Below are 144,179 nucleotides of genomic sequence, written 5' to 3' on the forward strand. Positions count from 1 at the left end.
TAGGAGCAGTATAGACCTAGTCTGTTCATTATATACATCTACATGATGTATTGTTACACCATGTAGGAGCAGTATAGACCAAGTCTGTTCATTATATACATCTACATGATGTATTGTTACACCATGTAGGAGCAGTATAGACCTAGTCTGTTCATTATATACATCTACATGATGTATTGTTACACCATGTAGGAGCAGTATAGACCTAGTCTGTTCATTATATACATCTACTTGATGTATTGTTACACCATGTAGGAGCAGTATGGACCTAGTCTGTTCATTATATACATCTACATGATGTATTGTTACACCATGTAGGAGCAGTATAGACCTAGTCTGTTCATTATATACATCTACATGATGTATTGTTACACCATGTAGGAGCAGTATAGACCTAGTCTGTTCATTATATACATCTACATGATGTATTGTTACACCATGTAGGAGCAGTATGGACCTAGTCTGTTCATTATATACATCTACATGATGTATTGTTACACCATGTAGGAGCAGTATAGACCTAGTCTGTTCATTATATAGGAGCAGTATAGACCTAGTCTGTTCATTATATAGGAGCAGTATAGACCTAGTCTGTTCATTATATAGGAGCAGTATAGACCTAGTCTGTTCATTATATACATCTACATGATGTATTGTTACACCATGTAGGAGCAGTATAAACCTAGTCTGTTCATTATATACATCTACATGATGTATTGTTACACCATGTAGGAGCAGTATAGACCTAGTCTGTTCATTATATACATCTACATGATGTATTGTTACTTCGAGTAGGAGCAGTATAGACCTCGTCTGTTCATTATATACATCTATAGGATGTATTGTTACACCATGTAGGAGCAGTATGGACCTAGTCTGTTCATTATATACATCTACATGATGTATTGTTACACCTCGTAGGAGCAGTATAGACCTAACCCTTTCACTCCCTCTCTCCCTTTTCACTCCCTCTCTCCGGCTCTCTCCCTTTTCACTCCCTCTCTCCGCCTCTCTCCCTTTTCACTCCCTCTCTCCGCCTCTCTCCCTTTTCTCGCCCTCTCTCCGCCTCTCTCCCTTTTCACTCCCTCTCTCCGCCTCTCTCCCTTTTCACTCCCCTCTTCCGCCTCTCTCCCTTTTCACTCCCTCTCTCCGCCTCTCTCCCTTTTCACTCCCCTCTCTCCGCCTCTCTCCCTTTTCACTCCCCTCTCTCCCTTTTCACTCCCCTCTCTCCGCCTCTCTCCCTTTTTCACTCCTCTCTCCGCCTCTCTCCCTTTTCACTCCCTCTCTCCGCCTCTCTCCCTTTTCACTCCCTCTCTCCGCCTCTCTCCCTTTTCACTCCCTCTCTCCGCCTCTCTCCCTTTTCACTCCCTCTCTCCGCCTCTCTCCCTTTTCACTCCCTCTCTCCGCCTCTCTCCCTTTTCACTCCCTCTCTCCGCCTCTCTCCCTTTTCACTCCCTCTCTCCGCCTCTCTCCCTTTTCACTCCCTCTCTCCGCCTCTCTCCCTTTTCACTCCCTCTCTCCGCCTCTCTCCCTTTTCACCCTCTCTCTCCGCCTCTCTCCCTTTTCACTCCCTCTCTCCGCCTCTCTCCCTTTTCACTCCCTCTCTCCGCCTCTCTCCCTTTTCACTCCCTCTCTCCGCCTCTCTCCCTTTTCACTCCCCCTCTCCGCCTCTCTCCCTTTTCACTCCCCCTCTCCGCCTCTCTCCCTTTTCATTCCCTCTCTCTCCCTTTTCACTCCGCCTCTCTCCCTTTTCACTCCCTCTCCCTCTCTAAGAACTTCCCATTTGAATCAATAAGGATTGCAGTTGTGGGTGACTATCTGGGTGGAGCAGACTGGGAGGCTGGTATTCTGACCTGGGCTGGAGCAGACTGAGAGGCTGGTATTCTGAACTGTGCTGGAGCAGACTGGGAGGCTGGTATTCTGACCTGGGCTGGAGCACACTGTGTTGGAGCAGACTGAGAGGCTGGTATTCTGACCTGGGCTGGAGCAGACTGGGAGGCTGGTATTCTGACCTGGGCTGGAGCAGACTGAGAGGCTGGTATTCTGACCTGGGCTGGAGCACACTGTGTTGGAGCAGACTGGGAGGCTGGTATTCTTACCTTTGCTGGAGCAGACTGGGAGGCTGGTATTCTGACCTGGGCTGGAGCACACTGTGCTGGAGCAGACTGAGAGGCTGGTAAGTTGACCTGGGCTAGAGCAGACTGGGAGGCTGGTATTCTGACCTGGGCTGGAGCAGACTGGGAGGCTGGTTTTCTGACCTGGGCTGGAGCACACTGTGTTGGAGCAGACTGGGAGGCTGGTATTCTGACCTGTGCTGGAGCAGACTGAGAGGCTGGTATTCTGACCTGGGCTGGAGCAGACTGGGAGGCTGGTATTTTGACCTGGGCTGGAGCAGACTGGGAGGCTGGTTTTCTGACCTGGGCTGGATCAGACTGGGAGGCTGGTGTTCTGACCTGGGTGGGAGCAGACTGGGAGGCTGGTTTTCTGACCTGGGCTGGATCAGACTTGGAGGCTGGTGTTCTGACCTGGGCTGGAGCAGACTGGGAGGCTGGTATTCTGACCTGGGCTGGAGCACACTGTGCTGGAGCAGACTGGGAGACTGGTATTCTGACCTGTCCTGGAGCAGACTGGGAGACTGGTATTTTGACCTGGGCTGGAGCAGACTGTGTTGGAGCAGACTGAGAGGCTGGTTGACTGACCTGGGCTGGAGCAGACTGAGAGGCTGGTTGGCTGACCTGGGCTGGAGCACACGGTGCTGGAGCAGACTGGGAGACTGGTATTCTGACCTGTGCTGGAGCAGACTGGGAGACTGGTATTCTGACCTGGTTGGAGCAGACTGGTAGGCTGGTGCAGTGTCATCAGGCTGTGTGGTGGAGGCCATCCTGTTCTCGGGTTCTGCTTGTGTTATGCCAACCACCAGGTCATTATAACCACCAGGTCATTATTACCACCAGGTCATTAGAACCACCAGGTCATTATTACCACCAGGTCATTAGAACCACCAGGTCATTAGAACCACCAGGTCATTAGAAACACCAGGTCATTATTACCACCAGGTCATTATAACCACCAGGTCATTATTACCACCAGGTCATTATAACCACCAGGTCATTATAACCACCAGGTCATTATAACCACCAGGTCATTTTTACCACCAGGTCATTAGAACCACCAGGTCATTAGAACCACCAGGTCATTAGAACCACCAGGTCATTAGAACCACCAGGTCATTAGAACCACCAGGTCATTAGAACCACCAGGTCAGGGAGAAGAGCCTCACTCTGACCTCTGTCGAGTTGAAGTATCTGCTCTCCAGGTGAAATTTCAGCTCTGGTGCAGATGTGCCCATCTGCTCTCCAGGTGTAGACCCAGGGGGCCCGTTTAGAACCTTTTTAGGACATTTCGAGATGACAGATGTTTGTGTTTGGTCTATTAATGTACCTGTGAGTTGAAATTTTTATCATTTTTGCATTTTTGACAAAATTAGACTCCTTTAAAGTGCCAGTTTTTCGCTCAGGTAGGGTATCAGCCTGAGCTATTTAAAAACACGTTTTCAACATTTTAAGATAGCAGTTAGTTTAGTTTGATGTAAATAAAGATAGCTGAGAAGTGGGACTCTGTCATTGTTTCTGACAAGATCTCTCATTGATCTCGGGTTCAGCCACCAGGGGGCACCAAACCTCTTTGAAAAGTTCATGTGAATAGTTACCACTTCTCAGGAGATGATAGACTTAGCCTTTCAAATATTTTGTAATGATGGGATGGCTATTGAACAGAACTTTAAAACCTGGTTTTCTTGTATGTGCCAGTTCATGAAATCACACATTTGACATTTATGCTCACTGAGTCTGTACATAGTCAAAGCTTTCCTTAAGTTTGGGTCAGTCACAGTGGTCAGGTATTCTGCCCTTTCTCCGCCTCTCTCCCTTTTCACTCCCCTCTCTCCCTTTTCACTCCCTCTCTCCGCCTCTCTCCCTTTTCACTCCCTCTCTCCGCCTCTCTCCCTTTTCACTCCCCTCTCTCCCTTTTAACTCCCTCTCTCCGCCTCTCTCCCTTTTCACTCCCTCTCTCCGCCTCGCTCCCTTTTCACTCCCTCTCTCCGCCTCTCTCCCTTTTCACTCCCTCTCTCCGCCTCTCTCCCTTTTCACTCCCTCTCTCCGCCTCTCTCCCTTTTCACTCCCCCTCTCCGCCTCTCTCCCTTTTCACTCCCCCTCTCCGCCTCTCTCCCTTTTCACTCCCTCCCTCTCTCCCTTTTCACTCCCTCTCTCTCCCTTTTCACTCCCTCTCTCTCCCTTTTCACTCCCTCTCTCTCCCTTTTCACTCCCTCTCTCCGCCTCTCTCCCTTTTCACTCCCCTCTCTCTGCCTCTCTGCCTTTTCACTCCCCTCTCTCCGCCTCTCTCCCTTTTCACTCCCCTCTCTCCGCCTCTCTCCCTTTTCACTCCCTCTCTCCGCCTCTCTACCTTTTCACTTCCTCTCCCTCTCTAAGAACATCCCATTTGAATCAATAAGGATTGCAGTTGTGGGTGACTATCTGGGTGGAGCAGACTGGGAGGCTGGTATTCTGACCTGGGCTGGAGCAGACTGGGAGGCTGGTATTCGGACCTGGGCTGGAGCAGACTGGGAGGCTGGTATTCTGACCTGGGCTGGAGAAGACTGGGAGACTGGTATTCTGACCTGGGCTGGAGCAGACTGGGAGACTGGTATTCTGACCTGGGCTGGAGCAGACTGGGAGACTGGTATTCTGACCTGGGCTGGAGCAGACTGGTAGGCTGGTATTCTGACCTGGGCTGGAGCAGACTGGGAGGCTGGTATTCTGACCTGGGCGGACCAGACTGGGAGGCTGGTATTCTGACCTGGGCTGGAGCACACTGTGTTGGAGCAGACTGAGAGACTGGTATTCTGACCTGTGCTGGAGCAGACTGGGAGACTGGTATTTTGACCTGGGCTGGAGCACACTGTGTTGGAGCAGACTGAGAGGCTGGTTGGCTGACCTGGGCTGGAGCACACTGTGCTGGAGCAGACTGGGAGACTGGTATTCTGACCTGTGCTGGAGCAGACTGGGAGACTGGTATTCTGACCTGTGCTGGAGCAGACTGGGAGACTGGTATTCTGACCTGGGCTGGAGCAGACTGGTAGGCTGGTGCAGTGTCATCAGGCTGTGATGGTGGAGGCCATCCTGTTCTCGGGTTCTGCTTGTTTTATGCCAACCACCAGGTCATTATAACCACCAGGTCATTATAACCACCAGGTCATTATAACCACCAGGTCATTAGAACCACCAGGTCTTGCTAGCCAACATAGCCGAAATATTCAAGCTATTTAGACGCTTTCGGTGTATATTAGCTGCTGTGTTTTCGACACACTTAGGTCGTATCTACTTGTTAACCTATTTAATATTACGTTATTTTGTATTAGTCAGCTATAGTAGCTGGCTGGTTAAGTTAGCACTAGCCTAGTCGCTAATGATAGCTAGCTAGCTAACATCCCCGAACATGAGCTCCCTAAACTTCTCCCCTCCTGTTAAAGAAGAGGATAAGGTCTGCTGGACGGAGAAAGAAGCTCTGGGGCTGAACATTGTCGTGAAAGAGGAGAAGGAAGAAGAGGATGTCACAGTAAAAGGGTAGAGGTAGAGGGTGAGGCTGTTACAGTGAAAGAAGAAGAGAAAGACGTTTCAGTGAAAGAAGAGGAAGATGAGAAAGAGGAGGATGTAGTTTTTGGTGTGAAAGAGGAGGGGGAGATTACTGTCACATTGGAGGAAGAAGAGGAGGTTGGAGATCCGTTTAACCCCAGTAAGTACCGTCTCTGCAGTCGTTGAACCAATATGCAGTAAAGGGGTTCTACACTGTAATGTTGTTCTGTAGGAATGGCTGAAGCTACACTGTAACGTGTAGAACATCAAGAGTGGACCATCAACAAAACGTTAACAATTGATCAAATGCATCCAATGACAATACCTGAAATACTGTAGTCCTCAATATCTCCTATTAGATTAGCCCAATATGTAGTCTTAAAGGGGCAATCAGCAGTTGTTACATCCATTTTGGGACTTATACATTAATGATATGTACCCATCTGTTTCTTTAAGAATTCACTTATAAATGCCTCATGAGCTTAGTTCAACTGTCGTACCCCATCAGAATCCAAAATATAAGCTTATATTATCTCCAATGTTTGTCAGTAAATATAAACAAACACTGTATATCCTCTAAACATGGTTAAAACTAGAATGTTGATATCATGGATCGTTGCATTTCTCCAGCCCCATCCCTCAGCTTTTTACCGAAACGGGCAGGGAGTACGCTTTGTTATTGTTTCTACTGCTGATTGCTGCCCCCGTTACTCCTCAAGGTCCAAGGACTGTATGTTATTTTCAGAGGTAGACTGGCTCTGGCAGCTAAAATAGTCAAATATTCCATCTAAATGTGAATTGATTCTCAACGGGCAGGGAGTACGCTTTGTTATTGTTTCTACCCCTGATTCTCTGCCCCGTTACTCCTCAAAATAATTTCACATAATACTTTCATATCACATAACAATTATTTCACACAATACTTTCATATCACATCAAAATAATTTAAAATACTTTAACATCAAAATAATTTCACACAATACTTTCATATCACATCTAAATAGGTAACCAGTCTGTATAGATAGATAGCTAAGTGAATTAATTATCATCAGCTGTCTAACTTCATATTAGCTAGCTATCTTGATGTATTTATCACTGTAAAAAAACAAACTCCAAATGCATTTGTAGGTAGCTAGCTAACAGCCATGGAGGAGGGTGAAAGGATAGCAGCCCCAACTGTCAGTGAGAGAGGAGGCTATTCTGGATAGGGCAGGTACTTTTGTGTAGTTCCTGTCCCTAGAAGTGAGGACGGAGATAATAGTAACATAATATTCAGTGTGGTGTAATTTGACTATAATGAAGTGTGTTTCTTGTGAGGTTTTCTGTCCTCAGATAAAGAGCGCTATGAAAGCCAGTCTACATATGAAGAGGTCCCAATGAAGAGCAGTGGTTCTCAGTCCTGGGGACTCAAAGAGGCACATTGTTGTTTTTGCCTCAGCACTGCACAGCTGATTCAAATGATCAACTCATCATCAAGCTTCAAGTGGTATTTATGTATTCATTTGTGATGTCATCCTTGATATGATCCTGTTATTGTCACATGCTACACATGTACATATGTGTGCCCATGCATCTATCAATCCAATGTTATCATGATTTGTTATCAGGGATATTATACTTTAGTAATCCACAATGACCTGGTGATGTAACAGTCTAATAATGACATTGTCTTCCATATTCCTACAGATACCTTGTAACTGGAGATTCCTTCAAAACGATTGCCTACAGTTACCGTGTAGGGCACTGCAAGGTTGGGTGACCAGGGTCATCTGGGACTGCCTCCTGGAGGAATTCAGGTGTGTGAAGGCTACCTGTGTCCTGCGTAACTTCATGAGGATGGACACGAGGACCAGGAGGGGATCTGCAGCTGGCCGCCGTGTCCCAGAGGAGGAGTCTGCTGCTCTGCAGGATGTTTCAAGGATGGGGTCCAACCACGCAGCAAGAGAGGCAATCCGTGTGCAGGAGATCTTCACCTCCTACTTCTTCAAAGAGGGTGCTGTTCCCTGGCAACACCATAGACTACACTATGCTCAACCAAAGGCTCTTTTAAGAGGGTGCTGTTCCCTGGCAACACCATAGACTACACTATGCACAACCAAAGGCTCTTCAAAGAGGTTGCTGTTCCCTAGCAACACCATAGACTACACTATGCACAACCAAAGGCTCTTTTAAGAGCCATCCACATTGCAATAGGAGTATTCTTCCATTTACTTAGCTATGTCAACTGCAGTTATTCAATTCATAGTTTCTCTCCCTTTGATTTCTACTTCTCAGGTGAGGGTGCTGTTTAGGTAAGGGTGTGATGTCTGTGCCAAAACAAAACAGGCTGTTTTAAATCACCAATATTGAAAAAATGTAGAACAATTAGACACCCTATAACCCACACCTACACACTCATGTAACAATCTGAACGATGGATTGTGTTGTGCAGTAAGCAGGCTCAGGTGTATAACTGTGGCTCCTTCCACCTTCAACGAATAGGCAAGAGGGCCAACCATGGAGAATAGTAAGACAATTCATTTTTTCTATAACTACGCTATATTGTTTGTCCTTGTGTGTCCGTTCATGTTTTTCAGCATAAAGTACTCTGCAGCCACTTAGTGTGGTGTGGACACCAGGTGAGGCCACACACAGATTCCTGTTGAACACTGTCGCTTTAACTACCTTATTTTCTCAATAACAGTCTCTCTCCTTCACTTCATCCCTCTCTCCCCTTCTCCCTAAGTCCTCTAGGTTATATCAGCTGTGTCGGTGAACCCCTCCTGCATCTGAACTGGCTACATAGAGGGCACAGCATGATCAGAGGTGAGAGGTCACTTGGTCAGGTCAACAGGAAGTATTATTAAAGAGATGCTTTACATTGAAATACAGAGAGATGCAGTAGTCCCAGAGTTAATGATCCCAGGTCAGTTTATATTATACAGGAAGTATTATTAAAGAGATGCTTTACATTGAAATACAGAGAGATGCAGTAGTCCCAGAGTTAATGATCCCAGGTCAGTTTATATTATACAGAAAGTATTATTAAAGAGATGCTTTACATTGAAATACAGATAGATGCAGTAGTCCCAGAGTTAATGATCCCAGGTCAGTTTATATTATACAGGAAGTATTATTAAAGAGATGCAGTAGTCCCAGAGTTAATGATCCCAGGTCAGTTTTGCATTTCACCTCCTGATTGATGACTAACAATGTTAGAATATAAATAAAAACACAAGGCTTAAACATGGTCTCTCTCTCCATCTGTCTCTCGTCTGCAGATATGTTTTGATGTGAGAGGATGCCAACCCCCAGTCCCATCATCGCCACCTCACCTGCTTTTAAGATAACCTGTGGGCCGACTAGAGACACTGTTATGTAATTGTGATAAACTGAGAGAATATTTATGTAGCACTGTGATTCATTAATCATGTGCTGCCTTCCCTGCTCCTATGTGCTTACCTCTTTCCCTTTCTGTCTTTTACACCTCTCTCTCACCTCCTCTTTCTTCCTCTGTTTTTATAATGCACAACAGATGTGCATTGAAGTACAGATTGAACTTGTATTTATAACACTTGGATAATGAGCTTTTCAATAAAGCGTTTCACATTCTCTACTGGTTGAAATGAAGTGTAATGTGATGAAATACTCCACCTATCCTTTGTTTATCAGATCAATGCAGATGAAGGGCATTAGATATTGAGATGAACCGGTGTTGGAGTATTTACATGATGCATAGGAAGTGTAGTGTTCTGTTTTTAACATTATATTTCTGTATATATGAATTGACTAGTTAAATCCTGTTTCTAGTCTATTAGTTACAATGTGTAACCATTGATGTCCCAGGACCAAGATTGGTAAACACTGTTGAAGTGTAGAATTGTAATACATACATGCAGACACAGTGTCATTCAAAGACTGGAATTTGATACTCCTGGTATTGGATATGACTGAATAATCATCTCAAAGACATTCATACCTAAACTGCACCTTTATTTGCCAAGGTAGAGTACATGATCAGTGAATATATTAAATGTACAGGCTACAATGTGGGGATCTCATGCATGGTAATAACTACATGTATATACGACTTGCATCCTTGGCACAACATGATATTATATTCTACTCAATCCATAGGCTTCATTAATGTCATTCAGGCTGTTTTGCAGTTGATACAACTGGCTATGATAGCTGAGGTTCATAGCTAGGTTCTGGACTAATATGTATACCAAACGTTTGGGTCCATACACAGATCGGCTAGCTAGCTACACATCCATGGGCATACAGGGATTTTAATCATCCACTGCACAATAAGCAAGAACATAGCTAGCTACGTTATTTCATCTATCTGCATGGTAAATATCAGCAAGGCAAACTTACAAAATTGTACATTCAATTTGCAGTAAATTCTTCAGCTAGTTAGATTCTATACATCCACTGTTACACAAAACGAAAGCCTGGTTTGCTGGTTGTTTCATGAGTCCCTAAAACAACCAGAATTACAATTTCATTCTCATGTCACAACACCCATAAAGCTAGCCAGCTATCTGGCTAATGTTAGCTAGTCAGCTAGCTGGCTAATGTTAGCTAGTCAGCTAGTTGGCTAATGTTAGCTAGTCTGCTAGCTGGCTAATGTTAGCTAGTCAGCTAGTTGGCTAATGTTAACTAGTCAGCTAGCTGGCTAATGTTAGCTAGCCAGCTAGCTGGCTAAATCGCGATTTTCGTAAATACATTTTATGTTAAAAAAATGCATAATCGTTTGTCTCTACATGAACTAACATTCCTGTCAACTGTACATGTTTTTGCATGATTTTTTTATGACGATATAATCCCTTACAGTTTTTGCTTCCATCCTAGTATTTCTGTCCGACATCTTTGATCCACTTCAGTTCTGTGTAGGGTTACCCCTCTCTCCCAGTATTTATGTCCGCCATCTTTGCTGAAGAAAGTATAACAGTCACTAGTGCAGCAGCCTCCCCCGGTCCTAGTGCCGGCCCGGTAAAAAGTAGATGATGCGATGGAACGGTTGACGAAAATAAGAAATCAGAGAAAAAAATATATTGACTGATATTGAATTATTTAGGGGGGGGGGGGGTGGTAATTAACATTTTAGGACTAGCTATGTTCCTGATTCCTACCTACCTTTTGTCTGAAAATTAAATTGACATTTTACTCAACTGCGTTACCCACTCCAGTCAGCAGATTGCGGTCTGCGACTTTAAGGCAATGCTGCTACTGTGACGTATAATCTAGTGGACGGAACGCTTCTTTCAACAGCAGCAACAGTTAGTCAGACACCTCGGGAGCTTGCTAGACAAAATAGACGAACCAACAAAGAGCTTTAGACGCTTTAGTGTATATTAGCCACTGTGTTTTAAACCCACTTCTGACGTCTAGTTAGTTATCCCTTTTAATCTCATAATTTTCATATTTACGGTATTGTTTTTATTCATCTAGCGGGCTGGTTAAGTTAGCATTAGCCTAGCTAGCTAACATCTCCAACCATGAGGTCACTAAGCTACTCTCTTGTTAATGAAGAGGAGGACTGCTGGACGGAGAAAGGAGCTATGGTGAAAGAGGAGGAGGAAGAGGAGGATGTCACAGTAAAACAAGAATTAGAGGGCGAGGCTGTTACAGTTAAACAAGAATTAGAGGGTGAGGCTGTTGCAGTTAAACAAGAAGAGAAAGACGTTTCAGTGAAAGAAGAGGAAGACGCGTTCAAAGAGGAAGAGGATTTTACAGTAAAAGAAGAGAAGGATGCAGCTTTTGGGGTGAAAGAGGAGGGGGAGATGACTGTCACATCGAAAAAGGAGGAGGAGGAAACTGGATATCTAGGCCCGGTTTCCCAAACGCATCTTAAGACATCCAATGGTTCTAAGGATGAACTTAGCCATAATATGGTTTTGAGAGACCGTTCCCTGATTAACACTAGTAAGTACTGTCTTAAAAACAGAGACACAAACTCTGCAGTTGTTGAACTGATGTTTAATTTTTTTTATTTCACCTTTATTTAACCAGGTGGCTATGATGTCATAATGATAGTTTAACCAGGTGGCCATGATGTCATAATGATAGTTTAACCAGGTGGCCATGATGTCATAATGATAGTTTAACCAGGTAGGCCATGATGTCATAATGATAGTTTAACCAGGTAGGCCATGATGTCATAATGATAGTTTAACCAGGTAGGCCAGTTGAGAACACGTTCTCATTTACAACTGCGAGCTGGCCAAGATAAAGCAAAGCAGTGTGACACAGACAACAACATAGAGTTACACATGGAATAACATACAATAAACAAGCCAATAACACAATAAGCAAGTCAATGACAGTAGAAAAAAAGAAAGTCTATATATAGTGTGTGCAAAAGGCATGAGGAGGTAGGCAATAAATAGGCCATAGTAGAGAAGAATTACAATTTAGCAGATTAACACTGGAGTGATAAATGAGCAGATGATGATGTGCAAGTAGAGATACTGGTGTGCAAAAGAGCAGAAAAGTAAATAAAAACAGTTTGGGGATGAGGTAGGTAGATTGGGTGGGTTATTTACAGATGGACTATGTACAGCTGCAGCGATCGGTTAGCTGCTCAGATAGCTGATGTTTAAAGTTGGTAAGGGAAATATAAGTCTCCAGCTTCAGCGATTTTTGAAATTCGTTCCAGTCATTGGCAGCAGACGACTGGAAGGATGTATGGTGGTAAAGGGGAAATCTGCAATTGCTACATCCATATTTTGACTTTTAAACTATTTATTTCTAGCCATTGATTCTTGAAGAATATAACACATGCCTCATGAGCTTAGTTCATCTGTTGTACCCCATCAGAACCCCTAATAAGATTGTTTGTACTCCAATGTATAGAAACAATGTAAATCAACACTGTATCGCCTCAACATGGTTAAAACTATAATGTTGATATCATGGATGGTCAGTCCTTTCATCCATAGGTCTGTCTATGAATTTGAAAGTAGTTACATTTCTCCACCCCCATCCATCATCTTATTAGCAAAACAGTGGTGGAATTACAGCTTTGTTATTGGTTGATTGATTCTTGTGTGGCTTTTTTAAAGGGACAACCTAGTATTTAAACAGCAACAAAATGGCTGCCCAGAGACTTGTTTTGGTAAACAGCTGAGGGATGGGGGCTGGAGAAATGTAACCACTCTCAAATTCATAGAGAAAGCTATTGTATCAACCGTAATCCAACACCTAGCGACCTCGTCAAGAAGTTCAGACATCTTGGTGTAACAGTTATAAGGTGTTGGCTTGACAGTCGCTGGACCCAGGTTTGAGTTCAGCTCAGGGCAACCCCCTGAATTCACTACACTATGAATACAAGGACTGCCCATGCATGATGTCATAATGATAGTGTAACCAGGTTTCTAGGCTATTTTGTATATTCTAGAATTCATCCATGATGTCATAATGATAGTTTAACCAGGTTTCGAGGCTATATAGTATATTCTAGAATTGCCAGTGTAGATTTCCTGTAGGGTCAAATTGTTAGAGCTGTTTATAAGTCATTGTATAATATTCAGCATTTATTTCCATGCCATTACATCAATAACGCCCAACCAGAAGAGAAGAAACTCTTCCTGAACCACCTCCTCCTGCTGGCCTTCATACATTCTGACGTTGCTGGTAATCGGCTACACAAGCAGTCGGCAACCTACATTTGGAGTGCAAATCTATCTTACCATTTCTACTGATCTGGTGACAGTTATGATTTTCATATGTTCATTTTACTGGAACAGTTTCATTTCATTTATAATAGTATCTCAATCATTCTGTGATTAATCTACATTCTATCTAAATGAAAATTATACAAATCTAAAAGTAACTTTTATTGCCATTGCCACCTATGTAAAAAATAGCCTACATATAGCCAACAAATAAAAACATTGCAAATAACTGTCCTATAAATCACATGGCCTGTCCATAACGAACTTGAAACATTGTATAAAATATTCTGGGCCCTCAGTTTCCCGTGCCTGTGAGTTCTCGACCGACACAGCTGTAGGCTATTTGTGAAAGTGATAAGAAGTAATCAGGTGTTTTGACATTTCCACTGGATCAGCACATTACGTTTTTCCCTTTTGTGCCGAGTGGTTATCGAAAGGGCAAGAGCTGGAAATATTTTGAGGAGTTATTCTCATTTGCAATTGATTTTGATTAGACTTTGTTTACTTGCTGTTTGAGGTGAGAAAAAAATGTGCTTTGAGAAGCTCCACAACTCATTAGTGGTGCAGCGTTAAGACAATCAGAAATACTATCAGACATCCCCAAATGGGCACATTTATAGATCTACATTAGTGCTCGGGACAGGTAGATTAGTCCTACTTCTATATGTGTAACCAGGTAGACTAGTCCTACTTCTATATGTGTAATCAGGTATACTAGTCCTTCTATATGTGTAACCAGGTAGGACTAGTCTTACTTCTATATGTTTAACCAGGTAGACTAGTCCTACTTCTATATGTGTAACCAGGTAGACTAGTCCTACTACTATATGTGTAACCAGGTAGACTGGTCCTACCTCTATATGCGTAATCAGGGAGACTAGTCCTACTTCTATATGTGTAACCAGGTAGACTAGTCCTACTTTATATGTGTAACCAGGTAGACTAGTCCTACTTCTATATGTGTAACCAGGTAGACTAGTCATACTTCTATATGCGTAACCAGGTAGACTAGTCATACTTCTATATGCGTAACCAGGTAGACTAGTCCTACTTCTATATGTGTAACCAGGTAGACTAGTCCTACTTCTATATGTGTAACCAGGTAGACTAGTCCTACTTCTATATGTGTAACCAGGTAGACTAGTCCTACTTCTATATGTGTAACCAGGTAGACTAGTCCTACCTTTATGTGTGTAACCAGGTAGACTAGTCATACTTCTATATGCGTAACCAGGTAGACTAGTCCTACTTCTATATGTGTAACCAGGTAGACTAGTCCTACTTCTATATGTGTAACCAGGTAGACTAGTCCTACTTCTATATGTGTAACCAGGTAGACTAGTCCTACTTCTATATGTGTAACCAGGTAGACTAGTCCTACCTTTATGTGTGTAACCAGGTAGACTAGTCATACTTCTATATGCGTAACCAGGTAGACTAGTCCTACTTCTATATGTGTAACCAGGTAGACTAGTCCTACTTCTATATGTGTAACCAGGTAGACTAGTCCTACTTCTATATGTGTAACCAGGTAGACTAGTCCTACTTCTATATGTGTAACCAGGTAGACTAGTCCTACTTCTATATGTGTAACCAGGTAGACTAGTCCTACCTCTATATGCGTAATCAGGTGTGCGTCCTTACTCAATATTGACAGGAGGGTTTCAAGCAAAAGACAATTCATAAATTGACAAACCTGACACATCTTGCGGTCAGGTCAAATCAAATGTTTATGGTCACATACACATGGTTAGCAGATGTTAATGGTCACATGCACATGGTTAGCAGATGTTATTGGTCACATGCACATGGTTAGCAGATGATAATGGTCACATACACATGGTTAGCGGATGTTAATGGTCACATACACATGGTTAGCGGATGTTAATGGTCACATGCACATGGTTAGCGGATGTTAATGGTCACATACACATGGTTAGCGGATGTTAATGGTCACATACACATGGTTAGCGGATGTTATTGGTCACATACACATGGTTAGCGGATGTTAATGGTCACATACACATGGTTAGCAGATGTTATTGGTCACATACACGTGGTTAGCGGATGTTAATGGTCACATACACATGGTTAGCGGATGTTAATGGTCACATACACATGGTTAGCGGATGTTAATGGTCACATACACATGGTTAGCAGATGTTAATGTTAATGGTCACATACACATGGTTAGCAGATGTTAATGTTAATGGTCACATACACATGGTTAGCAGATGTTAATGGTCACATACACATGGTTAGCAGATGTTACTGGTCACATACACATGGTTAGCAGATGTTAATGGTCACATACACATGGTTAGCAGATGTTACTGGTCACATACACATGGTTAGCGGATGTTAATGGTAATGGTCACATACACATGGTTAGCGGATGTTAATGGTAATGGTCACATACACATGGTTAGCGGATGTTAATGGTCACATGCACATGGTTAGCGGATGTTAATGGTCACATACACATGGTTAGCGGATGTTATTGGTCACATACACATGGTTAGCGGATGTTAATGGTCACATACACATGGTTAGCGGATGTTATTGGTCACATGGTTAGCGGATGTTATTGGTCACATGGTTAGCGGATGTTAATGGTCACATACACATGGTTAGCGGATGTTATTGGTCACATGGTTAGCGGATGTTATTGGTCACATGGTTAGCGGATGTTAATGGTCACATGGTTTGCGGATGTTAATGGTCACATACACGTGGTTAGCAGATGTTAATGGTCACATACACGTGGTTAGCGGATGTTAATGGTCACATACACGTGGTTAGCGGATGTTAATGGTCACATGCACATGGTTAGCGGATGTTATTGGTCACATACACATGGTTAGCGGATGTTAATGGTCACATACACATGGTTAGCGGATGTTACTGGTCACATACACATGGTTAGCGGATGTTAATGGTCACATACACATGGTTAGCAGATGTTAATGGTCACATACACATGGTTAGCGGATGTTAATGGTCACATACACATGGTTAGCGGATGTTAATGGTCACATACACATGGTTAGCGGATGTTAACGGTCACATACACATGGTTAGCGGATGTTAACGGTCACATACACATTGTTAGCGGATGTTACTGGTCACATACACATGGTTAGCGGATGTTACTGGTCACATACACATGGTTAGCGGATGTTATTGGTCACATACACATGGTTAGCGGATGTTAATGGTCACATACACATGGTTAGCGGATGTTAATGTTAATGGTCACATACACATGGTTAGCGGTTGTTAATGGTCACATACACATGGTTAGCAGATGTTACTGGTCACATACACATGGTTAGCGGATGTTAATGGTCACATACACATGTTTAGCGGATGTTACTCGTCACATACACATGGTTAGCGGATGTTAATGTTAATGGTCACATACACATGGTTAGCGGATGTTAATGGTCACATACACATGGTTAGCGGATGTTAATGGTCACATACACATGGTTAGCGGATGTTAATGGTCACATACACATGGTTAGCGGATGTTAATGGTCACATACACATGGTTAGCGGATGTTAATGGTCACATACACATGGTTAGCGGATGTTACTGGTCACATACACATGGTTAGCAGATGTTAATGTTAATGGTCACATACACATGGTTAGCAGATGTTACTGGTCACATACACATGGTTAGCGGATGTTAATGGTAATGGTCACATACACATGGTTAGCGGATGTTAATGGTCACATACACATGGTTAGCGGATGTTATTGGTCACATGGTTAGCGGATGTTAATGGTCACATACACATGGTTAGCGGATGTTATTGGTCACATACACATGGTTAGCGGATGCTATTGGTCACATGGTTAGCGGATGTTAATGGTCACATGGTTAGCGGATGTTAATGGTCACATGGTTAGCGGATGTTAATGGTCACATACACATGGTTAGCAGATGTTAATGGTCACATAAACGTGGTTAGCGGATGTTAATGGTCACATGCACATGGTTAGCGGATGTTATTGGTCACATACACATGGTTAGCGGATGTTAATGGTCACATACACATGGTTAGCGGATGTTACTGGTCACATACACATGGTTAGCGGATGTTAATGGTCACATACACATGGTTAGCGGATGTTAATGGTCACATACACATGGTTAGCGGATGTTAATGGTCACATACACATGGTTAGCGGATGTTAATGGTCACATACACATGGTTAGCGGATGTTAATGGTCACATACACATGGTTAGCGGATGTTAATGGTCACATACACATGGTTAGCGGATGTTATTGGTCACATACACATGGTTAGCGGATGTTAATGGTCACATACACATGGTTAGCGGTTGTTAATGGTCACATACACATGGTTAGCAGATGTTACTGGTCACATACACATGGTTAGTGGATGTTAATGGTCACATACACATGTTTAGCGGCTGTTACTCGTCACATACACATGGTTAGCGGATGTTAATGTTAATGGTCACATACTCATGGTTAGCGGATGTTAATGGTCACATACACATGGTTAGCGGATGTTAATGGTCACATACACATGGTTAGCGGATGTTAATGGTCACATACACATGGTTAGCGGATGTTAATGGTCACATACACATGGTTAGCGGATGTTAATGGTCACATACACATGGTTAGCGGATGTTAATGGTCACATACACATGGTTAGCGGATGTTAATGGTCACATACACATGGTTAGCGGATGTTATTGGTCACATACACATGGTTAGCGGATGTTAATGGTCACATACACATGGTTAGCGGATGTTAATGGTCACATACACATGGTTAGCGGATGTTACTGGTCACATACACATGGTTAGCGGATGTTAATGTTAATGGTCACACACATGGTTAGCGGATGTTAATGGTCACATACACATGGTTAGCGGATGTTAATGTTAATGGTCACATACACATGGTTAGCGGATGTTACTGGTCACATACACATGGTTAGCAGATGTTAATGTTAATGGTCACATACACATGGTTAGCAGATGTTACTGGTCACATACACATGGTTAGCGGATGTTAATGGTAATGGTCACATACACATGGTTAGCGGATGTTAATGGTCACATGCACATGGTTAGCGGATGTTAATGTTAATGGTCACATACACATGGTTAGCGGATGTTAATGGTCACATACACATGGTTAGCGGATGTTAATGGTCACATACACATGGTTAGCGGATGTTAATGGTCACATACACATGGTTAGCGGATGTTATTGGTCACATACACATGGTTAGCGGATGTTAATGGTCACATACACATGGTTAGCGGATGTTATTGGTCACATACACATGGTTAGCGGATGTTATTGGTCACATGGTTAGCGGATGTTAATGGTCACATACACATGGTTAGCGGATGTTATTGGTCACATACACATGGTTAGCGGATGTTATTGGTCACATGGTTAGCGGATGTTAATGGTCACATGGTTAGCGGATGTTAATGGTCACATGGTTAGCGGATGTTAATGGTCACATGGTTAGCGGATGTTAATGGTCACATACACATGGTTAGCGGATGTTAATGGTCACATACACATGGTTAGCAGATGTTAATGGTCACATACACATGGTTAGCGGATGTTAATGGTCACATACACATGGTTAGCGGATGTTAATGGTCACACACACATGGTTAGCGGATGTTATTGGTCACATGGTTAGCGGATGTTAATGGTCACATACACATGGTTAGCGGATGTTAATGGTCACATACACATGGTTAGCGGATGTTAATGGTCACATACACATGGTTAGCGGATGTTACTGGTCACACACATGGTTAGCGGATGTTAATGGTCACATACACATGGTTAGCGGATGTTAATGGTCACATACACATGGTTAGCGGATGTTAATGGTCACATACACATGGTTAGCGGATGTTAATGGTCACATACACATGGTTAGCGGATGTTACTGGTCACATACACATGGTTAGCGGATGTTACTGGTCACATACACATGGTTAGCGGATGTTATTGGTCACATACACATGGTTAGCAGATGTTATTGTTCACATACACGTGGTTAGCGGATGTTAATGGTCACATACACAAGGTTAGCGGATGTTAATGGTCACATACACATGGTTAGCGGATGTTAATGGTCACGTACACATGGTTAGCGGATGTTACTGGTCACATACACATGGTTAGCGGATGTTAATGTTAATGGTCACATGCGGATGTTAATGGTCACATACACATGGTTAGCGGATGTTAATGTTAATGGTCACATACACATGGTTAGCGGATGTTACTGGTCACATACACATGGTTAGCAGATGTTAATGTTAATGGTCACATACACATGGTTAGCAGATGTTACTGGTCACATACACATGGTTAGCGGATGTTAATGGTAATGGTCACATACACATGGTTAGCGGATGTTAATGGTCACATGCACATGGTTAGCGGATGTTAATGTTAATGGTCACATACACATGGTTAGCGGATGTTAATTGTCACATACACATGGTTAGCGGATGTTAATGTTAATGGTCACATACACATGGTTAGCGGATGTTACTGGTCACATACACATGGTTAGCAGATGTTAATGGTCACATACACATGGTTAGCAGATGTTACTGGTCACATACACATGGTTAGCGGATGTTAATGGTAATGGTCACATGCACATGGTTAGCGGATGTTAATGGTCACATGCACATGGTTAGCGGATGTTAATGTTAATGGTCACATACACATGGTTAGCGGATGTTAATGGTCACATACACATGGTTAGCGGATGTTAATGGTCACATACACATGGTTAGCGGATGTTAATGGTCACATACACATGGTTAGCGGATGTTATTGGTCACATACACATGGTTAGCGGATGTTAATGGTCACATACACATGGTTAGCGGATGTTATTGGTCACATGGTTAGCGGATGTTAATGGTCACATACACATGGTTAGCGGATGTTATTGGTCACATACACATGGTTAGCGGATGTTATTGGTCACATGGTTAGCGGATGTTAATGGTCACATGGTTAGCGGATGTTAATGGTCACATGGTTAGCGGATGTTAATGGTCACATGGTTAGCGGATTTTAATGGTCACATACACATGGTTAGCGGATGTTAATGGTCACATACACATGGTTAGCAGATGTTAATGGTCACATACACATGGTTAGCAGATGTTAATGGTCACATACACATGGTTAGCGGATGTTAATGGTCACACACACATGGTTAGCGGATGTTAATGGTCACATACACATGGTTAGCGGATGTTATTGGTCACATGGTTAGCGGATGTTAATGGTCACATACACATGGTTAGCGGATGTTAATGGTCACATACACATGGTTAGCGGATGTTAATGGTCACATACACATGGTTAGCGGATGTTACTGGTCACACACATGGTTAGCGGATGTTAATGGTCACATACACATGGTTAGCGGATGTTAATGGTCACATACACATGGTTAGCGGGTGTTAATGGTCACATACACATGGTTAGCGGATGTTACTGGTCACATACACATGGTTAGCGGATGTTACTGGTCACATACACATGGTTAGCAGATGTTATTGGTCACATACACATGGTTAGCAGATGTTATTGTTCACATACACGTGGTTAGCGGATGTTAATGGTCACATACACAAGGTTAGCGGATGTTAATGGTCACATACACATGGTTAGCGGATGTTAATGGTCACGTACACATGGTTAGCGGATGTTACTGGTCACATACACATGGTTAGCGGATGTTAATGTTAATGGTCACATGCGGATGTTAATGGTCACATACACATGGTTAGCGGATGTTAATGTTAATGGTCACATACACATGGTTAGCGGATGTTACTGGTCACATACACATGGTTAGCAGATGTTAATGTTAATGGTCACATACACATGGTTAGCAGATGTTACTGGTCACATACACATGGTTAGCGGATGTTAATGGTAATGGTCACATACACATGGTTAGCGGATGTTAATGGTCACATGCACATGGTTAGCGGATGTTAATGTTAATGGTCACATACACATGGTTAGCGGATGTTAATTGTCACATACACATGGTTAGCGGATGTTAATGGTCACATACACATGGTTAGCGGATGTTAATGGTCACATACACATGGTTAGCGGATGTTAATGGTCACATACACATGGTTAGCAGATGTTATTGGTCACATGGTTAGCGGATGTTAATGGTCACATACACATGGTTAGCGGATGTTATTGGTCACATACACATGGTTAGCGGATGTTATTGGTCACATGGTTAGCGGATGTTAATGGTCACATGGTTAGCGGATGTTAATGGTCACATGGTTAGCGGATGTTAATGGTCACATGGTTAGCGGATGTTAATGGTCACATACACTTGATTAGCGGATGTTAATGGTCACATACACATGGTTAGCGGATGTTAATGGTCACATACACATGGTTAGCGGATGTTAATGGTCACATACACATGGTTAGCGGATGTTAATGGTCACATACACATGGTTAGCGGATGTTAATGGTCACATACACATGGTTAGCGGATGTTAATGTTAATGGTCACATACACATGGTTAGCGGATGTTACTGGTCACATACACATGGTTAGCAGATGTTAATGTTAATGGTCACATACACATGGTTAGCAGATGTTACTGGTCACATACACATGGTTAGCGGATGTTAATGGTAATGGTCACATACACATGGTTAGCGGATGTTAATGGTCACATGCACATGGTTAGCGGATGTTAATGTTAATGGTCACATACACATGGTTAGCGGATGTTAATTGTCACATACACATGGTTAGCGGATGTTAATGGTCACATACACATGGTTAGCAGATGTTAATGGTCACATACACATGGTTAGCGGATGATAATGGTCACATACACATGGTTAGCAGATGTTATTGGTCACATGGTTAGCGGATGTTAATGGTCACATACACATGGTTAGCGGATGTTATTGGTCACATACACATGGTTAGCGGATGTTATTGGTCACATGGTTAGCGGATGTTAATGGTCACATGGTTAGCGGATGTTAATGGTCACATGGTTAGCGGATGTTAATGGTCACATACACATGGTTAGCGGATGTTAATGGTCACATACACATGGTTAGCGGATGTTAATGGTCACATACACATGGTTAGCGGATGTTAATGGTCACATACACATGGTTAGCGGATGTTAATGGTCACATACACATGGTTAGCGGATGTTAATGGTCACATACACATGGTTAGCGGATGTTAATGGTCACATACATGGTTAGCGGATGTTATTGGTCACATACACATGGTTAGCGGATGTTAATGGTCACATACACATGGTTAGCGGATGTTATTGGTCACATGGTTATCGGATGTTAATGGTCACATACACACGGTTAGCGGATGTTATTGGTCACATACACACGGTTAGCGGATGTTATTGGTCACATACACACGGTTAGCGGATGTTATTGGTCACATGGTTAGCGGATGCTAATGGTCACATGGTTAGCGGATGTTAATGGTCACATACACATGGCTAGCGGATGTTAATGGTCACATACACATGGTTAGCGGATGTTAATGGTCACAATCACATGGTTAGCTGATGTTAATGGTCACATACACATGGTTAGCGGATGTTAATGGTCACATACACATGGTTAGCGGATGTTAATGGTCACATACACATGGTTAGCGGATGTTAATGTTCACATACACATGGTTAGCGGACGTTAATGGTCACATACACATGGTCAGCGGACGTTATTGGTCACATACACATGGTTAGCGGATGTTAATGGTCACATACACATGGTTAGCGGATGTTAATGGTCACATACACATGGTTAGCAGATGTTAATGGTCACATACACATGGTTAGCGGATGTTAATGGTCACACACACATGGTTAGCGGATGTTAATGGTCACATACACATGGTTAGCAGATGTTATTGTTCACATACACGTGGTTAGCGGATGTTAATGGTCACATACACAAGGTTAGCGGATGTTAATGGTCACGTACACATGGTTAGCGGATGTTACTGTTCACATACACATGGTTAGCGGATGTTAATGTTAATGGTCACATGCGGATGTTAATGGTCACATACACATGGTTAGCGGATGTTAATGTTAATGGTCACATACACATGGTTAGCGGATGTTACTGGTCACATACACATGGTTAGCAGATGTTAATGTTAATGGTCACATACACATGGTTAGCAGATGTTACTGGTCACATACACATGGTTAGCGGATGTTAATGGAAATGGTCACATACACATGGTTAGCGGATGTTAATGGTCACATGCACATGGTTAGCGGATGTTAATGTTAATGGTCACATACACATGGTTAGCGGATGTTAATGGTCACATACACATGGTTAGCGGATGTTAATGTTAATGGTCACATGCGGATGTTAATGGTCACATACACATGGTTAGCGGATGTTAATGTTAATGGTCACATACACATGGTTAGCGGATGTTACTGGTCACATACACATGGTTAGCAGATGTTAATGTTAATGGTCACATACACATGGTTAGCAGATGTTACTGGTCACATACACATGGTTAGCGGATGTTAATGGTAATGGTCACATACACATGGTTAGCGGATGTTAATGGTCACATGCACATGGTTAGCGGATGTTAATGTTAATGGTCACATACACATGGTTAGCGGATGTTAATTGTCACATACACATGTTTAGCAGATGTTAATGGTCACATACACATGGTTAGCAGATGTTAATGGTCACATACACATGGTTAGCAGATGTTATTGGTCACATGGTTAGCAGATGTTATTGGTCACATGGTTAGCGGATGTTAATGGTCACATACACATGGTTAGCGGATGTTATTGGTCACATACACATGGTTAGCGGATGTTATTGGTCACATGGTTAGCGGATGTTAATGGTCACATGGTTAGCGGATGTTAATGGTCACATACACATGGTTAGCGGATGTTAATGGTCACATACACATGGTTAGCGGATGTTAATGGTCACATACACATGGTTAGCGGATGTTAATGGTCACATACACATGGTTAGCGGATGTTAATGGTCACATACACATGGTTAGCGGATGTTAATGGTCACATACACATGGTTAGCGGATGTTAATGGTCACATACACATGGTTAGCGGATGTTAATGGTCACATACACATGGTTAGCGGATGTTAATGGTCACATACACATGGTTAGCGGATGTTATTGGTCACATACACATGGTTAGCGGATGTTAATGGTCACATACACATGGTTAGCGGATGTTATTGGTCACATGGTTAGCGGATGTTAATGGTCACATCACATGGTTAGCGGATGTTATTGGTCACATACACATGGTTAGCGGATGTTATTGGTCACATACACATGGTTAGCGGATGTTAATGGTCACATACACATGGTTAGCGGATGTTATTGGTCACATGGTTAGCGGATGTTAATGGTCACATCACATGGTTAGCGGATGTTATTGGTCACATACACACGGTTAGCGGATGTTATTGGTCACATGGTTAGCGGATGTTAATGGTCACATGGTTAGCGGATGTTAATGGTCACATGGTTAGCGGATGTTAATGGTCAAATACACATGGCTAGCAGATGTTAATGGTCACATACACATGGTTAGCGGATGTTAATGGTCACAATCACATGGTTAGCTGATGTTAATGGTCACATACACATGGTTAGCGGATGTTAATGGTCACATACACATGGTTAGCGGATGTTAATGGTCACATACACATGGTTAGCGGATGTTAATGGTCACATACACATGGTTAGCGGACGTTATTGGTCACATACACATGGTTAGCAGATGTTAATGGTCACATACACATGGTTAGCGGATGTTAATGGTCACATACACATGGTTAGCGGATGTTACTGGTCACATACACATGGTTAGCGGATGTTATTGGTCACATACACATGGTTAGCGGATGTTAATGGTCACATACAGATGGTTAGCGGATGTTAATGGTCACATACAGATGGTTAGCGGATGTTAATGGTCACATACACATGGTTAGCGGATGTTAATGGTCACATACACATGGTTAGCAGATGTTAATGGTCACATGGTTAGCAGATGTTAATGGTCACATACACATGGTTAGCAGATGTTAATGGTCACATACACATGGTTAGCGGATGTTAATGGTCACATACACATGGTTAGCGGATGTTAATGGTCACATACACATGGTTAGCGGATGTTAATGGTCACATACACATGGTTAGCGGATGTTAATGGTCACATACACATGGTTAGCGGATGTTAATGGTCACATACACATGGTTAGCGGATGTTAATGGTCACATACACATGGTTAGCGGATGTTAATGATCACATACACATGGTTAGCGGATGTTAATGATCACATACACATGGTTAGCAGCGGTTAATGCGACTGTAGCGAAATGCTTGTGCTTCTAGTTCCGACAATGCAGTAATATCTAACAAGTAATCTAACAAATTCACAACAACTACCTTATACACACAAATGTAAGGGATGAATAAGAATATGTACATATAAATACATGGATGAGCGATGGCTGTGCGTCATAGGCAGATGCAGTAGATGTTATAGAATACTGTATATACATATGAGAGTAATGTAGCGTATGTGAACATTATTAAAGTTGCGTTATTTAAAGTAACTAGAGATACCTTTTATTAAGTCCATTTATTAAAGTGGCTAGAGATTGAGTCTGTATGTTGGCAGCAGCCTCTCAATGTTAGTGATGGCAGGTTAACAGTCTGATGGCCTTGAGATAGAAGCTGTTTTTCAATCTCTCGGCCCCAGCTTTGATGCACCTGTATTGACCTCGTCTTCTGGATGATAGCGGTGTGAACAGGCAGTGGCTCGGGTGGTTGTTGTCCTTGATCTTTTTGGCCTTCCTGTGACATCGAGTGGTGTAGGTGTCCTGGAGGGCAGGTAGTTTGCCCCAGTGATGCCTTGTGCAGACCGGACCACCCTCTGGAGGTTCTTGCGGTTGAGGGCGGTGCAGTTGCCATACCAGGCGGTGATACAGCCCGACAGGATGCTCTCAATTGTGCGTCTATAAAAGTTTGTGAGTGTGTTCGGTGACAAGACAAATTTCTTCAGCCTCCTGAGGTTGAAGAGTCGCTGTTGCGCCTTCTTCACCACACTGTCTGTGTGGGTGGACCATTTCAGTTTGTCTGTGATGTGTACGCCGAGGAACTAAAAACGTTCCACCTTCTCCACTACTGTCCCGTCGATGTGGATAGGGGGGTGCTCCCTCTGCAGTTTCCTGAAGTCCACGATCATCTCCTTTGTTTTGTTGATGTTGAGTGAGAGGTTATTTTCCTGACACCACACTCCGAGTGCCCTCACCTCCTCCCTGCGGGTCGTCTTGTCGTTGTTGGTAATCAAGCCGACCACTGTAGTGTCGTCTGCAAACTTGATGATTGAGTTGGAGGCGTGCATGGCCACGCAGTCGTGGGTGAACAGGGAGTACAGGAGAGGGCTCAGAACGCACCCTTGTGGGGCCCCAGTGTTGAGGATCAGCGGGGTGGAGATATTGTTTCCTACCTTCGCCACCTGGGGGCAGCCGGTCAGAAAGTCCAGGACCCAGTTGCACAGGGTGGGGTCGAGACCCAAGGTCTCGAGCTTAACTTCTCTAGGGTAGGGGGCAGCATTTGGAATTTTGGATGAAAAGCGTGCCCAAATTAAACTGCCTGCTACTCGGGCCCAGAAAATATGATATGCATATAACTGGTTCAATAATTACACATAATTCTTAATACTGTAGCAATTTAGTAACAGTCACATGTTCAACTATCATCAGCTGATCCAGGAAATCATTTTCTGAATGCCAGTCACATGACAAACATCACGACATGCAACAACCAAAGTGCTTCTTCATTCTTTACTCTGGTAAAGACAGTTATGCTGTGCTCCACGTTGGATCCAACATCCCTAACAAATTGATGTTTATATTGTGTTATTGTCTGCTTGATTTACAGTAGGGTCACGTTAGTCTGAGCTATTTTCCGTTATTCAGGACATTTAGAATGACATCACATTACAGAGTAGTGGGATTATTCACAAAATTATCTGGTGATCAGGTTATGAAATGTCATGAAAAATACATTTTCGTTTCCATGTTTCACCTGTAAATATTAAATTATTTATAGTCATAGGTCTATGTTGTTGTTAGTTGAAGTTATGGGTCCTACAGTAGGTCTAGGTTGTTGTTAGGTGAAGTTATGGGTCCTACAGTAGGTCTAAGTTATGGGTCCTACAGTAGGTCTATGTTATTGTTAGGTGAAGTTATGGGTCCTACAGTAGGTCTATGTTATTGTTAGGTGAAGTTATGGGTCCTACAGTAGGTCTATGTTGTTAGGTGAAGTTATGGGTCCTACAGTAGGTCTATGTTATTGTTAGGTGAAGTTATGGGTCCTACAGTAGGTCTATGTTATTGTTATGGGTCCTACAGTAGGTCTATGTTGTTGTTAGGTGAAGTTATGGGTCCTACAGTAGGTCTATGTTGTTGTTAGGTGAAGTTATGGGTCCTACAGTAGGTCTATGTTGTTGTTAGGTGAAGTTATGGGTCCTACAGTAGGTGTATGCTGTTAGGTGAAGTTATGGGTCCTACAGTAGGTCTATGTTATTGTTAGGTGAAGTTATGGGTCCTACAGTAGGTGTATGCTGTTAGGTGAAGTTATGGGTCCTACAGTAGGTCTATGTTATTGTTAGGTGAAGTTATGGGTCCTACAGTAGGTCTATGTTATTGTTATGGGTCCTACAGTAGGTCTATGTTGTTGTTAGGTGAAGTTATGGGTCCTACAGTAGGTCTATGTTGTTGTTAGGTGAAGTTATGGGTCCTACAGTAGGTCTATGTTGTTGTTAGGTGAAGTTATGGGTCCTACAGTAGGTGTATGCTGTTAGGTGAAGTTATGGGTCCTACAGTAGGTCTATGTTATTGTTAGGTGAAGTTATGGGTCCTACAGTAGGTGTATGCTGTTAGGTGAAGTTATGGGTCCTACAGTAGGTCTATGTTGTTGTTAGGTGAAGTTATGGGTCCTACAGTAGGTCTATGTTATTGTTAGGTGAAGTTATGGGTCCTACAGTAGGTCTATGTTGTTGTTAGGTGAAGTTATGGGTCCTACAGTAGGTCTATGTTATTGTTAGGTGAAGTTATGGGTCCTACAGTAGGTCTATGTTATTGTTATGGGTCCTACAGTAGGTCTATGTTGTTGTTAGGTGAAGTTATGGGTCCTACAGTAGGTCTATGTTATTGTTATGGGTCCTACAGTAGGTCTATGTTGTTGTTAGGTGAAGTAATGGGTCCTACAGTAGGTGTATGCTGTTAGGTGAAGTTATGGGTCCTACAGTAGGTCTATGTTGTTGTTAGGTGAAGTTATGGGTCCTACAGTAGGCCTATGTTATTGTTCTTGTATTCACACCAATAATACTTTTCAATACTTTGTAGAATCACCTTTTGTAAATGACATAACCGACGTCAAGGATCGGTAGGATAGTCAGTTTTACGAGGCCATGTTTGGCAGCGTGAAGGAGGCTATAGGAAATAGGAAGCCGATTCTAGATTTAACTTTGGATTGGAGATGCTTAATGTGAGTCTGGAAGGAGAGTTTACAGTCTAACCAGGCACCTAGGTATTTATAGTTGTCCACATATTCTAAGTCAGAACCGTCCAGAGTAGTGATGCTTGTCGGGCGGGCGGATGCGGGCAGCGATCGGTTGAAGAGCACGCATTTAGTTTTACTAGCATTTAAGAGCAGTTGGAGGCCACTGAAGGAGTGTTGTATGGCGTTGAAGCTCGTATGGAGGTTTGTTAACACAGTGTCCAAAGAAGGGCCAGATGTATACAGAATGGTGTCATCAGAGAAACACCCACAGCAAGAGTTACATAATTTATATATACAGAGAGTCAGCCTGAGAATTGAAACCTGTGGCACCCCCATAGACTACCAGAGGTCCGGACAACAGGCCCTCTGATTTTACACACTGAACACCATCAGAGAGGTAGTTGGTGAACCAGGCGAGGCAGTCATTTGAAAAACCAAGGCTGTTGAGTCTGCCGATAAGAATACGGTGATTGACAGAGTCGAAAGACTTGGCTAGGTTGAATACGGCTGCACAGTACTGTCTTTTATCGATGTCGGTTTTGATATCGTTTAGGACGTTGAGGGTGGTTGAGGTGCACCCGTGACCAGCTCGGAAACCAGATTGCATAGCGGAGAAGGTACGGTGGGATTCGAAATGGTCAGTGATCTGTTTGTTCACTTGGCTTTCGAAGACTTTAGAAAGGCAGGGCAGGATGGATATAGGTCTACAACAGTTTGGGTCTAGAGTGTCACCCCCTTTGAAGAGGGGGATGACCGCGGCAGCTTTCAGATCTTTAGGAATCTCAGACGATACGAAAGAGAGGTTGAACTGACCAGTAATAGGGGTTGCAACAATGGTGGCAGATAACTTTAGGAAGAGAGGGTCCAGATTGTCTGGCCCAGCTGATTTTTATGCATCCAGATTTTGCAGCTCTTTCAGAACATCAGCTGTCTGGATTTGGGTGAAGGAGAAGCGGGGGGAGCTTGGGCAAGTTGCTGCGTGGTGTGCAGAGCTGTTAGCCGGGGTTGGGGTAGCCAGGTGGAAAGCATGGCCAGCCGTAGAAAAATGCTTATTGAATTGCTCTATTGTCGTGGTTTTATCAGTGGTGACAGTGTTTCCTAGCCTCAGTGCAGTTGGCAGCTGGGAGGAGATACTCTTATTGTCCATGGACTTTACAGTGTCCCAAAACTTTTTGTAATTAGTGCTGCAGGATGCATATTTCTGTTAGGAAAGTAAAGGCTAGCTTTTTCAAACTGACCGTGTGTATTGGTTTCTGACTTCCCTGAAAGTTTCATATCGCGGGGAATATTCGATGCTAGTGCAGTACACCACAGGGTGTTTTTGTGCTGGTCAAGGGCAGTCAAGTCTGGAGTGAACCAAGGGCAGACGTCAATTGTTGTACAACATCATGGCTACGCTGGTGGCATCACCTTTTGCAGTGGATTTCTGCTGTTGTGGGCCTTTAACCATCTGTCTGTTTATGTTCGTCAAAAGAGAGATCAGGGTCGAGAGTAACGCCGAGGTCCTTCACAGTTTTATTTGAGACAACTGTGCAACCATCAAGATAAATTGTCAGATTCAACAGAAGATCTCTTTGTTTCTTGGGACCTAGAACAAGCATCTCTGTTTTGTCCGAGTTTAAAAGTAGAACGTTTTCAGCCATCCACTTCCTTATGTCTGAAACACAGGCTTCCAGCGAGGGCAATTTTGGGGCTTCACCATGTTTCATTGAAATGTACAGCTGTGTGTCGTCAGCATAGCAGTGAAAGTTAACATTAGGTTTCCGAATGACATCACCAAGAGGTAGAATATATAGTGAAAACAATAGTGGTCCTTAAACGGAACCGTGAGGAACACCGAAATTTACAGTTGATTTGTCAGAGGACAAACCATGCACAGAGACAAACTGATATCTTTGCGACAGATAAGACAAGGCCAGAACTTGTCCGTGTAGACCAATTTGGGTTTCCAATCTCTCCAAAAGAATGTCGTGAGCGATGGTATCAAAAGCAGCACTAAGGTCTAGGATCACGAGGACAGATGCAGAGCCTCAGTCTGACGCCATTAAAAGGTAATTTACCACCTTCACAAGTGCAGTCTCAGTGCTATGATGGGGTCTAAAACCAGACTGAAGCATTTTGTATACATTGTTTGTCTTCAGGAAGGCTGTGCAACAGCTTTTTCTAAAAATGTTTGAGAGGAATGGGAGATTCGATATAGACCGATAGTTTTTTTTACATTTTCTGGGTCAAGGTTTGGCTTTTTCAAGAGAGGCTTTATTACTGCCATTTTTAGTGTTTGGTACACATCCGTTGGATAGAGAGCCATTTATTATGTTCAACATAGGAGGGCCAAGCACAAGGGTCCAGTATGCAGCTTGAAGGTTTAGAGGCCATGAATATTTTCATCATTGTGTCAAGAGGTATAATACTAAAACACTTGTGTCTCCCTTGATCCTAGGTCCTGGCAGAGTTGTGCAGACTCAGGACTACTGCTTTGGAGTAATACGCAGATTTAAAGAGGAGTCCGTAATTTGCTTTCTAATGATCATGATCTTTTCCTCAAAGAAGTTCATGAATTTATTACTACCAAAAATAAATTTTGGATTGTTCTTATTTTCCTCAATTAACTTCTTGGAAAAATAGGATGATCGAGCAGCAGTGAGGGCTCTTCGATACTGCACGCTACTGTCTTTCCAAGCTAGTCGGAAGACTTCTAGTTTGTTGTGGTGCTATTTCCGTTCCAATTTTCTGGAAGCTTGCTTCAGAGCTTGGGTATTTTCTGTATACCAGGGAGCTAGTTTCTTATGACAAATGTTTTTCTTTTTTAAGGGTGCGACTTCATCTAGGGTATTGCGCAAGGTTAAATTGAGTTCCTCAGTTAGGTGGTTACCTGATTTTTGTCCTCTGACGTCCTTGGGTAAGCAGAGGGAGTCTGGAAGGGCATCGAGGAATCTTTGGGTTGTATGAGATTGTATAGCATGACTTTTGATGATCCTTGGTTGGGGTCTGAGCAGATTATTTGTTGCGATTGCAAAAGTAATAAAATGGTGGTCCGATAGTCCAGGATTATGAGGAAAAACATTAAGATCTACAACATTTATTCCATGAGACAAAACTAGGTCCAGAGTATGACTGTGGCAGTGAGTAGGTCCAGAGACATGTTGGACAAAACCCACTGAGTCGATGATGGCTCCGAAAACCTTTTGGAGTGGGTTTGTGGACTTCTCCATATGAATATTAAAACACCAAAAATTAGAATATGATCTGCTATGACTACAAGGTCCGATAGGAATTCAGGGAACTCAGAGAGGAACGCTGTATATGGCCCAGGAGGCCTGTAAACAGTAGCTATAAAAAGTGATTGAGTAGGCTGCATAGATTTCATGACTAGAAGCTCAAAAGACGAAAACGTCATTTATTTTTTTGTAAATTGAAATTTGCTATCGTAAATGTTAGCAACACCTCCGCCTTTGCGGGATGCACGGGGTATATGGTCACTAGTGTAACCAGGAGGTGAGGCCTCATTTAACACAGATGTGATTGGCCATGTTTCAGTCAGGCCAATCTCATCAAGATTATGATCATTGACTATAACTGCCTTTGAAGTGAGGGATCTAACATTAAGTAACCCTATTTTGAGATGTGAGGTATCACAATCTCTTTCAATAATGGCAGGCATGGAGGAGGTCTTTATTCTAGTGAGATTGCTAAGGCGAACACCGCCATGTTTAGTTTTGCCCAACCTAGGTCGAGGCACAGACACGGTCTCAATGGGGATAGCTGAGCTGACTACACTGACTGTGCTAGTGGCTATCGGTGTCCTCATTAGCAGGGAGGAGTTTCTGCATTGAAATGATGTGTCCATCGCCCTCGTACCTCAATTTTGTTAAACACAGAAAGGGGCTTATATTGGAGACCAAAAGTCGTCTGGCACACTGCTTAGAGTTTCAACAACATGAATAACTTATTTCTAGTCTACAATCATCGACGTTACTACTAATGTGAAAACAAGACAAAATATGACTATTGTTGCTCATTTTAAGACAATTGTCAAATAATTTGAACATTTATTACAGACTTCAATTGTTGTACAACATCATGGTTACGCTGTTGGCATCACTTTTTACAGTAGATTTCCGCTGTTGTGGGCCTTTACCATCTGTCTGACTTTGTTGTTCACACAGGAGAGAGACGGGACTACCGTGGGTCCTCTGGGGAGCCTCAACAACCTCATGATGCTGACAAGGCAGAGAAGAGTTTCTCCACATCAGAACACCTCAAGAAACACCCGCAGAGATCCACAGGGAAGAAATCTCACTGCTGCTCTGACTGTGGGAAGAGATTCACCTCCTCATCAGGAATTAAAATTCATCAGAGAACACACACAGGAGAGAAATCTTATAGCTGTGGTCAATGTGGGAAGAGTTTTACTTGTTCAACCAGCCTGATATCACACCAGAGAACACACACAGGAGAGAAACCGTATAGCTGTGATCAATGTGGGAAGAGTTTTGTTGCATCTGGCCTTCTGAAGATACACCAGAGAACACACACAGGAGAGAAACCGTATAGCTGTGATCAATGTGGGAAAAGTTTTGTTACATCTGGCCATCTGAAGATACACCAGAGAATACACACAGGAGAGAAACCTTATATCTGTGCTCAATGTGGGAGGAGTTTTGGTCAATCTGGCCAGCTGACATCACACCAGAGAATACACACAGGAGAGAAACCTTATAGCTGTGATCAATGTGGGAAGAGTTTTGGTCATTCTAGGACTCTGACTCTACACCAGAGAATACACACAGGAGAGAAACCTTATAGCTGTGATCAATGTGGGAAGAGTTTTGGTCAATCTGGCCAGCTGACATCACACCAGATAATACACACAGGAGAGAAATCTTATAGCTGTGGTCAATGTGGAAATAGTTTTGGTCGATCTGGCCAGCTGACATCACACCAGAGAACACACACAGGAGATAAATCTTATACCTGTGGTCAATGTGGGAAGAGTTTTACTTCATCTAGCAATCTGACTGTACACCAGAGAATACACACAGGAGAGAAACCTCATAGCTGTGATCAATGTGGGAAGAGGTACACTGATAAAAGATCTCTGATTAAACATCAGAAAATACATGGAGTTGTTTCATGATATCAATGAATTAATGTCACAATGTAAAATGTTTTAACATTGTAGTAGGAGTATTTTAATGATGTCATAATGTAAAATGTTTTAACATTGTAGTAGGAGTATTTTAATGATGTCATAATGTAGAATGTTTTAACATTGTAGTAGGAATATTTTAATGATGTCACAATGTAGGATGTTTTAACATTGTAGTTGGAGTATTTTAATGATGTCACAATGTAGAACCCTAAACGTTTGTCCCCTGTTCTATTGATTTCAACATGATATGGATATTAGCCTCAGGGGGAAAATCCAGGCTCTGAATTGGAAGAGTATTATTTATGAGATTTAACAAAAAGTGACTAACACAAAAAGAGCTGTGTTACACTTACCATGTTGATGACCCACTTGAATCAAAATGCAACACTTCAAAATGTAGCGATCTGTTTTCTACAAATTGTCCTCTAATCAGGGATGTACACATTATTCCCATATTCTGTGTGTTTTTTGAGCTTTTAGTTTTAACAGGACGCGTAACCTCATCTCCCTTCTGTCACACAAATGATTTTGACATGATAGCGATGAGTGATGACAAATAAGGGTTGTGTTCCTTTGTTTAGCGTCCCCTACATTTAAATGCATCACTCCAAAATGTAGCTGACTGTCTTCTGCAGGTTGTCCTCTAACCAGTGAGGTAAAATATATCTCCCATTTCCATGTGTTTTTTTTTAGTTGTGTTAGTTTCAACAGCAAGTACATTCTGATTTCCCCCCTAATCGATATCAGTGATTTATTGCTACTTGTCAAAACAACAGCGTTTCTGGTGCTTGTGCAGTTTATAAGGAGCTTGTTTTAAAAAATATTATTATTGTGGCAGATGTTTGTGTATATACCACATGTTAGGTTTTCAATTGATCCCAAACTGTTTCTGCATATTGGTTATTGATTTGGACATGTTAAACTGTGTTTTGACATTGGGGCTATCCCACCTAGCAACTATGCAACCAAATATTTCATATTTACATTTCATGTAACATTTGGTAATGGTAATTATTTATGCAACCAACTGACAATTATATTGACATTGTGCTTTTAGAATAGCAGGGTTCATTCTCAGATGTGCCAACCCAAATGTACTAGAGCATGACATTGGGGACTGGGCCCCGATCCAACAACATTTACATTTACATTTAAGTCATTTAGCAGACGCTCTTATCCAGAGCGACTTACAAATTGGAAAGTTCATACATATTCATCCTGGTCCCCCCATGGGAATTGAACCCACAACCCTGGCGTTGCAAGCGCCATGCTCTACCAACTGAGCCACACGGGACCATGCCTATCTAGTGAACCCTGAAAAGAGGGAGAAGCTCCGCAGTGAGGTGGAAAGTTACTACGGATATTGCAGGAGTTTCCTCTTGAAATCAGACATGTCCGTGGTGAGAACAACCTGGTTGCTGATTGTCTCAAGGGTGGGCAGTCAAAATGTTTTGCGTTTAGCCAGTGCGTTGCCATGGATCACAATTTATTTTGACTGTTTTTCCGTATTGGAGATGAGTTTTGTTTGGTCTCGTTCCAAGGGGACGAGAGTTCTAGAAGCGAGTGAGTATTTAGGAAGACGAGAGTTCTAGAAGCTAGTGAGTTTTAGGAAGACGAGAGTTCTAGAAGCTAGTGGGTTTTAGGTTTCTCTGTGGGGAAAATAAATATTGTTTTTAGTTGTTAGACAGACACCATGTTTATATTGGTGATGGTGAAGCATTGTAGTTGATTATAATGTGACATGGAAGTTGTTTTCTGTTGGTGGTGAGCATTCTCTTAAGCTTTTGGTTTTTCCATTTATGTTTTGAGGTTGGACTTTAGCACGTCTAGCTCGTTAGCACGTAGGACGCACTGATTGGTGTCACCTCGTTAGTCAGTATGTGTTACACCTGTGCTGGCTTGTCCATCTCGTTAGTGGGAAGGTGTTTCACCTGAGCTGGTCCAGGTTCTATTTAAGAGTGTCTGGCCCAGTGCTCCAGTTGTCTTGATAGATGTGGAGAGTCAACACCTTTAGTTGCTCCACCTTTTTGGTTTGCTTCCTGTCTTTAAGTTTGTTGTGGGTTTTTCTTTTGTTTGCCTCTTCTTGGGCAGATTTAGTGGATGTCATGGTGGGTGTCTTTTAGGTCCCAGTTGCTACCAGTCAATTTTCAGTCGATGCCCCCGTAGTGTCTTTCAGAGCCCCTCCTAAAAAACAAGTTATGTTTTGGGTTGGATGTAGCATCATATTGCTAATATTTTAATCAATGGCATTTCCTTTGCAATGCTCATTAGTCTTTCAGTTGTTCTTTGTTTTTTTATCCTCAATATTTCTGTTTATTTTCATTGTTTTTTTCCTGTGAAGCCATTGTGTTGCATCCATGTCTGAAATGTGCTGTATAAATAAAGCTTGATTTGACTTCAACAAATGAATCCAATGACTGACCAATCAACAGACTCTTGGTCCCTCTTAGTATTTGTTAATGAATAGAATACAGTATATACATATGAGATGAGTAATACATAGACTAAGATACAGTAGAATAGAATAGAATACAGTATATACATATGAGATGAGTAATACATAGACAGATACAGTAGAATAGGATAGAATACAGTATATACATATGAGATGAGTAATACATAGACTAAGATACAGTAGAATAGGATAGAATACAGTATATACATATGAGATGAGTAATGCCAGATATGTAAACATTATTAAAGTGACTAGTGTTCCATTCCTTGAAGTGACCAATGATTTCAAGTCTGTGTATGTAGGCAGCAGCCTCTGTGTTAGTGATGGAAAAACAGCTTCTGTCTCTCGGTCCCAGCTTTGATGCACCTGTACTGACCTCGCCTTCTGGATGATAGCGGACTGAACAGGCAGTAGCTCGGGTAATGACATCAAAGAACAAATGTGTGTGCCTGAGGGGAAATTAACTTTCATACAGCCAAAAGGGGTGAGAAATTACACCAATATCAGTGGACAATTTGCACTACTGTAAATAAACATGGATGATGGAACATATTCCCTTTTGCTGACGTGATGAACCACTAAGGGGACATAAATATTTACCATCTAAACCATGTGTGACCTCTCACCTCTCTGGCTGTAGAAGTGTTCTTCCTAACCAGTCCCTCAACAGCTCTCTGACTGAGCTCCACCCTCACTGGGTCTTCAGAGGAGAGGAAGGCTGAGGAGGGATGGAAGGATGAATGGATCAGTCAGTCAATAAAGTTGCTGTCTGACAAAATCACTATTTTAGTAGTTCATTAAAGCAAATAAGGCTTTATGACTGCTGAATACCAACAATCAATCACTTAGATCATGTATTTCCAGGTAGAGATACATCCTTGGAACGTCCCTAGCCCATTGAAGTTGACATTTAAAATGGTTAAGGTAGGGGTTATGGTAGTGATGTCCCAAGGATTCCAGATAGCATTGACCATTGTGCATTATTATGTCTCTTTTACATAACAGGTGTAAAAGAAACACAGACAAGACAAGTAGGCACGCAATGGATTATGGTCATTGTAGTTAATTACGTTTTATGTGCTAAATTATGTTGAATATTGGCCTGTTGGAAACTACAACTCTACTTCATCACACAGTTCAGGCTGGATCTGATTTATCTCTAGAGAAACTACAACTCCCTACTACATCACACAGTTCAGGCTGGGTCTGATTTATCTCTAGAGAAACTACAACTCCCTACTACATCACACAGTTCAGTCTGGATCTGATTTATCTCTAGAGAAACTACAACTCCCTACTACATCACACAGCTCAGGCTGGATCTGATTTATCTCCAGACTAGTTCCAGACACACCCTCTCGGCAGACAGGCCAAAGGAGCTTGGCCCAATTCAGGGAACCAGTGATCTACTTCAGAGGAACTGTGTCTAGAGTGATTTCCTGTTGTTTTGACACCTCACTAGAAGACTAGAATAACTAGGATTTCTACTAATTCTACTAATTCTTACCAAATAAAGGTTGATTGTTTGAAGAAATGTCAAAGTCTCTTTTTATTGGTTAGAATTTCCACCACAGTGTGCAATAATAACCTTTTTTCCACTCATAGTGTGTTCATACTGTATTGGAGCAGCAGCAGCTGACTGCCCGGTTCAACATCAGTTCACCGCCTCACCTCATACTGTATTGGAGCAGCAGCAGCTGACTGCCCGGTTCAACATCAGTTCACCGCCTCACCTCATACTGTATTGGAGCAGCAGCAGCTGACTGCCCGGTTCAACATCAGTTCACCGTCTCACCTCATACTGTATTGGAGCAGCAGCAGCTGACTGTCCAGTTCAACATCAGTTCACCGTCTCACCTCATACTGTATTGGAGCAGCTGACTGCCCTGTTCAACATCAGTTCACCGCCTCACCTCATACTGTATTGGAGCAGCAGCAGCTGACTGCCCGGTTCAACATCAGTTCACCGTCTCACCTCATACTGTATTGGAGCAGCAGCAGCTGACTGTCCAGTTCAACATCAGTTCACCGTCTCACCTCATACTGTATTGGAGCAGCAGCAGCTGACTGTCCAGTTCAACATCAGTTCACCGTCTCACCTCATACTGTATTAGAGCAGCAGCATTTGACTGCCCGGTTCAACGTCAGTTCACCGTCTCACCTCATACTGTATTGGAGCAGCAGCAGCTGACTGCCCAGTTCAACGTCAGTTCACAGTCTCACCTCATACTGTATTGGAGCAGCAGCAGCTGACTGTCCAGTTCAACATCAGTTCACCGTCTCACCTCATACTGTATTGGAGCAGCAGCAGCTGACTGTCCAGTTCAACATCAGTTCACCGTCTCACCTCATACTGTATTGGAGCAGCTGACTGCCCTGTTCAACATCAGTTCACCGTCTCACCTCATACTGTATTGGAGCAGCAGCAGCTGACTGCCCGGTTCAACATCAGTTCACCGTCTCACCTCATACTGTATTGGAGCAGCAGCAGCTGACTGTCCGGTTCAACATCAGTTCACCGTCTCACCTCATACTGTATTGGAGCAGCAGCAGCTGACTGTCCAGTTCAACATCAGTTCACCGTCTCACCTCATACTGTATTAGAGCAGCAGCATTTGACTGCCCGGTTCAACGTCAGTTCACCGTCTCACCTCATACTGTATTGGAGCAGCAGCAGCTGACTGTCCAGTTCAACATCAGTTCACCGTCTCACCTCATACTGTATTAGAGCAGCAGCATTTGACTGCCCGGTTCAACGTCAGTTCACCGTCTCACCTCATACTGTATTGGAGCAGCAGCAGCTGACTGCCCAGTTCAACGTCAGTTCACAGTCTCACCTCATACTGTATTGGAGCAGCAGCAGCTGACTGCCCAGTTCAACGTCAGTTCACAGTCTCACCTCATACTGTATTGGAGCAGCAGCAGCTGACTGCCCAGTTCAACATCAGTTCACCGTCTCACCTCATACTGTATTGGAGCAGCAGCAGCTGACTGTCCAGTTCAACATCAGTTCACCGTCTCACCTCATACTGTATTGGAGCAGCTGACTGCCCTGTTCAACATCAGTTCACCGTCTCACCTCATACTGTATTGGAGCAGCAGCAGCTGACTGCCCGGTTCAACATCAGTTCACCGTCTCACCTCATACTGTATTGGAGCAGCAGCAGCTGACTGTCCGGTTCAACATCAGTTCACCGTCTCACCTCATACTGTATTGGAGCAGCAGCAGCTGACTGTCCGGTTCAACATCAGTTCACCGTCTCACCTCATACTGTATTAGAGCAGCAGCATTTGACTGCCCGGTTCAACGTCAGTTCACCGTCTCACCTCATACTGTATTGGAGCAGCAGCAGCTGACTGTCCAGTTCAACATCAGTTCACCGTCTCACCTCATACTGTATTGGAGCAGCTGACTGCCCTGTTCAACATCAGTTCACCGTCTCACCTCATACTGTATTGGAGCAGCAGCAGCTGACTGCCCGGTTCAACATCAGTTCACCGTCTCACCTCATACTGTATTGGAGCAGCAGCAGCTGACTGTCCGGTTCAACATCAGTTCACCGTCTCACCTCATACTGTATTGGAGCAGCAGCAGCTGACTGTCCAGTTCAACATCAGTTCACCGTCTCACCTCATACTGTATTAGAGCAGCAGCATTTGACTGCCCGGTTCAACGTCAGTTCACCGTCTCACCTCATACTGTATTGGAGCAGCAGCAGCTGACTGCCCAGTTCAACGTCAGTTCACAGTCTCACCTCATACTGTATTGGAGCAGCAGCAGCTGACTGCCCAGTTCAACATCAGTTCACCGTCTCACCTCATACTGTATTGGAGCAGCAGCAGCTGACTTGATCGTTTAAGCTAATCATCATGTTTTGAATCTAAGAGTAAATAGAGCCGACTACAACTCTAAAAATGAAGGGTTCAACTGGAGTTGTTCTCAGATCCCCTAAGAACCGTAGGGTTCTTGGTCAATGAAAAACAGCCCCAAAAGTTTCTTCAAAGAACTTGTTAGAAGGTGGGTTCATCGAGGAACCTCCGTTGTTGCTGGACTTCTTCCGGGAACTTCGCAATTACAACTGAAAACGATGGTGACACGTTTGGATGCGACAACAGTTAAAAAGGTTAAGTTGGGTTGATGTTTGGCTCTGAATATGTCTCGAAATAATTTATATAATAATATAACATACTAATAATGAATAACGATTATGGAAGACAATGATGGTTTTCTGTGAATACCTTCCATAACGTTACTATAGTTAATTAAGGTAAATATTAGAAAGCCGGGTTTGACCGTCGGCGTTGTATGAGCTACAGTACAGTACCGTTATCTAGCTAGCTAACGTTATGTCCTAACTAGGCACAACTAGGTTTGGATTATTTCCCTCAACTATATTATTTCCCATATGTTGTATATCGTTTCCATAAAGCCAACATGGCTTAACACTCATTAACGTAAGTTTCCAATCTAGAGCAGTTCTCACTTTTGTGATAATGAACTAGCTAATGTTAACTAACTAACTAACTAACTAACTAACTAACTAAGGACGGTGACCTGTCCAGACGAGATGTTACAACGAACTGAATCGTCAATGGAGGTCTTCCTCTTTATATAGCCTGTTACAGCATGCAATACTATTAACTCACAAGGGGGCATAACGTTACATGTACAATACTATCTCATTTTGGAAACGTTACATGGACAATACTATCCCATTTTGGAAACGTTGCATGGACAATACTATCCCGTTTTGGAAACGTTACATGGACAATACTATCCCATTTTGGAAACGTTGCATGGACAATACTATCCCATTTTGGAAACGTTACATGGTCAACACTGTCCTATTTTGGAAACGTTACATGGACAATACTATCCCATTTTGGAAACGTTACATGGACAATACTATCCCATTTTGGAAACGTTGCATGGACAATACTATCCCATTTTGGAAACGTTACATGGACAATACTATCCCATTTTGGAAACGTTACATGTGCGCAATATTAATTGAATATATATATATGTTTTAATGCTTGTATTTTGCATTCAATTGTATGTCGATGCCATTTATCTTTCAATATATATATATTTAAATGCTTGTAAGACTATTCTTTGACACATTTTCTCTTCCTTTGAAATTCTTATAGGACAGAACATGGACACAATGCAATTGGGATCAAGAAGAAGGTACAGATCTGTTGTAGGACAGCTGCATTTGAAGTGTACATTTAACCTACATAGCAGTCAATACAAACTGACATCTATTAGCATACAAATGTGTGCAAATGATCTTTTCAGATCTTCTCAGAAATGAATCAAGTCCATGGAATGGATATAGACAAAAAGATAATTGAAGGACTATCAGAGGTCGAGAGGCGAGGCAGGGGTGAGGACATCATCCTGCTATGTTGACAGTCCCTGAATGACAATACAGAAGAGGGATTTGCTCTTATTCCTTCCCTTTCTCTAATGTATTTTGTAATAAAATTAGCAAGTGTAGTAATATAATTGGTTTACTTTACTAGGACTGGAGACCACAGCATCGATTCTGCTCTTGCGCTACCTCTTCAATGAGGACCCGAGTGGCCTTTATGTCCGTGACAAGGTATGCCTATGCACCAATCATCTGTTTCTTCATAAACATAGGTGTGCATGCTGATATAAAACTACAGCTGAACATTTGTTCTGTTCTTTGTATGTCTATTAATCTTTTCTTACTTTTGTTGACACAGATTTCACCGCTCTTCACTCCTTTACTGCACATCGGCGGAAATCCATTTCACCATGAGAGTGAAATCCCGCTGGCCTTTGATAGGGAGAACATCCACGCCCTCGAGGACGTCCCCATGGGACTTGGGGCTCTGCTAGGGCTGTATTTTTTATTTTGCCTTAAATTTCCCAAAAATGTCAGAAAAACACTTATGTTGTTAAGTTACTGTGTTCTGGGGATAAGAGAAGTTGGGGTGAAGTTACCAGGGCCGGTCATAAAGATGGCAAACTTCCTAACATAACTAAGTGTATACGATATACACACTAAAGCTGAAAAATCTGTATTTAGCATCAAGTCAACAATATTGTTAGTTTACGCATGATTCATTTTTAATGTATGTTGTTTTTATTGTACATCATTATTTATATATATTTAAATGTCATGAAAAGCACTATACAAAGTAAATGTATTATTTATTATGGTCTGACATGTCTGCAGAAATGTTGCAATATTGTCATGTGTTCTGTTTGGTAAATTGTTCTGTAAATATTTATTCACATTTGTGGTGCCACTAAATAAATAATGAATTATTTAAATAAATATTGTCAATATTGTTATTAAAATATTTTTAATATGTATGTATGTTTTTTATAATGGAGGGAGTGTGGCCAGGGAGTTTAAGAAAATGGATACTCCAGGAACCTTTACTTTTTAGAGTGTATATTGATAAAAGTCCCCCTTGTCCGAGAGACATTTACATAGTTATACACAGCCCAATTTGGGATGACTATTTTGAGGCGAAATAGCGGCTTCAACAGACAGACCTGATATCGCCCATAATTCGACGTCCTTGGACGTCGCTTTTTGCCTGCAAGTATTTTCTCAACTGCGATACCAACTCCAGTCCGCAGATGGAGATGTGCGTCTTTCAGGTGATTCTGCCACTGTGACGTATAATCTAGTGGACGGGACGCTTCTTCAACATCAACAGCTAGTCAGCCACCTTGGTTAACTATAACTTAATGAAAAAAGGTTTATTCAATAAGTCTAGTAATTCCTCTCATACTGGGAAGAACCCCCCCATGCCTTAAGGGCAGTTTATTTCAAATGTAGTACCCGGACAGAGAAAATCCAATAAGCGTTTTATAGTTTCATCCTCAGGGTAACTTGCCCTAAAGTGGACACACACTCATCAGTTTCTGAGACAACTGCCCAGACTTTGTAGACAGTTTAATAATGCTTAAACCTCATCTTTATCAAATCATCCATTAAAGATACCAACTCAAAACCTACGTTCGTCTACATATGGGTTGTTTAAATTGTATCTAATTATATTCCCAGTATTACTTTATCAAATCTCTAGTAATCATTATAGACACATACAATTTATCATGTTTTCATATATTCACAGAACCCATATAAAACGTAAGACATTCTCAGGTACTCACGACAACCATTCCATTTGCTTTTTCAAGGACTCTCCATAGCTACGAAGCAGCTCTCCAAACATACTCCCAGCGGAACCAAAAAAATATATGTTTGTTTCCCGGACAATGACCGGAATTCAACGGTTCTCTAAGAGACCACGGCAAAATCAAGCCTCCCAGGAACTATAGACCTTCCGCTGCTTTCTAAAATATCATCCCCTCTCAATACCACCCCGTGATCTTCTATGATGATAACTATCATCCCCTCTCAATACCACCCCGTGATCTTCTATGATGATAACTATCATCCCCTCTCAATACCACCCCGTGATCTTCTATGATGATAACTGTCATCCCCTCTAAACACCACCCCGTGATCTTCTATGATGATAACTATCATCCCCTCTCAATACCACCCCGTGATCTTCTATGATGATAACTATCATCCCCTCTCAATACCACCCCGTGATCTTCTATGATGATAACTGTCATCCCCTCTAAATACCACCCCGTGATCTTCTATGATGATAACTATCATCCCCTCTCAATACCACCCCGTGATCTTCTATGATGATAACTGTCATCCCCTCTAAATACCACCCCGTGATCTTCTATGATGATAACTATCATCCCCTCTCAATACCACCCCGTGATCTTCTATGATGATAACTGTCATCCCCTCTAAATACCACCCCGTGATCTTCTATGATGATAACTGTCATCCCCTCTAAATACCACCCTGTGATCTTCTATGATGGCAGTGAAGTAACAGAACCCCAAGATAACGTTATATCAAAGCTTATTATCCACATGTCAATCATCTGATTAAACATATTTCTATACGAGGAACTATAGATCTCTGTGAGGAACAATGGATCTCCAGGAGGAACTATAGATCTCTGTGAGGAACTATGGATCTCCAGGAGGAACTATAGATCTCTGTGAGGAACTATAGATCTCTGTGAGGAACTATGGATCTCCAGGAGGAACTATGGATCTCCAGGAGGAACTATAGATCTCTGTGAGGAACTATAGATCTCTGTGAGGAACTATAGATCTCTGTGAGGAACTATAGATCTCTGTGAGGAACTATAGATCTCTGTGAGGAACTATAGATCTCTGTGAGGAACTATAGATCTCTGTGAGGAACTATAGATCTCTGTGAGGAACTATAGATCTCTGTGAGGAACTATAGATCTCTGTGAGGAACTATAGATCTCTGTGAGGAACTATAGATCTCTGTGAGGAACTATAGATCTCTGTGAGGAACTATAGATCTCTGTGAGGAACTATAGATCTCTGTGAGGAACTATAGATCTCTGTGAGGAACTATAGATCTCTGTGAGGAACTATAGATCTCTGTGAGGAACTATAGATCTCTGTGAGGAACTATAGATCTCTGTGAGGAACTATAGATCTCTGTGAGGAACTATAGATCTCTGTGAGGAACTATAGATCTCTGTGAGGAACTATAGATCTCTGTGAGGAACTATAGATCTCTGTGAGGAACTATAGATCTCTGTGAGGAACTATAGATCTCCGTGAGGAACTATAGATCTCCGTGAGGAACTATAGATCTCCGTGAGGAACTATAGATCTCCGTGAGGAACTATAGATCTCCGTGAGGAACTATAGATCTCCGTGAGGAACTATAGATCTCCGTGAGGAACTATAGATCTCTGTGAGGAACTATAGATCTCCGTGAGGAACTATAGATCTCCGTGAGGAACTATAGATCTCTGTGAGGAACTATAGATCCCTGTGAGGAACTATAGATCCCTGTGAGGAACAATGGATCTCCAGGAGGAACTATAGATCTCCGTGAGGAACTATAGATCTCTGTGAGGAACTATAGATCCCTGTGAGGAACTATAGATCCCTGTGAGGAACAATGGATCTCCAGGAGGAACTATAGATCTCCATGAGGAACTATAGATCTCCGTGAGGAACACAACTCTCATATCAGTCACAACTCTCATATCACAGTCACACAATGCTTTTCCCAAACATACCTAATCAATAGTTGTTTTTCAACAATATTTTAACCTGCAGGAATATTTTCACATTTCTATCTCATGGTCATCTATACTGGCTCGCTGCCTCTCAGATCAAAGGTGGTACCATCTGCTCCGTTCCCAAAGTGTGGTTTCTCTGAGATCCCAATTTTAAGGGATCCCTCGTGCACGATTTACCCAGATCGTCAGGAGCGGTCATCAAGTGAAGATTCACATCCCCATCGCCAAATGTGGTTATTTTCTTTCATATCAATTGAGGAGACAAACTTATCACACAAGTCAGTTATTCTTAAACTAAATCTTTATTCACTTATTAATAAGGGAGCAGGTCAAGACAACGCACACATATAAAGTGAATCAATTGAGTGCTCTACGATAATGGCTGGTCGATAAATCACCCCCAGAGATTCATTGAGAGCCCCGAGACAAAAGTACAAAGGTATTTTATAGCCAAGGTACACCCCTTTCAACCTAAATGATGAACAACAGATATATAGAACGGGTCACAAGGTTAAGATTTGTATGAAAGATACTTATAATTCTCAGCAGACAGTATCTGCTGTAAAAACAGTACTCTTTGTGTAGAGACCAGGGTCTGGCCCTGGGGTCATCTCTCCCTGGTTCCATATAGAACAGAAACATTAACTCATGCTCTAGAATGCGGTCTCTTTAGGTTTTATCACCCAAAAGACATTGTAAATCTCCTGTCAGTGTTTTCTCCCAGAGGCCCATCCTCAGTAGAACACACAGACACAATAGTTCTAAGAACCCACTATTCTGTTGCATAAAACAACCATTTGATGCAATAAAAGTATTATAACATAATGTTGCAATTTTTCTCTCAGTGTCCACTGAAAGTTGACTAGTAACAACAACTGGGACCTAAAAGACACCCACCATGAGACCCACTAAATCTGCCCAAGAAATGGGAAACAAAAGAAAAACCCACACCAAACTTACAGCCAGGAAGCAAACCAAAAAGGTGGAGCAACTAAAGGTGTTGACTCTCCACATCTATCAAGACAACTGGAGCACTGGGCCAGACACTCTTAAATAGAACCTGGACCAGCTCAGGTGAAACACCTTCCCACTAACGAGATGGACAAGCCAGCACAGGTGGAACACATACTGACTAACGAGGTGACACCAATCAGTGCGTCCTACGTGCTAACGAGCTATACGTGCTAACGAGCTATACTTGCTAACGAAATTCAATGTTTTTTCCCCCAACTTTCACTTTCAACTAAAACCAAACTTATATTGTATGCAGGGCATAGTCTTATTTTCAACAACATTTTACTAGGTGGCATAGCCCCAATGTCACAGTTTAAACGTGTCCAAATGCAGAAACACTTTGTGATAAATTGAAAACATAAACATAGAATGTACTATATACACAAACATCGGCCACAATAATCATATTACTTAAACAAGCTCCTTATAAACTGCACAAGCACCAAAAACACTGTTGTTTTGACAAGTAGCAATAAATCACTGATATCAATTAGGGGGGACATCAGGTTGTACGTGATGTTGGAATGCATTTAAATGTAGGGGTCGCTAAACAAAGGAACTCAACACTTATTTGTCATAACTCATCGATATTATGTTGAAATGTTGAAATCAGGTTGTTCATGCTGTTGAATCTATCATGCTAAAATCAATTGTGCGGAGAGGAGGGAGATGAGGTTGCACGTCCTGTTAAAACTAAAAGCTCAAAAAACACACGGAATCTGAGAATAATGTGAACATCCCTGGTTAGAGGACAATTTGTAGAAAACAGATCGCTACGTTTTGAGGTGTTGCATTTTGATTCCAGTGGGTAACCAACGTGGTAAGTGTAACACAGCTCTTTTTGTGTCACTTTTTTGTTAAATCTCATAAATAGTACTCTTCCAATTCAGAGCCTGGATTTTCCCCCTGAGGCTAATATCCATATCATGTTGAAATCAATAGAACAGGGAACAAACGTTTAGGGTTCTACATTGTGACATCATTAAAATACTCCTACTACAATGATAAAACATTCTACATTGTGACATCATTAAAATACTCCTACTACAATGTTAAAACATCCTACATTGTGATATCATTAAAATACTCCTACTTCAATGTTAAAACATTCTACACTGTGACATCATTAAAATACTCCTACTAAAATGTTAAGAGAACATTGAGAGAACATCTACATTGTGACATTAATTCATTGATATCATGAAACAACTCCATGTATTTTCTGATGTTTGATCAGATATCTTTTATCAGTGTATCTCTTCCCACATTGATCACAGCTATGAGGTTTCTCTCCTGTGTGTATTCTCTGGTGTACAGTCAGATGGCCAGATTGAATAAAACTCTTCCCACATTGACCACAGCTATAAGATTTCTCTCCTGTGTGTGTTCTCTGGTGTCGAGTCAGATGGTTAGATGTAGTAAAACACTTCCCACATTGATCACAGCTGTAAGGTTTCTCTCCTGTGTGTGTTCTCTGGTGTCGAGTCAGATGGTTAGATGTAGTAAAACACTTCCCACATTGATCACAGCTGTAAGGTTTCTCTCCTGTGTGTGTTCTCTGGTGTCGAGTCAGATGGTTAGATGTAGTAAACACTTCCCACATTGACCACAGCTATAAGATTTCTCTCCTGTGTGAGTTCTCTGGTGTAGAGTCAAAGAGCCAGATGTAGTAAAACTCTTCCCACATTGAACACAGCTATAAGGTTTCTCTCCTGTGTGTATTCTCTGGTGCACTGTCAGCTCTCCAGATTGACTAAAACTCTTCCCACATTGATCACAGCTATAAGGTTTCTCTCCTGTGTGTATTCTCTGGTGCACTGTCAGCTCTCCAGATTGACTAAAACTCTTCCCACATTGATCACAGCTATAAGATTTCTCTCCTGTGTGTATTCTCTGGTGTACAGTCAGATGGCCAGATTGAATAAAACTCTTCCCACATTGACCACAGCTATAAGATTTCTCTCCTGTGTGTGTTCTCTGGTGTAGAGTCAGATGGTTAGATGTAGTAAAACACTTCCCACATTGATCACAGCTGTAAGGTTTCTCTCCTGTGTGTGTTCTCTGGTGTAGAGTCAAAGAGCCAGATGTAGTAAAACTCTTCCCACATTGATCACAGCTATAAGGTTTCTCTCCTGTGTGTATTCTCTGGTGCACTGTCAGCTCTCCAGATTGACTAAAACTCTTTCCACATTGACCACAACTATAAGGTTTCTCTCCTGTGTGTGTTCTCTGATGAATTTTAATGCCTGATGAGGTGAATCTCTTCCCACAGTCAGAGCAGCAGTGAGTTCTCTTCCCTGTGGATCTCTGCTGGTGTTTCTTGAGGAGTTCTGATCTGGAGAGACTCTTCTCTGCCTCGTCAGCATCATGAGGTTGTTGAGGCTCCCCAGAGGATCCAGGACAGTCACGTCTCTTTCCTGTGTGAATGACAAAGTCATACAGATGGTTAAAGGCCCACAACAGCAGAAATCCACTGTAAAAGGTGATGCCAACAGCGTAACAATGATGTTGTACAATAATTGACGTCTGTAATGAATGTAATGATTTGACATTTGTCTTAAAAGGAGCAAGAATAGTCATATATTGTCATGTTTTCACATTAGTAGTAACATCTAAGATTGTAGGCTAGAAATAAGTTATTCATGTTGTTGAAACTCTAAGCAGTGTGCCAGACGACTTTTGGTCTCCAATATAGGCCCCTTTCCGTGTTGCTAAAATTGCGGCACGAGGGCGATGCAAATGCAATTTGATTGTAGAAACTCCTCCCTACTAATGAGGAAACCACTAATTATGGATGCACTATATCTGGTAATGAGGAAACCACTAGTTATGGATGTAGTATATCTGCCTGGAGCAAAAATGGTGAGCAAAGATTTTAGTTTTTCACAATGTATTCTGAATGGGAATGGGTGAAAACTCAGGGGAGTAACCTCCATTTCCAGGTTGCTTATGAGTACATTTCACACTACTTTGGATTATAATTGTAAGGCTCGTTTGAATGTCCTGCTTAATATTAATACTCTTTCTTACAAGATGGCATCTCATATGTATATACTATATTCTATCCTATTCTACTGTATCTTAGTCAATGTCAAAAAAAAATCTTCCCAAGATGGCATAGCAGTTCAGAAGTCATTTTGTCCTAGTATTGTCGTGTCCTGTATATATATATATATATATATATATATATATATATATATATATATATATATATATATATATATATATATATATATATATATATATATATATTTTTACACCTTTCTTCGCATATCTTTTATATATTTTATTAGAACTCAACTACAAAAAGCTTTCCTGCAACCCGCCTCACCAATTACACAAAAAAAAGTATTATTTACCTCAAATCTGAAAATCCACAATAGAAGCTAACCAGAAGCTAGCCAGAAACTAGCCAGAAGCTACCCAGAAGTTAACCAGAAACTATCCAGAAGCTAACCTGAAGCTACCCAGAAGTTAGCCGGTTTACTGGCTAACGTTAGTATTTCAGCTACCCACGTTTTGTGGTCAACAGCTATTCCTTTAGCTCGATAATCTATCGGCACTTTTGTACAACGCGACTCAGACCAGAACATACCGGACCGATTTTCTCAATATCCCCGGATTTCATCCGCAAGCTCTGGACATTTACACCTTGATTTCACAGCTAGCTAGCTGCAAACCCTGTGACTATTGGCTTACGTCGATCCCGGAGCAAACTTAAATTATTCCGGAGCTAGCCAGCTGAAGAGTTCCATCAGCCATTCCCGGGCTACAATCACCTATCCGGACCCCTTTTTTTTTTTTACTACAAATGCGGAGCCCCACCAGGCCTTCACGACTGACTACCGACGTTATCTGCCCGAGGGAGTTATCCAACTGGCACCTCCATCGCAACGTTACCTGAACGCTCATCTGGGGCCCGCAAATTGTTAGCTGTCTTATCGGCTGCTATCTGAATAAGTATATCGGACAATTTTTCTTGGGTGACTATATCTATTTTGCCAATCGGATTGATCCCCTCTACCACACGGAACCCCACTAATCTACCGACGGAAACGCACGAGGTGACTAAAAATAGACCTCCATCCTATGCTATCTTGCTACCGATAGCCAGCTACCCGGCCAGCTGTCTGGATCGCCGTGACCCCAACCAACCTCTACTCACTGGACCCTTATGATCACTCGATTAAGCATGCCTCTCCTTAATGTAAATATGCCTTGTTCATTGCTGTTCTGGTTAGTGTTTATTGGCTTATTTCACTGTAGAGCCTCTAGCCCTGCTCACTATACCATATCCAACCTTTCAGTTCCACCACCCAGATATGCGATGACATCACCTGGTTTAAATGATGTTTCTAGAGACAATATCTCTCTCATCATCACTCAATACCTAGGTTTACCTCCACTGTATTCACATCCTACCATACCTTTGTCTGTACATTATTCCTTGAAGCTATTTTATCGCCCCCAGAAACTTCCTTTTACTCTCTGTTCTAGACGTTCTAGACGACCAATTCTCATAGCTTTTAACCGTACCCTTATCCTACTCCTCCTCTGTTCCTCTGGTGATGTAGAGGTGAACCCAGGCCCTGCAGTACCTAGCTCCACTCCTATTCCCCAGGCGCTCTCTTTTGATGACTTCTGTAACCGTAATAGCCTTGGTTTCATGCATGTTAACATTAGAAGCCTCCCCCCTAAGTTTGTTTTGTTCACTGCTTTAGCACACTCTGCCAACTAAGGATGTTTTAGCCGTGTCTGAATCCTGGCTTAGGAAGACCACCAAAAATTCGGACATTTTCATCCCTAACTACAAGATTTTCAGACAAGATAGAACGGCCAAAGGGGGCGGTGTTGCAATCTACTGCAAAGATTGCCTGCAGAGTTCTGTTTTACTATCCAGGTCTGTTCCCAAACAATTTGAACTTCTACTTTTAAAAATCCACCTCTCTAAAAACAAGTCTCTCACCGTTGCCGCCTGCTATAGACCACCCTCTGCCCCCAGCTGTGCTCTGGACACCATATGTGAACTGATTGCCCCCCATCTATCTTCAGAGCTCGTGCTGCTAGGCGACCTAAATTGGAACATGCTTAACACCCCAGCCATCCTACAATCTAAGCTTGATGCCCTCAATCTCACACAAATTATCAATGAACCTACCAGGTACCACCCCAATTCCGTAAACACGGGAACCCTCATAGATATCATCCTAACCAACTTGCCCTCTAAATACACCTCTGCTGTTTTCAACCAAGATCTCTGCGATCACTGCCTCATTGCCTGCATCCGTAATGGGGCAGCGGTCAAACGACCTCCACTCATCACTGTCAAACGCTCCCTGAAACACTTCAGCGAGCAGGCCTTTCTAATCGACCTGGCCGAGGTATCCTGGAAGGATATTGATCTCATCCCGTCAGGATATTTTTTTTAAATGCCTTCCTCACCATCTTGAATAAGCATGCCCCATTCAAGAAATTTAGAACCAGGAACAGATATAGCCCTTGGTTCTCTCCTGACCTGACTGCCCTTAACCAACAGAAAAACATCTTATGGCGTTCTGCATTAGCATCGAACAGCCCCCGTGATATGCAACTTTTCAGGGAAGCTAGAAACCAATATACACAGGCAGTTAGAAAAGCCAAGGCTAGCTTTTTTCAAGCAGAAATTTGCTTCCTGCAACACAAACTCAAATAAGTTCTGGGACACTGTAAAGTCCATGGAGAATAAGAACAACCTCTTCAACCAATCGTTGCCTGCACCTGCCCGCCTGTCCAACATCACTACTCTGGACGGCTCTGACTTAGAATATGTGGACAACTACAAATACCTGTTATAGACTGTTATAGACCACCCTCAGCTCCCAGCTGTGCCCTGGACACCATATGTGAATTGATTGCCCCCCCCCCCATCTATCAGAACTGGTCGTCTAGTACGTTGGGAACAGAATAAAAGGGATTTCTAGGCGTGGTAGGATAGATTCAAGGCATAATGTACAGACAGGGGTATGGTAGGGTGTGAGAACAGTGGAGGTAAACCTAGGCATTGAGTGACGATAAGAGAGATCTCTGGAGGCACCAGTTATGCTAGGTGAGGTCACCGCATGTGTGGGAGGTGGGACAAAAGAGTTCTCTGAGGCATGTTGAGTGGGACTAGAACATGAAAACGGTTTTCCCAGCGTAACATAAGGAGCCACTAAATGATAAGTGGGTGGAGTGCATTTCAGAATACAAAAAAATTGTCCGACAGCATTATCCCGTATTTAAGTTGAAGTTCATCATATGACAAGCGTAACGTTATGACTATAACTACTGTTCCCTGAAGGAGGGAAACTAGGTACAACATACGATCAAATCCACGCCTTGCTGGAAGCCCCACCACCCACAGGTGATGAGAGGCTTGGATTTATTCTGCTCTTTAATACCGCTCTTCACCGACACAGGAAAGGGCGGGGACAAACAGGTGTTGTACCTCATTTCCCTCCTTCAGGGAAGTGCAATTATAATCAAAGTTACACTTCCTTTCAGTCACTCAACTTCGGTACAACATACTATGGGGAAATACAATCATTCCCCATGCCGACCCAAACGGATACTAAATGAAACAGCCCCCTGCAGACCACCCAGACTTGACCCTACAAGATGCGTCAGTTTTGTCAATTTATTAATTGTCTTTTGTTTGAAATAGTCTATCTATCTGTAGACTATTAGTTTACTACTGAAAACTTAAGTAGCAGAACGGCAGAATTTACGAAGTCCAGCAGCGGAGGGGCGGCTCCCTCTGGTCGGGTTATGTTGACGAGCGGCTCCCTCCGGTCAGGTTATGTTGACGACCGGCTCCCTCCGGTCAGGTTATGTTGACGAGCGGCTCCCTCTGGTCGGGTTATGTTGACGAGCGGCTCCCTCCGGTCAGGTTATGTTGACGAGCGGCTCCCTCTGGTCGGGTGGTGTTGACGACCGGCTCCCTCTGGTCGGGTGGTGTTGACGACCGGCTCCCTCTGGTCGGGTGGTGTTGACGACCGGCTCCCTCTGGTCGGGTTATGTTGACGACCGGCTCCCTCTGGTCGGGTTATGTTGACGACCGGCTCCCTCTGGTCGGGTTATGTTGACGACCGGCTCCCTCTGGTCGGGTTATGTTGACGACCGGCTCCCTCTGGTCGGGTTGTGTTGACGAGCGGCTCCCTCTGGTCAGGTTATGTTGACGACCGGCTCCCTCTGGTCAGGTTATGTTGACGAGCGGCTCCCTCTGGTCGGGTTATGTTGACGAGCGGCTCCCTTTGGTCAGGTTATGTTGACGACCGGCTCCCTCTGGTCAGGTTATGTTGACGACCGGCTCCCTCTAGTTATGACTCCGAGTCATTTGTGTGTCTTAATTATTTAATCAAACAGCGTGCTTAAAGCATCAGACAAGTTCAGTACATATAGATTTTATAAAAACACATGGGGCGATTGGTAGAAAGAACAGATGACTCTTGGTTGACCAAGATGTATTTTAGTTGGGGACAGCACTAGAACATGATTTTGGGGCTCCCGAGTGGCGCAGCGGACACTGCATCTCAGTGCTTGAGGCGCCACTACAGACACCCTGGATCAAATCCAGGCTGTATTACAACCGACCGTGATTGGGAGTCCCATAGGGCAGCGCACAATTGGCCCAGCATCGTCCGGTGTAGGCAGTCATTGTAAATAAGAATTTGTTCTTAACTGACTTGCCTAATTAAATAAAGGTTACATTTAAATAAATAAGTAAATAGTGTTTCATGACAAACCATTTTTTACAAATCTGTCAAGGCACCAACTTTGAGAAGGGTTTAAAACAAAGGTTTCAAACCAATTCATGAATGTAATTGCATCTAGGTAAAAAAAATTGGCTGAATATTATACAATGACTTAACAGCTCTAATAATTAGCCTCCACAGGAAATCTACACTGGCAATTCTAGAATATACGATATAGCCTAGAAACCTGGTTAAACTATCATTATGACATCATGGATGAATTCTAGAATATACTATATATCCTAGAAACCTGGTTAAACTATCACTATGACATCATGGATGAATACTAGAATATACTATATATCCTAGAAACCTGGTTAAACTATCACTATGACATCATGGATGAATTCTAGAATATACTATATATCCTAGAAACCTGGTAAAACTATCATTATGATATCATGGATGGCCAGTCCTTGTATTCATAGTGTAGTGAATTCAGGGGGTTGCCCTGATCTGGACTCAAACCTGGGTCCAGCGACTGTCAAGCCAACACCTTATAACTGTTACGCCAAGATGTCTGAACTTCTTGACGAGATTGCAAGGTGTTGGGTTACGGTTGCTACAATAGCTTTCTCAATGAATTTGAGAGTGGTTACATTTCTCCAGCCCCCATCCCTCAGCTGTTTACCAAACCAAGTCTCTGGGCAGCCATTTTGTTGCTGTTTAAATACTAGGTTGTCCCTTTAAAAAAGCCACACATCAATCAACCAATCTGAAGTTGAAACAACAACAAAGCAGTCATTCCACCACTGTTTTGCTAATAAGATGATGATGGGTCTGGAGACATTTAACTACTCTCAAATTCATAGACAGACCTATGGATGCAAGGACTGACCATCCATGATATCAACATTATAGTTAACCATGTTGAGGCTGTTGATTTACATTGTTTCTAAACATTGGAGTAAAAAAAGCTTATTTTGGGTTCTGATGGGGTACAACAGTTGAACTAAGCTCATGAGGCATGTGTTATATTATCCAAGAATCAATGGCTATAAATAAATCATTTAAAAGTCAAAATATGGATGTAGCAATTGCAGATTTCCCTTTTAACACCAAACATCAGCTCAACAACTGCAGAGTTTGTACCTCTGTATTTAAGACAGTACTTACCAGTGGTAATCACGGCCCGGTTTCTCAAAACCATCGTATGGCTAAGTTCATCTTTAGAACCACTGGATGCCTTAAATTGCGTTTGGGAAAACGGGCCCAGATATCCAGTTTCTTCCTCCTCTTCTTCCGATTTGACCGTATTCTCCCCCTCCTCCGCTTTCACTTCAAAAACTGAAACCTCCTCATCTTTTACTGTAACACCCTCCTCCTCTTTCACTCTGAACGCCTCTTCTTTCACTGTAACGTCTTCCTCTTCTTTCACTGAAACGTCTTTCTCTTCTTCTTTCAGGGTAACAACCTCACCCTCTACTTGTTTTTGTATTGTAACAGTCTCCTCTTCCTCCTCCTCTTCTTCTGATTTGACCGTATTCTCCCCCTCCTCCGCTTTCACTTCAAAAACTGAAACCTCCTCATCTTTTACTGTAACACCCTCCTCCTCTTTCACTCTGAACGCCTCTTCTTTCACTGTAACGTCTTTATCTTCTTCTTTCAGGGTAACAACCTCACCCTCTGCTTGTTTTTGTATTGTAACATCCTTCTCTTCCTCCTCCTCTTTGATGATAGCTTCTTTCTCCGTCCAACAGACCGTCTCTTCTTCAGCAGGAAGAGAGTAATTTAGTGAACTCATGGTCGGAGATGTTAGCTAGCTAGGCTAATGCTAACTTAACCAGCCCGCTAGCTGAATAATAACAACACCGTAAATATGAAATTAAATAGGATAACTAACTAACTAGACGACAGACAAGGGTTTAAAATACAGTGGCTAATATACACTAAAGCGTCTAAAGAGCTTTATGGGTTCGGCTATTTTGGCTAGCAAGCTACCGAGGTGGCGGACTAACAGTTGCTGCTGCTGAAAGAAACGTTCCGTCCACTAGATTATACGTCACACTAACAGCATTGCCTTATAATCGCACACCGATATCTGCTGACTGGAGTCGGTGACGCTCAGTCTGAACCTCTGACTGCGATGGAGATGTGCGACTTTAAGACAATGACGCTAGTGTGACGTAAAATATATATTATAATGTTCAGACAAAAAGTTAGCGTAGGAAGCATGAGTTTTTACTCACCAGTGTAACAATACAGTGTGGCTAAAGACTTAGTAACTTAGTTGTGTTCACGATCTGGTTCCCTATAAACACAACCAGTTATGTTTTTGAATTATCACATATGTATTAATTTATTTCGGGTTTCTGGGTAATCCACAGCAGATTTATGGAGAATTGCTGTGGGTGAGTTCAAAATGGAATAGTCCCGGAATAGAAATATATAAAGTTGACATTACATCATAAAATCCACCTTTTAAATCATACATTAGCAATTTATGTTTTAGTAACTACTGTTGTTGGTTTGGCGTCAAATAAGCCTCTTTATATGTTATTTGCCAAATCTCAGTTTTCCATGTGGGTTTTATGCTAAAGTTCCCTCTTTCAAGTTGGTATCTAACTGGAAAATGCATCTTCTTTAGGAATGCTATTTTTACCCTGTCGACTACTGATCGTTCATCCACACTGTGTGTCTCATCAATGCAGGTCATTTATGACAAATGTATAAAGTACATGTTTTATAAATTCATGAACACCAGCCAGTTTATTAGCCCGGTTTTGTTAGTTTAGGTGTATTATACTTCCTCGCCACCAGAGGGGGACATTGAGTCATTTTCCAGGTTAATTTAACTAACTCCAAAAATAGAACTGTGAGGTGTTATTTTGCATTTTGCATTGGAAATGTTTTCATATTTTATTTAATATTTTATAAACAATACAAAACATACACATACAAACAACATCATAGAAACATTAACTACACCACACCTGCCCGGAGCCACTACAACACAACTCCATCTCCATTAACTACATCACACCTGCCCAGAACCACTAGAACACACCTCCATCTCCATTAACTACATCACACCTGCCCAGACCCACTACAACACACCTCCATCTCCATTAACTACATCACACCTGCCCAGACCCACTAGAACACACCTCCATCTCCATTAACTACATCACACCTGCCCAGACCCACTAGAACACACCTCCATCTCCATTAACTACATCACACCTGTCCAGACCCACTAGAACACACCTCCATCTCCATTAACTACATCACACCTGCCCAGACCCACTAGAACACACCTCCATCTCCATTAACTACATCACACCTGCCCAGACCCACTAGAACACACCTCCATCTCCATTAACTACGTCACACCTGCCCAGACCCACTAGAACACACCCCGATCTCAAGCGCCCGCATCAGCACCATTTTATTTCTCTCCGTCACTTTAAACTTTTGGATAATAAAGCATTTGACCTTTCTTTTGAATTTACAACGGAGGATTGGTTGATTGGTTGATTTCCAGGTTTAATTATGTATAATATTTAAGATGATTTATGAGAAAAGTATCGTCCAACTCTGGGGTATCTCACTGCACCCTCAAATGTCATGTTTTGAAATATACAGACAGACACATTAAAAGTAATTTAACATTGTATAACTGTACTTCTGACAGCCAACTTTCTAACTCCGCCCATAACTTTATGACATCATAACATTCCCAGAAGGATTATTGAGTCATTGTTAGTTTTACACTGAAGACATGACTCAGCCGTTGTGCTGTAGAATTTGTGGATTTTGTCTCTTGTATAATAAGGGACTCATCATTTGTCCCAACATCACAGGCCACAGACTTTGATAAAGACTTCCAAAAGTTTTTCCGCAGATTGAGATCGACTGAGTTTTTTAAAATGGGGTTTCTCCCTGTGCACCTGCGAATGTAAATCCATTGCTAATGCTCTTCCCATTGATAACCTGAATGACAATTAACTTGTTGTGGTGATGACGGCCTATTGGATGTCCATCGGGATCCCCCAAAAAGAAGACGCTCTGGATTGATCACTGTAGTCAGATGTGAAGGAGGAGGTTGACCATCAGGAGTCAGATGTGAAGGAGGAGGTTGATCATCAGGAGTCAGATGTGAAGGAGGAGGTTGATCATCAGGAGTCAGATGTGAAGGAGGAGGTTGATCATCAGGAGTCAGATGTGAAAGATGAGGTTGATAATCAGGAGTCTGATGTGAAGGAGGAGGTTGATCATCAGGAGTCAGATGTGAAGGAGGAGGTTGATCATCAGGAATCAGATGTGAAGGAGGAGGTTGATCATCAGGAGTCAGATGTGAAGGAGGAGGTTGATCATCAGGAGTCAGATGTGAAGGAGGAGGTTGATCATCAGGAGTCAGATGTGAAGGAGGAGGTTGATCATCAGGAGTCAGATGTGAAGGAGGAGGTTGATCATCAGTGAACCTCTAGGATTGTGGCTGGGCTGGCGTTTACACTTCCAGCTTGGTCATATTTTGATACATTGAATGTTGATATTGTGAACCTAAGTTATATATTTGTACCTCCTGTTTCCATGAAGTGATATCACTAAGTACTGCCCCTATATATACAGCGCATTTGGAAAGTATTCAGACCCCTTCACTTTTTCCACATTTTGTTACGTTATTCTAAAATGGATTAAATCAATATTTTACCCTCATCATTCTACACACAATACCCCATAATGACATCACAATACCCCATAATGACATCACAATACCCCATAATGACAAAGCAAAATCAGGTTTTTATAAATGTTTCAAATGTAACAAAAACAACAACTGAAATATCACATTTACATACAGTACCAGTCAAAAGTTTGGACACACCTACTCATTCAAGGGTTTTTCATTATTTTTACTATTTTCTACATTGGAGAATAATAGTGAAGACAAACTATGAAATAACACATATGGAATCATGTCGTAACCAAAAAAGGGTTAATCAAATCAAAATATATTTTATATATTTTATGCTTCTACACCTGCATTGCTTGCTGTTTGGGGTTTTAGGCTGGGTTTCTGTACAGCACTTCGAGATATTAGCTGATGTACGAAGGGCTATATAAAATAAACTTGATTTGATTTGATTTGAGATTCTTCAAAGCAGTCACCCTTTGCCTTGATGACAGCTTTGCACACTCTTGGCATTCTCTCAACCAGCTTCATGAGGTAGTCACCTGGAATTCATTTCAATTAACAGGTGTGCCTTGTTAAAAGTTAATTTGTGGAATTTCTGTCCTTCCTAATGCGTTTGAGCCAATCAGTTGTGTTGTGACAAGGTGGCTCTCATGAGGAACGCAACAGGAAAGGAAGACCCAGAGTTACCTCTGCTACAGAAGATACGTTCATTAGAGTTAACTGGACCTCAGATTGCAGACCAAATAAATGAGAGTTCAAAACACATCTACTGTTCAGATACTGCGCGAATCAAGCCTTCATGTTAAAGAACAAGAAAGCACAAACACTGTTTACAAAATTGTGCTTTTCTTTCAAAGGAGATTTCTAAGTGACCCTGAACTAAATTTTAGACCTAGTCTGTTCATTATATACATCTATATGATGTATTGTTACACCATGTAGGAGCAGTATAGACCTAGTCTGTTCATTATATACATCTAGATGATGTATTGTTACACCATGTAGGAGCAGTATAGACCTAGTCTGTTCATTATATACATCTACATGATGTATTGTTACACCATGTAGGAGCAGTATAGACCTAGTCTGTTCATTATATACATCTAGATGATGTATTGTTACACCATGTAGGAGCAGTATAGACCTAGTCTGTTCATTATATACATCTACATGATGTATTGTTACACCATGTAGGAGCAGTATAGACCTAATCTGTTCATTATATACATCTACATGATGTATTGTTACACCATGTAGGAGCAGTATAGACCAAGTCTGTTCATTATATACATCTATATGATGTATTGTTACACCATGTAGGAGCAGTATATACCTACAGTAGCTAGCTGCTAATTTAGATGTAGTATAACTTAATGAAACTGCCTTAAATATGCTGTGGTAAACATTTTTTATTCGCACTAATCAATCAACACATTCCTGTCTTTGTATGTCTCAATATAATAGTATTATTTAATTCAATATAATATCAATATAATAGCTATGTCTACATGATTTATTATTACACCATGTAGGAGCAGTCTTTGTATGTCTCAATATAATGGTATTATTTAATTAAATCCATTTACAATCATCTTTGTCTGAAAATAAAATATGATCCTCAACTGCGTTTCCCACTCCAGTCAGCAGACGGCGATGTGCGTCTTTCAGGCGACGCTGCCAGCGTGACGTATAATCTAGTGGACGGTTCTTCATAAACAGCTCGTCAACCACCTCGGTAGCTAGCTAGCCAACATAGCCGAAAGATTCAAGCTATTTATACGCTTTCGGTGTATATTACCTACTGTGTTTAAGACACACTTAGGTCGTATCTACTTGTTAACCTATTTAATTTAATATTACGTTATTTTGTATTAGTCAGCTATAGTAGCTGACTGGTTAAGTTAGCACTAGCCTAGTCGCTAATGATAGCTAGCTAGCTAACATCCCCGACCATGAGCTCAGTAAGCTTCTCCCCTCTTGTTAAAGAAGAGGTGATCTGCTGGACGGAGAAAGAAGCTCTGGGGCAGAACATTGTCGTGAAAGAGGAGAAGGAAGAAGAGGATGTCACAGTAAAACAAGAAGTAGAGGATGAGGTTGTTACAGTGAAAGAAGAAGAGAAAGACGTTTCAGTGAAAGAAGAGGAAGACGCGTTCAGAGTGAAAGAGGGGGGTGCAGTTTTTGGTGTGAAAGAGGAGGAGGAGGAGATTACTGTCACATTGGAGGAAGAAGAGGAGGTTGGAGATCCGTTTAACCCCAGTAAGTACCGTCTCTGCAGTCGTTGAACCAATATGCAGTAAAGGGGTTCTACACTTTAATGTTTTTCTGTAGGAATGGCTGAAGCTACACTGTAACGTGTAGAACATCAAGAGTGGACCATCAACAAAACATAAAAAATTGATCAAATGCATCCAATGACACTACCTGAAATACTGTAGTCCTCAATATCTCCTATTAGATTAGCCCAATATGTAGTCTTAAAGGGGCAATCAGCAGTTGTTACATCCATTTTGGGACTTATACATTAATGATATGTACCCATTGTTTCTTGAAGAATTCACTTATAAATGCCTCATGAGCTTAGTTCAACTGTCGTACCCCATCAGAACCCAAAATATGAGCTTTTTTTATTCCAATGTTTGTCAGTAAATATAAACAAACACTGTATATCCTCAAAACATGATTAATTGATTTAATTGAGTCTCAAGAATTTCTAAAACATTTAACATTCTCATTTAATTCTTTAAAAAAAATCTAATTTATAATAAGTAACTTAACAAAATGTGTAAAAGGGAAGCGGTCTGAACTTAATGAATGCACTAGGGCCCCAACTAAAAAAGTCTTGGGTCAACCAAGAATCGTCTTTTCTTTCTACCAACCGATTGGTAGAAATGTTATAACGTGTATTTTTCCATATATAGACACACCCCATGTGTTTTAATTAAATCAACTATATGTACTGAACTGGTCTGATGCTTTAAGCACGCTGTTTGATTAAATAATTAAGACACACAAATGACTCGGGAGCCAGAGATCAAGATAGCCTAACCATCAGAAAGAAACTCTTCCTCCTCCCGCTGCTGCTGGCCTTCGTAAATTCTGATGTTATGCTCCTATAGTTTCTGGTAATAAGCTACACCAGCAGTCGGCAACCTTTTCCATTCCATCCATCCTTTGGATTCCTTTTGTCAAACTACAAGCAGGCTGTCATGTGTCTTTTACTGAGGAGTGGTTTCCGTCTGGCCACTCTACCATAAAGGCCTGATTGTTGGAGTGCTGCAGAGATGGTTGTCCTTCTGAAAAGTTCTCCCATCTCCACAGAGGAACTCTAGAGTTCTGTCAGAGTGACCATCAGGTTTTTGGTCACCTCCCTGACCAAGGCCCTTCTCCCCCAATCGCTCAGTTTGGCCAGGTGACAATCTCTAGGAAGCGTATTCCATTTAAAAATGATGGAGGTCACTGTGTTCTTGGGCACCTTCAATGCTGCAGAATTTTTGTGGTACCCTTCCCCAGATCTGTCCTTCGACATAATCCTGTCTTGGAGCTCTACGGACAATTCCTTAGACCTCATTGCTTGGTTTTTTCTCTGACATGCACTGTCAACTGTGGGACCTTATATAGACAGGTGTGTGCCTTTCAAATCATATCCAATCAATTTAATTTACCACGGGTGGACTCTGAACAAGTTGTAGATACATCTCAAGGATGATTAATGGAAACAAGATGCACCTGAAAGCAATTTTGAGTCTCATAGCAAAGGGTCTGAATACTTATGTAAATAAGTTATTTCTGTTTTTGACCTGTTTTCACTTTGTCATTATGGGCTATTGATGACACCCCTCTGAAACAAGATAACCATCAGAAAAACCTCTTCCTTAGCCTACTCCTCCCGCTGCTGCTGGCCTTCGTAAATTCTGATGTTATGCTCCTATAGTTTTTGGTAATAGGCTACACCAGCAGTCGTTATGCTCCTATATTTTCTGGTAATAGACAACACCAGCAGTCGTTATGCTCCTATAGTTTCTGGTAATAGGCTACACCAGCAGTCGTTATGCTCCTATAGTTTCTGGTAATAGGCTACACCAGCAGTCGTTATGCTCCTATAGTTTCTGGTAATAGGCTACACCAGCAGTCGTTATGCTCCTATAGTTTCTGGTAATAGGCTACACTAGCAGTCAGCAACCTTTTCCATTTGGAGTGCCAATTTATCTGACCATTTCTACTGATCTGGTGCCAGTTAGGATTTTCATATTCACATTTTACTGGAACAGTTTCATTTAATTTATAATAGTAATAATAATTATAATAGTCTTTATCTCAACATCATTATCTGTGATTAATCTACATTCTATCTAAATGAAAATTATAAAAATGTAAAAGTAACTTTTATTGCCATTGCCAACTATGTAAAAATAGCCTACATGAAACCAACAAACAAAAACATTTGCAGGCTGCAGGTAGAAAATATCCCGATTTTAAAAAGAAATATCCTATAAATCACATTGGCTGCACATGGCCTGTCAACAATGAACTTGAAACATTCTATCAGCTATCAACTGGGTCGGCTGAAACTTGCAACATTGTATAAAATATTCTGGGCCCTCAGTTTCCCGTGCCAGTGAGTTCTGGACAGACACAGCTGTCGTCTATTTGTGCAAAGGATAAGAAGTAATCAGGTATTTTATAACATTTCCACTGGATCAGAGCATTACATTTTTCCCTTTAATGCTGAGTGGTTATCGAAAGGGCGAGAGCTGGAAATAATTTACAAATACTTTGAGCAACTATTGTCATTCGTAATGGATTCTAATAAGACTTTCTTTACCTGCTGTTTAAGGTAAGGAAAAAATTTGTTGGAGAAGCTGAATAATTTTTTTGTTGAGAAGCTCCACAACTCATTAGTGGTGGTGCGTTAAGACAATCAGAAATACTATCAGACATCCCCAAATGGGCACATTTTTTATAGGCCTTCATTTGTGCTCAGTCCAGGTTGACTAGTCCTACTTCTATATGTGTAATCAGGTGTGCGTCCTTACTCAACACTGACAGGAGTGTTTCAAACAAAAGACAATGAATAAATTGACAAAACTGACGCATCTTGCAGGGTCAGGTCTGGGTGATCTGCCAGGGGCCGTTTCATTTAGTATCCGTTTGGTTCGGCATGGGGAATTATTGTATTTCTCCATAGTATGTTGTACCGAAGTTGACCAACTGAAAGGGAGTGTAACTTTGATTATAATTACACTTCCCTGAAGGAGGGAAACGAGGTACAACACCTAATTGGCCCCACCCCTTCCTGGGTCGGTGAAGAGCGGTGTTAAATTGAAGGATTAAATCCAAACCTCACGCTCATCACCTGTGGAAGGCGGGGCTTCCAGTGAGGCGTGAATTTGTGATAGTATGTTGTACCTAGTTTCCCTCCTTCAGGGAACAGTAGTTATAGTCATAACGTTACGCTTGTCATATGATGAACTTCAACTTAAATACGGGATCTTGCTGTCTGACAGTTTTTTTTGTATTCTGAAATGCACTCGAACTACGTATCATTTAGTGGCTCCTTATGTTACGCTGGGAAAACAGTTTTCATGGGCACAGAAACACTAAATCATTTCAGAGTGTTAAAAACCATTGGATTTAGCAAAGACTCATCTTGTAATCCAAGACGGCAACCCGCCTCACCCATTATGATACGGATCTGCTAATATTTTTTTTTTGACCTTATAGCTAGAACCTCCATCAGAAGCTAGCCATCAGAAGCTAACCAGCTAATTAGCTACTAGCTATTTAGTCATTGTTAGCCACTGCTAAAGGCCTTTACCTTTTTAGCTCAGACACCAGCCGCTTTTAGCCTGGATAGTACCTGCCAGTCTGCACTGCGCGATATCAACCCTGAGCATATCGGACTGTTTTTCTCCACTACATCACCGTATTCCTGCCGTAAGCTCTGGACCATCTCCCGGCCTGCTCAGTGGACCCTATGATCACTCGGCTACACAGCTGATGTCTCCCAGACTCTTCACTAACACGACTAGAAGACACTACATCACCGGATTCCTGCCGTAAGCTCTGGACCTTTGCACCGGACTCACTGGAGTGGCTATAGTGGCTAATGCCCCTGTCCCGACGCTAGCACCAGTTAGCCTCGAGCCAGGCGCATCTCCCGGCTAGCGTAGTAACGACTACCTAACGGCTTCCCTAGTTAATATATTGCTGTTCACTGGACCCTATGATCACTTGGCTACATAGCTGATGCCTGCTGGACTGTTCATTAATCACGGTTCTCCATTTTGTTTATTTTGTTTATCTGTCAGCCCCAGCCTCGAACTCAGGCCCAGTGTGTAGTTAACTGACCCTCTCTGCCCATTCATCGCCATTTTACCTGTTGTTGTCTTAGCTGATTAACTGTTGTCTTACCCGTTGTTGTCTTAGCTAGCTCTCCCAATCAACACCTGTGATTGCTTTATGCCTCGCGTTATGTCTCTCTGTCAATATGCCTTGTATACTGTTGTTTAGGGTAGTTTTCATTGTTTTATTTTACTGCGGAGCCCGTAGTCCCACTCAACATGCCTCAGAGAACTCTTTTGTCCCACCTTCCACACATGCGGTGACCTCACCTAGCATAACTGGTGCCTCCAGAGATGCAACCTCTCTTATCTGCCGTCACCCCCCTCTTCAAAGGGGGTGACACTCTAGACCCAAACTGTTACATACCTATATCCATCCTGCCCTGCCTTTCTAAAGTCTTCAAAAGCCAAGTTGACAAACAGGTCACTGACCATTTTGAATCCCACTGTACCTTCTCCGCTGTGCAATCCGGTTTCCGAGCTGGTCACAGGTGCACCTCAGCCATGCTCAAGGTACTAAACGATATCATAACCGCCATTGATAAAAGACAATACTGTGTCGCTGTCTTCATCAACCTGGCCAAGGATTTCGACTCTGTCAATCACCGTATTCTTATCGGCAGACTCAACAGCCTTGGTTTCTCAAATGACTGACTCACCTGGTTCACCAACTACTTCTTAGACAGAGTTCAGTGTGTCAAATCGGAGGGCCTGTTGTATGGACTTCTGGCAGTCTCTATGGGGGTACCACAGGGTTCAATTCTCGGGCCAACTCTTTTCTCTGTATATATCAACGATGTTGCTCTTGCTGCGGTTGATTCCTTGATCCACCTTTATGCAGACGACACCATTCTGTATACATCTGGCCCTTCTTTGGACACTTTGGACACTTAACTTCTTGGTGACAGGAGGGCAGTATTGAGTAGCTTGGATGAATAAGGTGCCCAGAGTAAACTGCCTGCTACTCTGTCCCAGATGCTAATATATGCATATTATTACTAGTATTGGATAGAAAACACTCTGAAGTTTCTAAAACTGTTTGAATGGTATCTGTGAGTATAACAGAACTCATATGGCAGGCGAAAACCTGAGACAAATCCAACCAGGAAGTGGGAAATCTGAGGTTTGTAGTTTTTTAAAGCTTGGCTTACCGAATACATATTGAGATATGGATAAAGTTGCACTTCCTACTAGATGTCACTAGATGTCAACCGTCTTTAGAAACTTGAATGAGGCTTCTACTATAAAGGAGGGGCTCATGAGACCTCTTTGAGTCAGTGGTCTGGCAGAGTGCCTTGGTCTCATGACGCGCGCTCCCGACAGAGTTACCTCTACTTCCAGTGCTTTTCTTCAGACAATGAAATTCTCCGGTTGGAACATTTAATGATGTTTTATGTTAAAAACATCCTAAAGATTGATTCCATACATCGTTTGACATGTTTCTAAAGGACTGTAACGGAACTTCTCGTGTTTTTGTCTGGACGAAGTGCCTGCGCCTCATGAAGATGGATTACTGGGCTGAACACGCTAACAACAAGTGGCTATTTGGACATATGAGTGTTTTCTATCCAATACTAATAATAATATGCATATATAATATGCAGATATCCCTCTAGTGGTGCGGGGGCTGTGCTTTGGCAAAGTGGGTGGGGTTGTATCCTTCCTGTTTGGCCCTGTCCGGGGGTATCCACCTGGCCTTGCTGCTATTCCAGTTTCAACTGTTCTGCCTGCGGTTATGGAACCCCTACCTGTCCCAGACCTGCTGTTTTCAACTCTTAATGATCGGCTATGAAAAGCCAACTGACATTTATTCCTGATTATTATTTGACCATGCTTGTCACTTATGAACATTTTGAACATCTTGGCCATGTTCTGTTATAATCTCCACCCGGTGAAGGAAAAGGAAACCGCACACTGCTCTTGATAGTATCACCGATATTTAATAAGCTTACGTATCGGCCACACGGCCTTCGTCAGAGCTTTTGGGATTTTTTTGAAAGTTGCACCCTTATGTAGACCTAGCTCCACCCACATCCGTTCTACACATCGAAGGGGGTTGGAAGCAAAGGAAAATAAATAAGTGCTACCAAATATAACAATGTGCATTTCATAAATCTTACAAAAGTGTATAAATAAGGCGTATTGAACACTTCTGTATAATCTCAATGAGGACATAGCAAGTTCATTAGTCATTGGGTACATCATATGAAAAACGTCAGAATAATCTACAAGAGACACACATTTCATGTTCTAATTCACAGCATAACATACAAAGGCATTTCATCATTAAGTCCTTTTGGAAACAATGTCTGGAGGGTGACAACACAGGCCGTGGACACGGAGCTACAGCGGGATGCGGTAATTAACCTCTCCAAAAAAGACCTTACTGACGCTCAAGTCTCAGTCTTATCTAAGGGCCTCTCTTTTGTACCTACATGTACAGATAAACCATTCGATACGAAAGTAGATCTGTTTAAATTCTTTCGCAAGATCAAACTTAAGCATGTGTTTTCACACAACACTGATTCGGGCCTAGTAACACATCAAGGAACTGGCACCCATTTTAAGCCCAAAAGCAAATTCTGTCCTATGGTTAACAACTCCTCGATTAATACCTATTGTAGGTTAGTCGAACAAGAAGCCATGTCAGTATATACAAGACAAACAAAACATATTCAGAAGAATCTCACGAGAACAGAAGAACTGGCACTCAAAGAATTAATGAAAGATTCATCTTTGGTTATAAAACCTGCAGACAAGGGTGGTGCTGTGGTTGTTTTAGACTATGACAAATATAAAGAAGAAATTCAGAGACAACTCAGCAATGAACGTTTCTATAGAAAACTGAGTGTTGATCCCACACAGGTGTTCCAAAGGGATATTTGCTCTAATTTGGAGCAAGCCCTATTAAACAACCTTATCTCAAAACCTGAATATGAATATCTTTGTTGCAAATGTGCCATACGTCCATGCTTATACATTTTACCGAAATTACACAAATCTAAAACACAACAAGGCAACTATCCAGGCAGACCAGTGGTTGCAGGAATAGGCTCAATGCTAGAGCCATTGTCAAACTTTGTAGACTCTTTTATTAAATCTCATGTGCAATCATTGCCATCATATGTAAAGGACTCTATAGACTTCATAAACAAGATCTCACCAATAACGGGTTTAAAAGAAGACTGTATTTTGGTCACATTAGACGTCGAGAGTCTTTATACCAGCATTCCCCATGTGGGGGGGCTGGCAGCACTAGCACACTATTTGGGAGACAGAGATATTAATGAATATCCACCAACAAACTTCATTCTAGAGCTGGCTGAATATGTTTTGACGTACAACTATTTCAGGTTTGATGATGAATACTACCTCCAAACGAATGGAACATCGATGGGCTCTACATTTGCTCCGAGCTATGCCAACCTCTATATGGGTCTTTTTGAAGAACGTTTTGTTAATAATGAAAACGAGAATCCATTTTTGAATAAAGTCCTGAAGTGGTATCGATATATTGATGACATTTTTTGTATATGGGTAGGAACCGAAGAAGAACTGTCAGAGTTTATGGCACTACTCAATGACATTGACCCTAATCTCAAATTCACTATTGAACGTGACACTAAACGTGTTCATTATCTCGATATGTGGATTGAGAAATCAAATGGAACCTTGTTTACAAGTCTATATAGAAAAGAAACGGACAGAAATACTCTATTACAGGGTGACAGCTTCCACCCTGAGCCATTAAAAAGAGGACTTCCAAGAAGCCAATTTTTTAGACTGCGCCGTATATGCCACTCCACAGAGGATTATCTAGAAAAAGCAGCGGAGATGCGCATGAGGTTTCTAAAAAGAGGCTATTCGTCACAATGTGTGGATGAAGCTCATAACTTGGCATTGGAAAAAACACGAGATGAACTGCTACAAAAAAGACCCGCTAAAGCTACAGAACACTCCGTAATGTTCACAACTACATATACTTTGAATTCGCGAAAAGTGGGAGAGGTGGTCAAGAAACACTGGCATATTTTATCATCGGACCCAGCTTTGCCGGCTGAATTTAAATATCCACCACGTATTGTGTATAGGAGAGGTCGCAATTTACGCGATAAATTGGTTCATGCCAACTGCCAGCCACTTAAGAAAATTAGCCAAGCACTTTTACGCCCTCTACCAAATGGTAGCTATAAATGCAGAGGATGCGCACAGTGCAACAACATGATGAAGTGTCAATATTTCTGTCACCCACACACAGGAAAAAGGTTCCAAATAAATGACATTATTACGTGTTCCACCACCCATGTTATTTACATTATTAAATGTCCATGTGGGCTCTGTTATGTCGGTAAAACCACCCGCTCTCTTAAACAGAGAATTAGTGAACATAAAAGTTCAATCAGGAGAAACGACAGGGATTATCCAGTCGCTGTACATTTCAATGACATGAAGCATGACATTTCCACCTTTAGATTTTGTGGCATAGAGAAAGTTAAGATATCAGACAGGGGAGGTGATATTAATAATACTCTGAGTAAAAGAGAATGTTTTTGGATTTTCACCCTCCAGACATTGTTTCCAAAAGGACTTAATGATGAAATGCCTTTGTATGTTATGCTGTGAATTAGAACATGAAATGTGTGTCTCTTGTAGATTATTCTGACGTTTTTCATATGATGTACCCAATGACTAATGAACTTGCTATGTCCTCATTGAGATTATACAGAAGTGTTCAATACGCCTTATTTATACACTTTTGTAAGATTTATGAAATGCACATTGTTATATTTGGTAGCACTTATTTATTTTCCTTTGCTTCCAACCCCCTTCGATGTGTAGAACGGATGTGGGTGGAGCTAGGTCTACATAAGGGTGCAACTTTCAAAAAAATCCCAAAAGCTCTGACGAAGGCCGTGTGGCCGATACGTAAGCTTATTAAATATCGGTGATACTATCAAGAGCAGTGTGCGGTTTCCTTTTCCTTCATCTTGTTCAATTGATGCCATGCACCTGCAAATAAGATTGCTCAGATGTGCGAGTGCCTTTTTGTATTTGTATAATCTCCACCCGGCACAGCCAGAAGAGGACTGGCCACCCCTCATAGCCTGGTTCCTCTCTAGGTTTCTTCCCAGGTTTTGGTCTTTCTAGGGAGTTTTTCCTAGCCACCGTGCTTCTACACCTGCATTGCTTGCTGTTTGGGGTTTTAGGCTGGGTTTCTGTACAGCACTTCGAGATATTAGCTGATGTACGAAGGGCTATATAAAATAAACTTGATTGATTGATTAGCATCTGGGACAGAGTAGGAGGCAGTTCACTCTGGGCACGACTACTCTGGACGGTTCTCACTTTAGAATATGTGGACAACTATAAATACCTAGGTGTCTTGCTAGACTGTAAACTCTCCTTCCAGACTAATATTAAGCATTTCCAATCCAAAATTAAATCTAGATTTGGCTTCCTATTTTGCAACAAAGCCTCCTTCACTCACTGCCAAACATACCCTCGTAAAACTGACTATCCTACCGATCCTTGACTTCAGTGATGTCATTTTCAAAATAGCCTCTAACACTCTACACAGCAAACTGGATGCAGTCTATCACAGTGCCATCCGTTTTGTCAACATATCCCCATATACCACTGCTCTCGTCGGCTGGCCCTCGCTACATATTCGTCTCCAAATCCACTGGCTCCAGGTCATCTATAAGTCTTTGCTAGGTAAAGCTCCGCCTTAACTCAGCTCACTGGTCACCATAGCAACACCCACCCGTAGCACGTGCTCCAGGAAGTATATCTCACTGGTCATCCCCAAAGCCAACACCTATTTTGGCCACCTTTCCTTCCAGTTCTCTGCTGCCAATGACTGGAACGAATTGCAAAAATCACTGAAGCTGGAGACTCTCCCTCACTAACTTTAAGCATCAGCTATCTGAGCAGCTTACCGATCGCTGCAGCTGTACACAGCCCATCTGTAAATAGCCCATCCAATTGCCTACCTCATCCCCATGTTTTATTAACTTTTTTTGCTCTTTTGCACACCAGTATCTCTACTTGCACATCATCATCTGCACATCTATCACTCCAGTGTTAATTTGCTAAATTGTAATTACTTCTCTACTATGGCCTATTTATTGCCTTACCTCCTTACTCCATTTGCACACACTGTATATAGACTTTCTATTGTGTTATTGGCTGTACTTTTGTTTATCCCAAGTGTATGTAACTCTGTTGTTTTTGTCGCACTGCTTTGCTTTATCTTGGCAGGTCACAGTTGTAAATGAGAACTTGTTCTCAACTGGCCTATCTGGTTAAATAAAGGTGGGGGAAAAAGTCATTAAAAATACATTTAAAAAATCATAACTTTATTGACAACACCCAAATGGATACAGTCATTAACGCGATTCTTCAATAATTAAACATATTTCTTAATACTGTAGCAAACATTATATTACACAGGACATTCAAACGAGCCTTACAATTATAATCCAAAGTAGTGTGAAATGTACTCATAATCAACCTGGAAATAGAGGTTACTCCCCTGAGTTTTCCCCCATTCACATTCAGAATACACTGTGAAAAACTGAAATCTTTGCTCACCATTTTTGCTCCAGACAGATATACTACATCCATAACTGTCGGTTTCCTCATTAGCAGGGAGGAGTTTCTACAACCAAATTGCATGTGCATCGCCCTCGTGCCGCAATTTTATTAAACACAGAAAGGGGCTTATATTGGAGACCAAAAGTCGTCTGGCACAGTGCTTAGTTTCAACAACATGAATAACTTATTTCTAGCCTACAATCATCGATGTTACTACTAAAATATGACTATTCTTGCTCATTTTAAGACAATTGTCAAATAATCATTACATTCACTACAGACGTCAATTGTTGTACAACATCATGGCTACGCTGTTGGCATCACCTTTTACAGTGGATTTCCACTGTTGTGGGCCTTTAATCATCTGACTTTGTTTTTCGCACAGGAGAGATACAGGACTATCGTGGATCCTCTGGGGAGCCTCAACAACCTCATGATGCTGACGAGGCAGAGAAGAGTCTCTCCAGATCAGAACACCTCAATAAACACCTGCAGAGATCCACAGGGAAGAGAACTCACTGCTGCTCTGACTGTGGGAAGAGATTCACCTCATCAGGCATTAAAATTCATCAGAAAACACACAAAGGAGAGAAACCTTATAGCTGTGTTCAATGTGGGAAGAGTTTTTTTACATCTAGCCAACTGACAGTGCACCAGAGAACACACACAGGAGAGAAACCTTATAGCTGTGATCAATGTGGGAAGAGTTTTTGTCAATCTAGCCAACTGACAGTGCACCAGAGAACACACACAGGAGAGAAACCTTATAGCTGTGATCAATGTGGGAAGAGTTTTTGTCAATCTGGCTATCTGACAGTGCACCAGAGAACACACACAGGAGAGAAACCTTATAGCTGTGATCAATGTGGGAAGAGTTTTACTACATCTGGCTCTCTGACTTTACACAAAAGAACACACACAGGAGAGAAACCTTATAGCTGTGGTCAATGTGGGAAGAGATTTACTACATCTGGCTCTCTGACTTTACACCAGAGAACACACACAGGAGAGAAACCTTATAGCTGTGATCAATGTGGGAAGAGTTTTAATACTTCTGGCTATCTGACAGTGCACCAGAGAACACACACAGGAGAGAAAATATATAGCTGTGATCAATGTGGGGAGAGTTTTACTAGATCTGGCCATCTGACATTACACCAGAGAACACACACAGGAGAGAAACTTTATAGCTGTGATCAATGTGGGAAGAGTTTTATTCAATCTAGCCAGCTGACTGCACACCAGAGAACACACACAGGAGAGAAACCTTATAGCTGTGATCAATGTGGTAAGAGTTTTATTCAATCTAGCCAGCTGACTGCACACCAGAGAACACACACAGGAGAGAAACCTTATAGCTGTGATCAATGTGGGAAGAGTTTTTGTCAATCTGGCCAACTGACAGTGCACCAGAGAACACACACAGGAGAGAAACCTTATAGCTGTGATCAATGTGGGAAGAGTTTTGTTCAATCTAGCTATCTGACAGTGCACAAGAGAACACACACAGGAGAGCCAATGTATAGCTGTGACCAGAGATAATCTGATAAAAGATCTCTGACTAATCATCAGAAAATACATGAAGGAGTTGTTTCATGATATCAGTGAAATGATGTCACAATGTAGAATGTTTTAACATTGTAGTAGGAGTATTTTAATGATGTCACAATGTAGAACCTTAAACGTTTGTCCCCTGTTCTATTGATTTCAACATGATATGGATATTAGCCTCAGGGGGAAATCCAGGCTCTGAATTGGAAGAGTACTATTTATGAGATTTAGTAAGTACACATTATTCCCAGATTCCGTGTGGGTGTTTGAGCTGCTAGTTTTAACAGGACGTGCAACCTCATCTCCCTCCTGTCGCATAAATGATTTTAGCATGATATCGATGAGTTATGACAAATAAGTGTTGCGTTCCTTTGTTTAGCGACCCCTACATTTAAATGCATTCCAACATCACGTACAACCTGATTTCCCCCCTAATCGATATCAGTTATTTATTGCTACTTGTCAAAACAGCGTTTTTGGTGCTTGTGCAGTTTTTATAAGGAGCTTGTTTAAAAAAATACAAGAAATATGATTATTGTGGCAGATGTTTGTGTAAATAGCACATGTTATGTTTAGGTTTTCAATTTATCCCAAACTGTTTCTGCTTATTGGTTATTGATTTGGACACGTTAAAACTGTGTTTTGACATTGAGGCTATCCCACCTAGCAAAATGTAATTGAAAAGACATTGAAAATAAGACTATGCAATCAAATATTTTTTTCAAACATTTTTTATTATACCATGCCTTACCATTAAGTGAATTATTGACAATACATATAATCAAAGGGGTGTACATTTGGCTTTGGTAATTCATGTTTACAATTCATGTAACTTTTAGTAATCATAATTATTTATGCAATCAACTGACAATTTTCGGGTATAAATATATTGACATTGTTGCCCTTCTTTTAGAATAGCAGGGTTCGTTCTCAGATGTGCCAACCCAAATGTACTAGAGCATGACATTGGGGACTGGGCCCCCGATCCAACAACATGCCTAACGAGTGAACTCTGAAAAGAGAGAGAAGCTTCGCAGTGAGGTGGAAAGTTACTACGGATATTGCAGGAGTTTCCTCTTGAAATCAGACATGTCTGTTGTAAGGACAACTTGGTTGCTGATTGTCTCAAGAGTTAAAAAGATTTGTGTTTTGCGTTTAGCCAGTGCGTTGCCATGGATCACAATTTATTTTGACTGCACGTTTTTCCGTATTGGAGATGAGTTTTGTTTGGGCTCATGAAGCATTGTAGTTGATAATGTGAAATGGAAATTGTTTTCTGTTGTCCAACAAAAATATAGGATATATTTTTTCTCTTAAGGTGTTACAGTCTTTGGTTTTTCCATTTATGTTTTGAGGTTGGATTTCAGCACGTATAGCTCATTAGCTCGTAGGACGCACTGATTGGTGTCACCTCGTTAGTCAGTATGTGTTACACCTGTGCTGGCTTGTCCATCTCGTTAGTGGGAAGGTGTTTCACCTGAGCTGGTCCAGGTTCTATTTAAGAGTGTCTGGCCCAGTGCTCCAGTTGTCTTGATAGATGTGGAGAGTCAACACCTTTAGTTGCTCCACCTTTTTGGTTTGCTTCCTGTCTTTAAGTTTGGTGTGGGTTTTTCTTTTGTTTGCCTCTTCTTGGGCAGATTTAGTGGGTCTTATGGTGATTGTCTTTTAGGTCCCAGTTGTTGTTACTAGTCAACTTTCAGTGGACACCCCCATAGTGACTTTCAGAGCCCATCCTAAAAAACAAGCTTATATTTTTGGATTGGATATTTTAATATTTTAATCAATGGCATTTCCTTAGGATGCTCATTAGTCTTTAAGTTGGTATTATTGTTTTTTATCCTCGTATGTTTGTGTACTAAATATTCCTGTTTATTTTCATTGTTTTCTCCTGAGAAGCCATTGTGTTGCATGTCTGAAATTTGTCTGAAATTTGATTTCAACAAATGAATCCAATGACTGACCAATCAACAGACTGATGGTCCATCTTAGTATGAAAAACAGTATCACTTTTCCAGCCTGCTGAAGCTGTGGTGGAGTGGTAAACACCACCCCCGGCTCTACCAGGGGCTTGAGGTGGTCTCCCACAGCTCTGCTGGTGGAGTGGTAAACACCACCCCCGGCTCTACCAGGGGCTTGAGGTGGTCTCCCACAGCTCTGATGGTGGAGTGGTCATGTTCTGTGGCCTTGCCGTTCCATTTCTTGACTGCCCCTGCAACACAGAAATTAACATATTTAGTCATATTATATAAAACACTCAAAGCAATGGATATGGAGCATCTACAGCCTGTTACACCTGGCACCTAAATGTGACTTCTGTCATCTGATCACTCCAAGCTGCATTAGGTTCAGATCTACCAGGATGGGCCTTTGACATAGTCTGGATGCAGTCAGACTGAATATAAATAAGCAATGTAAAGAGATGGGGTGTTTCCAACAGTTATATCTAACTAAATGTTTGTGTTCATAGCTCCAACAGTGCAGTAATATCTAACCAAATACTTGTGTTTCTAGTTCTGACAGTGCAGTAATATCTAACTAAATGTTTGTGTTCCTAGCTCCAACAGTGCAGTAATATCTAAATTAATGCTTGTGTTTCTAGCTCCAACAGTGCAGTAATATCTAACTCAATGCTTGTGTTCCTAGCTCACAACAAATACCTAATACACACAAATCTAAGTAAAGGAATAAGAATATATAAAAATATGGACGAGTGATGTCAGAGGGGCATAGACTAAGATACAGTAGAATAGGATAGAATACAGTATATACATATGAGATGAGTAATGCATAGACTAAGATACAGTAGAATAGGATAGAATACAGTATATACATATGAGATGAGTAATACATAGACTAAGATACAGTAGAATAGGATAGAATACAGTATATACATATGAGATGAGTAATACATAGACTAAGATACAGTAGAATAGGATAGAATACAGTATATACATATGAGATGAGTAATACATAGACTAAGATACAGTAGAATAGGATAGAATACAGTATATACATATGAGATGAGTAATGCCAGATATGTTAACATGCAGGAGATCCACGAAGGAAAGACAGTGATGGTGCTCAGTGACGTTGTTGCAAATGGAGGGTAAAATGGTAAAACGTTTGAGTTCATTTTGTCCATTATTACATCAAGTGTTCCAATGGTAAAACGTTTGAGTTCATTTTGTCCATTATTACATCATTACATCAAGTGTTCCAATGGTAAAACGTTTGAGTTCATTCTGTCCATTATTACATCATTACATCAAGTGTTCCAATGGTAAAACGTTTGAGTTCATTCTGTCCATTATTACATCATTACATCAAGTGTTCCAATGGTAAAACGTTTGAGTTCATTGTGACACGGTCACTTTGCCTACTGTTTATTGCCACGTTGGGATGCAACCTTTGTTTGTTGTCATTTAAAAAAATAATAATAATAATTTTATCCCCGTTTTTTCTCCCCAATGTGGATCTTGTCTCATCGCTGCAATTCCCCAATGGGCTCAGGAGGCGAAGGTCGAGTCATGCGTCCTCTGAAACATGACCCGTCAAACCGCGCTTCTTAACACCCGCCCGCTTAACCCGGAAGCCAGCTGCACCAATGTGTAGGAGGAAACACCGGGCGACGCTTGGCCAATTGTGTGCCGCCCTATGGAACTCCCGATCACGGCAGGTTGTGGTACAGCCCGGGATCGAACCCGGGTGACGCCTCTAGTGACGCCTCTAGCACTGCCATGCAGTACCTTAGACCGCTGCACCACTCGGGTCTATAGTGACACCTCTAACACTGCGATGCAGTACCTTAGATCGCTGTGCCACTTGGGTCTATAGTGACACCTCTAACACTGTGATCTAGTACCTTAGATCAGGCATAACCTTTTTTTGACCAATTCTGATGGTTGTTAAAAGTGGAATTTTTACATTATTACCGTTATATCAACACACTCAACACTCCCAACTATAATTCTCTTTGGCACCGTAGACATCTAGTGACCACTTGACTCCATGTGACCAAAACATTTCTGAGGCTGAGTCTCAAATAGTCACCTGTCCCTTTTAATAGCCGGGCAATAGCACACATTATAGCAAATACATTTTGGATCTAAATTAAAGGAGCTACAATTATAGTTTAATTACATGTTTTAAATAAAATGTCCATAATATCTGCATTAATACGAACGAGCGACAAAAATCTCTGAAACTGGAAACACTTATCTCCCTCACTAGCTTTAAGCACCAGCCGTCAGAGCAGCTCACAGATTACTGCACCTGTACATAGCCCATCTATAATTTAGCCCAAACAACTACCTCTTTCCCTACTGTATTTATTTATTTAGCGCCTTTGCACCCCATTATTTCTATCTCTACTTTGCACATTCTTCCACTGCAAATCTACCATTCCAGTGTTTTACTTGCTATATTGTATTTACTTTGCCACCATGGCCAATTGTAAATGAGAACTTGTTCTCAACTGAATGACCTGGTTAAATAAACGAGAAATAAATAACACATAATAATACAAAAATGTAGCAGCAGTATAGACCTAGTCTGTTCATTATATACATCTACATGATGTATTGTTACACCATGTAGGAGCAGTATAGACCTAGTCTGTTCATTATATACATCTACATGATGTATTGTTACACCATGTAGGAGCAGTATAGACCTAGTCTGTTCATTATATACATCTACATGATGTATTGTTACACCATGTAGGAGCAGTATAGACCTAGTCTGTTCATTATATACATCTACATGATGTATTGTTACACCACGTAGGAGCAGTATAGACCTAGTCTCTTCATTATATACATCTACATAATGTATTGTTACACCATGTAGCAGCAGTATGGACCTACAGTAGCTAGTTGCTAATTTAGATGTAGTATAACTTAATGAAACTGCCTTAAATCTGCAGTAGTAAACATTTTTTATCCGCACTAATCAATCAACACATTCCCGTCTTTGTATGTCTCAATATAATGGTATTATTTAATTAAATCCATTTAAAATAATCTTTGTCTGAAAATAAAATATGATCCTCAACTGCGTTTCCCCTCCAGTCAGCAGACGGCGATGTGGGTCTTTCAGGCGACGCTGCCAGCGTGACGTATAATCTAGTGGACGGTTCTTCATAAACAGCTCGTCAACCACCTCGGTAGCTTGCTAGCCAACATTCCCGAAAGATTCAAGCTATTTAGACGCTTTCGGTGTATATTAGCTACTGTGTTTTAGCCACACTTCTGTCGTATCTACTTGTTAACCTATTTAATTTAATATTACGTTATTTGTTATTAGTCAGCTATAGTAGCTGGCTGGTTAAGTTAGCACTAGGCTAGTCGCTAATGATAGCTAGCTAGCTAACATCCCCGAACATGAGCTCCCTAAACTACTCCCCTCTTGTTAAAGAAGAGGAGGTCTGCTGGACGGAGAAAGGAGGTCTGTGGCTGAACGTTGTCGTGAAAGAGGAGGAGGAAGAGGAGGATGTCACAGTAAAACAAGAAGTAGAGGGTGAGGCTGTTACAGTGAAAGAAGAAGAGAAAGACGTTTCAGTGAAAGAAGAGGAAGACGCGTTCAGAGTTAAAGAGCAGGAAGATGAGAAAGAGGAGGATGTCGTTTTTGGTGTGAAAGAAGAGGTTGGAGATCCGTTTAACACCAGTAAGTACCGTCTCTGCAGTCGTTGAACCAATATGTAGTAAAGGGGTTCTACACTTTAATGTTGTTCTGTAGGAATGGCTGGAGCTACACTGTAACGTGTAGAACATCAAGAGTGGACCATCAACAAAACGTTAACAATTGATCAAATGCATCCAATGACAATGCCTGAAATACTGTAGTCCTCAATATCTCCTATTAGATTAGCCCAAAATGTAGTCTTAAAGGGGCAATCAGCAGTTGTTACATACATTTTGGGGCTTATACATTAATGATATGTACCCATTGATTCTTGAAGAATATAACAAATGCCTCATGAGCTTAGTTCAACTGTTGTACCCCATCAGAACCCAAAATATGAGCTTTTTTTTACTCCAATGTTTGTCAGTAAATATAAACAAACACGGTATATCCTCAAAACATGGTTAAAACTATAATGTTGATATCCTGGATGGTTGCATTTCTCCAGCCCCATCCCTCAGCTTTTTACCGAAACAGGCAGGGAGTACGCTTTGTTATTGTTTCTACTGCTGATTGCTGCCCCCGTTACTCCTCAAGGTCCAATGAGTGTATGTTATTTTCAGAGGTAGACTGGCTCTGGCAGGTAAAATAGTCAAATATTGACCGGTTGCATCACCACCTGGTATGGCAACTGCTCGGCATCTGACCGTAAGGCGCTACAGAGGGTAGTGACTCGGTACCGGTGCCCCCTGTATATAACCTCCACACTGACTCGGTACCGGTGCCCCTGTATATAGCCTCCACACTGACTCGGTACCGGTGCCCCCTGTATATAACCTCCACACTGACTACACACTGACTCGGTACCGGTGCCCCCTGTATATAGCCTCCACACTGACTCGGTACCGGTGCCCCCTGTATATAGCCTCCACACTGACTCAGTACCGGTGCCCCCTGTATATAGCCTCCACACTGACTCAGTACCCGTGCCCCCTGTATATATCCTCCACACTGACTACACACTGACTCGGTACCGGTGCCCCATGTATATAGCCTCCACACTGACTCGGTACTGGTGCCCCCTGTATATCACCTCCACACTGACTCAGTACCGGTGCCCCCTGTATATAACCTCCACACTGACTCTGTACCGGTGCCACCTGTATGTAACCTCCACACTGACTCGGTACCGGTGCCACCTGTATGTAACCTCCACACTGACTCGGTACCGGTGCCCCCTGTATATAGCCTCCACACTGACTCAGTACCGGTGCCCCCTGTATATAGCCTCCACACTGACTCGGTACCAGTGCCCCCTGTATATAGCCTCCCCACTGACTCAGTACCGGTGCCCCCTGTATATAGCCTCCACACTGACTCTGTACCGGTGCCCTCTGTATATAGCCTCCACACTGACTCGGTACCGGTGCCCCCTGTATATAACCTCCACACTGACTCAGTACCGGTGCCCCCTGTATATAGCCTCCACACTGACGCGGTACCGGTGCCCCCTGTATATAGCCTCCACACTGACTCGGTACCGGTGCCCCCTGTATATAACCTCCACACTGACTCAGTACCGGTGCCCCCTGTATATAACCTCCACACTGACTCGGTACCGGTGCCCCCTGTATATAGCCTCCACACTGACTCGGTACCGGTGCCCCCTGTATATAACCTCCACACTGACTCGGTACCGGTGCCCCCTGTATATAGCCTCCACACTGACTCGGTACCGGTGCCCCCTGTATATAACCCCCACACTGACTCAGTACCGGTGCCCCCTGTATATTGCCTCCACACTGACTCTGTACCGGTGCCCTCTGTATATAGCCTCCACACTGACTCGGTACCGGTGCCCCCTGTATATAACCTCCACACTGACTCAGTACCGGTGCCCCCTGTATATAACCTCCACACTGACTCGGTACCGGTGCCCCCTGTATATAGCCTCCACACTGACTCGGTACCGGTGCCCCCTGTATATAACCTCCACACTGACTCGGTACCGGTGCCCCCTGTATATAGCCTCCACACTGACTCGGTACCGGTGCCCCCTGTATATAACCTCCACACTGACTCGGTACCGGTGCCCCCTGTATATAGCCTCATTATTCTCATTGTGTTACTTTTTATTATTACTTTTTATTTTAGTCTACTTGGTAAATGTTTTCTTCTTCTTGAACTGCACTGTTGGTTAAGGGCTTGTAAGTAAAGAATTTCACTGTAAAGTCTAAGTTGGTGTCTTGACGGATTTGTAAAAAACGGTTTATCAAAAAACACTATACAGTGGGGAGAAGAAGTATTTGATACACTGACGATTTTGCAGGTTTTCCTACTTACAAAAATCCAGAAAATCACATTGTATGATTTTTAAGTAATTAATTTGCATTTTATTGCATGACATAAGTATTTGATACATCATAAAAGCAGAACTTAATATTTGGTACAGAAACCTTTGTTTGCAATTACAGAGATCATACGTTTCCTGTAGTTCTTGTCCAGGTTTGCACACACTGCAGCAGGGATTTTGGCCCACTCCTCCTCCATACAGACCTTCTCCAGATCCTTCAGGTTTTGGGGCTGTCGCTGGGCAATACGGACTTTCAGCTCCCTCCAAAGATTTCATATTGGGTTCAGGTCTGGAGACTGGCTAGGCCACTCCAGGACAGTAAGGATGATCAGGGATGTTCTCTTGAAAAGTGTGTGAATTTGACCATTTTGCTGTCCTGCTAAGCATTAAAAATGTAACGAGTACTTTTGGATGTCAAGGAAAAGTACTTAGGTAGTACTTTAAAGTATCTTTACTTAAGTACTTTGCACCTCTGCTTCAGACCACTGCAGTACATCTGTGATAAGGTGCGTCTCGGTGAGAGGTGTAGGAGTCAGGCGCAGGAGAGCAGGGATATCTGAGAAGCGTGTTTAATCATATAGTCCACCAATACAAAAATGGCACAGACGAAAATCCAAAAAAACTACGCTCTCGATATTCAGAAACTCAAACGCACGGAGGAACAAACACAGTTCCGACACTTTACATACACGTGCGTAATAGTGAAAACAACAAACATCACATATAATCGAGCGCAAATACACACAAGCTTAATCCCGCACGAACTAAGGCAGGCAACAGGTGCCCTATATACACACAGAAATAAACGCAAATGAAACCAGGTGTGAAAAGGATCACAGACAAAACAACCAGAAAAGGAAAAAGGGATCGGTGGCGGCTAGTAAACCGGCGACGCCGACCGCAGAGCGCCGCCCGAACAGGGAGAGGAGTTACCTTCGGTAGAAGTCGTGACAACATCATTGAAATTGTAATGAAATTTACATTTTAACTTCTAATTACTACCACAAAGATGGCCGCCGGTCCGTCCAACCGTTGAATGTCAACTTGAATGGTCCCTCTCTATTCTGTTTAATTTTTATGATTTCCAACAGGTTTCTTATGGAGGATTGACAGTATAATTTAAAACAGCTGATATTCCCATTCAAGTTCAACATTCTCTGATGTGTGGACCTCCAACCATCTTTGTGGTTCAACTTGGAGGTCGAAATGTAAATTTTATGACCATTTAGTACACTTTTCGACCTAAACATGACACCCATGAGAACAAGATTAGATTTGGAGCTCTACATCATTTTTTTTTTTTTTATCTCACCAAGTTTACGTTTAATGGTGTAATGTTGTGAAAACTGACCTTGTGTTATTGAGGAATGTAGGGGGGGGGGGGGGGGGATCTAGTCTAGATTAAACCTCATAGGAAGACAGTTTTATCATGTGGAGGTTTCATTCAGGCCTCTGTTTAACTAAATAATATGTTTGTCTTTGGCAGGAGAAAGACCAGACTCTCCCTCTGACAGCAGGAAGAGTCCTTCAGGGGAACCAGACCCAGAGATGCCCAAACCAGCCAAAGGATATCACTGCTCCCACTGCGGAAAGAGTTTTACTAAGTTACGAAACCTAAAAGAGCATGAGAGGACACACACAGGAGAAAAGCCTTTCCAATGTTCCCAGTGTGGAAGGAGTTTTAGTCAGTTAGGGAGCCTGAAAATACATAAGAGAATACACTCTGGAGAGAAGCCTTACCGCTGCTCCCACTGTGGAATTACTTTTACCTGGTTAGGAAGCCTGAAGTCACATGAGAGAATACACACAGAAGAAAAGTCCTACCACTGTTCCCACTGTGGAAAGAGTTTTAGGTGGTTAGAAGGCCTGACAAAGCATGAGAGGACACACACAGGAGAAAAGCCCTACCAATGCTCCCACTGTGGAAAGAGTTTTACTCAGTTGGGGAACCTGAAATCACATCAGAGGATACATACACAGGAGGAGAAGACATACCACTGCTCTCATTGTGAGAAGACATTTTCCCAGTCAGAGGACCTGAAATCACATGAGAGAATAGAGAGGCTGTGTTCTGACTTATGTTTTTGACTGAGAATTAGTGTTTTTGTTCATGCCAAATGAAATCGTATTGTTTATATGAAATCATTAAAAAAACACCTTTACTTTTTTTTTTTTTTTTTTTTTATCTGGAGACCTGATCATGTCTAAAATCAGATAAAATATTTTAAAATATGTATTTTTTTTCTTCTTATTAGCCTCGATTGATTGGATGCAAAATGTCAACCCTATGATGTTGTTCACTATATTATTTGCAAAATGTAAATTATTATATAAGTAAGTAGCCTTCTAGAACAGCTCATAGAAACAGGAGCCTTGTCTTGTATGATCCAGAACGTCTGTCTGACATTGTGAGAGTAATAAGGAAAATATTTTTAGTTTTCATTGTATTTCCATATCTTGACAGGCTATACATAATTTGACCGCATCACTGCATTTCTAACGATTACAATCTGTATAAAGTCCAGTAATTTGTTACATTAGAGGCACGTGTGAAAGGTAATCCATTCTGTAAATACTGTTAAAAGACTAAGAGATAATACATTTTGAAATGGAAGGAGAGATGTCTGATCTGCTCTGTTGGAACATTTTGCCACACTGCCATAGACGCCATCACACAACAGGTTGAAGTCAAAGAGGGGTTTCTTTGACATGATGTCATCAATGGGTTCCCAAATATGAGCAGAAGATGCTGCTGAATGTGTGGCCATGACTCACGACTCATTCAGTTCTGCAGAACAGCAGTGTGTTGTCTATACCCTTACAGGAGGAAGCTGTTGAGGGTGGATGGCTTATTGGGGAGTGTTGTCTACTCATTCAACGTATATTTACCTTCTTGCTAAAGCAACTTGAGTTATAATAGTCCTCTCTCTGTGTTCTTACTGGTTAATCTCTCTGTGTTCTTATTGGTTAATCTCTCTGTGTTCTTACTGGTTAATCTCTCTGTGTTCTTATTGGTTAATCTCTCTGTGTTCTTATTGGTTAATCTCTCTGTGTTCTAATGGGTTAATCTCTCTGTGTTCTTATTGGTTAATCTCTCTGTGTTCTTACTGGTTAATCTCTCTGTGTTCTTATTGGTTAATCTCTCTGTGTTCTTATTGGTTAATCTCTCTGTGTTCTTATTGGTTAATCTCTCTGTGTTCTTATTGGTTAATCTCTCTGTGTTCTTACTGGTTAATCTCTCTGTGTTTTTATTGGTTAATCTCTCTGTGTTCTTATTGGTTAATCTCTCTGTGTTCTTATTGGTTAATCTCTCTGTGTTCTTATTGGTTAATCTCTCTGTGTTCTTAAGCCACAACGGAGACAAATTAAAGCTGTACTCAAGTTGTAATCAAACTTTGACACGAGCACCTCTATTTCAGTCTCTGAAAAGTTTTATTTTTTCATCGCTTTTTTTGTTGTTGATTGTGTCATATTTCATGGTACGGTGTTGTATATTTTCCCCGTGGGCTTTATCAAAGGGATGATTTTGACCATATATGGTTAATTAGGGGCATTTCGAAATGCAAATAGCCAAGGTGGTGCACCAGCACTGACGCTCAGAACAATTTGTATTTTATTAATGGTTATCTCCTACCAGTGTGCTGTGACACTCGTAGGGTTGTTTGACAAATCACACCTTTTCTATGCCTACAAACATTCTAAATTCCATTCGAAAGTAGTATTTGGAATATATATATATATATAATATATATAATAGTTTCTACACAATATTGATACATGAGGCTCCAGGACTCTTCGCTGGCCACTCCAAAATAGAACACTCCAGAACAGAACACTCCAGAACAGAACACTCCAGAACAGAACACTCCAGAACAGAAGACTCCAGAACAGAACACTCCAGATTTGATTTGAGTTCAGGGTTGTTGTCCTGCTGGAAGACCTACAACCTTCAACAGAGACACAGACGTCAATTCAATGTCTAGCAACTGGAACGAGCTGCAGAAAACAGTAAAACTGGACAGTTTTATATCTTCATTCAAAGACTCAATCATGGACACTCTTACTGACAGTTGAGGCTGCTTCGTGTGATGTATTGCTGTCTCTACCTTTGTGCTGTTGTCTCGGCCCAATAATGTTTGTACCATGTTTTGTGCTGCTGCCATGTTGTGCTGCTGCCATGTTGTGTTGTCATGTGTTGCTGCCTTGCTATGTTGTTGTCTTAGGTCTCTTTATGTAGTGTGGTGTCTCTCTTGTCGTGATGTGTGTTTTATCCTATATTTGTATTCATTTTTAATCCTAGTCCCCGTCCCCGCAGGAGGGCTTTTGCCTTCTGGTGGGCCTTCATTGTAAATAAGAATTTATTCTTAACTGACTTGCCTAGTTAAATAAAGGTTAAAAAACACACTCTATTATGCATGGGAATAATGCTGGTGTTTTTAATGTCCAACATGATGGTGTTTAATATCCAACATGATGGTGTTTAATATCCAACATGATGGTGTTTAATATCCAACATGATCGTGTTTAATATCCAACATGATGGGGTTTTATATCCAACATGATGGTGTTTAATATCCAACATGATGGTGTGTTTTATATCCAACATGATGGTGTGTTTTATATCCAACATGATGGTGTTTAATATCCAACATGATGGTGTTTTATATCCAACATGATGGTGTTTTATATCCAACATGATGGTGTTTAATATCCAACATGATGGTGTTTAATATCCAACATGATGGTGTTTAATATCCAACATGATGGTGTTTAATATCCAACATGATGGTGTTTAATATCCAACATGATGGTGTTTTATATCCAACATGATGGTGTTTAATATCCAACATGATGGTGTTTTATATCCAACATGATGGTGTTTTATATCCAACATGATGGTGTTTAATATCCAACATGATGGTGTTTTATATCCAACATGATGGTGTTTTATATCCAACATGATGGTGTTTAATATCCAACATGATGGGGTTTAAAAATCCAACATGATGGTGTTTAATATCCAACATGATGGTGTTTAATATCCAACATGATGGTGTTTAATATCCAACATGATGGTGTTTTATATCCAACATGATGGTGTTTTATATCCACCATGATGGTGTTTTATATCCAACATGATGGTGTTTTATATCCAACATGATGGTGTTTTATATCCAACATGATGGTGTTTAATATCCAACATGATGGTGTTTAATATCCAACATGATGGTGTTTAATATCCAACATGATGGTGTTTAATATCCAACATGATGGTGTTTAATATCCAACATGATGGTATTTTATATCCAACATGCTGGTGTTTTATATCCAACATGATGGTGTTTTATATCCAACATGATGGTGTTTAATATCCAACATGATGGTGTTTAATGTCCAACATGATGGTGTTTTATATCCAACATGATGGTGTTTTATATCCAACATGATGGTGTTTAATATATAAAATATATTTTTAATGAGCAACACAACATGACAACAACATGGTAGCAGCACAACATGACAACAACATGACAACAACATGGTAACAACATGGTAGCAGCACAACATGACAACAACATGACAACAACATGGTAGCAGCACAACATGACAACAACATGACAACAACATGGTAGCAACACAACATGACAACATGGTAGCAGCACAACATGACAACAACATGACAACAACATGGTAGCAGCACAACATGACAACAACATGACAACAACATGGTAGCAGCACAACATGACAACAACATGACAACAACATGGTAGCAGCACAACATGACAACAACATGACAACAACATGACAACAACATGGTAGCAACACAACATGACAACAACATGACAACAACATGGTAGCAACACAACATGACAACAACATGGCAGCAGCACAACATGACAATAACATGGTAGCAGCACAACATGACAACAACATGGTAGCAGCACAACATGACAACAACATGGTAGCAGCACAACATGACAACAACATGACAACAACATGGTAGCAGCACAACATGACAACAACATGGTAGCAGCACAACATGACAACAACATGACAACAACATGGTAGCAGCACAACATGACAACAACATGACAACAACATGGTAGCAGCACAACATAACAACAACATGGTAGCAGCACAACATGGCAACAACATGGTAGCAGCACAACATGACAACAACATGGTAGCAACACAACATGACAACATGGTAGCAGCACAACATGACAACAGCACAACATGACAACAACACAACATGACAACAGCACAACATGACAACAACACAACATGACAACAGCACAACATGACAACAACATGGTAGCAGCACAACATGACAACAACATGGTAGCAGCACAACATGACAACAACATGGTAGCAGCACAACATGACAACAACATGACAACAACATGGTAGCAGCACAACATGGCAACAACATGGTAGCAACACAACATGACAACAACATGACAGCAACATGGTAGCAGCACAACATGACAACAACATGGTAGCAGCACAACATGACAACAACATGACAACATGGTAGCAGCACAACATGACAACAACATGACAACAGCATGGTAGCAGCACAACATGACAACAACATGGTAGCAGCACAACATGACAACAACATGGTAGCAGCACAACATGACAACAACATGACAACAACATGGTAGCAGCACAACATGACAACAACATGACAACAACATGGTAGCAGCACAACATGACAACAACATGACAACAGCATGGTAGCAGCACAACATGACAACAACATGGTAGCAGCACAACATGACAACAACATGGTAGCAGCACAACATGACAACAACATGACAACAACATGGTAGCAGCACAACATGACAACAACATGGTAGCAGCACAACATGACAACAACACAACATGACAACAACATGGTAGCAGCACAACATGACAACAACACAACATGACAACAACATGGTAGCAGCACAACATGACAACAACATGACAACAACATGGTAGCAGCACAACATGACAACAACATGGTAGCAGCACAACATGACAACAACATGACAACAACATGGTAGAGGCACAACATGACAACAACATAGTAGCAACACAACATGACAACATGGTAGCAGCACAAAGCATTGTACAAACATTATTGGCCACAGACAACAGCACAAAGAGGAAGAAGGTAGAGACAACAATACATCAGGCAAAGCAGCCACAACTGACAACTGACATTATATTGTCAGGATTGTAGTTAAATCCTTAACTAGGTATTAATTTATTAAAATGTTATTAATTAAGCAGACTCATATCAAACCAACAACCCTGGCGTTGCGTGCGCCATGCTTTACCAACTGTGCGACACAGAACTATTCTACCATTATATATTCATAATGTACATATTCACATGTAGCTACAGGTCTGCATAGACGAAAGTATTGGCTGTAAGAAGTCAGACAAAACATATTTGCTCATCTTTAAATTAATAAACAATGTAGTGAATATTTTTTTAAACTGCTTTAATCATTCCAGTCAGCTGACGGCGATATGCGTCTTCAGATGGTGACGTCATATCTAGTGGACCACACGACACCGGAAGCTGTTTCAACAACACGGATGCTGACTCATTCAACCACCTCCGTAGCCTGGTAGCCAACAAACAACCGAAAACATTGAAGCTTTTTGGACCAATATTGATCTCGGTGTTTTTAACACAATCCTCTTTACGTATCTACTATTTAACTTAAGCGTAACTTGTTTGCTCAATTTACACATTTGTTGATTATACTGAACCTAAGCTAATCGTCAATGCTAGCTAGCCCACCATGAGCTCTCCAAGCTACTCTCCTCCTGCTAAAGAAGAGGTCTGCTGGACGGAGAAAGAGGGTCTGTGGCTGAACGTTGTCGTGAAAGAAGAGGGGGAAGAGGAGGATGTTTCCGTAAAAGGAGAGGAAGAAGCTTTCAGAATGAAAGAGGAGGAAGAGGAGGCTATCAGTATCACGTTTAAAGAAGAGGAAGAACCTTTTGGAGTGGAAGAGGAGGCTATCTCAATAAAAGAGGAGGAGGAAGACGTTTGGAGAGACGAAGAGGGAGAGGAAGAGGAGACTGAAGATCTGATTAACACCAGTGAGTACTGTCTTGAAAACACAGCCAGAAACTCTGCAGTTGTTGAACTAATGTGTGGTTTTAAAGCCAAAGGGGCATTGCACTGAAATGTGCTCCTCACCAGAACCCCAAATATAAGCTCGTAAACCTCCGTTGTGTGTAAACAATGCAAATGTAAACAAACACTGTATTTGACTCAAAACGTATTTAAAACGATCATTTTGATCTCATGGTCGGTCCTTGCATCCACAGCTCTGTCTATGAATTAGAGTTGTTCCATTCCTTCAAGCCCTCAGCTACTCTCCCCTGTCTGTTCATTAGGACAGTGGAGACTGAATTAGAGTTGTTCCATTCCTTCAAGCCCTCCGCTACTCTCCCCTATCTGTTCATTAGGACAGTGGAGACTATGAATTAGAGTTGTTCCATTCCTTCAAGCTACTCTCCCCTATCTGTTCATTAGGACAGTGGAGACTGAATTAGAGTTGTTCCATTCCTTCAAGCCCTCCGCTACTCTCCCCTATCTGTTCATTAGGACAGTGGAGACTGAATTAGAGTTGTTCCATTCCTTCAAGCCCTCCGCTACTCTCCCCTGTCTGTTCATTAGGACAGTGGAGACTGAATTAGAGTTGTTCCATTCCTTCAAACCCTCCGCTACTCTCCCCTGTCTGTTCATTAGGACAGTGGAGACTGAATTAGAGTTGTTCCATTCCTTCAAGCCCTCCGCTACTCTCCCCTATCTGTTCATTAGGACAGTGGAGACTGAATTAGAGTTGTTCCATTCCTTCAAGCCCTCCGCTACTCTCCCCTATCTGTTCATTAGGACAGTGGAGACTGAATTAGAGTTGTTCCATTCCTTCAAGCCCTCCGCTACTCTCCCCTATCTGTTCATGAGGACAGTGGAGATATACAACGTTTAAGTACCAAATCAAGTGTTATTGGTCACATACACATGGTAAGCAGATGTTAATGAAATGCCATTTTATTTCTTCGGCCTCCTGAGGTTGAAGAGACGCTGTTGCACCTTCTTCACTACACTGTCTGACCATTTCAGTTTGTCTGTGATGTGTACGCCGAAGAACTGAAAAGTTTCCGCCTTCTCCTCTCCCCTCGGCTACACTCCCCTATCTTTTTATTAGGACACTGAAGCGTTTAATGACCAATAACAGGGGAGGTTCACATTTTTTAGAGGTATGAGGGGTATGGCTCTACCTTTCTCACTCATTATTATCCATGATCCATTCATGATTATCCCTAATCGTGTTAGCATCCACATTAATATACAAGTGTTCAGAAACATATTCTATTCTTGTGACTCGTATGACACGATACATTATTTACCGTTCATTTCTGTTGGGTACAACATCATCTGAAACGCAACCAAAACAAACTGCAAATGCATCCAACATGTTTGTAGAGTCACAAGCTCGAGGTAGTTATTATGTTGTAGGAATGTGAGACCAAATACTACACTTATGACTACTTCAATACACATAGAAGTGAATTTTGGCCAAATACTTATGACGCATTCAAATGTGAGAGACTAGATACATGAAGTCATTTTATTTCTAAATGGTAGAACAGATACCCTGAAAATACCCTCAAATAAAAGGTGACGTTCTGTGCTGTCTCATATGAAGCATTTGATCTCATATCTAAAATTCTGGAGTATAGAGTCACATAAAACTGTTATCTTCCCTGTCTGAGTAAATACGTAGGGGAGTATATATCGTTTATTTAAGCAATTAGGCCCGTATACCACAGGTATGTCAAAACATTTATTTTTACTGCTCTAATTACCTTGGTAACCTGTTTATAAAAGCAATAAGGCACCCCGGGGGTTTGTGGTATATGGCCAATATACCACGGCTAAGGGCTGTTCTTAGGCACAGTCCAACTCCCATATTACCTGACCTCTTTACTAACCTGTAAGAGTAGGAGTTACCCTACCCAATCACAGGGATGGATAACTGTAAATTCCAACTGCTGCTACAGACGTAGGAAAAACAGCTGAGGCATTCCATGTCATTTCAGCAACTGATCTCTGAGGAAATGAAGCTAATTGATTAGCCCTTTTGATTTATAAGGATTCACATACTATTCTATAAATATAGTGTCCAACATCCAATTAGGACCAAACTTCTTCCTACCTTTTGAGTAGACATTAGGAATCCAACAACCAGTATATATTTTTTAATAGACAGCTACTATCTATCTACTTAAATCTGGAATAAAAAGGTCCCACGGTTGTGTCAAGTGTTTTTGGAGAGACAGAAAGGAGAGGGGGACCCTTGTCGTCCATTACTACTGTACTGCTAATATTCACAACCTTTTGGGTTTTTACATTAAAAAATAAATATATATATATTTCAGACAATGACGGCCTAGGAACATTCATAGAGGAGGAAGGACCGGTGTGTTCCTTTAGGGAAAAGAACTCATGTCAAACACCATCCCTGCTCTCCTTAGTCTGTGCTCCACTACCATCCCTGGTCTCCTTAGTCTGTGCTCCACTACCATCCCTGGTCTCCTTAGTCTGTGCCCCTCCATCCCTGGTCTCCTTAGTCTGTGCTGCACTACCATCCCTGGTCTCCTTAGTCTGTGCTCCACTACCATCCCTGGTCTCCTTAGTCTGTGCCCCTCCATCCCTGGTCTCCTTACTCTGTGCTGCACTACCATCCCTGGTCTCCTTAGTCTGTGCTCCACTACCATCCCTGGTCTCCTTAGTCTGTGCTCCACTACCATCCCTGGTCTCCTTAGTCTGGGCTCCACTACCATCCCTGGTCTCCTTAGTCTGTGCTCCACTACCATCCCTGGTCTCCTTAGTCTGTGCCCCTACCATCCCTGGTCTCCTTAGTCTGTGCTCCACTACCATCCCTGGTCTCCTTAGTCTGTGCTCCACTATCATCCCTGGTCTCCTTAGTCTGTGCTCCACTAGCATCCCTGGTCTCCTTAGTCTGTGCCCCTACCATCCCTGGTCTCCTTAGTCTGTGCTCCACTACCATCCCTGGTCTCCTTAGTCTGTGCTCCACTACCATCCCTGGTCTCCTTAGTCTGTGCCCCTACCATCCCTGGTCTCCTTAGTCTGTGCTCCACTACCATCCCTGGTCTCCTTAGTTTGTGCTCCACTACCATCCCTGGTCTCCTTAGTCTGTGCTCCACTACCATCCCTAGTCTCCTTAGTCTGTGCTCCACTACCATCCCTGGTCTCCTTAGTCTGTGCTCCACTACCATCCCTGGTCTCCTTAGTCTGTGCCCCTACCATCCCTGGTCTCCTTAGTCTGTGCTCCACTACCATCCCTGGTCTCCTTAGTCTGTGCTCCACTACCATCCCTGGTCTCCTTAGTCTGTGCTCCACTACCATCCCTGGTCTCCTTAGTCTGTGCTCCACTACCATCCCTGGTCTCCTTAGTCTGTGCCCCTACCATCCCTGGTCTCCTTAGTCTGTGCTCCACTACCATCCCTGGTCTCCTTAGTCTGTGCCCCTACCATCCCTGGTCTCCTTAGTCTGTGCTCCACTACCATCCCTGGTCTCCTTAGTCTGTGCTCCACTACCATCCCTGGTCTCCTTAGTCTGTGCTCCACTACCATCCCTGGTCTCCTTAGTCTGTGCTCCACTACCATCCCTGGTCTCCTTAGTCTGTGCTCCACTACCATCCCTGGTCTCCTTAGTCTGTGGCCCTACCATCCCTGGTCTCCTTAGTCTGTGTGTTTTCTTCTAAAATGTATCACAATACCCCATTATGCCAAAGCAAAAACAGGTTTAGATTTTTTGCAAATATATTGAAACTATTCCCCAGGATAACTAGTCTCAGAGTAATGTAAGATCCCAGGATAACTAGTCTCAGAGTAATGTAAGAACCCAGGATAACTAGTCTCAGAGTAATGTAAGATCCCAGGATAACTAGTCTCAGAGTAATGTAAGATCCCAGGATAACTAGTCTCAGAGTCATGTAAGATCCCAGGATAACTAGTCTCAGAGTAAAGTAAGATGCCAGGATAACTAGCATCAGAGTAATGTTAGATCCCAGGATAACTAGTCTCAGAGTAATGTAAGATCCCAGCATAACTAGTCTTAGAGTAATGTAAGATCCCAGGATAACTAGTCTCAGAGTAATGTTAGATCCCAGGATAACTAGTCTCAGAGTAATGTAAGATCCCAGGATAACTAGTCTCAGAGTAATGTAAGATCCCAGGATAACTAGTCTCAGAGTAATGTAAGATCCCAGGATAACTAGTCACAGAGTCATGTAAGATCCCAGGATAACTAGTCTCAGAGTAATGTAAGATCCCAGGATAACTCGTCTCAGAGTAATGTAAGATCCCAGGATAACTAGTCTCAGAGTAATGTAAGATCCCAGGATAACTAGTCTCAGAGTAATGTAAGATCCCAGGATAACTAGTCTCAGAGTAATGTAAGATCCCAGGATAACTAGTCTCAGAGTAATGTAAGATCCCAGGATAACTAGTCTCAGGGTAATGTTAGATCCCAGGATAACTCGTCTCAGAGTAATGTAAGATCCCAGGATAACTAGTCTCAGAGTAATGTAAGATCCCAGGATAACTAGTCTCAGAGTAATGTTAGATCCCAGGATAACTAGTCTCAAGAGTAATGTAAGAACCCAGGATAACTAGTCTCAGAGTGATGTAAGATCCCAGGATAACTAGTCTCAGAGTAATGTAAGATCCCAGGATAACTCGTCTCAGAGTGATGTAAGATCCCAGGATAACTAGTCTCAGAGTAATGTAAGATGCTGGAAAAAGAAGCTGAAAAGAATAACAGAACGGCACCATTAGAACTAAAATGTGTCGCCTGGATGTCAGACCCCAAACCCTCCAAACTGTAAATAAATAATAAAATGTGTATCCTGGATGTCAGACCCCCAACCCTCCAAACTGTAAATAAATAATAAAATGTGTATCCTGGATGTCAGACCCCCAACCCTCCAAACTGTAAATAAATAATAAAATGTGTATCCTGGATGTCAGACCCCCAACCCTCCAAACTGTAAATAAATAATAAAATGTGTCTCCTGGATGTCAGACCCCCAACCCTCCAAACTGTAAATAAATAATAAAATGTGTCTCCTGGATGTCAGACCCCCAACCCTCCAAACTGTAAATAAATAATAAAATGTGTCTCCTGAATGTCAGACCCCCAACCCTCCAAACTGTAAATAAATAATAAAATGTGTCTCCTGGATGTCAGACCCCCAACCCTCCAAACTGTAAATAAATAATAAAATGTGTCTCCTGGATGTCAGACCCCCAACCCTCCAAACTGTAAATAAATAATAAAATGTGTCTCCTGGATGTCAGACCCCCAACCCTCCAAACTGTAAATAAATAATACAATGTGTATCCTGAATGTCAGACCCCCAACCCTCCAAACTGTAAATAAATAATAAAATGTGTCTCCTGGATGTCAGACCCCCAACCTTCCAAACTGTAAATAAATGATAAAATGTGTCTCCTGGATGTCAGACCCCCAACCCTCCAAACTGTAAATAAATAATAAAATGTGTCTCCTGGATGTCAGACCCCCAACCCTCCAAACTGTAAATAAATAATAAAATGTGTCTCCTGGATGTCAGACCCCCAACCCTCCAAACTGTAAATAAATAATAAAATGTGTCTCCTGAATGTCAGACCCCCAACCCTCCAAACTGTAAATAAATAATAAAATGTGTCTCCTGGATGTCAGACCCCCAACCCTCCAAACTGTAAATAAATAATAAAATGTGTCTCCTGGATGTCAGACCCCCAACCCTCCAAACTGTAAATAAACAATAAAATGTGTCGCCTTGATGTCAGACCCCCAACCCTCCAAACTGTAAATAAATAATCAAATGTGAATCCTGGATGTCAGACTCCCAACCCTCCAAACTGTAAATAAATAATAAAATGTGTCTCCTGGATGTCAGACCCCCAACCCTCCAAACTGTAAATAAATAATAAAATGTGTCGCCTTGATGTCAGACCCCCAACCCTCCAAACTGTAAATAAATAATCAAATGTGTCGCCTGAATGTCAGACCCCCAACCCTCCAAACTGTAAATAAATAATAAAATGTGTCTCCTTGGCAACATTAGAACCTCGGCACGTTTACTGTATATGTCGAGACAAAGGAATGATGTAAACAAATAATCCAAAATATTTTTGTCAATGAGACAGTATATAAACAAAGGAATGACCGGACCCCCTTTGACTGGAAAAGGAAAACTAAGGAAAACTAGATGATCAAAACATTAGATCACATCAAATAAGCCTGAGTGGTTTCACCTCCTCCCAGACTATACTGGATACTACAGTTATAACTACATCGTTATACAGGATACTACAGTTATACTGGATACTACAGTTATACTGGATACTACAGTTATACAGGATACTACAGTTATAACTATACATAGTTATACAGGATACTACAGTTATAACTATACATAGTTATACAGGATACTACAGTTATACAGGATACTACAGTTATACAGGATACTACAGTTATACTGGATACTACAGTTATACTGGATACTACAGTTATACAGGATACTACAGTTATAACTATACATAGTTAAACAGAATACTACAGTTATACAGGATACTACAGTTATAACTATACATAGTTATACAGGATACTACAGTTATAACTATACATAGTTATACAGGATACTACAGTTATACAGGATACTACAGTTATAACTATACATAGTTATACAGGATACTACAGTTATACTGGATACTACAGTTATAACTATACATAGTTATACAGGATACTACAGTTATAACTATACATAGTTATACAGGATACTACAGTTATACAGGATACTAGAGTTATAAATATACATAGTTATACAGGATACTACAGTTATAAATATACATAGTTATACAGGATACTACAGTTATACGGGATAGTACAGTTATAACTATACATAGTTATACAGGATACTACAGTTATACAGGATACTACAGTTATAACTATACATAGTTATACAGGATACTACAGTTATAACTATACATAGTTATACAGGATACTACAGTTATACTGGATACTACAGTTATACAGGATACTACAGTTATACAGGATACTACAGTTATACAGGATACTACAGTTATACAGGATACTACAGTTATAACTATACATAGTTATACAGGATACTACAGTTATACAGGATACTACAGTTATACAGGATACTACAGTTATACAGGATACTACAGTTATACAGGATACTACAGTTATAACTATACATAGTTATACAGGATACTACAGTTATACAGGATACTACAGTTATAACTATACATAGTTATACAGGATACTACAGTTATACAGGATACTACAGTTATACAGGATACTACAGTTATACAGGATACTACAGTTATAACTATACATAGTTATACAGGATACTACAGTTATACAGGATACTACAGTTATACAGGATACTACAGTTATACAGGATACTACAGTTATAACTATACATAGTTATACAGGATACTACAGTTATACAGGATACTACAGTTATACAGGATACTACAGGTATACAGGATACTACAGTTATACAGGATACTACAGTTATAACTATACATAGTTATACAGGATACTACAGTTATACAGGATACTACAGTTATACAGGATACTACAGTTATACAGGATACTACAGTTATACAGGATACTACAGTTATACAGGATACTACAGTTATAACTATACATAGTTATACAGGATACTACAGTTATAACTATACATAGTTATACAGGATACTACAGTTATACAGGATACTACAGTTATACAGGATACTACAGTTATACAGGATACTACAGTTATACTGGATACTACAGTTATACAGGATACTACAGTTATAACTATACATAGTTATACAGGATACTACAGTTATACAGGATACTACAGTTATAACTATACATAGTTATACAGGATACTACAGTTATAACTATACATAGTTATACAGGATACTAAAGTTATACAGGATACTACAGTTATAACTATACACAGTTATACAGGATACTACAGTTATACAGGATACTACAGTTATACAGGACACTACAGTTATACAGGATACTACAGTTATACAGGATACTACAGTTATACAGGATACTACAGTTATAACTATACATAGTTATACAGGATACTACAGCTATAACTATACATAGTTATACAGGATACTACAGTTATACAGGATACTACAATTATACAGGATACTACAGTTATACAGGATACTACAGTTATACAGGATACTACAGTTATAACTATACTTATAACTATATAACTATTACTCTGGTAAAGACAGTTATGCCGTGCTCCATGTTGGATCCAACATCCCTAACAAATTGATGTTTATAATGTGTTATTGTCTGCTTGATTTACAGTAGGGTATCTTTAGTCTGTTTGGACACAGAGATACTTAGCTCATAATGTGTAGAGAACTGTTCCTTGATGGATAGGCTATTGTACAACACACAGAGCTATTTTCCTTTTATTTGTTGTTAGGTGAAGTTATGGGTCCTACAGTAGGTCTATGTTGTTGTTAGGGGAAGTTATGGGTCTTACATTAGGTCTATGTTATTGTTAGGTAATGTTATGGGTCCTACAGTAGGTCTATGTTGTTGTTATGGGTCCTAGAGTACACTATGTATGTCATGCAATAACAACCAACGTTCTTCTTCGTTCATTACAGGTATATTTGTTGTTAGGTGAAGTTATGGGCCAATTTGGCAAACAGTGTACAAACCCTCATTGTCAGGTTGATGGAAAAGCTAGCCAAAGAGCATTTTACTGGTTGAAGTGTATTTTAAATACAAAGCGGTTGATTTGCGATGATGACACAAACATTATATTAAGCAGGACATTCAAACGAGCCTTACAATTATAATCCAAAGTAGTGTGAAATGTACTCATAAGCAACCTGGAAATGGAGGCTACTCCCATGAGTTTTTCCCCATTCACATTCAGAATACATTGTGAAAAACTAAAATCTTTGCTCACCATTTTTGCTCCAGGCAGATATACTACATCCATAACTAGTGGTTTCCTCATTACCAGATACACTACATCCATAACTAGTGGTTTCCTCATTACTAGATATACTACATCCATAACTAGTGGTTTCCTCATTACCAGATATACTACATCCATAACTAGTGGTTTCCTCATTACTAGATATACTACATCCATAACTAGTGGTTTCCTCATTACCAGATACACTACATCCATAACTAGTGGTTTCCTCATTACCAGATATACTACATCCATAACTAGTGGTTTCCTCATTACCAGATATACTACATCCATAACTAGTGGTTTCCTCATTACCAGATATACCACATCCATAACTAGTGGTTTCCTCATTACCAGATATACTACATCCATAACTAGCGGTTTCCTCATTACCAGATATACTACATCCATAACTAGTGGTTTCCTCATTACCAGATATACTACATCCATAACTAGTGGTTTTCTCATTACCAGATATACTACATCCATAACTAGTGGTTTCCTCATTACCAGATATACTACATCCATAACTAGTGGTTTCCTCATTACCAGATATACTACATCCATAACTAGTGGTTTCCTCATAAGCAGATATACTACATCCATTACTAGTGGTTTCCTCATTACCAGATATACTACATCCATAACTAGTGGTTTCCTCATTACCAGATATACTACATCCATAACTAGTGGTTTCCTCATTAGAAGGGAGGAGTTTCTACAACCAAATTGCATTTGCATCGCCCTCGTGCCGCAATTGTATTAAACACAGAAAGGAGCCTATATTGGAGACCAAAAGTCGTCTGGCACACTGCTTAGAGTTTCAACAACATGAATAACTTATTTCTAGTCTACAATCTTAGATGTTACTACTAATGTGAAAACAAGACAAAATATGACTATTCTTGCTCCTTTTAAGACAAATGTCAAATCATTACATTCATTACAGACGTCAATTGTTGTACAACTTCATGGCTACGCTGTTGGCATCACTTTTTACAGTGGATTTCCGCTGTTGTGGGCCTTTAACCATCTGTCTGACTTTGTTGTTCACACAGGAGAGAGACGGGACTACCGTGGGTCCTCTGGGGAGCCTCAACAACCTCATGATGCTGACAAGGCAGAGAAGAGTCTCTCCACATCAGAACACCTCAAGAAACACCTGCAGAGATCCACAGGGAAGAAACCTCACTGCTCTGACGGTGGGAAGAGATTCACCTCCTCAGCAGGCATTAAAATTCATCAGAGAATCCACACAGTGGAGAAACCTTATAGCTGTACTCAATGTGGGAAGAGTTTTACCCATTCAACCAGCCTGATATCACACCAGAGAACACACACAGGAAAGACATCTTACATTTGTAGCTGTGGTATATGTGGGAAGAGTTTTACTCGGCTAAGCACCCTGATATCACACCAGAGAACACACACAGGAGAGAAACGAGAGAAACCGTATAGCTGTGATGAATGTGGGAAGAGTTTTTATACATCTAGCCATCTTATTGTACACCAAAGAACACACACAGGAGAGAAATCGTATAGTTGTACTCAGTGTGGGAAGAGTTTTTTTACATCTAGCTATCTGAAGAGGCACCAGAGAACACACACAGGAGAGAAACCTTTTAGCTGTACTCAATGCGGTAAGAGTTTTACTCAGCTAAGCAACCTGATATCACACCAGAGAACACACTCAGGAGAGAAACCGTATAGCTGTAATGAATGTTGGAAGAGTTTTACTCACCTAAGCAGCCTGACATCACACCAGAGAACACACACAAGAGATAAACCATATAGCTGTCATGAATGTGAGAAGAGTTTTATTAGCCTAAGCAGCCTGATGTCACACCAGAGAACACACACAGGAGAGAAACTTTATAGCTGTACTCAATGTGGGAAGAGTTTTAATACATCCAGCATTCTGACTAGACACCAGAGAACACACACAGGAGAGAAACCGTTTAGCTGTGATCAATGTGGGAAGAGTTTTACTCAGCTAAGCGGCATGATATCACACCGGAGAACACACACGGGAGAGAAACCATATAGCTGTGATCAATGTGGGAAGAGTTTTGCTACATCTGGCCAGCTGACTTCACACCAGATAACACACACAGGAGAGAAACGTTATAGCTGTGATCAATGTGGGAAGAGTTTTGTTCAATCTGGCAATCTAAAAGTTCACCAGAGAACACACACAGGAGAGAAATCTTATAGCTGTAATCAATGTGACAAGAGATACTCTAATAAAAGGTGTCTGATCAAACATCAGAAAATACATGAAGGAGTTGTTTCATGATATCAATAAAATGATGTCACAATGTAGAATGTTTTAACATTGTAGTAGGAGTATTTTAATGATGTCACAATGTAGAACCCTAAACGTTTGTCCCCTGTTCTATTGATTTCAACATGATATGGATATTAGCCTCAGGGGGAAAATCCAGGCTCTGAAATGGAAGAGTACTATTTATGTGATTTAACAAAAAGTGAATACCACAAAAAGAGCTGTGTTACACTTACCACGTTGGTGACCCACTTGAATCAAAATGCAACACTTCAAAATGTAGCTAATTGTTTACCACAAGTTGTCCTCTAACCAGTGATGTACACATTACTCCCAGATTCTGTGTGGTTTTTGAGCTGCTAGTTTTAACAGGACGTGCAACCTCATCTCCCTCCTGTCACACAATTAATTTCAACATGATATCGATGAGTGATGACAAATAAGTGTTGTGTTCCTTTCTTTAGGGACCCCTAAATTTAAATGCTTCACTCCAGAATGTAGCTGACTGTCTTCTGCAGGTTGTCCACTAATCAGTGAGGTAAAATATATCTCCCATTTCCATGTGTTTTTTTGTTGTGTTAGTTTCAACAGCACATACAACCTGATTTCCCCCCTAATTGATATCAGTGATTTATTGCTACTTGTCAAAACAACAGCGTTTTTGGTGCTTGTGCAGTTAATAAGGAGCTTGTTTAAAAAATACAAGTAATGTGATTATTGTGGCAGTTTGTGTATATCGTACATTTTATGTTTAGGTTTTCAATATATCACAAACTGTTTCTGCATATTGGTTATTGATTTAGACACATAACTGTGTTTTGACATTGGCCCACTGTTCCTAGGCCGTCGTTGTTAAATAAAAAGTAGAGTTCTAGAATCTAGTGAGTTTAAGGATTCTATAGAAAGAAAAATGCTGCCATTTTAATATTTGAGAAATTAACCAATGATATTAGGCCACTCTTGGCCATGATTACAGACACCTGTGTGTCTTGACGCTATATATAAACGAGTCAACCCGCAGTGTCTGTGATTGTACCTTGATGAAGACAGCTTGCCTGTCGAAACGTTGGTAAATTAAATATTTTTTCATCTGAGCTAGTGTGCGGCTCTCCTTTATTTTTTGAGGTTGGACTTTAGCACGTCTAGCTCGTTAGCACGTAGGACGCACTGATTGGTGTCACCTCGTTAGTCTGTATGTGTTACACCTGTGCTGGCTTGTCCATCTCGTTAGTGGGAAGGTGTTTCACCTGAGCAGGTCCAGGTTCTATTTAAGAGTGTCTGGCCCAGTGCTCCAGTTGTCTTGATAGATGTGGAGAGTCAACACCTTTAGTTGCTCCACCTTTTTGGTTTGCTTCCTGTCTTTAAGTTTGGTGTGGGTTTTTCTTTTGTTTGCCTCTTCTTGGGCAGATTTAGTGGGTGTCATGGTGGGTGTCTTTTAGGTCCCAGTTGTTACCAGTCAATTTTCAATCGATGCCCCCGTAGTGTCTTTCAGAGCCCCTCCTAAAAAACAAGTTATGTTTTGGGTTGGATGTAGCATTATATTGTTAATATTTGAATCAATGGCATTTCCTTTGCAATGCTCATTATTCTTTCAGTTGTTCTTTGTTTTTTATCCTCAATATTTCTGTTTTTTTTTTCATTGTTTTTTTTCTGAGAAGCCATTGTGTTGCACCCATGTCTGAAATGTGCTTAGGTCCCAGTTGTTGTTACTAGTCAATTTACATGGACACCCTTATAGTGCCTTTCAGAACCCTCCTAAAAAACAAGCTAATATTTTGGGTTGGTTATTGCATCCAATAAATATTTTAATCAATGGAATTTCCTTAAAATATTCATTATTCTTCTGTTTGTGTCTTTTTGATTATTTTCATTGTCTTTTATTTGTCTTTTTCTTGTTCCTGTTCCCCTGTGTGCTGTATAAATAAAGCTTGATTTGATTTCAACAACATTTTATTTTTATTTCACCTTTATTTCACCAGGTGACCATGATGTCATAATGATAGTTTAACCAGGTGGCCATGATGTCATAATGATAGTTTAACCAGGTGACCATGATGTCATAATGATAGTTTAACCAGGTGGCTATGATGTCATAATGATAGTTTAACCAGGTAGGCCATGATGTCATAATGATAGTTTAACCAGGTAGGCCAGTTGAGAACAAGTTCTCATTTACAACTGCGACCTGGCCAAGATAAAGCAAAGCAGTGCGACAAAAAAACAACACAGAGTTACACATAAACAAACGTACAGTCAGTAACACAAAATATATATATACAGTGTGTGTAAATGGAGTACGGAGGTAAGGCAATAAATAGGCCCATAGTGGCGAAATAACTACAATCTAGCAATTAAATGGATCAAACAGATCAATCCCACATTTCCAGCCTGCTGAAGGCGTGGTGGAGTGGTAAACACCACCCCCGGCTCTACCGGGGGCTCTAGGTGGTCTCCCACAGCTCTGCTGGTGGAGTGGTAAACACCACCCCCGGCTCTACCAGGGGCTTGAGGTGGTCTCCCACAGCTCTGCTTATGTCTTGTTCTGCTGCCTTATTGTTCCATTTCTTGACTGCCCCTGCAACACAGAAACCAATTTAGTCATATTATATAAAACACTCAAAGTAATGGATATGGAGCATCTATGGCCTCAGTTACACCTGGCACCTAAATGTGACTTCCATCATCTGATCACTCCAAGCTGCATTAGGTTCAGATCTACCAGGGTGGGCCTTGACATAGTCTGGATGCAGTCAGGCCACCAAATATGCATCAGCAATGTAAAGAGAGGTGGTGAATGAGTGGGGAAAAGTACATTCTACACAAATGACCTTCATAATAGCAAATAACAAATGTGTGTGCCTGAGGGGAAATTAACTTTCATACAGCCAAAAGGGATGAGAAATTACACCAATATCTGTGGACAATTTGCACTAATGTAAATAAACATGGATTATGGAACATATTCCCTTTTGCTTACGTGATGAACCGCTAAGGGGACATAAATATTGACCATCTAAACCATCTGTGACCTCTCACCTCTCTGGCTGTAGAAGTGTTCTTCCTAACCAGTCCCTCAACAGCTCTCTGACTGAGCTCCACCCTCACTGGGTCTTCAGAGGAGAGGAAGGCTGAGGAGGGATGGAAGGATGAATGGATCAGTCAGTCAATAAAGTGTAGAGCTGCTGTCTATGCTGTCTGACAAAATCACTATTTTAGTAGTTCATTAAAGTAAATAAGGCTTTATGACTGCTGAATACCAACTATCAATCACTTAGATCATGTATTTTCAGGTAGAGATACATCCTTGGGACGTCCCTAGCCTGTTGAAGTTGACATTTAAAATGGTTAAGGTTAGGGTTTATGGTAGGGATGTTCCAAGGATCCCAGATAGCATTGACCATTGTGCATTCTTCTGTCTCTTTTACATAGCAGGTGATGGGTTCTGATTTCTGTACTTTTAAATATGAAATCCTTATTATATGAAAATTCTCACTTTTGTGATAATGAACTAGCTAACGTTAATTAACTAACTAACTAAGGACGGTGACCTGTCCAGACGAGACCTGTTACAACGATCTGAATCGTCAATGGAGGTCTTCCTCTTCATATAGCCTGCTACAGCATGCAATACTATTAACTCACAAGGGGGCATAACGTTACATGTACAATACTATCCCATTTTGGAAACGTTATATGGACCATACTATCCCATTTTGGAAACGTTACATGTACAACACTATCCCATTTTGGAAACGTTACATGTACAATACTATCCCATTTTGGAAACGTTACATGTCCGCCCCCTTGTGGAGGGAAATTAATATCTTAGATGGTATCTGTAGATGGGATTCAAATGCATAATGGTATTAATACAGTGTCTAGACTACCTCTTTTGTATAAATGCCCTTCAGAATCCAAGCACAGTATTGCCTTGCAGCAAAATGTTGCGTTTAATCTTTCAAGTCAGCCTGATAAAATATTAAACAATTTGTGTACAAAGATATCTTGAAATGTGATATTAGGCCTGTATGGCAGTACTGTTACTGTATGGCAGTACTATATTGGCTAGTGCTTTCTCCAATATTGTTGTTTATCTTTCATTTGCTGTATTGGACTTGTGATTTCATGAAATTATATTATATGATATCCCTGTGGCGCTAGGCTAGGCTATGCTAGTCAGCGTTTCTGATGAGAATGATCCCGGATCCGGGATGGGTAGTCCAGAAAGGTTTTAACCTGCAGGAATATTTTCACATTTCTATCTTATGGTTAGTTCCTAGGATAATGCAACTCATACATTTACATCTTTCAATACTTCTAAAATGGGGTCCAGGTTTAAAATAATTACAGGTGCACCTTACTATCTTATATTATATCATAAATTGTCTTAGTAAACACAGATTCTAGTTCATCCAGTTCACACAGATAGCTGACTGGGCCCTTTACACCTCCAAGTAGCCCCCCTCACACAGGAATACACACTCAGAGCCTACTGCCTCGCCCCTCTTTACACCTCCAAGGAGCCCCCCTCACACAGGAATACTAATAATAATAATACACACTCAGAGCCTACTGCCTCGCCCCTCTTTACACCTCCAAGGAGCCCCCTCACACAGAAATACACACTCAGAGCCTACTGCCTCGCCCCTCTTTACACCTCCAAGGAGCCCCCCTCACACAGGAATACACACTCAGAGCCTCCTGACTGGGCCCTGTTTACACCTCCACACAGGAATACACACTCAGAGCCTCCTGACTGGGCCCTGTTTACACCTCCAAGGTGCCCCCCCTCACACAGGAATACACACTCAGAGCCTACTGCCTCGCCCCTCTTTACACCTCCAAGGAGCCCCCCTCACACAGGAATACACACTCAGAGCCTCCTGACTGGGCCCTGTTTACACCTCCACACAGGAATACACACTCAGAGCCTACTGCCTCGGCCCTGTTTACACCTCCAAGGTGCCCCCCCTCACACTGGAATACACACTCAGAGCCTCCTGATTGGGCCCTGTTTACACCTCCAAGGTGCCCCCCCTCACACTGGAATACACACTCAGAGCCTCCTGATTGGGCCCTGTTTACACCTCCAAGGTGACCCCCCTCACGCTGGAATACACACTCAGAGCCTCCTGATTGGGCCCTGTTTACACCTCCAAGGTGACCCCCCTCACGCTGGAATACACACTCAGAGCCTCCTGATTGGGCCCTGTTTACACCTCCAAGGTGACCCCCCTCACACTGGAATACACACTCAGAGCCTCCTGACTGGGCCCTGTTTACACCTCCAAGGTGACCCCCCTCACACTGGAATACACACTCAGAGCCTCCTGACTGGGCCCTGTTTACACCTCCAAGGTGCCCCCCCTCACACTGGAATACACACTCAGAGCCTCCTGACTGGGCCCTGTTTACACCTCCAAGGTGACCCCCCTCACGCTGGAATACATACTCAGAGCCTACGAGGTTTTGATAAAAACTCCCCTTTGTGTGTTTCGCTTTTTTTCCCCCCTCTTTTGTTTAAACTATGTTCAAGATGTGGTATCCACTCGGCTCGCTGCATCTCAGATCAAAGGTGGGTCCATCGGCTCCTTTCCCGAAATGCGGTCTCCCTGAGATCCCAAGTTAGAGGGATCCCTCGTGCACCATTTACCCTGGTCATTAGAAGCGGTTTCCAAGTCAAGATTCACATCCCCAAATGTGCTGGTTAATTTCTTTAATATCAAATGAGAAAACTTATCACACAAGTCAGAGTTATTCTTAAACTAAATATTTATTCACTTAATAAGGGAACAGGTCAATACAACGTACAAATATAAAGATAATCAATTGAGTGCTCTACGATAATGATGGCTGGTCAACCCACGGGACAAAGGTCTTCTATAGCCAAGATACACCCCTTTCAACCTACATGACGAACAACAGATGTATAGAACGGGTCACAAGGTTAAGATTTGTATGAAAGATACTTATAATTCTCAGCAGACAGTATCTGCTGTAAAAACAGCACTCTTTGTGTAGAGACCAGGGTCTGGCCCTGGGGTCATCTCTCCCTGGTACCATATAGAACAGAAACATTAACTCATGCTCTGGAATGCGGTCTCTTCAGGTTTTATCACCCAAAAGACATTGTAAATCTCCTGTCAGTGTTTTCTCCCAGAGGCCCGTCCTCAGTAGAACACACAGACACTATAGTTCTAAGAACCCTCTATTCTGTTGCATAAAACAACCATTTGATGCAATAAAAGTATTATAACATAATGTTGCAGTTTTGCTCTCAGTGTCCACTGAAAGTTGACTAGTAACAACAACTGGGACCTAAAAGACACCCACCATGAGACCCACTAAATCTGCCCAAGAAGAAGCAAACAAATGAAAAACCCACACCAAACTTAAAGACAAGAAGCAAACCAAAAAGGTGGCGCAACTAAAGGTGTTGACTCTCCACATCTATCAAGACAACTGAAGCAATGGGCCAGACACTCTTAAATAGAACCTGGACCAGCTCAGGTGAAACACCTTCCCACTAACGAGATGGACAAGCCAGCACAGGTGTAACACATACTGACTAACGAGGTGACACGAATCGGTGCGTCCTACGTGCTAACGAGCTAGACGTGATAAAGACCAACCTCAAAACATAAATGGAAAAACCAAAGCCTGTAACACCTTCCCCCTTAAGACAACAAATAAAACCTATAATTTTTGTTGGACATGTTTGCTCACCCCCAAACAGAAAACCTCCATTTCACATAATCAACTACAATGCTTCTACAATATAAACATAGTGTCTACTGGCTGTCAACAATTAAAATCAAGAAAAAACACGTATTTCTAAATAATAATATACAATCGTATTCTTTTTTTCTCCTTTTTCATTCTATAGAATCCTAGAACTCACTATCTTCTAGAACTCTCCTCTTCCTAAAACCCACTAGCTTCTAGAACTCTCGTCCCCTTGGAACGAGCCCAAACAAAACTCATCTCCAATACGGAAAACCGTGCAGTCAAAATAAATTGTGATCCATGGCAACGCAATGGCTAAACGCAAAACTATGACTGCCCACCCTTGGAACAATCAAACTCCTGCAATTTCCGTAGTAACTTTCCACCTCACTGCGGAGCTTCTCTCTCTTTTCAGGGTTCACTCGATAGGCATGTTGTTGGATCGGGCCCCAGTCCCCAATGTCATGCTCTAGTAAATTTGGTTTGGCACATCTGAGAATTAAACCTGCTATTCTAAAAGAAGGGCAACAATGTCAATATAATTATACCCGTAAATTGTCAGTTGATTGCATAAATAATTATGATTACTAAAAGTTACATGAATTGTAAATATGAATGATCAAAACCAAATGGACACCCCTTTGTTAATATGTATTGGCAATAATTAACTTAATGGTAAGGCATGGTATAATAGAAAAATATATACATTTTTTTTTGATTGCATAGTCTTATTTTCAACGACTTTTCAATTACATTGTGCTAGGTGGGATAGCCTCAATGTCAAAACACAGTTTTAACATGTCCAAATCAATAACCAATATGCAGAAACAGTTTGGGATAAATTGAAAACCTAAACATAACATGTGCTATTTACACAAACATCTGCCACAATAATCATATTTCCAGAAACGTTGTTTTGACAAGTAGCAATAAATCACTGATATCAATTAGGGGGGAAATCAGGTTGTACGTGATGTTGGAATGCATTTAAATGTAGGGGTCGCTAAACAAAGGAACGCAACACTTATTTGTCATAACTAATCAATTTCATGCTAAAATCATTTGTGCAACAGGAGGGAGATGAGGTTGCACGTCCTGTTAAAACGAATAGCTCAAAAACCACACAGAATCTGGGAGTAATGTGTACATCCCTGGTTAGAGGACAATTTGTAGAAAACAGTTTGCTACATTTTGAAGTGTTGCATTTTGATTCAAGTGGGTCACCAACGTGGGAAGTGTAACAGGGACAAATGTTTAGGCTTCTACATTGTGACATCATTAAAATACTCCTACTACAATGTTAAAACGTTCTACATTGTGACATCATTAAAACATTCTACATTGTGACATTATTTCATTGATATCATGAAACAACTCCTTGATGTATTTTATGTTTAATCAGAGATCTTTTATCAGAGTATCTCTTCCCCTGTGTTTGTCCGCTTGTGTATATTCAGGCTGTTTGGCTGAGTAAAACTCTTCCCACATCGATCACAGCTATATGGTTTCTCTCCTGTGTGTGTTCTATGGTGTATAGTTAGATAGCGAGAAGAAGAAAAACTCTTCCCACAATGATCACAGCTAAAAGGTTTCTCTCCGGTGTGTATTCTATGGTGTATAGTTAGATAGCTAGAAGAAGAAAAACTTTTCCTACATTGATCACAGCTATAAGGTTTCTCTCCTGTGTGTGTTCTCTGGTGTATAGTTAGATACCTAGGAGTACAAAAACTCTTCCCACATTGATCACAGCACGGATTATCTCCTGTGTGTGTTCTATGGTGGTTAGTTAGATTGCTAGATGTAGAAAAACTCATCCTACATTGATCACAGGTATATGGTTTCTCTCCTGTGTGTGTTCTCTGGTGTGTAGTCAGATTGCTAGATTTAGCAAAACTCTTCCCACATTGATCACAGGTATAAGATTTCTCTCCTGTGTGTGTTCTCTGGTGTGCAGTCAGATGGCTAGATTTAGCAAAACTCTTCCCACATTGATCACAGCTATATGGTTTCTCTCCTGTGTGTGTTCTCTGGTGTACAGTTAGTTGGCTAGATGTAGTAAAAGTCTTCCCACATTGATCACAGCTATAAGGGTTCTCTCCTGTGTGTGTTCTCTGGTGTATTTTAAGTTCTGATGAAGATTTGCAACATTTCCCACAGTCAGAGCAGCAGTGAGATTTCTTCCCTGTGGTTCTCTGCTGGTGTTTCTGGAGGAGTTCTGATGTGGAGAGAATCTTCTCTGCCTTGTCAGCATCATGGGGCTGTTGAGGCTCCCCAGAGGATCCACGACAGTCACATCTCTCTCCTGTGTGAACAACAAAGTCAGACGGTTAAAGGGCCACAACAGCAGAAATCCACTGTTTATTTGAGGTAAAAGGTGATGCCCAGAGGTCTGTTAAATTATTTTACAATTGTCTCAAGACAGTCAAACTCTAAGCAGTGTACCAGACGACCTTTGATCTCCAAAAAAGGCCCCTTTCTGTGTTTGCTAAAATTGCAGCACGAGGGCGATGCACACACAATTTGATTGCAGAAACACCTCCCTGCTAATGAGGAAATCACTAGTTATGGATGTAGTATATCTGCTAATGAGGAAACCACTAGTTATGGATGTAGTATATCTGCCTGGAACAAAAATGGTGAGCAAAGATTTTAGTTTTCCACAATGTATTCTGAATATTACAGTGCATAATCAGCGCAAGATCAGGAGTGCTACTGAAGGAAACTCACGTTAAGTTCTGTGTCTATTCACTAATTCACCACCGTGTGGGAAAACGCAGGGGAGTTCTCATAGGCTGACAGCAAAAATAGCCATTTACAGGTTGTTTATGAGTGCCTTTCACATTACTATTGGATTACAACTGTTAGGCTCGTTTGAATCTCCTGATTAATATGTTTGTGTTATTGTCGCAAATCAACTGCTTTATACTTATAAAACACTTCAACCAGTAAAATGCTCTTTAGCTAGCTTTGCCATCAGCCTGAAACTGAGGGTTTGTACATTAAGTGTTTAACAAATTGGCCCATAACTTCCCCTAACAACAACATAGACCTACTGTAGGACCCATAACTTCACCTAACAACAAGATAGACCTACTGTAGGACCCATAACTTCACCTAACAACAACATAGACCTACTGTAGGACCCATAACTTCACCTAACAACAACATAGACCTACTGTAGGACCCATAACTTCACCTAACAATAACATAGACCTACTGTAGGACCCATAACTTCACCTAACAATAACATAGACCTACTGTAGGACCCATAACACAGACCTAGGACTATAAATCATTTAATATTTCAAGTGAAACATGGAAACTAAAATGGCTTTGTCATGACATTTCATAACCAGATCATTTTGTAATAATCCCACTAGGCTACTCTGTAATGTGTTTTCATTCTAAATGTCCTAAATAAAGGAAAATAGCTCTGTGTGTTGTACAATAGCCTATCCATCAAGGAACAGTTCTCTACACATTATGAGCTAAGTATCTCTGTGTGCAAACAGACAAACGAGACACTACTGTAAATCAAGCAGACAATAACATTATAAACATCAATTTGTTAGGGATGTTGGATCCAACGTGGAGCACGGCATAACTGTCTTTACCAGAGTAATGAATGAAGAAGCACTTTGGTTGTTGTTGCATGTTGTGATGTTTGTCATTTTTTAGATATTTTTATTCTTAACTTTATTTAACTAAGTTAGTTAAGAACAAATTATTTTTTTCAATGACGGCCTAGGAACAGTGAAGGACTGCCTTGTTCAGGGGCAGAACGACAGATTTTTACGATCTTGCAACCTTTCGGTTACTAGTCCAACGCTCTAACCACTAGGCTACCTGCTGCCCCGATTTGACTGGCATTCAAAAAATTATTTCCTGGATCAGCTGATGATAGTTGAACATGTAACTGTAACCAAACAGCTACAGTATTAAGATTTATGTGTAATTATTGAAGAACCGCGTTAATGACAGTATTGATTTGGGTGTTGTCAATAAAGTTAAGGTGACTCTCGGTTAGAACCATTGGATTTAGCAAACTCTGAAATGATTTAGGATTTCTGTGCCCATGAAAACTGTTTTCTCAGCGTAACATAAGGAGACACTAAATGTTATGTAGGTAGAGTGTATTTTAGAGATCTGAATACAAAAAACTGTAGGAACAGGAAAATAACCTAAACCACAAGGCCAAATCTACACTGGATTAGCTTACCAAGATGACATTGAATGTTCCTGAGTGGCCTAGTTACAGTTTGGACTTAAATCGTCTTGAAGGTCTAAGGCAAGACTTGAAAATGTATTTCTAGCAATGATCAACAACCAACTTGACAGAACAGGAAGGATTTTAAAAGAATAATGAATATTCACATGAAGATCAGTCTCCTATTGGATGACATCACGACTTCCCATCAAGCCAACTCCTTGAAGGCCTTACTATGACATCACTCACTCCTTCTAGTTTGCAGTTGTCTAAAAAACACTATTTTGCTCAAAACATTTATTTGTTTCCCTTTAGTGTGTTTATACTTTACTGTATTTATATAGCACTTTTCAACAGGAAAAGTTAAAAAATAATCACTGGAGGTAGTCATGAACAATTCACAGTACAAAAACATATTCAAGTATAGAATGCCCTTTCAAAAATCACACATTACTTCAACAACTGCAGAGTTTGTGCCCCTGTCTTATAAGATAGTACTCACTGTATTTACTGGTGTTAATCAGATCAATGGACCTGTTTTATAAGATATTGCTCACTGTATTTACTGGTGTTAATCAGATCTCCAGTCCTCTGTTCTTCATCCTCCTCTAATGTGACAGTAATCTCCCCCTCTTCATCCTCCACTCCAAAAACTTCATCTTCCTCCTTTTCTTTCACAGAAAAATCCTCCTCCTCTTTCACTCCATAAACTCTGAACGCGTCTTTCTCTTCTTCTTTCACTGTAACAGCATCACCCTCTACTTCTTGTTTTACTGTGACATCCTCTTCTTCCTTCTCCTCTTTCACGACAATGTTCAGCCCCAGAGCTTCTTTCTCCGTCCAGCAGACCTCCTCTTCTTTAACAAGAGGGGAGAAGCTTACTGAGCTCATGTTCGGGGATGTTAGCTAGCTAGCTATCATTAGGGACTAGGCTAGTGCTAACTTAACCAGCCAGCTACTATAGCTGACTAATACAAAATAACGTAATATTAAATTAAATAGGTTAACAAGTAGATACGACAGAAGTGTGTCTAAAACACAGTAGGTAATATACACCAAAAGCGTATAAATAGCTTGAATCTTTCGGTTATGTTGGCTAGCAAGCTACCGAGGTGGTTGACGAGCTGTTTATGAAGAACCGTCCACTAGATTATACGTCACGCTGGCAGCGTCGCCTGAAAGACGCACATCGCCGTCTGCTGACTGGAGGTGAAACGCAGTTGAGGATCATATTTTATTTTTAAAAAAAATGATTATTTCAAATGGATTTAATTAAATAATTTCATTATATTGAGACATACAAAGACAGGAATGTGTTGATTGATTAGTGTGAATAAAAAATTGTTACTACAGCACATTTAAGGCAGTTACATTAAGTTATATTACATCTAAATTAGTCACATTAATTAGTCAAACTAAATCTAAATAAGTAGCAAGCTACTGTAGGTCCATACTGCTCCTACATGGTGTAACAATACATCATGTAGATGTATATAATGAACAGACTAGGTCTATACTGCTCCTACATGGTGTAACAATACATCATGTAAATGTATATAATGAACAGACTAGGTCCATACTGCTCCTACATGCTGTAACAATACATAATGTAAATGTATATGATGAACAGACTAGGTCTATACTGCTCCTACATGGTGTAACAATACATCATGTAGATGTATATAATGAACAGACTAGGTCTATACTGCTCCTACATGGTGTAACAATACATCATGTAGATGTATATAATGAACAGACTAGGTCTATACTGCGCCAACATGGTGTAACAATACATCATGTAGATGTATATAATGAACAGACTAGGTCTATACTGCGCCAACATGGTGTAACAATACATCATGTAGATGTACACTACCATTCAAAAGTTTGGGGTCACTTAGAAATGTCCTTGTTTTTGAAATAAAATTTTAAAAAATCATTTATTTACCTGTTTTTGCTTTGTCATTATGGGGTATTGTGATGTCATTATGGGGTATTGTGATGTCATTATTGGGTATTGTGTAGATTGATGGGGGGAAAAAATATTGAATCAATTTTAGAATAAGGCTGTAACGTAACAAAATGTGGAAAAAGTGAAGGGGTCTGAATACTTTCAAATGCATTTTATATATAGGGGCAGTACTTAGTGACATCACTTCATGAAACAGGAGGTACAAATATTTAACATAGATTCACAGTATCAACATTCAATGTATCAAAATATATGACCCAGCTGGAAGTGGAAACACCAGCCCAGCCACAATCCTAGAGGTTCACTGATGATCAACCTCCTCCTTCACATCTGACTCCTGATGATCAACCTCCTCCTTCACATCTGACTCCTGATGATCAACCTCCTCCTTCACATCTGACTCCTGATGATCAACCTCCTCTTTCACATCTGACCCCTGATGATCAACCTCCTCCTTCACATCTGACTCCTGATGATCAACCTCCTCCTTCACATCTGACTCCTGATGATCAACCTCCTCCTTCACATCTGACTCCTGATGATCAACCTCCTCCTTCACATCTGACTCCTGATGATCAACCTCCTCCTTCACATCTAACTCCAGTGATCAATCCAGAGCGTCTTCTTTTTTGGGGAATCCCGATGGACGACGTCATCGAATAGGACGTCATCACCACAACCGCCCACAAGTTAATTGTAATTCAGGTTATTAATGGGAAGAACATTAGCAATACGTCCTGTCTGGTAACTTGTCTCGTTCAAAGGATTTACCTTGGCAGGTGCACAGGGAGAAACACCATTAAAAAAACTCAGTTGATCTTAAACTGCAGAAACACTTTTGGAAGTCTTTAACTGCACCAAAGTCTGTGGCCTGTGATGTTGGGACAAATGATAGACCCTTATTATACAAGAGACAAAATTCACAAATTCTACAGCACAACGGCAGAGTCATGTCTTCAGTGTAAAACTAACAATGACTCAATAATCCTTCTGGGAATGTTATGATGTCATAAAGTTATGGGCGGAGTTAGAAAGTTGGCTGTCAGAAGTACAGTTATACAATGTAAAATTACTTTTAATCTGTCTGTCTGTATATTTCAAAACATGGCATTTGAGGGTGCAGTGAGATACCCCAGAGTTGGACGATACTTTTCTCATAAATCATCTTAAATATTATACTTAATTAAACCTGGAAATCAACCAATCCTCTGTTGTTTAATTCAATTCAAAATTCAAAAAAAGAGAAATTAAATGGTGCTGATGAATGCGCTGGCTGTGTTCTAGTGGGTCTGGGCAGGTGTGATGTAGTTAATGGAGATGGAGGTGTGTTCTAGTGGGTCTGGGCAGGTGTGATGTAGTTAATGGAGATGGAGGTGTGTTCTAGTGGGTCTGGGCAGGTGTGATGTAGTTAATGGAGATGGAGGTGTGTTCTAGTGGGTCTGGGCAGGTGTGATGTAGTTAATGGAGATGGAGGTGTGTTCTAGTGGGTCTGGACAGGTGTGATGTAGTTAATGGAGATGGAGGTGTGTTCTAGTGGGTCTGGACAGGTGTGATGTAGTTAATGGAGATGGAGGTGTGTTCTAGTGGGTCTGGGCAGGTGTGATGTAGTTAATGGAGATGGAGGTGTGTTCTAGTGGGTCTGGGCAGGTGTGATGTAGTTAATGGAGATGGAGGTGTGTTCTAGTGGGTGTGGTGTAGTTAATGGAGATGGAGGTGTGTTCTAGTGGGTCTGGACAGGTGTGATGTAGTTAATGGAGATGGAGGTGTGTTCTAGTGAGTCTGGGCAGTTGTGATGTAGTTAATGTTTGTATGATGTTGTAATTTGTATGTGTATGTTTATAAAATATCAAATTAAATATATGTTTTAAGTCCCAATGCAAAGTTACACCTTATTACATTTAACCAATCAGAATTAAAAAGAATGCCAAAGTCAGGTGTGAAGTAATATGGAGGACCAGCCTATTCCCTATGATGTAAACTACAACAGAAATAACTTCAAATGTAGAACTTCAAATTAAACCAATCATTTGAACTCATGATTTCATGAAAATCCCCCAAATCCACAATATAAAGATTACAAGATTATTATTGTCAGTCAGCTAGCGCGCTAGCAGTAAGCCAAGGTTGTAAAAGTTACAAAACTCCCATAGTCTACTTCACAGAGAACATGCTGAAAAGTAGTGATGGGGAAACAAAGCTTCCTAAAGCATTGATGATTTACAGCCAATTGTGTCAAAATAGGTTCATTACTCAAGGCTTTGAGCTACACAGAATTTAGAACAGCCACATTTTATAGATGACGTCCGTAGCAGCGTAGCCATTATGTCATATATTAAACCTTTATGTCTTCTTCTAAACCACTGGCCTTGATCGAGAGCATCAAATCCATGCTGCATTGTGGGTAAATTGACTGGCTGACTGATTTATAAATAATAATGAGTAGTTATTTATGATGTATAGTGATTTGCAGTGTCAAACCAAACCAATCAACACACTGCTTTCAATTATTGTTTAGTGATTTGGACGCATGAAAACGTAACAAAAAAAACATAAAGGAGCAAGCAGGTTGATTTCTGCATGCAGACCCTGGTATATCACCAGACTGTACAAACCTAACTGCATCCCCAGGCCCTGGTATATCACCAGACTGTACAAACCTAACTGCATGCATAGTCCCTGGTATATCACCAGACTGTACAAACCTAACTGCATTCATAGTCCCTGGTATATCACCAGACTGTACAAACCTAACTGCATTCATAGTCCCTGGTATATCACCAGACTGTACAAACCTAACTGCATTCATAGTCCCTGGTATATCACCAGACTGTACAAACCTAACTGCATGCATAGTTCCTGGTATATCACCAGACTGTACAAACCTAACTGCATTCATAGTCCCTGGTATATCACCAGACTGTACAAACCTAACTGCATTCATAGTCCCTGGTATATCACCAGACTGTACAAACCTAACTGCATGCATAGTCTCTGGTATATCACCAGACTGTACAAACCTAACTGCATCCCCAGTCCCTGGTATATCACCAGACTGCATACAAACCAAACTACATACATAGTCCCTGGTATATCACCAGACTGTACAAACCTAACTGCATCCCCAGGCCCTGGTATATTACCAGACTGCATACAAACCTAACTGCATTCATAGTCCCTGGTATATCACCAGACTGTACAAACCTAACTACATCCCCAGTCCCTGGTATATCACCAGACTGCATACAAACCTAACTGCATCCCCAGTCCCTGGTATATCACCAGACTGTACAAACCTAACTACATCCCCAGTCCCTGGTATATCACCAGACTGTACAAACCTAACTACATCCCCAGTCCCTGGTATATCACCAGACTGTACAAACCTAACTGCATCCCCAGTCCCTGGTATATCACCAGACTGCATACAAACCTAACTGCATACATAGTCCCTGGTATATCACCAGACTGTACAAACCTAACTGCATCCCCAGGCCCTGGTATATTACCAGACTGCATACAAACCTAACTGCATTCATAGTCCCTGGTATATCACCAGACTGTACAAACCTAACTACATCCCCAGTCCCTGGTATATCACCAGACTGCATACAAACCAAACTACATACATAGTCCCTGGTATATCACCAGACTGTACAAACCTAACTACATCCCCAGTCCCTGGTATATCACCAGACTGTACAAACCTAACTGCATCCCCAGTCCCTGGTATATCACCAGACTGCATACAAACCTAACTGCATTCATAGTCCCTGGTATATCACCAGACTGTACAAACCCAACTGCATCCCCAGTCCCTGGTATATCACCAGACTGCATACAAACCAAACTACATACATAGTCCCTGGTATATCACCAGACTGTACAAACCTAACTACATCCCCAGTCCCTGGTATATCACCAGACTACATATAAACCTAACTACATCCCCAGGCCCTGGTATATCACCAGACTACATACAAACCTAACTACATCCCCAGGCCCTGGTATATCACCAGACTGTACAAACCTAACTGCATGCCCAGTCCCTGGTATATCACCAGACTGTACAAACCTAACTGCATCACCAGTCCCTGGTATATCACCAGGCTACATACAAACCTAACTGCATGCCCAGTCCCTGGTATATCACCAGACTGCATACAAACCTAACTGCATGCATAGTCCCTGGTATATCACCAGACTGTACAAACCTAACTGCATCCCCAGTCCCTGGTATATCACCAGACTGTACAAACCTAACTGCATGCATAGTCCCTGGTATATCACCAGACTGTACAAACCTAACTGCATGTATAGTCCCTGGTATATCACCAGACTGCACACAAACCTAACTACATCCCCAGTCCCTGGTATATCACCAGACTGTACAAACCTAACTACATCCCCAGTCCCTGGTATATCACCAGACTGTACAAACCTAACTGCATCCATAGTCCCTGGTATATCACCAGACTGCATACAAACCTAACTGCATGCATAGTCCCTAGTATATCACCAGACTGCATACAAACCTAACTGCATCACCAGTCCCTGGTATATCACCAGACTGCATACAAACCTAACTGCATCCATAGTCCCTGGTATATCACCAGACTGTACAAACCTAACTGCATCACCAGTCCCTGGTATATCACCAGACTGTACAAACCTAACTGCATCCATAGTCCCTGGTATATCACCAGACTGTACAAACCTAACTGCATCCCCAGGCCCTGGTATATCACCAGACTGTACAAACCTAACTGCATCCCCAGTCCCTGGTATATCACCAGACTGTACAAACCTAACTGCATCCCCAGTCCCTGGTATATCACCAGACTGTACAAACCTAACTGCATCCCCAGTCCCTGGTATATCACCAGACTGCATACAAACCTAACTGCATCCCCAGTCCCTGGTATATCACCAGACTGTACAAACCTAACTGCATCCATAGTCCCTGGTATATCACCAGACTGCATACAAACCTAACTACATCCCCAGTCCCTGGTATATCACCAGACTGCATACAAACCTAACTGCATCACCAGTCCCTGGTATATCACCAGACTGTATACAAACCTAACTGCATCCCCAGTCCCTGGTATATCACCAGACTGTATACAAACCTAACTGCATCCCCAGTCCCTGGTATATCACCAGACTGTACAAACCTAACTACATCCCCAGTCCCTGGTATATCACCAGACTGTATACAAACCTAACTACATCCCCAGTCCCTGGTATATCACCAGACTGTACAAACCTAACTACATCCCCAGTCCCTGGTATATCACCAGACTGTACAAACCTAACTGCATGCATAGTCCCTGGTATATCACCAGACTGTACAAACCTAACTACATCCATAGTCCCTGGTATATCACCAGACTGCATACAAACCTAACTGCATGCATAGTCCCTGGTATATCACCAGACTGTACAAACCTAACTACATCCATAGTCCCTGGTATATCACCAGACTGCTGTGACGACCCTCCCACTCTGTCTGCAGAATTCTTTCTCTTTGCTCTTGTTTTCCTTAATAGGATGTCGGTGGGCGGAGCCGGGAGGGTCTTCAGTGAAATGGGACACACCTGGGCTCGGGTGTGTCCCAGGATAAATGCACCTCTTCCCCAGTCATTGAGGAGACTCTCTCCATGCAGACACAGACAGATTTTGGTTGTTTGGGCTCGGGTGTGTCCCAGGATAAATGCACCTCTTCCCCAGTCATTGAGGAGACTCTCTCCATGCAGACACAGACAGATTTTGGTTGTTTGCGTTGGCACCTTTCAACACCCCTCATTATCACATGTAAACACGCGACCAATCACTTACACTACTGACTAAACACACACCAGTGTTAATTGTATTTACTTTACTTCAGTTAATAAATATATTTTGTTATTCTTTATCTCCACGTTGTCTCACTTTTTGTCACGGTCTTCGAGCCGGTTCGTGACACTATGGTCAGCAAGCTGGAATCCAACTAATGGAGACCAGTTAGAACCCAACTAACAAAACCCAACTAAAACATGACTGCAGATCAAAAGAGACATACAGAATGATGGCAGGGGAAATCCCCAACATCCAAAATAGATAGATTCCATGATGGTGAAACAAAGCTTCCTGAAGCATTGACGCTTTCCAGCCAATAGTCTCAAAAATAGGTTCATTACTCAAGGCTTTGAGCAACACAGAATTTAGAACCGATAAATTATTATAGATGACATCCCACACCGTAGCAGCATAGCCTTTATGTCATTATTATAGATGACATCCCACACCGTAGCAGCATAGCCTTTATGTCATTATTATAGATGACATCCCACACCGTAGCAGCATAACCTTTATGTCATTATTATAGATGACATCCCACACCGTAGCAGCATAGCCTTTATGTCATTATTATAGATGACATCCCACACCGTAGCAGCATAACCTTTATGTCATTATTATAGATGACATCCCACACCGTAGCAGCATAGCCTTTATGTCATTATTATAGATGACATCCCACACCGTAGCAGCATAGCCTTTATGTCATTATTATAGATGACGTCCCACACCGTAGCAGCATAGCCTTTATGTCATTATTATAGATGACATCCCACACCGTAGCACGTAGCAGCATAGCCTTTATGTCATTATTATAGATGACATCCCACACCGTAGCAGCATAGCAGCATAGCCTTTATGTCATTATTATAGATGATATCCCACACCGTAGCACGTAGCAGCATAGCCTTTATGTCATTATTATAGATGACGTCCCACACCGTAGCAGCATAGCCTTTATGTCATTATTATAGATGACGTCCCACACCGTAGCAGCATAGCCTTTATGTCATTATTATAGATGACGTCCCACACCGTAGCAGCATAGCCTTTATGTCATTATTATAGATGACATCCCACACCGTAGCAGCATAGCCTTTATGTCATTATTATAGATGACGTCCCACACCGTAGCAGCATAGCCTTTATATCATTATTATAGATGACATCCCACACCGTAGCAGCATAGCCTTTATGTCATTATTATAGTTGATATCCCACACCGTAGCAGCATAGCCTTTATGTCATTATTATAGATGACATCCCACACCGTAGCAGCATAGCCTTTATGTCATTATTATAGATGATATCCCACACCGTAGCAGCATAGCCTTTATGTCATTATTATAGATGACATCCCACACCGTAGCAGCATAGCCTTTATGTCATTATTATAGATGACATCCCACACCGTAACACGTAGCAGCATAGCTTTTATGTCATTATTATAGATGATATCCCACACCGTAGCAGCATAGCCTTTATGTCATTATTATAGATGACATCCCACACCGTAGCAGCATAGCCTTTATGTCATTATTATAGATGACATCCCACACCGTAGCACGTAGCAGCATAGCCTTTATGTCATTATTATAGATGACATCCCACACCGTAGCAGAAAAGCCTTTATGTCATTATTATAGATGACGTCCCACACCGTAGCAGCATAGCCTTTATGTCATTATTATAGATGACATCCCACATCGTAGCAGCATAGCCTTTATGTCATTATTATAGATGACGTCCCACACCGTAGCAGCATAGCCTTTATGTCATTATTATAGATGACATCCCACACCGTAGCAGAATAGCCTTTATGTCATTATTATAGATGACGTCCCACACCGTAGCAGCATAGCCTTTATGTCATTATTATAGATGACATCCCACATCGTAGCAGCATAGCCTTTATGTCATTATTATAGATGACGTCCCACACCGTAGCAGCATAGCCTTTATGTCATTATTATAGATGACATCCCACACCGTAGCAGCATAGCCTTTATGTCATTATTATAGATGACATCCCACACCGTAGCAGCATAGCCTTTATGTCATTATTATAGATGACGTCCCACACCGTAGCACGTAGCAGCATAGCCTTTATGTCATTATTATAGATGACGTCCCACACCGTAGCAGCATAGCCTTTATGTCATTATTATAGATGACGTCCCACACCGTAGCAGCATAGCCTTTATGTCATTATTATAGATGACGTCCCACACCGTAGCAGCATAGCCTTTATGTCATTATTATAGATGACGTCCCACACCGTAGCAGCATAGCCTTTATGTCATTATTATAGATGACATCCCACACCGTAGCATGTAGCAGCATAGCCTTTATGTCATTATTATAGATGACATCCCACACCGTAGCAGCATAGCCTTTATGTCATTATTATAGATGACATCCCACACCGTAGCACGTAGCAGCATAGCCTTTATGTCATTATTATAGATGACATCCCACACCGTAGCAGCATAGCCTTTATGTCATTATTATAGATGACATCCCACACCGTAGCAGCATAGCCTTTATGTCATTATTATAGATGACATCCCACACCGTAGCAGCATAGCCTTTATGTCATTATTATAGATGACATCCCACACCGTAGCAGCATAGCCTTTATGTCATTATTATAGATGACATCCCACACCGTAGCAGCATAGCCTTTATGTCATTATTATAGATGACATCCCACACCGTAGCAGCATAGCCTTTATGTCATTATTATAGATGACATCCCACACCGTAGCAGCATAGCCTTTATGTCATTATTATAGATGACATCCCACACCGTAGCACGTAGCAGCATAGCCTTTATGTCATTATTATAGATGACATCCCACACCGTAGCAGCATAGCCTTTATGTCATTATTATAGATGACATCCCACACCGTAGCAGCATAGCCTTTATGTCATTATTATAGATGACATCCCACACCGTAGCAGCATAGCATTTATGTCATTATTATAGATGACATCCCACACCGTAGCAGCATAGCCTTTATGTCATTATTATAGATGACATCCCACACCGTAGCAGCATAGCATTTATGTCATTATTATAGATGACATCCCACACCGTAGCAGCATAGCCTTTATGTCATTATTATAGATGACATCCCACACCGTAGCAGCATAGCCTTTATGTTATTATTATAGATGACATCCCACACCGTAGCAGCATAGCCTTTATGTCATTATTATAGATGACGTCCCACACCGTAGCAGCATAGCCTTTATGTCATTATTATAGATGACGTCCCACACCGTAGCAGCATAGCCTTTATGTCATTATTATAGATGACGTCCCACACCGTAGCAGCATAGCCTTTATGTCATTATTATAGATGACGTCCCACACCGTAGCAGCATAGCCTTTATGTCATTATTATAGATGACATCCCACACCGTAGCATGTAGCAGCATAGCCTTTATGTCATTATTATAGATGACATCCCACACCGTAGCAGCATAGCCTTTATGTCATTATTATAGATGACATCCCACACCGTAGCACGTAGCAGCATAGCCTTTATGTCATTATTATAGATGACATCCCACACCGTAGCAGCATAGCCTTTATGTCATTATTATAGATGACGTCCCACACCGTAGCAGCATAGCCTTTATGTCATTATTATAGATGACATCCCACACCGTAGCGGCATAGCCTTTATGTCATTATTATAGATGACATCCCACACCGTAGCAGCATAGCCTTTATGTCATTATTATAGATGACATCCCACACCGTAGCAGCATAGCCTTTATGTCATTATTATAGATGACATCCCACACCGTAGCAGCATAGCCTTTATGTCATTATTATAGATGACATCCCACACCGTAGCAGCATAGCCTTTATGTCATTATTATAGATGACATCCCACACCGTAGCAGCATAGCCTTTATGTCATTATTATAGATGACATCCCACACCGTAGCACGTAGCAGCATAGCCTTTATGTCATTATTATAGATGACATCCCACACCGTAGCAGCATAGCCTTTATGTCATTATTATAGATGACATCCCACACCGTAGCAGCATAGCCTTTATGTTATTATTATAGATGACATCCCACACCGTAGCAGCATAGCCTTTATGTCATTATTATAGATGACGTCCCACACCGTAGCAGCATAGCCTTTATGTCATTATTATAGATGACGTCCCACACCGTAGCAGCATAGCCTTTATGTCATTGTTATAGATGACATCCCACACCGTAGCAGCATAGCCTTTATGTCATTATTATAGATGACGTCCCACACCGTAGCAGCATAGCCTTTATGTCATTATTATAGATGACGTCCCACACCGTAGCAGCATAGCCTTTATGTCATTATTATAGATGACATCCCACACCGTAGTGCATAGCAGCATAGCCTTTATGTCATTATTATAGATGACGTCCCACACCGTAGCAGCATAGCCTTTATGTAATTTATTAAACCACTGGCCGTGTTCGAGAGCATCAAATCCATGCTGCATTGTGGGTAAACGGTGACTGGCTGACTGATTTATAAATAATAATGAGTATTTATGCTGAATAATGCAGTATTTATGCTGCAGTAGTTTGTGTCGGGGGGCCAGTTGGTTATATCTGGAGTACTTCTCCTGTCTTATCCAGTGTCCTGTGTGAATTTAAGTATGCTCTCTCTAATTCTCTCCTTCTCTCTTTCTTTCTCTCTCTCGGAGGACCTGAGCCCTAGGACCATACGTCAGGACTTCTGGGCATGATGACTCCTTGCTGTCCCCAGTCAACCTGGTCTTGCTGCTGTTCCAGTTTCAACTGTTCTGCCTGCGGTTATGGAACCCCTACCTGTCCCAGACCTGCTGTTTTCAACTCTTAATGATCGGCTATGAAAAGCCAACTGACATTTATTCCTGATTATTATTTGACCATGCTTGTCATTTATGAACATTTTGAACATCTTGGCCATGTTCTGTTATAATCTCCACCCGGCACAGCCAGAAGAGGACTGGCCACCCCTCATAGCCTGGTTCCTCTCTAGGTTTCTTCCTAGGTTTTGGCCTTTCTAGGGAGTTTTTCCTAGCCACCGTGCTTCTACACCTGCATTGCTTGCTGTTTGGGGTTTTAGGCTGGGTTTCTGTACAGCACTTCGAGATATTAGCTGATGTACGAAGGGCTATATAAAATAAACTTGATTGATTGATAGTTATTTATGATGCAAGGTGATTTGTAAATTAGTCAGTCGCCTGCAGTGTCGAACCAGCCCAATACCAAACCAATCAGGTGGTTGTTCGATGAAACAAAGCTTCAGACGTCATTGATCACGTGCTGCTGATAAAGTGATACAGGCATCAACACAAAAAAAGTTTACTGCTTTCAATGCAATGATTCAAGTCATTTCAATGATACCTCCGGTATCAAACATAACATCCATATCGAAAAGTTGACAAAACAAAAAGGAGCAAGCAGGTTGATTTCCTCTGCTAACGGGTTCCCACTAGATAACACAACCACACAGTTCATGAAAAACATGATTTGTGGTTAACGTTTGCAAGCTTGAGCTAGATATCGACCTAGTGTGACCTTCCTGGTCCCTCAAGTCAGTGAGTCAACACAGGAAGGAGCAATGGATGGATAGTTCATTTATTTCCAAAGCTGCAATGATGGGACACACACAGTCTGGATGAATGATCAGTAGTGACGGGATATAAATAGCACTCCCACAGCAAGTCTACATAAATCTGCCCTATAATATACTAACAAAAAAACTATTGAAATGTCTGTCAAAGTTATTGTGATCGTATAGTGGATTTAACCATTCCTAATAATTCCTAATTTACTATAATAAATGAATCAATTGTTTACATGTGTCTCATATTCACTCCATCAGAATAAACTGTCATCCATTTTACTATCAAAATATATCAAATTAACCTGGAAAATGACTCAATGTCCCCCTCTGGTGGCGAAGAAGTATAATACACCTAAACTAACAAAACCGGGCTAATAAACTGGCAGGTGTTCATGAGTTTATAAAACATATACTTTATACATTTGTCATAAATGACCTGCATTGATGAGACACACAGTGTGGATGAACGATCAGTAGTCGACAGGGTAAAAATATCACTCCTAAAGAAGATGCATTTTCCAGTCAGATACCAACCTGAAAGAGGGAACTTTAGCATAAAACCCACATGGAAAACTGAGATTCGGCAAATAACATATAAAGAGAGGCTTATTTGACGCCAAACCAACAACAGTAGTTAGTAAAACATAAATTGCTAATGTATGATTTAAAAGGTGTTTTTTATGATGTAATGTCAACTTTATATATTTCTATCCCGGGACTATTCAATTTTGAACTCACCCACTGCAATTCTCCATAAATCTGCTGTGGATTACCCAGAATCCCGAAATAAATTAATACATATGTGATCATTCAAAAACATAACTGGTTGTGCGTATAGGGAACCAGATCGTGAACACAACTAAGTTACTAAGTCTTTAACCACACTGTATTGTTACACTGGTGAGTAAAAACTCATGCTTCCTACACTAACTTTTTGTCTGAACATTATAATATATATTTTACGTCACACTAGCGTCATTGTCTTAAAGTCGCACATCTCCATCGCAGTCAGAGGTTCAGACTGAGCGTTACCCACTCCAGTCAAAAAGATGGCGGTGTGCAATTTTAAGGCAATGCTGTTAGTGTGACGTATATTCTAGTGGACGGAACGCAATGCTGTTAGTGTGACGTATAATCTAGTGGACGGAACGTTTCTTTCAACAGCAGTAACAACTAGTCAGCCACCTCGGTAGCTTGCTAGACAAAATAGCCGAACCCATAAAGCTCTTTAGACGCTTTAGTGTATATTAGACACTGTATTTGAAACCCTCGTCTGTCGTCTAGTTAGTTAGTTATCCTATTTCATTTCATATTTACGGTGCTGTTGTTATTATTCAGCTGGCGGGCTGGTTAAGTTAGCATTAGCCTAGCTAGCTAACATCTCCGACCATGAGTTCACTAAATTACTCTCTTCCTGCTGAAGAAGAGACGGTCTGCTGGACGGAGAAAGAAGCTCTCATCAAAGAGGAGGAGGAAGAGAAGGATGTTACAATACAAAAACAAGTAGGGGGTGAGGCTGTTACAGGGAAAGAAGAAGAGAAAGACGTTTCAGTGAAAGAAGAGGAAGACGTTACAGTGAAAGAAGAGGCGTTCAGAGTGAAAGAGGAGGAGGGTGTTACAGTAAAAGATGAGGAGGATTCAGTTTTTGAAGTGAAAGCGGAGGATGGGGAGTTTACGGTCTCATCGGAAGAAGAGGAGGAAGAAACTGGATATCTGGGCCCGATTTCCCAAACGCAATTTAAGGCATCCAGTGGTTCTAAAGATGAACTTAGCCATAAGATGGTTTTGAGAAACCGGGCCGTGATTACCACTGGTAAGTACTGTCTTAAAAACAGAGTTACAAACTCTGCAGTTGTTGAACGGATGTTTGGTGTTAAAAGGGAAATCTGCAATTGCTACATCCATATTTTGACTTTTAAATTATTTATTTATAGCCATTGCTTCTTGGAGAATATAACAAATGCCTAATGAGCTTAGTTAAACTGTTGTACCCCATCAGAACCCCAAATAAGCTTTTTTACTCCAATGTTTAGAAACAATGTAAATCAACAGCCTCAACATGGTTAAAACTATAGTGTTGATATCATGGATGGTCAGTCCTTGCATCCATAGGTCTGTCTATGAATTTGAGAGTAGTTAAATGTCTCCAGGCCCATCATCATCTTATTAGCCTTATCTTATTAGCCTTACTTGGCTCAATTGGTAGAGCATGGCGCTTGCAACGCCAGGGTTGTGGGTTCATTTCCCATGGGGGGACCAGGGTTCAATTCCCACGGGGGGACCAGGATGAATATGTATGAACTTTCCAATGTGTAAGTCGCTCTGGTCTGCTAAATGACATAAATGTAAAATGTAAATGTAATTAGCAAAACAGTTGTGGAATGACTGCTTTGTTATTGTTTCAACTTCAGATTGGTTGATTGTTGTGTTTTTTTTAAAGGGACAACCTAGTATTTAAACAGCAACAAAATGGCTGCCAAGAGACTTGGTTTGGTAAACAGCTGAGGGATGGGGGCTGGAGAAATGTAACCACTCTCAAATTCATAGAGAAAGCTATTGTATCAACAGTAACCCAACACCTAGCGACCTCGTCAAGAAGTTCAGACATCTTGGCGTAACAGTTATAAGGTGTTGGCTTGACGGTCACTGGACCCAGGTTTCAGGTCAGCTCAGGGCTTCCCCACGAATTCACTACACTATGAGTACAAGGACTGGCCATCCATGAGGTCAAAATTATAGTTTAACCAGGTTTCTAGGATATATAGTATATTCTAGAAGTCATCCATGATGTCATAATGATAGTTTAACCAGGTTTCTAGGATATATAGTATATTCCAGAATTCATCCATGATGTCATAATGATAGTTTAACCAGGTTTCTAGGATATATAGTATATTCTAGAATTCATCCACGATGTCATAATGATAGTTTAACCAGGTTTCTAGGCTATATAGTATATTCTAGAATTACCAACGTAGAATTAGAATATATATATTCTAGAATTACCAATTTGACCCCCACAGGAAATCTGTGGGGGTCAAATTGTTAGAGCTGTTGATAAGTCATTGTATAATATTCAGAATTTATTTTCATGCCATTACATCAATGCAGCCCAACCAGAAGAGAAGAAACTCTTCCTGAACCACCTCCTCTTGCTGTCCTTCATACATTCTGACGTTGCTGGTAATCGGCTACACAAGCAGTCGGCAACCTACATTTGGAGTGCAAATGTATCTTACCATTTCTACTGATCTGGTGCCAGTTATGATTTTCATATGTTCATTTTACTGGAACAGTTTCATTTAATTTATAATAGTATCTCAAAATCATTGTCTGTGATTAATCTACATTCTATGTAAATGAAAGTTATACAAATCTAAAAGTAACTTTTATTGCCATTGCCAACTATGTAAAAAATAGCCTACATAAAGCCAACAAATAAAAACATTGCAAATAAATGTCCTATAAATCGCATGGCCTGTCTAAAACAAACTTGAAACATTGTATAAAATATTCTGGGCCCTCAGTTTCCCGTGCCTGTGAGTTCTCGACCGACACAGCTGTAGGCAATTTGTGAAAGGGATAAGAAGTAATCAGGTATTTTATGACATTTCCACTGGATCAGAGCATTACGTTTTTCCCTTTTGTGCTGAGTGGTTATCGAAAGGGCGAGAGCTGGAAATATTTTACAAATACTTTGAGGAGTTATTCTCATTTGCAATTGACTTTGATTAGACTTTGTTTACTTGCTGTTTGAGGTGGGGGGGAAAATGTGCTTTGAGACGCTCCACAACTCAGTGGTGGTGCATTAAGACAATCAGAAATACTATCAGACATCCCCATATGGGCACATTTATAGGCCTTCATTTGTGTGCAGGCCAGGTAGACAAGTCCTACTACTATATGTGTAACCAGGTAGACTAGTTTTACTTCTATATGTGTGACCAGGTAGACTAGTCCTACTTCTATATGTGTAACCAGGTAGACTAGTTTTACATCTATATGTGTAACCAGGTAGACTAGATTTACATCTATATGTGTAACCAGGTAGACTAGTCCTACTTCTATATGTGTAACCAGGTAGACTAGTTTTACATCTATATGTGTAACTAGGTAGACTAGTCCTACTTCTATATGTGTAACCAGGTAGACTAGTCCTCCTTCTATATGTGTTGTCGGGTAGACTAGTCCTACTTCTATATGTGTAATCAGATAGACTAGTCCTACTTCTATATGTGTCACCGGGTAGACTAGTCCTACTTCTATATGTGTCACCAGGTAGACTTGGTCTACTTATATATGTGTCACCAGGTAGACTAGTCCTACTTCTATATGTGTCACCGGGTAGACTAGTCCTACTTCTATATGTGTCACCAGGTAGACTAGTCCTACTTCTATATGTGTTGTCGGGTAGACTAGTCCTCCTGCTATATGTGTATTCGGGTAGACTAGTCCTCCTGCTATATGTGTAATCGGGTAGACTAGTTCTACTTCTATATGTGTAACCGGGTAGACTAGTTCTACTACTATATGTGTGACCGGGTAGACTAGTTCTACCTCTATATGTGTAACCAGGTAGACTAGTCCTACTTCTATATGTGTAACCAGGTAGACTAGTCCTACTTCTTAATGTGTAACCAGGTAGACTAGTCCTACTTCTCTATGTGTAACCAGGTAGACTAGTCCTACTTCTCTATGTGTTGTTATTTAGACTAGTCCTACTTCTATATGTGTAACCAGGTAGACTAGTCCTACCTCTATATGTGTAACCAGGTAGACTAGTTCTACTTCTATATGTGTAACCAGGTAGACTAGTCTTATTTCTATATGTGTAACCAGGTAGACTAGTCCTACTTCTATATGAGTTGTTATTTAGACTAGTCCTACCTCTATATGTGTAACCAGGTAGACTAGTCCTAACTCTGTATGTGTAACCAGGTAGACTAGTTCTACTTCTATATGTGTAACCAGGTAGACTAGTCCTACTTCTATATATGTTGTTATTTAGACTAGTCCTACTTCTATATGTGTAACCAGGTAGACTGGGCCTACTTCTATATGTGTAACCAGGTAGACTAGTCCTACTTCTATATGTGTAACCAGGTAGACTAGTCCTACTTCTATATGTGTAACCAGGTAGACTAGTCCTACTTCTATATGTGTAACCAGGTAGACTGGTCCTACTTCTATATGTGTTGTTATTTAGACTAGTCCTACTTCTATGTGTGTAACCAGGTAGACTAGTCCTACTTCTATATGTGCAACCAGGTAGACTAGTACTACTTCTATTTGTGTAACCAGGTAGACTAGTCCTACTTCTATATGTGTAACCAGGTAGACTAGTCCTACTATATGTCTAACCAGGTAGACTAGTCCTTCTATATGTATAACCTGGTAGACTAGTCCTTCTATATGTATAACCAGGTAGACTGGTCCTTCTTCTATATGTATAACCAGGTAGACTAGTCCTACTTCTATATGTGTAACCAGGTAGACTAGTCCTTCTATATGTATAACCAGGTAGACTGGTCCTTCTTCTATATGTATAACCAGGTAGACTAGTTCTACTTCTATATGTGTAACCAGGTAGACTAGTCCTACCTCTATGTGTTGTTATTTAGACTAGTCCTACTTCTATATGTGTAACCAGGTAGACTAGTCCTACCTCTATGTGTTGTTATTTAGACTAGTCCTACTTCTATATGTGTAACCAGGTAGACTAGTCCTACCTCTATGTGTTGTTATTTAGACTAGTTCTACTTCTATATGCGTTGTCAGGTAGACTAGTCCTACTTCTATATGTGTTGTTATTTAGACTAGTCCTACTTCTATATGTGTAACCAGGTAGACTAGTCCTACTTCTATATGTGTAACCAGGTAGACTAGTCCTACTTCTATATGTGTAACCAGGTAGACTAGTCCTACCTCTATATGTGTAACCAGGTAGACTAGTTCTACTTCTATATGTGTAACCAGGTAGACTAGTCTTATTTCTATATGTGTAACCAGGTAGACTAGTCCTACTTCTATATGTGTAACCAGGTAGCCTAGTCCTCCTTCTATATGTGTTGTCGGGTAGACTAGTCCTACTTCTATATGTGTAATCAGATAGACTAGTCCTACTTCTATATGTGTCATCGGGTAGACTAGTCCTACTTCTATATGTGTCACCAGGTAGACTTGGTCTACTTATATATGTGTCACCAGGTAGACTAGTCCTACTTCTATATGTGTCACCGGGTAGACTAGTCCTACTTCTATATGTGTCACCAGGTAGACTAGTCCTACTTCTATATGTGTTGTCGGGTAGACTAGTCCTCCTGCTATATGTGTATTCGGGTAGACTAGTCCTCCTGCTATATGTGTAATCGGGTAGACTAGTTCTACTTCTATATGTGTAACCGGGTAGACTAGTTCTACTACTATATGTGTGACCGGGTAGACTAGTTCTACCTCTATATGTGTAACCAGGTAGACTAGTCCTACTTCTATATGTGTAACCAGGTAGACTAGTCCTACTTCTTAATGTGTAACCAGGTAGACTAGTCCTACTTCTATATGTGTTGTCAGGTAGACTAGTCCTACTTCTCTATGTGTTGTCGGGTAGACTTGTCCTACTTCTTAATGTGTAACCAGGTAGACTAGTCCTACTTCTATATGTGTAACCAGGTAGACTAGTCCTACTTCTTAATGTGTAACCAGGTAGACTAGTCCTACTTCTATATGTGTTGTTATTTAGACTAGTCCTACTTCTATATGTGTAACCAGGTAGACTAGTCCTACCTCTATATGTGTAACCAGGTAGACTAGTTCTACTTCTATATGTGTAACCAGGTAGACTAGTTCTACTTCTATATGTGTAACCAGGTAGACTAGTCTTATTTCTATATGTGTAACCAGGTAGACTAGTCCTACTTCTATATGAGTTGTTATTTAGACTAGTCCTACCTCTATATGTGTAACCAGGTAGACTAGTCCTAACTCTGTATGTGTAACCAGGTAGACTAGTCCTAACTCTATATGTGTAACCAGGTAGACTAGTCCTACCTCTATATGTGTAACCAGGTAGACTAGTCCTACTTCTATATGTGTAACCAGGTAGACTAGTCTTATTTCTATATGTGTAACCAGGTAGACTAGTCCTACTTCTAAATGAGTTGTTATTTAGACTAGTCCTACCTCTATATGTGTAACCAGGTAGACTAGTCCTAACTCTGTATGTGTAACCAGGTAGACTAGTCCTACTTCTATATGTGTTGTTATTTAGACTAGTCCTACTTCTATATGTGTAACCAGGTAGACTAGTCCTAACTCTGTATGTGTAACCAGGTAGACTAGTTCTACTTCTATATGTGTAACCAGGTAGACTAGTCCTACTTCTATATGTGTTGTTATTTAGACTAGTTCTACTTCTATATGTGTAACCAGGTAGACTGGGCCTACTTCTATATGTGTAACCAGATAGACTAGTCCTACTTCTATATGTGTAACCAGGTAGACTAGTCCTACTTCTATATGTGTAACCAGGTAGACTAGTCCTACTTCTATATGTGTTGTCAGGTAGACTAGTCCTACTTCTATATGTGTAACCAGGTAGACTAGTCCTCCTGCTATATGTGTAACCAGGTAGACTAGTCCTACTTCTATATGTGTAACCAGGTAGACTAGTCCTACTTCTATATGTGTAACCAGGTAGACTAGTCCTACTTCTATATGTGTAACCAGGTAGACTGGTCCTACTTCTATATGTGTTGTTATTTAGACTAGTCCTACTCCTATGTGTGTAACCAGGTAGACTAGTCCTACTTCTATATGTGTAACCAGGTAGACTAGTACTACTTCTATTTGTGTAACCAGGTAGACTAGTCCTACTTCTATATGTGTAACCAGGTAGACTAGTCCTACTATATGTGTAACCAGGTAGACTAGTCCTTCTATATGTATAACCAGGTAGACTAGTCCTTCTATATGTATAACCAGGTAGACTGGTCCTTCTTCTATATGTATAACCAGGTAGACTAGTCCTACTTCTATATGTGTAACCAGGTAGACTAGTCCTTCTATATGTATAACCAGGTAGACTGGTCCTTCTTCTATATGTATAACCAGGTAGACTAGTTCTACTTCTATATGTGTAACCAGGTAGACTAGTCCTTCTATATGTGTAACCAGGTAGACTAGTCCTACCTCTATGTGTTGTTATTTAGACTAGTCCTACTTCTATATGTGTAACCAGGTAGACTAGTCCTACCTCTGTGTTGTTATTTAGACTAGTCCTACTTCTATATGTGTAACCAGGTAGACTAGTCCTACCTCTATGTGTTGTTATTTAGACTAGTTCTACTTCTATATGCGTTGTCAGGTAGACTAGTCCTACTTCTATATGTGTTGTTATTTAGACTAGTCCTACTTCTATATGTGTAACCAGGTAGACTAGTCCTACTTCTATATGTGTAACCAGGTAGACTAGTCCTACCTCTATATGTGTAACCAGGTAGACTAGTCCTACCTCTATATGTGTAACCAGGTAGACTAGTTCTACTTCTATATGTGTAACCAGGTAGACTAGTCTTATTTCTATATGTGTAACCAGATAGACTAGTCCTACTTCTATATGAGTTGTTATTTAGACTAGTCCTACCTCTATATGTGTAACCAGGTAGACTAGTCCTAACTCTGTATGTTTAACCAGGTAGACTAGTTCTACTTCTATATGTGTAACCAGGTAGACTAGTCCTACTTCTATATGTGTAACCAGGTAGACTAGTCCTAACTCTATATGTGTAACCAGGTAGACTAGTCCTAACTCTGTATGTGTAACCAGGTAGACTTTTTCTACTTCTATATGTGTAACCAGGTAGACTAGTCCTACTTCTATATGTGTTGTTATTTAGACTAGTCCTACTTCTATATGTGTAACCAGGTAGACTAGTTCTTCTATATGTATAACCAGGTAGACTAGTCCTACTTCTATATGCGTTGTCAGGTAGACTAGTCCTACTTCTATATGTGTAACCAGGTAGACTAGTTCTACTTCTATTTGTGTTGTCGGGTAGACTAGTCCTTCTTCTATATGTGTAATCAGGTAGACTAGTCCTACTTCTATATGTGTAACCAGGTAGACTAGTCCTACTTCTATATGCGTTGTCAGGTAGACTAGTCCTACTTCTATATGTGTAACCAGGTAGACTAGTTCTACTTCTATTTGTGTTGTCGGGTAGACTAGTCCTACTTCTATATGTGTAATCAGGTAGACTAGTCCTACTTCTATATGTGTAATCAGGTAGACTAGTCCTACTTCTATATGTGTAACCAGGTAGACTAGTCCTACTTCTATATGTGTAACCAGGTAGACTAGTCCTACTTCTATATGTGTAACCAGGTAGACTAGTCCTACTTCTATATGTGTAACCAGGTAGACTAGTCCTACTTCTATATGTGTTGTTATTTAGACTAGTCCTACTTCTATATGTGTAACCAGGTACACTAGTCCTACTTCTATATGTGTAACCAGGTACACTAGTCGTACTTCTATGTGTGTTGTCGGGTAGATTAGTCCTACTTCTATATGTGTAACCAGGTAGACTAGTCCTACTTCTATATGTGTCACCAGGTAGACTAGTCCTACTTCTATATGTGTAACCAGGTAGACTAGTCCTACTTCTATATGTGTAACCAGGTAGACTAGTCCTACTTCTATATGTGTTGTTATTTAGACTAGTCCTACTTCTATATGTGTAACCAGGTAGACTAGTCCTACTTCTATATGTGTTGTTATTTAGACTAGTCCTACTTCTATATGTGTGACCAGGTAGACTAGTCCTACTTCTATATGTGTAACCAGGTAGACTAGTCCTACTTCTATATGTGTAACCAGGTAGACTAGTCCTACCTCTATATGTGTAACCAGGTAGACTAGTCCTACTTCTATATGTGTAACCAGGTAGACTAGTCCTACTTCTATATGTGTAACCAGGTAGACTAGTCCTACCTCTATATGTGTAACCAGGTAGACTAGTCCTACTTCTATATGTGTAACCAGGTAGACTAGTCCTACCTCTATATGTGTAACCAGGTAGACTAGTCCTACTTCTATATGTGTAACCAGGTAGACTAGTCCTACTTCTATATGTGTTGTTATTTAGACTAGTCCTACTTCTATATGTGTAACCAGGTAGACTAGTCCTACTTCTATATGTGTTGTTATTTAGACTAGTCCTACTTCTATATGTGTAACCAGGTAGACTAGTCCTACTTCTATATGTGTTGTTATTTAGACTAGTCCTACTTCTATATGTGTGACCAGGTAGACTAGTCCTACTTCTATATGTGTAACCAGGTAGACTAGTCCTACTTCTATATGTGTAACCAGGTAGACTAGTCCTACCTCTATATGTGTAACCAGGTAGACTAGTCCTACTTCTATATGTGTAACCAGGTAGACTAGTCCTACCTCTATATGTGTAACCAGGTAGACTAGTCCTACTTCTATATGTGTAACCAGGTAGACTAGTCCTACTTCTATATGTGTAACCAGGTAGACTAGTCCTACTTCTATATGTGTAACCAGGTAGACTAGTCCTACTTCTATATGTGTTGTTATTTAGACTAGTCCTACTTCTATATGTGTTGTTATTTAGACTAGTCCTACTTCTATATGCGTAACCAGGTAGACTAGTCCTACTTCTATATGTTTAACCAGGTAGACTAGTTCTACTTCTATATGCGTAACCAGGTAGACTAGTCCTACTTCTATATGTGTAACCAGGTAGACTAGTCCTACCTCTATATGTGTAACCAGGTAGACTAGTCCTACCTCTATATGTGTAACCAGGTAGACTAGTCCTACCTCTATATGTGTAACCAGGTAGACTAGTCCTACCTCTATATGTGTAACCAGGTAGACTAGTCCTACCTCTATATGTGTTGTCGGGTAGACTAGTTCTACTTCTATATGTGTAACCAGGTAGACTAGTCCTACTTCTATATGTGTAACCAGGTACACTAGTCGTACTTCTATGTGTGTTGTCGGGTAGATTAGTCCTACTTCTATATGTGTAACCAGGTAGACTAGTCCTACTTCTATATGTGTCACCAGGTAGACTAGTCCTACTTCTATATGTGTAACCAGGTAGACTAGTCCTACTTCTATATGTGTAACCAGGTAGACTAGTCCTACTTCTATATGTGTTGTTATTTAGACTAGTCCTACTTCTATATGTGTAACCAGGTAGACTAGTCCTACTTCTATATGTGTTGTTATTTAGACTAGTCCTACTTCTATATGTGTGACCAGGTAGACTAGTCCTACTTCTATATGTGTAACCAGGTAGACTAGTCCTACTTCTATATGTGTAACCAGGTAGACTAGTCCTACCTCTATATGTGTAACCAGGTAGACTAGTCCTACTTCTATATGTGTAACCAGGTAGACTAGTCCTACTTCTATATGTGTAACCAGGTAGACTAGTCCTACCTCTATATGTGTAACCAGGTAGACTAGTCCTACTTCTATATGTGTAACCAGGTAGACTAGTCCTACCTCTATATGTGTAACCAGGTAGACTAGTCCTACTTCTATATGTGTAACCAGGTAGACTAGTCCTACTTCTATATGTGTTGTTATTTAGACTAGTCCTACTTCTATATGTGTAACCAGGTAGACTAGTCCTACTTCTATATGTGTTGTTATTTAGACTAGTCCTACTTCTATATGTGTAACCAGGTAGACTATTCCTACTTCTATATGTGTTGTTATTTGGACTAGTCCTACTTCTATATGTGTTGTTATTTAGACTAGTCCTACTTCTATATGTGTAACCAGGTAGACTAGTCCTACTTCTATATGTTTAACCAGGTAGACTAGTCCTACCTCTATATGTGTAACCAGGTAGACTAGTCCTACCTCTATATATGTAACCAGGTAGACTAGTCCTACCTCTATATGTGTAACCAGGTAGACTAGTCCTACCTCTATATGTGTTGTCGGGTAGACTAGTTCTACTTCTATATGTGTAACCAGGTAGACTAGTCCTACTTCTATATGTGTAACCAGGTAGACTAGTCCTACTTCTATATGTGTTGTTATTTAGACTAGTCCTACTTCTATATGTGTTGTTATTTAGACTAGTCCTACCTCTATATGTGTAACCAGGTAGACTAGTTCTACTTCTATGTGTGTAACCAGGTAGACTAGTCCTACTTCTATATGTGTAACCAGGTAGACTAGTCCTACTTCTATATGTGTTGTTATTTAGACTAGTCCTACTTCTATATGTGTTGTTATTTAGACTAGTCCTACTTCTATATGTGTAACCAGGTAGACTAGTCCTACCTCTATATGTGTAACCAGGTAGACTAGTCCTACTTCTATATGTGTATCCAGGTAGACTAGTCCTACTTCTATATGTGTTGTCGGGTAGACTGGTTCTACTTCTATATGTGTAACCAGGTAGACTAGTCCTACTTCTATATGTGTTGTCGGGTAGACTAGTCCTACTTCTATATGTGTTGTCGGGTAGACTGGTTCTACTTCTATATGTGTAACCAGGTAGACTAGTCCTACCTCTATATGTGTAGTCAGGTAGACTAGTCCTACTTCTATATGTGTAACCAGGTAGACTAGTCCTACTTCTATATGTGTAACCAGGTAGACTAGTCCTACCTCTATATGTGTAACCAGGTAGACTAGTCCTACTTCTATATGTGTAACCAGGTAGACTAGTCCTACTTCCATATGTGTAACCAGGTAGACTAGTCCTACTTCTATATGTGTAACCAGGTAGACTAGTCCTACTTCTATATGTGTAACCAGGTAGACTAGTCCTACTTCTATATGTGTAACCAGGTAGACTAGTCCTACTTCTATATGTGTAACCAGGTAGACTAGTCCTACTTCTATATGTGTAACCAGGTAGACTAGTCCTACTTCTATATGTGTAGTCAGGTAGACTAGTCCCCCTGCTATATGTGTAGTCAGGAAGACTAGTCCTACTTCTATATGTGTTGTCAGGTAGACTAGTCCTACTTCTATATGTGTAACCAGGTAGACTAGTCCCCCTGCTATATGTGTAGTCAGGTAGACTAGTCCTACTTCTATATGTGTTGTCAGGTAGACTAGTCCTACTTCTATATGTGTAGTCAGGTAGACTAGTCCTACTTCTATATGTGTAGTCAGGTAGACTAGTCCTACTTCTATATGTGTTGTCAGGTAGACTAGTCCTACTTCTATATGTGTTGTCAGGTAGACTAGTCCTACTTCTATATGTGTTGTCAGGTAGACTAGTCCTACTTCTATATGTGTTGTCAGGTAGACTAGTCCTACTTCTATATGTGTAGTCAGGTAGACTAGTCCTACTTCTATATGTGTAGTCAGGTAGACTAGTCCTACTTCTATATGTGTAACCAGGTAGATTAGTCCTACTTCTATATGTGTAGTCAGGTAGACTAGTCCTACTTCTATATGTGTAACCAGTTAGACGAGTCCTACTTCTAATTGTGTAACCAGGTAGACTAGTCCCCCTGCTATATGTGTAGTCAGGTAGACTAGTCCTACTTCTATATGTGTAACCAGGTAGACTAGTCCTACCTCTATATGTGTAACCAGGTAGACTAGTCCTACTTCTATATGTGTATCCAGGTAGACTAGTCCTACTTCTATATGTGTTGTCGGGTAGACTGGTTCTACTTCTATATGTGTAACCAGGTAGACTAGTCCTACTTCTATATGTGTTGTCGGGTAGACTAGTCCTACTTCTATATGTGTTGTCGGGTAGACTGGTTCTACTTCTATATGTGTAACCAGGTAGACTAGTCCTACCTCTATATGTGTAGTCAGGTAGACTAGTCCTACTTCTATATGTGTAACCAGGTAGACTAGTCCTACTTCTATATGTGTAACCAGGTAGACTAGTCCTACCTCTATATGTGTAACCAGGTAGACTAGTCCTACTTCTATATGTGTAACCAGGTAGACTAGTCCTACTTCCATATGTGTAACCAGGTAGACTAGTCCTACTTCTATATGTGTAACCAGGTAGACTAGTCCTACTTCTATATGTGTAACCAGGTAGACTAGTCCTACTTCTATATGTGTAACCAGGTAGACTAGTCCTACTTCTATATGTGTAACCAGGTAGACTAGTCCTACTTCTATATGTGTAACCAGGTAGACTAGTCCTACTTCTATATGTGTAGTCAGGTAGACTAGTCCCCCTGCTATATGTGTAGTCAGGAAGACTAGTCCTACTTCTATATGTGTTGTCAGGTAGACTAGTCCTACTTCTATATGTGTAACCAGGTAGACTAGTCCCCCTGCTATATGTGTAGTCAGGTAGACTAGTCCTACTTCTATATGTGTTGTCAGGTAGACTAGTCCTACTTCTATATGTGTAGTCAGGTAGACTAGTCCTACTTCTATATGTGTAGTCAGGTAGACTAGTCCTACTTCTATATGTGTTGTCAGGTAGACTAGTCCTACTTCTATATGTGTTGTCAGGTAGACTAGTCCTACTTCTATATGTGTTGTCAGGTAGACTAGTCCTACTTCTATATGTGTTGTCAGGTAGACTAGTCCTACTTCTATATGTGTAGTCAGGTAGACTAGTCCTACTTCTATATGTGTAGTCAGGTAGACTAGTCCTACTTCTATATGTGTAACCAGGTAGATTAGTCCTACTTCTATATGTGTAGTCAGGTAGACTAGTCCTACTTCTATATGTGTAACCAGTTAGACGAGTCCTACTTCTAATTGTGTAACCAGGTAGACTAGTCCCCCTGCTATATGTGTAGTCAGGTAGACTAGTCCTACTTCTATATGTGTAGTCAGGTAGACTAGTCCTACTTCTATATGTGTAACCAGGTAGATTAGTCCTACTTCTATATGTGTAGTCAGGTAGACTAGTCCTACTTCTATATGTGTAACCAGTTAGACGAGTCCTACTTCTAATTGTGTAACCAGGTAGACTAGTCCCCCTGCTATATGTGTTATCGGGTAGACTAGTCCTATTTCTATATGTGTCACCAGGTAGACTAGTCCTACTTCTATATGTGTCACCAGGTAGACTAGTCCTACTTCAATATGTGTAACCAGGTAGACTAGTCCTACTTCTATATGTGTAATCAGGTAGACTAGTCCTACTTCTATATGTGTAATCAGGTAGACTAGTCCTACTTCTATATGTGTAATCAGGTAGACTAGTCCTACTTCTATATGTGTAGTCAGGTAGACTAGTCCTACTTCTATATGTGTAACCAGGTAGATTAGTCCTACTTCTATATGTGTAGTCAGGTAGACTAGTCCTACTTCTATATGTGTAACCAGTTAGACGAGTCCTACTTCTAATTGTGTAACCAGGTAGACTAGTCCCCCTGCTATATGTGTAGTCAGGTAGACTAGTCCTACTTCTATTTGTGTGCAAATTAATGACCTAATCATACAACGTGATTTCCTGGATTTTTGTTTTAGATATCGTCACTCACATTTGAAGTGTACCTATGATAAAAATTACAGACCTCTACATGCTTTGTAAGTAGGAAAACCTGCAAAATCGGCAGTGTATCAAATACTTGTTCTCCCCAGTGTATATATTTAAAAAATAATAATAATAATTTGCTGACACCCCTCCCCAGAGGTGTCTCATTATTGGGATTCATTGCTGATTCCTACCTGTAGCTCACTATGAGGTGTCTAGTGATAAAGGTTAAGGCAAGGCTTTCGACTCTGTCAATCACCACATTCTTATCGGCAGACTCAACAACCTTGGCTTCTCAAATGACTGCCTCGCCTGCTTCACCAACTACTTCTCAGACAGAGTTCAGTGTGTCAAATCGGAGGGCCTGTTGTCCAGACCTCTGGCAGTCTCTATGGGGGTGCCACCGGGTTCAATTCTCGGGCCGACTCTTTTCTCTGTATATATCAATGATGTCGCTCTTGCTGCGGGTGATTCTCTGATCCACCTCTACGCAGACGACACCATTCTGTATACATCTGGCCCTTCTTTGGACACTGCTCCAGCCCAGGTCAGCCAACCAGCCTCTCAGTCTGCTCCAACACAGTGTGCTCCAGCCCAGGTCAAAATACCAGTCTCCCAGTCTGCTCCAGCACAGGTCAGAATACCAGTCTCCCAGTCTGCTCCAGCACAGGTCAGAATACCAGCCTCCCAGTCTGCTCCAGCCCAGGTCAGAATACCAGTCTCCCAGTCTGCTCCAGCCCAGGTCAGAATACCAGCCTCCCAGTCTGCTCCAGCACAGGTCAGAATACCAGCCTCTCAGTCTGCCACAGCGCAGGTCAGAAAACCAGCCTCCCAGTCTGCTCCAACACAGTGTGCTCCAGCCCAGGTCAGAATACCAGCCTCCCAGTCTGCTCCAGCACAGGTCAGAATACCAGCCTCTCAGTCTGCTCCAGCCCAGGTCAGAATACCAGCCTCCCAGTCTGCTCCACCCAGATAGTCACCCACAACTGCAATCCTTATTGATTCAAATGGGAAGTTCTTAGAGAGGGAGAGGGAGTGAAAAGGGAGAGAGGCGGAGAGGGGGAGTGAAAAGGGAGAGAGGGGAGTGAAAAGGGAGAGAGGCGGAGAGAGGGGAGTGAAAAGGGAGAGAGGCGGAGTGAGGGAGTGAAAAGGGAGAGAGGCGGAGAGAGGGGAGTGAAAAGGGAGAGAGGCGGAGAGAGGGGAGTGAAAAGGGAGAGAGGCGGAGAGAGGGGAGTGAAAATGGAAAGAGGCGGAGAGAGGGAGTGAAAAGGGAGAGAGGCGTAGAAAGGGCAGAATACCTGACCACTGTGACTGACCCAAACTTAAGGAAAGCTTTGACTATGTACAGACTCAGTGAGCATAAAGGTCAAATGTGTGATTTCATGAACTGGCACATACAAGAAAACCAGGTTTTAAAGTTCTGTTCAATAGCCATCCCATCATAATATTTCTATTTATTTTTATTTTTTTATTTGTGTCAGACACTGCTGAAAGTCTATATCAGCTACATTCAATCCTTCTTTGAATACGCCCTACCAGCCAGATAGTCAGATAACAGCTTCACCACAGCAGATCAATCGGCTACAGAAAAACATCTGCTAAACACGTGTATGTGACCAATAAAATGTGATTTTGATTTTAAATAAATGTCCTATTTATCGAAGATGCTGTTGGCTTGGGTCAAAATTACTCCAAAGGATTTGAATTTGTTAAAAGTCCATATTGATACAGAAACTCTAATCCATGATTTAGATTTATTAAGAACAAGTTGCTTGACAAAGTCATGCAAAATTGGAAGAATTGAATAAACCACATTTTGGCTATGATAAAAGATATGCCTCTGGGGTCAAAATGATCCATGTCAGAAGTATGGTTCAATGAAAATATGTAGTGGGTGTAAAGTTTGTTTTAAACTCTCACTCATTAAACACGAATCAATCAACACATGCTTCTCTTTAAACGACTTAATATAATATTAAACTTTTATGAAATAAATGAAAAATTAACATTTGGTTCCTCAACTGCGTTACCCACTCCAGTCAGCAGATGGCGATGTGCGTCTTTTAGGTTCAGGCGATGCTGCCAGTGTGACGTATAATCTAGTGGACGGGATGCTCCTTCAACAACAACAGCTAGTCAGACACCTCCGTAGCTTTCTAGCAAACACAGCTACAACATTCACCCGCTTTACACTGTTTTGGTGTATATTAGTCGCTGTGTACACACTTCTGTCGTATGTACTTGTTGGCCCATTCAATTATATATTTACGTTGTTTGTCAGCTAGCTGGTTTGCTAAATTAGCTTAGAACTAGGCTAGTCGCTAATGCTAGCTAGCTAACATCTCCGACCATGAGTTCACTAAGCTACTCTCCTCCTACTAAAGAAGAGGTCTGCTGGATGGAGAAAGAAGCTCTCGTTAAAGAGGAAGAGAAAGATGTTACAATACAAAAACAAGTAGAGACTGTTACCGTGAAAGAAGAAGAGAAAGACGTTACAGTGAAAGAAGAGGAAGACGCGTTCAGAGTGAAAGAGGAGGAGGATGTTACAATAAAAGAAGATGAGGAAGAGAAAGAGGAGAGAGCAGTTTTTGGAGTGAAAGAGGAGGCGGGGGAGATGACTGTCACATTGAAAGAGGAGAAGGAGGAAGAAGAGGAGGTTGGAGATCCGTTTAACCCCAGTAAGTACCGTCTCTGCAGTCGTTGAACCAATATGCAGTAAAGGGGTTCTACACTTTAATGTTGTTCTGCAGGAATGGCTGAAGCTACACTGTAACGTGTAGAACATCAAGAGTGGACCATCAACAAAACGTTAACAATTGATCAAATGCATCTAATGACAATGCCTGAAATACTGTAGTCCTCAATATCTCCTATTAGATTAGCCCAATATGTAGTCTTAAAGGGGCAATCAGCAGTTGTTACATCCATTTTGGGACTTATACATTAATGATATGTACCCATTGTTTCTTGAAGAATTCACTTATAAATGCCTCATGAGCTTAGTTCAACTGTCGTACCCCATCAGAACCCAAAATATTAGCTTTTTTTTACTCCAATGTTTGTCAGTAAATATAAACAAACACGGTATATCCTCTAAACATGGTTAAAACTAGAATGTTGATATCATGAATGGTTGCATTTCTCCAGCCCCATCCCTCAGCTTTTTACTGAAACAGGCAGGGAGTACGCTTTGTTATTGTTTCTACTGCTGATTGCTGTCCCCGTTACTCCATAATTTCACATAATACTTTCATATCACATCAAAATAATTTCAAATACTTTCACATCAAAATAATTTCACACAATACTTTCATATCACATCAAAA

At 41.2% G+C, this 144,179-nt stretch overlaps 7 protein-coding genes and 1 long non-coding RNA gene across 8 annotated transcripts in view; 6 read left to right on the forward strand and 2 right to left on the reverse strand.

The window, feature by feature from the left end:
* The first annotated feature begins 8,142 nt into the window (after positions 1-8,142).
* LOC129845870 (uncharacterized) lies at positions 8,143-9,221 on the forward strand. Its single transcript, XR_008758138.1, has 2 exons — positions 8,143-8,435; positions 8,891-9,221. It is a non-coding gene; the product is annotated as an uncharacterized LOC129845870 (long non-coding RNA).
* Positions 9,222-10,802: 1,581 nt separating this feature from the next.
* LOC129845866 (zinc finger protein 664-like) lies at positions 10,803-36,560 on the forward strand. Its single transcript, XM_055913790.1, has 2 exons — positions 10,803-11,540; positions 33,155-36,560. The coding sequence occupies exons 1-2, from the start codon at positions 11,114-11,116 to the stop codon at positions 34,123-34,125; spliced, it is 1,398 nt and encodes a 465-aa protein (XP_055769765.1). The 5' UTR covers positions 10,803-11,113; the 3' UTR covers positions 34,126-36,560.
* An 11,707-nt stretch (positions 36,561-48,267) lies between these two features.
* On the reverse strand, positions 48,268-56,525 carry LOC129845864 (zinc finger protein 391-like). Its single transcript, XM_055913788.1, has 2 exons — positions 55,654-56,525; positions 48,268-49,182 (listed from the first exon to the last, which is right to left on the reverse strand). The coding sequence occupies exons 1-2, from the start codon at positions 56,279-56,281 to the stop codon at positions 48,335-48,337; spliced, it is 1,476 nt and encodes a 491-aa protein (XP_055769763.1). The 5' UTR covers positions 56,282-56,525; the 3' UTR covers positions 48,268-48,334.
* A 4,334-nt stretch (positions 56,526-60,859) lies between these two features.
* LOC129845865 (zinc finger protein 180-like) lies at positions 60,860-74,982 on the forward strand. The gene is made up of 2 exons (XM_055913789.1): positions 60,860-61,432; positions 72,500-74,982. The coding sequence occupies exons 1-2, from the start codon at positions 61,129-61,131 to the stop codon at positions 73,654-73,656; spliced, it is 1,461 nt and encodes a 486-aa protein (XP_055769764.1). The 5' UTR covers positions 60,860-61,128; the 3' UTR covers positions 73,657-74,982.
* Positions 74,983-78,782: 3,800 nt separating this feature from the next.
* Positions 78,783-86,049, forward strand: LOC129845869 (zinc finger protein 239-like). The gene is made up of 2 exons (XM_055913792.1): positions 78,783-79,329; positions 83,127-86,049. Exons 1-2 carry the CDS (start codon positions 79,047-79,049, stop codon positions 83,726-83,728), a joined length of 885 nt encoding a protein of 294 aa, XP_055769767.1. The 5' UTR covers positions 78,783-79,046; the 3' UTR covers positions 83,729-86,049.
* A 3,159-nt stretch (positions 86,050-89,208) lies between these two features.
* Positions 89,209-102,102, forward strand: LOC129845859 (zinc finger protein 436-like). Its single transcript, XM_055913785.1, has 2 exons — positions 89,209-89,743; positions 99,783-102,102. The coding sequence occupies exons 1-2, from the start codon at positions 89,443-89,445 to the stop codon at positions 101,018-101,020; spliced, it is 1,539 nt and encodes a 512-aa protein (XP_055769760.1). The 5' UTR covers positions 89,209-89,442; the 3' UTR covers positions 101,021-102,102.
* Positions 102,103-106,803: 4,701 nt separating this feature from the next.
* Positions 106,804-113,081, reverse strand: LOC129845860 (zinc finger protein 664-like). The gene is made up of 2 exons (XM_055913787.1): positions 112,499-113,081; positions 106,804-110,036 (listed from the first exon to the last, which is right to left on the reverse strand). The coding sequence occupies exons 1-2, from the start codon at positions 112,830-112,832 to the stop codon at positions 109,147-109,149; spliced, it is 1,224 nt and encodes a 407-aa protein (XP_055769762.1). The 5' UTR covers positions 112,833-113,081; the 3' UTR covers positions 106,804-109,146.
* Positions 113,082-126,522: 13,441 nt separating this feature from the next.
* Positions 126,523-144,179, forward strand: part of LOC129845858 (zinc finger protein ZFP2-like) — a 29,506-nt gene continuing 11,849 nt past the window's right edge. The window contains exon 1 of the mRNA XM_055913784.1: positions 126,523-127,193. Within this exon, the coding sequence (XP_055769759.1) occupies positions 126,770-127,193 (424 nt within the window). The 5' untranslated portion in view covers positions 126,523-126,769. The remainder of the gene's footprint in view (positions 127,194-144,179) is intronic.

This window comes from Salvelinus fontinalis, unplaced genomic scaffold (assembly GCF_029448725.1).
Source record: "Salvelinus fontinalis isolate EN_2023a unplaced genomic scaffold, ASM2944872v1 scaffold_0393, whole genome shotgun sequence".
Taxonomy (NCBI): domain Eukaryota; kingdom Metazoa; phylum Chordata; class Actinopteri; order Salmoniformes; family Salmonidae; genus Salvelinus; species Salvelinus fontinalis.

Excerpts from the sequence above, each read along its gene's own strand:
- LOC129845866 (XM_055913790.1), top strand. The coding sequence starts at position 11,114 with ATGAGGTCACTAAGCTACTCTCTTGTTAATGAAGAGGAGGACTGCTGG. Across the intron at positions 11,541-33,154 it reads CCGTTCCCTGATTAACACTA|GAGAGAGACGGGACTACCGT; the intron begins GTAAGTACTGTC and ends TTGTTCACACAG.
- LOC129845864 (XM_055913788.1), bottom strand. The coding sequence starts at position 56,281 with ATGAGTTCACTAAATTACTCTCTTCCTGCTGAAGAAGAGACGGTCTGT. Across the intron at positions 49,183-55,653 it reads CCGGGCCGTGATTACCACTG|GAAAGAGACGTGACTGTCCT; the intron begins GTAAGTACTGTC and ends TCATTCACACAG.
- LOC129845865 (XM_055913789.1), top strand. The coding sequence starts at position 61,129 with ATGAGCTCAGTAAGCTTCTCCCCTCTTGTTAAAGAAGAGGTGATCTGC. Across the intron at positions 61,433-72,499 it reads TGGAGATCCGTTTAACCCCA|GAGAGATACAGGACTATCGT; the intron begins GTAAGTACCGTC and ends TTTTTCGCACAG.
- LOC129845869 (XM_055913792.1), top strand. The coding sequence starts at position 79,047 with ATGAGCTCCCTAAACTACTCCCCTCTTGTTAAAGAAGAGGAGGTCTGC. Across the intron at positions 79,330-83,126 it reads TGGAGATCCGTTTAACACCA|GAGAAAGACCAGACTCTCCC; the intron begins GTAAGTACCGTC and ends TGTCTTTGGCAG.
- LOC129845859 (XM_055913785.1), top strand. The coding sequence starts at position 89,443 with ATGAGCTCTCCAAGCTACTCTCCTCCTGCTAAAGAAGAGGTCTGCTGG. Across the intron at positions 89,744-99,782 it reads TGAAGATCTGATTAACACCA|GAGAGAGACGGGACTACCGT; the intron begins GTGAGTACTGTC and ends TTGTTCACACAG.
- LOC129845860 (XM_055913787.1), bottom strand. The coding sequence starts at position 112,832 with ATGAGCTCAGTAAGCTTCTCCCCTCTTGTTAAAGAAGAGGAGGTCTGC. Across the intron at positions 110,037-112,498 it reads GATTAACACCAGTAAATACA|GAGAGAGATGTGACTGTCGT; the intron begins GTGAGCAATATC and ends TTGTTCACACAG.